Source organism: Dermacentor variabilis, chromosome 11 (assembly GCF_050947875.1).
Source record: "Dermacentor variabilis isolate Ectoservices chromosome 11, ASM5094787v1, whole genome shotgun sequence".
Lineage (NCBI taxonomy): Eukaryota > Metazoa > Arthropoda > Arachnida > Ixodida > Ixodidae > Dermacentor > Dermacentor variabilis.
The window spans coordinates 70,301,350-70,445,528 of NC_134578.1; the positions used below are offsets into that span (position 1 = coordinate 70,301,350).

Below are 144,179 nucleotides of genomic sequence, written 5' to 3' on the forward strand. Positions count from 1 at the left end.
GTTACATTATAAAGTTAGTGAACGAAATTGTGTACGTTTAGTCTGCATATTTTGTTGCTGGATTCAGAGACGCCTCAACGCATGCGCGCTATGCACTGCTATGACAATCAAGATTCTAGAAAAAAATGACGAGAAAACTCAGCTAGACTGCCGTTCGCGACCGTCATCACCTGCAGGCGCAAACACGCCACTGTCGCTGCAGCAGGTTTCGCTGGTGCGATGATTATTGGAAGAAAACAAAGCTTTTGAAAATTTGAAAAATCTTCAATGCGAACATTGCGGGGTGCACGTATTATCCGGGTAAACGCGATGGCTGGAAGCGCGTCGCAAGAAAAACCAAGGAGACCGGTAAGAAATACTGCTTAAAATTTTCAAATTTGATAAACCCCGTATACCCAATCGTTTCCCCTTGCTCGGTACCAAACCACGATGTCACAAATTGAAGGACAGAACCGTCTCTCTAATGAAGGGGCCACTGGGCTGCAGATGCTATTCTTAACAAAATTCTCGCGGAGTTAGCTCCGATTGAATTCGCTGCAATGCAGATGTGTATTTCAAGCGCTTCTTGTAGAACGAATGACCGAGGATATCTATCGAAGTATGGTATGTTCTTTATTAGAAGAGAAACGCTCTGCCCCAAACGACGGTAAGTTGTCTCACTCGTTGGCAGAGTCGAGGAAAAACACTGAGTTCCGCCTGGGAATACCGGAGAGAGGGCTCAGGAAATCGCACACTGTACACACGTGATCAACACGGAGTGAGCGGTAGAAGCTACAAACCGGATCGAGCGACTCGACGAGGAAACGTGTCTTGGCCAGGTCTACACCCTAAAAAAAAGTTTACACCCTTTGGGTTATATTTCGTCCCCAAACTATAGTCGTCATTTGTCTTGCCCGCATTTCCTTTGTTTAACGCTGCAAACCCGGCACTTCCTAGTCACGAACGGCTTGCGCGCATTATCAGCTTGACACAGCATTCTCGGCAGGAAAGTAGCGAGTGCCGAGTTTTCAAGAGGGGAAACGCAAGCAGGGCAAGTGACGATTATTGTTCGGGGACAGGATAAGCCCCGAAGGGTGTACACAGTTTTTAGAGTGTATACAGCCAGGAGCTAGGCTTGTTTGCCCGCTCCTTTAAAGTGTCGTTACACTTTTCGTCGCTATAGCTCTGAGTGTCGTAAAAAAAGAAGCGCTATGGTACTGTTCACAAGCCTTCCAAAGACACAGATAAGCGACGACATTTCTCCCATCACGTTATTATGCCGCAAGCGAAGGGAATGTTTTTCAGCTAAATATTACCTGTGTTTCATGAACGGGTGCTTATGAAGGCGAGTACACACATTCCTTTACAAGCATTCTTTACAAGAGCTAACCGAGAAGCAGAAGAGGCAGCGCATTCAGGTACGTCGCGTGTCTAGCACATTACGCGGTTATTATGTTGCTGTTGGTAATATTCAAATCGCCAAACATTCGCTATCCAAAGAGCTTAGTTTGGTGAAAATGCTCCCCATAGTATCAGCATTATGTGAACCGGTCATGTCTAAGTAAAAAAAAGACAGATAGAAAATGAAATTTAGACCGCGGCTGTCGCGAGATGATTGCTAAGCCAATCGATAGCTTCGCGGCATGAACCTGCTGAGACGTCAAATTGTGTGTGATACGATCATGCGCGCGGGCCCATCAACTAGAAATGTATGGCAGCGATGGTTATGTGACCGCGACGTGGATGACGACGACCGAAACCGATAACAGAAAAGTAATGATGGAGTGACGACAACGGAATTATGAGGACGACATGACGGTGACAGACACCACATGAGTGCTTTCTTTTTTGCTTGACTTAGTTACTTTTTTTTATTGTCACGTTTCTTTTCCCGTGCTGCTTCGGTCCTGGTGGCCCCGATGCTCACGCTGTCTGTGACTCTCGCACGCTCTGTTTCCAGTCGCTATGACATGACATCTCGCGCAGGAGCCCGAGGTGAAACACCGCAACCAGAAAAACCGTTGAAAGAAGGCAAAAAGAGCACTGGAATTAATGTTGCACACTAATAGTTTTAAACGCATTCTGAACCCCGGCTGGACTCTGTTACGAAGACGAGCAATACACGGAAGTCTAACAGGCAACGCCCAATTGGTGCCTTAGAACATTTTGTCTAATAGAAGCTTTAGCATAATAGTATAATAAATCATCTACTAACTACGCGTTATTTCTCTAACAGTACGAGGACATCTGCTGTACATTGCACACCCCCCCGGTCACGGTGTCTGTAGAGGCCTGTGAGGTATTCCTCAATAAATGAAAAAAGGTATGGGAATAATTACATACAGCAATTAACATTCCTTTACATAGAAATTAGATATGAACAATGAAGACGCTGAAAGAACGACAATGCAATCCCTGAGCGCGCTTTCGAAGGTAACGCGTTAGGACACCGCTCACCCGTAGAACACCCTAATGTCGCGATTTTGCTAAAGCGGCATCCGCTGCCCCTGATGCATTGCAACGTCTCTGAAATACCGCTTCAGTAATTCTAACTAGCATAGATCACACGCTCGAGTATAATTAATCCACGACGGGAACAGTGCATATGCTCTGCTTCAACTGTACCATTTCAAGATATCTTTTGGCACTACGATTTCGTGCTACCATCGCCATTAACAGTCTTCACGGCTCACGATAAAAATATCAGAGGGCTCAAGAACCAATATCCGTAATATATTACGATATTAATCTGCATACTTTCTTTGACACGGCTGTCTACGTAATGACATACCAGAGGCCCGTGAAATCTGCTCGCATATTCTAGCCCATAGACCTTCTCTCTCTCTCTCTCTCTATATATATATATATATATATATATATATATATATATATATATATATATATATATACAACACGTTGTGCTTATCCAGATTTCGCGCGCTTTTATCGGAAGCCTAAGATATTGGCAATACAGCAAGCCCACTTAGAAAGACGCTGACGGCATATTTCGCAATACGTCCTGAAACTGTTCCGTGAAACGCTTTGCGTTTATATCAACACTTCATTAGTTAGCTTTAGTTAATTAATGATTCACAAAATTCATTCGAATTCTCCAAGTACACAATAAAACAAATAAATTAAGTTGCATTTCTTCAGCTTGCGCTTTCTTTGCTTCTTTCGGAAAAAGGTTTTATAGCCATATTTGATGCATATGTATCTATTTCAAGGCTGGAAAGTTGGCGTCATTTTGTTCATGTCATCGCGTTTATGCTCATATTTCTTGCAAGCGTCGCTCAAAACGGAAGGCATCTGTGCCATCGTCTGCTTTTTCAGTCTATTCTAATGGCACAGTATCTCTCTGAGACCCGTTTCTGTTTACGAGTACATACGAACGGAACCCATATCTTTGATTAAATAGGGATCGGCTTACCCGATTGTAGGTGACAAGAGTACAAAGACATTCTCTCCCGAACCGAAACTACGTCAGACCGATCACTCGTATTTCTAAGACGTTACGTTGTGCAAGTCCATGTTCGTCGTAATAACGTTGATACGCTCGCGACCGGGCTCCAGGGAAACAACGCGTTCGGACGCTAAGACGTCACCAATCGACAACAGGCACGGAGTGCAACAAGGCAGCAAGCAGACAGACACGCTTGGCGAAATATAAACTCCCCTAAATCCCCATGCCAGAACTAATTCGGGAAATTAACCCTTGTGCCTCTTTTCTCCAGCGTCCCAAAATACGTGCTCGTACACGTGTACTCTTAGCATCTCGTCTTACTCCCTGGTAGGTCTAATCTTGCTCGGCGACTACGTCGGCTGGCTGGAACCGAAGCGCGCAGCGCATGACGCACATCAATTAGCCCGTGCTCCCTGGGGCTGCCACAGGGCTGCGAGTTAACGCCCTTAAGCCGCCGATCCAGTTCCTTTGTTATTGAGCGGCCCCGTCTGTTGTCTCAGCAACTCGGTTGTGTTCTTGCTACTTAGTAATTTATTTGTCGTGTGGTGATCTCTGCTTCAATTTTCTCGCGCGTCGGTCCAGGCAATTAGGGAGCGGCCAGTCGATACTCTCCTGATGGGGAAGCGCTCGTGGAGTAAACAATCGGCAAGTGTGCGTGAGAAGGCGAGATTGTTTTGCTAGGTCCGGGGCTAGTCGGTTGGACGTAGCCCTATTTTCCAAGAGAAGGCAGAGCGCTGTCTATCAAGAAAGGTGCCTTTCTAATTTTAGAGCGCAGCTCCTAAGCGCCCGTTTCTGGGGCGAGCGTCATCGTGGGCCTCAGCGTCGGCGTAACCAAGCGAACGAGCACAACAGGGAAGGATGAAAGAGGGAAAGCGGAGCGGGATATGCAAGACGCGAGCCGTGAACGGCGAGGACCAGTAAGAGCAGCCCCTTCAGTGACGTTCCTGCGGGAAATTGATGTCACGTGGACCCGCCCGACCGCTCGATGGGTGCTCGAATCTGGCGTCAGCCGCAGTGCTCGTTTCGTGCTACCGTCTGCTCGCGTCAGCTCTCGCTCGCGCTTGTTTGGTTTGCTTGGTTTGGTATCGTTCGCGCTTGTTTCGAACGTCATGGCTTGTGATTGCTTTTTTTTTTACAATGATGAGTCTAAACCGAGACGTCCTGAAGGAAAAGTGTTTGGAGACAGTGCGCCACATCTATTTATCTACAAGACGCACCCTGAATAGAAAGCCGCGGAGGCGACACCCACCACCTCATTCTCGTTTAATTTTGAACGCGGCGGCTCCGCGACAGGAGTGAGCACACCAACATGATTATGATCAGTGGAAAAGACGTTGCCACCTTCATAAGACATGACTCGCTTTAAGGACGAAGTGCGAAGAACGTAAAACTAGCACCGACCTTTCAGCAGACGAAGGAAAAAGCACTCGACGTCTCGCACCTAGAGAAAGGAGGCGGGATTTTCAAGCTGTCACTTGAAGTTAGTGTGGCAGCTCTGTCGCAGCTGCGTTTCAACCAAGAATCTTAAAGAAAAGCTTTCCTTTAACCTCCTTGGTTTAAACGCAAGTGGCCTGCCGCGCGCGTTTTACTGCTAGTGATAGGGCGGCTTTCTGCGGCAACGATCGCTCCAGGTAGCGCTAGAGTAGCGCGCGTCGTCTGTTCACCGATGACGCCTTCGATAAGGCATGCGGCGAGAGCGTCGAAACAAAGCGCTGCATGAGTGGAGGTCTGTCTGCGGCGGCTGCTCTGAATCGCGCCCACGCGTCACCCGCGCGCTGCCTCTCGCGATCTGCCGATTAGCGAGGCTGGCGCGCCGCACTTCTCGACACACTTCGCTATAACGCGCTGCAAATGACAGACTGTCCGCGCCAGCCAATATATCGCGAAATGATAACACGTATAGAGCTGCGCTCAAATTTTGTATTACAGAGTATAGTAATCTTCGGTGGATTTTCCTCCAATGAAATTCAGTACTTATCCAATTTCGTGTGCTGTCATAACAAAACGTTAAATTAGTTTTTTATTAGAAATTATTTGCATTTTTCAGTTATTTATTTTTATTGTAAATATTTTTATTTTTCAGCGTGTATTTGTCTTTGGTAACTAACCGGCGATTTATCGGTTGCTGTGTAAATTTTTCATGGGCCGATGCCGAAGATAGGGCGGTCAACCACAGCGGTAAAAAGCACACGCTAGTGCCGCCCTGCTGTGGTATTGGCAGTGCCCGTGGTACCGCCATTGGTGATACCGCTGGCATTGGTGGTACCACACATTGGCACGGATCTAAAGGGAGCATTCTCCAATTCTTCTCTCGTGACAGCTCGTGCTTTTAGACGCTGTCGTCGGCACGCAGCACCTTTGACCGAATTCGAAGACGCTGGGGTTGCAGACGCTGCGTGAGGTCCAGAACTGGTCCTTGAGGAAGTGGCGTCATGTACTACGAAAAGTTATGAGCAGACACGCGACCAATAAACCCTCGTATGCTGCCTAATACATTTATTTATTTATTTATTTATTTATTTATTTATTTATTTATTTATTTATTTATCTTTTTGTTTGTTTCTGAGCTCTCCATCCATCACATTGAACGCACACAAACTTGCCTAATTATCAGTTTTCCTAGAGTTGAGAACCTCGAAAGTCAACGCTTTTATGACAAGAATGCGCCCATTATTTATGTCACTGTCGCTTGGTTTATGCGGTCTATTGAAATACGAGCGATAAATAATTTGATGGAGAGCCGTGAAAAACTACCCAACACGGGAGAGCTTTGCCTCTCGGTAATATGCATCCAAGAAGAAATATAAATGAATGTAGGCATCATTCACCCCTACGATACGAAGAGAAGTGGCGTAGTAATTTCGTTGCGATGTGCCAAACTTCCCTAAACTTTGCAGCCCTTGCCACATTCAAGCTGCCATTTTACGAACCGAAAAGAGTAAATGGCAAGCACGACAAATGTCCTTCCTAAAAAATATCAACGGCTAAAAATTTGCTGTGCAAGACAGTAAGCCCTATTTGCATGATTTCATCACATTCATTTGTATATACTCGTCATCATCGCATATTTTCCTCTTTTTCATTAGTCATTAAATATCGCAATTTACCGAGCCGAAACTATGATATGATTATGAGGCATGCCGCAGTGGGGGACAACAGAATAATTTCACCACCCGGAGTTCCTTTAACGCGCACCTAAATGTAAGTACGCGAGCGCTTTTGTATTTATGGAACTCACTGAAATCCGTTCACCATGGTAGGGATTGAACGAGCGTCCGTGAACTGAGCACTGCAACTACCTATGGAAGTATACTAGCGCCTTAAGGACTCGGCTACACCGAAGGGTTGCAACTACCTAGCACCTACACAATGGTAGACTCTTTTTTCTTCTCTGTATTCCATCGCTATCCCGTGGCCAAATAAAAATGCCCCGCCTGCCTCCGTCTCACAATAAGAACGCTGCTTTTCCAAAAGAAGTAATTATTGATGATTCCTAGTATTTTTTTTTGTATAAGACGTTTCGACACTTAATTTGTTAGCCACACGAAGAAACTACGACTTCTGTAGTTGTCGTATGAGTAAAGTTAGTTTTGCCACCATTACGTGAGGAGTGCTAAGAAGTGGCCCGTGCAAGAAAAACTACCAGTGTGCGCCCTCGAATGAAATGACCACTAAGCATGAGTGTTTTCTGCCGCAGTCTCATTTTACGTGTTTGCCAATCAAAGGCTGCCTGAGATAATGGCGATTGACTACATAAAGTTTATGTTAACCAAGCAGTCACTTCGCCATCCTTTACAGTTCCAGCAAGAGGTGGCCACGAAAACGTTACGATTGTAACGGCCTCTGCTAACGACAAAAGCCATTATTATCAGGCAAGATTAAAATCAAAGCAAATAGTCTCTTTTGGATTTAGACTTACATCGTGTCTGCACGTGCTTACAACGCTAATAATAAGGACTTAGATCTAACTTCTGCAAAAACATTCGTGTATTTACGCAGGCTTTCAGGGAGCATATATAGCGATTGCATGCGTAGTTTCCTTAATTTGCTGTGCTGCGGTGCATTGCATAGCGTAGGTGCATTAGATAATTGGAATCGCAGACACAGCAATGAATGGTGGGATTCCTATACTAAGGCAACCATAGGAGAGTTACTGATATGCGGCAAAGAACATTTGCTCACAGGGCAGAGGAAGCACCAGGCATGCTTCCTTACTCCCGTCTGCGCAAAAACTTTCGAATGTAGGACAACTCTCCGCCTTCCGTGCGGTAATGAACGCGTTGGGCATTCCGAATTTCTTGCCACCATTTAGTGCAAACGACGCCGAAGCCGACCTGCATCTTGTTCCTGTTCTGTCTTTGTTGTTGTTCTTTTACGTATATCCCGTTGCCCTCAAATTGCGCGATCGAAGGCTGCGGGGATGGCGAGGAAACGTGAATGCAAAAGTGCCATCAACTAAAGTGCTGCCGTGCTTTTCTTTTTTTTGAGATGCAACACCGCAATGCGCGACGCACCTGCGGAGAAGCGGCCCCCAAGGAATGGGAGCCCGGCGAGCGTCGCCGGGAGAATACCGAGCGGAAGTTAATGCGCCTTCCCGGCCGGTGGCAGCACGCAAATGAGCGCAGACGCAAGCGACGATTAGGAATAAGAAAATAACGGTTCGTTGTCTTATCTGAAATGCTCGTGCTTGCGAAGAAATCCTGCGACTGTAAGTAGGCACTGGGGCACTGTTCAAATCGCAGAGTCGATTGCGAGGAGGATGCAGTAAGCATGATGGGCGCACGTCGAAAGTGGAACGCGCGCTGCCGGGTGGAGAATCGCAATAGCCGGGCAAGTGTCGAAAACATCCAATCTTAGGCCTCATTTTGTATTCTGTAAGGCTGACGTCCACACAAACACTATGAAGGCATCTGGCAACGATCGCATTCTTTCGCACGGCCCCGATACTCTCAAACAAAACGCGCTCGTTTCGTGAATTTTCTTATTTGTCCCTTGTGTTTGCGCTGAATTTCCCTAAGCCGTATCTGAAACAAATATCCAGATTATTTTAATAGCTTCTCTTCTTTTCTCTCATTAATATCTGTCCTTTCTCCTTGCCAATTGTACAATGTAACCAATTGGACAGTTGATCCTATTATTACAGCGAAGCTGCATATGGCTATGATCCCGAGATTCTTTCTCGTCAGTCGACAAAAAAAAACCATAATCTTCAATGGCTCATACCTCCGTAAGCACTCATACCCCCGTAAGCAAGCAAAAAACTGCAATGGCTCATAGACCCATAAGGCAGAAGCTACAAGCACTCAGCAAAGTGAAGCGAACAGTACTTGCATTCTTTGGAATCACGCATTCGACACACAGAACAGCATGTCGAAAACTGTCATCATCAATGGCTCATACCCCGTACGCAAGCAAAAAACTGCAAGGGCTCATACCACGGCAAGGCAGAGGCTACAAAGCACTCAGCAAAGTGCTGCGAACAGTGCATACATTCTTGGGAATCACGCATACAACATGCAGAACAATAAATAAAGAAAGAAAGAACAAGCCCAACCCAAGCGCCGGAACCACATAATTGATGATAAGACGCTCGTGAAAGCAATGCAAAGCACGTAGCGCAGCCCGCATACGTTTCCATGTAGAGACTACTGTTGAGCAAGCTGCCGCCGCGACGCCTGCTTTCGACGTGGGGTGTGACGTCCCTAGTCTTTCGCACATAATTTAATCAGCCTAGCAACTGATTTCAGTGCTATTGCAGCACCGCTATGGGTGGCGGCGTGCCGTAAAAATTACGATTACTCCCAGTCCTACCATTAACTAAAACCACAAAGTATCACCTAACATCCTCAGCTTTTGTAATGGTGGGTTTCGACAGCTTCGCTGAACATGCAATTTCGCAGGACCAGGATGGAGATTTTTTATCTCCATCTTACATATATTTTCTGTCTGAGTGTCGTCGTCGTTTTATTTCTTTATAGAATTGTGCGTATTCTGTATGTACATAGAGTTGTGCGTGTTCTGACGCATGCGTTTCCTCCTAACGAAATAAACGTTAGTTGTCTTACAAGGGCTAATAGGTTCACGGGATGATGATGATGATGATGATGATGATGATGATGATGACGACGACGATGATGATGATGATGATGATGATGATGATGATGATGATGATGAAGGAAGGAAGTACGCAGGAGAGGTGAGCTGGGATAATAGTTGTTGGCTTCTCGTCAGAGAGCAGCTTCTAGATTATGTTCGCGTATGATCATCAAACGTCGCGAACCGCGTTACAAGAAGTCATACATGGCATAGATATGGCGAATATTACCCTTTTTTATTCCGAGAAGTTATCACCAGAAAACAGAAAGACCGAGCGATTAATAATTAGTTAAAAAGTAAATAAACATATTCAAAGCAAAAGTAGCCCTGCAACATACCGCTCAAGGTACACCATATGTGGCATTTCAGGGGAGTATGTGTATTTAAGTGGCGGGGCACGCCTGTTACCTTGTGGACTTCGCTACACAGCATATACAAAAGTGTTAGCCACGTCGTGACTTGACATGCAAAGCTTAACATATTCAAGGGGTGCTACGTGCATTCCTCGGTTATTCTATATTTACTAAGGCTAAATACGCATTTGTATTCCGGGCACCAAAAAAAACAACAACAACAGCGATTGCTCGGATAAGAGCGTTGAACATCCTCTGATTAGGCAACTATAGGAACAGTAATTTCGTCATTTTTCACGCAACGAGGCAACAGCAGACCCCACTATGCGAGCGCTGTGTCATGTGGTCACCTTTTCGTTCTTGAATAATGTGTCAAATTACCACTGTAATACGCACCGACTAACCTCCCCCCCCCCCCTCTGAAGTTTACCTTCGTCTAACCATTCACGGTGCTACTTCCAAAGCGTATATATTGTGCGCAAGAAAACATTTGACCAAATCACTCAGTTAGACTGAATATCCAAGCCTCATATCCGCTTCGGAAATGTTTCGTAGAAGAAAGCAAAACAATTCCCTAAAAATGGACAGTAATGCACGACATTTACGAAACACCAAATAAAAGCACTTAATCAATTTTTTTATGAATCAAACTTTAGATTATTTGCTTCACTCATGGCGTATGAAGAAACCGTAGTTTCTTTCTAAAAATATTGCTGCACAGAAGAAGAGGTATTTGCAGATACTTGAAAAGCAAACATGAGATTCAGGCATAATATAACAATTCAGGCGTGAGATTCAGGCATAACAGTGGCCAAGATTCCACGAAATGACACCTCGTCTTTGACTCATCGGTATCTTCTAATTAAATGTTTTGGTCTACTTCAACCTCACAGCACTAACGCCCGGGCAGAATCACTGGCGCAGGACGGGTCAGGGTGCAGCGTCAGGAGCTGAGTTATTCGGTTTTAGACAGCCAACGTGAAGGATATCACTCTGTCGGTGCACAGAGGAGGCCATAGGTTCGACTAGGGCAATCTCACAGGCCACGTCGGTGATAAAGGCGCAATACGCTGCACGGACTGCTGTAGCACGGCGTATAGGACCTTCACTGAGCGCGCAACACTTCGATATGGGGACCAGAGAAGCAGTAGTGACCTTCTGGAGAGCACGAGATATTCCTGAGGCGGCCGTCGTAACGGGACTGCTGTGGAGCCTACCAGAAGGCACCATCACAACAGCTCAACATATATTGCTGAGCTGAGTTCTGAAGCCTCAAATGCGCAGTTTGCAACGTTGCCCTGGATCGAACAACAGAAACAAAGATTACACGTGACGTAATGCCGCAGACTGGACGACTAGCTTCACAAAGTCTGAATATTGTGTAGCGTAGAGCATGTAGCCTAGCCATCACTTGCTCTCAAAAAATGGCGTCCTTCAAAGCCAAGCGAAACAAAGTCGCAGTTTCACCCGAAAAGCGAAGCATCGATTGCAATCGCAAATTAGTAGACTGCTATAGCAGTTAAGGATAGTAGATTTATCCGCCGTCCAAACTTGTAATCATTAGCATACTGACAAAATTAATAAGCATGGTGTCAAGCGTGCACAAGCAAACATGAACACATCCCACTCGTTGACCAAGCGCACTCCGTGTCAAAACGCTGGAGTGAGAAAGCGTGGCTGCAGCAGCAAGCGAATTGACGTTCGTGCTGCCTCTTGCTTCAACGTGACCTAAGCGGCGATAACGCAGTGCACACGAAGCTATCAGCACACTCAGCGCATTCTGCAGATTGTTTTTTTCAAGATAGGGACCGCACTGCGGCGCGCGAAAGCGCCATACGAAACCGCCGCCGGAGTAGAACGCCCTCCACCCCTCCCTCCCCACTTTCCTCCCTTGCGCGCGCGAGATTTACCGACCATTGTCGGCCCAACCTCGCACGCTTTCACTCGCTTACAGCTTACAGTGAGCGGTGACGACTATGTCGCCTTTGGACCTCATACAGAACATCACGGCGACGGCGATGCGCCCCGCAGAAATGCGCCTGCAGTGTCCATATAACTGCAATGAAAGAGCTTTCAGCGCTGCAGTCGTTCTTGGTGTTCCTCACATAATCACAGCTGTATTCGCCCTCAGCAAAGTGCCGCCTTGTCATCGTCATCCGCTACTGCCGTTGTCGATCTTATATTTCTCTTATTGTCAACGATGTGTAGATTTTTACATAGCCAGCACGTCAAGGATGTGCCGTCCATGTCGTTGAGGCCAGTCGCCTGGCTTTAGTAATCGGGAAAGCGGCTACAAATAATACGGCAACAGCGCGTTGTAGATGTTGCAGTGACAATAAATCATTTATAGCCTTTATACGAGTTTAAACAGTCATTCGAGAGTTCAATTTAGAGAGACTAAAGCATCAGTAAAAAGATGTAAAGTTCTTCTAGCATAGCTGTACAGCGTGTAATTATTTCAATGCGTTGCGTCGGTCAAGCGCCCCTACGTGAACTGTACCTCTTGATTTAAGCGTGCATGACCTAGGCTGCGAAGAAAAAATAAACTTCGCTTAGCCGGTGGTTTACCAAGCGAGAGAGAGAGAGAGAAGGGAAGACGGAAAGGCAGGGAGGTTAACCAGACTGAGTCCAGTTTGCTACCCTACACGTGGGGAGGGGACTGGGGAGTGAAAGAGGGAGAGAGAGAACGTAGGTGTAGCATGTCTATAGTCGGGCACTCACGTCTGCTGCCCTCAGGTAGCGAAAGAGCGCTCGAACTGCTTTCTGGGCCAAGTTTACCAAGTTTTGCACAACAGGGTATATAATATATTGCATCTGTAAAATTCGCATGTCGCCCTTCTCTCAATGTTGAATCAAATGAGAGAATTAACTTATACCTTGTTAAATTTGTGTTTTAATCGACTCGATCGTGGTTAAAAGCCATACATGCAAGAAAATTAAATGAAAATTTTTAAAGATAGCAAGTTAAGTGATACGCAGGTTCAAAATGGATAATTCTTTTTGGTGTAAAACCACTGGTTGTTGAGTTACAGAAGTGCCAGTTTACCTTTATGTAGGGGCATCGCACATTTCACACGTGTTTCGATTATGATGACGACCTAGTAAATCTAGGACAACAGTGGTCTAAGACACCACGTCTTCTTCTGGTCTTGTTGGCTAGAGCTCATATTCTTTCGACGTTCGTTTACAAATGTACAGAACACATAGCTTCACGTTGTAACAAAAGAACGCGCAGATACGAAAATGCTTACAAAGATGCGCGGTACAAAGAAGGATGCCGCGTCAGGAGGCCAGAAAACGCGTGAAACAAAATCCTCATTGCCTCCTGAACCAGACTTTTCGCGAATTTGCGATTCACACTTGTTTCGACATAGTCGGCAATCTCACCTCGACATTCAGCGGACCAAAACAAGTCGGGCTTGTTTGCGAGACAACGACGTCCAGTGGAGAAGCAGCCAAGAAGGCCGAGCTGCTGAGATTGAGAGCGTAGGCGTCAGCGCTTACGTCTTGCGAAACGCGTTCCATCTTCCGCCGCTGCGCTGGAAGTCAATAGGCACGCAGCAGAACACAGCCGCAGCAACGCCCAAAGTGTGTGCGTGAAGTGTGACGCCTAGGAGACGACTAGGACACACGTCGATGGAGCCTCCTGAGACTAACCCGCGCCAATGCGTTGGTCGATACGTCAATACGGACGGGTCGCTCACCCGCCTTAAGATGGCAGAGAATAAACACGAAGCCTCGCACAACTCGCACTGCGGTTGTGTTTTGTGGGCCATAGTCTGCGCTGTGACAGACTGCTTATTACCTCTGCACCGCTTCTAGACGGCAGGTGGCGTGGAAAGTGTATACAGAAGGCGCTCAAAGAAACGCACCTGTATTTGAATGGCGCGCCAGCATTTTTCGTCCGCCCCAGCATTTCATCTTTCCCAAGGATGCGTAAGTGTTGTCATTCTCCGCAGCCAACATTGTAGGCCGGTATCCACAAATAAGAGTGTAAGACGTGTTCTTGGTGAGTTTGTTTTTCCTGGAGTGTCAATGTACAATTTCCATGCGCACTCACGCAGAAATTCTTCAACACTGCAAAAATGCAGTGTTCTTTAACTTCAGAGAGAGAGAGACACACACAGAGAGAGAAGCATTTTAACGTGCATGAAGCAGGGGCAGGGGTGCCTTTGTCTCTGGCCTGCTACTCTGCTTAGCGGACAGGGAGAAGGGTAGATAAAAGGAGAGACAGCCAGCGAGGATGATTATGACGCTGTACAGTGAAATATACATATATATACACGTGAGATGTACAGGCGCCCAAATCTTTAACTGGCGTGCGCGAGCGGCGACTTTTCCGTGCGTCAGCGCCGTATGACGGGGCGCGGCTGGAAAGAGTCTGAGGCTAAGCGCATGCGGACAAAGCGCGCTCAGCTGGGCCCATCGTCTGCTAAGCTGTTTCCAGCCTCGCCCCGTCATACGGCGCCGACGCACGGAAAAGTCGCCATTCGCGCACGCCAGTTAAAGATTTGGGCGCCTGTACATACATGCTCTGCTCGAACACATCACCCACGTCAAAATGCGCAGGCGTCTGTCATGTAGGTCTAAAGCGTTGAAGCGAAGTCACATTCCACTAAAAGTGTCGAGCGCTGTTATTACTTGCATCTAAAAATACAGAGCCCATCTGTTCCCTCATATTGAATTGGCGAGACTATGTTTTCTCTTATAGTCAGGAATAAAGACGACAAAACGTGGCACCCGCCGTGGTTGCTTAGTGGCTATGGTGTAGGGCTGCTAAGCACGAGGTCGCGGGATCGAATCCCGGCCACGGCGGCCGCATCTCCATGGGGGCGAAATGCGAAAACACCCGTGTGCTTAGATTTAGGTGCATGTTAAAGAAACCCAGGTGGTCCAAATTTCCGGAGTCCCCCACTACGGCGTGCCTCATAATCAGAAAGTGGTTTTGGCATGTAAAACCCGATAATTTAATTTAGCGACAGAACGTGGCGATGTCTGGCGTACTGCAGCAACTGGAGCTTCGGCCGAAGTGCAACTGTTTGCACACACGCGTAAACAAACAGATAAGACCGTGCTATGTACACAGCTTTCACTACTCAGCCAACTGACAATCATAAATTATTTGGGTCGTACGACCAAGGAAGCATATACGGGATTCGTGCTGTGGTACTCTCTTCGACCGCCAATTTAAACACAGTGATCACCCGCAGTTATGAAAAGAAAGGCACATCTAACAGCAACCGCATCTACAGCATTTGTGAGACAGCCAAGATTTGTGCATAATTTGCATAGAATAGTAAGTTTTCCTTAAAAATTCGAGGTAGAAATCGTTGCGAACCAAAATAGACAGTCTCACACAACGTCAAAAGCTTCAATAGTGCCAGAGTTTTAGATGGAGCAGGGCTAGCTTTTCGGTTTCACACGGAGAAATAAAGAGTTCGGTTCGAAATGTATAAACGTTCTTTTAGAGTAGAATAAACGTTATAAATAAGCAATTTCACTGCGGCAAGCAAATATATATTACCTTTGCTTCTGCGCATTATACGTGCATATACAGCAAAGCATATACACCATATACAGCATATACACCAAAGGATATTCGGCCCGCAGACGCAGGACCTGTTAAAAGCAAACCGTATAGCAGGCCGAATGCGGTACAAAATAGCAGGGCCACCGGGCAAGAACAGATAATTCAACATGGCACCGCGTAACCAATACGCGATATTACAATGGAACTGCCGCGAGTATCGTCGCAAGCGAGGAAACCTGCCGCAGTTCGTAACAAGTAAGCAGACGCCAGATGTCATCACACTGCAGGAGACCGGGAGAATTGCAAAATTATTGGGGTATAAATCTTACAGTGCTTCAGGCGAGAAGGCAACCGTCACGACACTGATACACAGAAACCTCTCGGCTGTCGTGCACGATACCGGTATGCGCGGCATAGACCATGTCCTGATTGAAATAATTCCCTCCCGTAAAGAAGAGGGAAGTCTATTTATTCTTAATATATACAGTCCACCGCGACACAAGAGAAAATTTGGCCCACTCTTCCGCAAAGCGTTGAGCGTAGCGCACAAGCAGGCGCTAGTCGTGGTCGGCGATTTTAACGTGCCACACGTGGTTTGGGGATGCAGCATAGAGAACATTAAGGGCCGAAGCCTATGGGCAGACACTCAGCACGAAGTGCTAACGCTCATAACTGACCCTCATGCACCAACCAGAATAGCAAACAGCGTAACCAACGGCACGACACCAGATCTCACATTTGCGAAGAATGTGGCCGATTTCCAATAGACAAACATGCAGGAAAGCTTAGGTAGTGACGAACATCGTCGTCAGTACGGTACAAGCAGGCCCAACGAAAAAGAGGGGTAGTGAATTGAAACTTCTAGAATGGGACTCTTTCCGCAAAATCCGACAAGAAGATGCGGAAGAAACTATAACGGACATTGAGAAATGGGCGGAGACACTACAAGAAAGCATTAAACTAGCTACCAAAACTGTTCCAGAGGAGGCAAGGATAGAGGAGATGGATAGCAGATTATTGCACATGTGGGAAGCGAAAGGAAGTATGCTGAAAAGCTGGAAAAAGCAAAAACATAATCGGAAATTAAAGAAGATAATTGTGAAATTAAACACCGAAATCGAGATATATTCAAATAGGTTAACCCCTCAAAAGAAGGAAGCCACGTGCGACTTGATGGAAAGGCAAATAGGAAGGACCAAGACCGGGAACATTCTCCGATGCCTCTTGAACCCCAGCAGTGCAAAAACCATACAAAGACACAACCTACATAAGGTTATACGCAGCTACGACGGTACAGAGGAAGAGCTCTTTCGAGAGCTTCAAAAGATGTACTTTGGAAATGCAGATAAAGAACGACTCCCGGATTACCTAGGTAACGAGAATCCTTATCTTGATACCCCTATTACGGAGGCAGAAGTCAGATATGAACTTACCAGGCTCAATCCGAAATCTGCACCAGGACCTGATGGGATAAGCAACAAAACACTCAGGAACCTCAACGATGTGTCCATCCGAGCTCTAACGGGCTACATGAATAACTGCTGGGAGCAAGGTGGCATTCCAAGTCAGTCAAAATCAGCCCAAATCATTTTTATACCGAAGCCTGGAAAGAAACCACAACTACCAACTTAAGGCCCTTACCGCTAACATCCTGCGTCGTAAACACATGGAACATGTGGTTCTCACACGCCTCACGAGATACATGGATGATGGAGGACTTTACCCACATACCATGGCTGGATTTCGACCCAAGTTATCGACGCAGGATATTATGCTCAAACTAAAACATCAAATCATAGATGCGGAGCAGAAAACTCTAGAGACCTAAGTAAGACCTTTGACACCGTCACGCACAAGGCAATACTACAAAATCTCCAAGAGCTGGATGTAGGACGTAAAACATACGCTTACGTCCAAAACTTCTTGACTGATTGTACCGCAAAGATTTCTATTAGAGAATCCAAATCTGAGGCGCTCAAACTAGGTAATAGGGGCTCCTCGCAGGGTTCAGTCCCATCTCCCTCTCTATTCAACGTGGCAATGATCGGTCTTTTTGCGAGACTCTAAAAGATAGAAGGACTCGGACACAGCCTATACGCGGACATCCCCCTTTGGGTGGCGGGTGAAAGCGATGGACCATGTGGAAAAGATCCTTCAAAGAGTAGTAAACGCGGTCGAAGACTATATCAGAGACAAGGTACTGAGATGCTCCTCGCAAAAATTAGAACTTCTGCTCTATACACCCATATGCCGGGGTCGAAAAAGCATTAAGGAAAGGCCCGGCATTGTGGTCACAGTAGAAGGCACCACAATACCTATAGTGGAGAGCTTGAGAATACTGGGACTCCGGATATCCGAAAACGTCCATTACGGAGAAACCATTAGACTACTTGACAATAGTGTTCAACAAACAATCAGAATAATAAAGCGGATATCCAACAGGCACTATGGCATGAAAGAGCACAATCTCATCCGATTAATAGAAACATTCGTAATCAGTCGTATTGTATATGTGGTCCCTTACCTCAAGCTCTACGCTGCGGAGAAAGCCAAGATAGAATGCATTATCAGAAGGGCGTATAAGCAAGCCTTGGGACTTCTGGCAAATACGTCAAACGAGAAATTCTTGGCGCTCGGCGTGCACAACACACTAGACGAACTTATTGAGGCCCAGAGAGTAGCGCAGTATGAAAGGCTTACACAGAGTTTGACGGGGAGACACATGTTAGATGATATCGGAGTAAGCTACGAAGCACAGCACGGAATGCGGAGGGACACCCCAAGGAAAGTAAGGGAATATCTGTCAATACTCCCAGTCCCCAGAAACATGCACCCGGAGTTTCCCCAAGATCAAAGAAACGCAAGAGCGAGAGCCCTCCGCAGAAAGTTCCGTAGTGCCAAGAACGTAGTCTATGTGGACGCGGCGGAGTACACAAATAGATAGAGTATGTCAATAGTTGTTACGAGTCTAGAGGGTGACTGCAGAGTTAGTGGCACGGTAAAAACAAGGAAGGCGGAGGTGGCGGAGGAGGCTGCCTTAGCACTGGCAATAGCCTCCACGGAAGCTAACATCGTAGTAAGCGGCTCCAAGACAGCCATCAAGAACTATGCAAAAGGAAGAATCTCGTCGGAAGTGCTGAGAATTTTAAACAGCGTTCGTGAAGATCGCGACATTCACATTATATGGGCACCCGCACACGCCTCCCTTCCCGGGAACGAAATAGCGCACTACCTGGCTCGAGAACTGACTGGCCGAGCAGGTGACACGCAACAAATACTGGGAACGGAGAGAGACCGGATGACCAGCTTTAACGAGATCACCAAACACTATAAAGTGGGAAGGGCCCATTTCCGCCCGGCATATTCCTCACTGAGTAGACGGCAAGCGACGGCACGGCGCCTCTTACAAACAGATACATATCCGAACCCGGTTGCCTACCACCTCTACTATCCGGACCTTTACACGGATAGATGTAGATTCTGTCAAAAGGGCGCACCTACAACATATAGTTTGGGCTTGTCCTCGGACACCCACACAGAATAGAATAGACAAGACCAGAGAGCAGTGGGAGACCGCGTTGCTCAGCTGTGCACCGGAAGACCAACTCAAGGCAATCCGGCAGGCCGAAGATGCCTCCAGGGCCCAAGGGCTCGAGGCCGTCATCTAGGTAGAGAGGCCTAGGTCTCAAACCTGCTGCGCACAAATAAAGTTTATTCCTCCTCCTCTACCTCTGTATCCTTGCTTTCTTTTAAAGTGCAGGAATGAATTATCACACTGGCACTCTGGTATTCGTACCAATTTTGCATGTCATGCTTCAATTATCACCGTGTTAAATGAGCAAATGAATGATCGAAGTAAACACAATTGTTATAATTTTCTTTAAGCGAAAGTAAAAGCACCGCTAACCAACTTTTTAAACAAACTTTCTTCAAACGAAAGTAAAAACGGAGCCTACCAAGTTTTTTGTAACATGCGTTAATATGAAGTAAAATTATATATGATGTTCATGAAGTTGATAGGAAGTTGGAAACAGTTCTAAAAAAGTAAGCATGCGTTTCTGTATGAGGCTTATTAAGAAAGCTCAGGAGCAGGATATTTAAAGCAATATTTTCGTGCATTCAATCATATGTTAAAATCGAAGGTAATGGAAAAGCTGACGCTCTTGTGCGCGAAGTTCGATCACATCGCCCCAAAATTGACTGACTGAATAAACTTTATTGAAACCAGCAAGAGATGGTGGCTGGGCCTAGGCCTCCCACGTGGGGACGTCGAGGTGTTGCCTCTTCGCCGCCTCGCAGGCCTGCTGGGTCGCCCAGAGTTGGTCGTCAAGGTTGGGGCTACGCAGGGCAGCGTGCCATCTCGACGAGAGAGTCGTGGGGTTAGTGTCGGGGTATTGGTGTGTACAGTCCCAAAGCATGTGTGGAAGTGTGGCTGGCTGTGTCTTGCAGATATGGCACGTGGGATTGGGGTAAATGTCTGGGTAGATCTTGCTGTAAAGTTGTAACGAGGGGTAAGTATTGGTTTGTAGCAGGCGGAAAGTTGTAGCCTGCGCTCGGGATAGTTTGTTGTGTGGGCCGGAGAAGGTTCTACGCTCTAAGTAGAAGGACTTCACAAGATCATTGTAGCGTGTCAGGCGATCCCTACCGGTGGGGGCAGCCTCCCCTTCTCCCGCGCGGTTAACTAGGCCTCGCGCTAGGGAGTGGGTAACCTCGTTGAGGTTGGGGAGGTGCGGGTGGACGGTGCCTACATGAGCCGAAAATTGAGAGCTTAAATATATTTGTAGAAATTAACGACGCCATCCGCAATCATTTTCCGGCGCTCGACAAAATGCCCCATCGAGCATGTGTGATTCAAAGACTTACCCTGGTGTATCGCATTAGAACCAACCATGTTTACACTAAGGATTGGTTGTTTAAGACTGGACTATGTGCTTGCCCGCTCTGTACGTCACGTGATGAGATCATCGATGTGGAACAGTTCATCTGGTTATGCCCACAGTGCGACGAGAAAAGAAAGACGTTGCCTCATAAGCTGCGAAAGAAACTTATCCCACACGTGAGCTATCGAGTTGTAGTGTTCCCTAGAGGGCCCACAGCAATCGGGAAGAGAGTGCACTTACTGTTAACTGCTCGCATTTCTTCGAGACATGGAGTTTCGCAGTCTCGTGAAACACCCTTGTTAAGCATGCATGATATGCTCAGGCCGAAGAAGTGCCGGCCAAGCATGCCACGCGGAAAGTTCCTGCTGCTACACAACCATCACCACCACCGCCGCCGTGCACGGTCATTCTAGAATTACCAAAGCAAAAAAAGAAATGACTGATGTTATTTCTCAAGCATTGCAACATAAAACACTGACTTTTTGCGATATAACGTGGAAAATGCGCTTATACCTCTATACACAAAACGATAAGTAAATGCATGCAACATTGGGCACAACATTCAATGGACTTTCCATTTTAAAGAAAATATAGAAATGATGCAAAAATGTCAAGGTAATTCAGCACTAGAGGAAAATAGTTCGCGGTATTTTTTTTCGAAATGTTTTTCTAAGGTTGCACTCGCCCGAATTCTCGCTCAGTGTATTACTATTTTATTAGCCACTTCATTCGTTTACCAATCTCCAGAACACTTTCATTCATCGTTACTACATTGCATAAGAACTATTCCGGCCATACCTGCATGTCGATTGGCATGAATACCTGCCATTGGACGGATACAGTTGAGCTAATTAACGTGGAGTCTAGAGGAATTGGGCTCGAGATAGCAACGGTTACGCTCCGCGAGCCACCAGGCGTACATGCAGCCCCGAGGACATAAAACGTGCGCACAGGCCTTCTTTCGCAACGTTATCGGGGGCCAGATGTGGAGTTGCGCAACGCTGATCCATAAACAATGTTTTGCACGAACGCGAGAGGGCTCTGTCGCAAGGGCAAGCTCGCCGTCGTCGATCGGAAGCGCCACAGAAAACCTTAAGACACACCGCGAAATCAGGTAGCGCTGAAATTGCAGGGATGGTCACGAAGTGCAAAGTAAATGACGTTTCTTTTTTTGTGGCTATCAGGGCATGACGTCATGCGAGGGATTGCACTCCTGCACGTCCATTAAATATTGGCCCTTCTTTAAAGAGACCTTAAAGAGAACATTTAACCAACCTGTAGCATTAAATTTAAGCTTCTCGAATAGCGAAATCAAGGATGGTTACAAAGTGCAAAGTAAATGAAGTTTTTTTTTTGGGCTAGCAGGGCATGACGTCATGCCAGAGGTGGCACTCGTACACCTCCATTAAATATTGGCGCTTCTTTAAAGAGACATTAAAGAGAAGATTTAACGAACCTGCAGCACTAAATTAGCCTTCTCGAATAGCGAAATAGCCCCTTTTAACGCGAGAAGAGTTATGGTAAGCCAAATAGGATGCACAAAAGGAAGGGTAGTTGGCGAGGCCGCCTTGAAGTTCGACAAGTATCGTGACATGACGTCGTGGATTTTTGCCGCGTCTGCTCTCGCCTAGTTGGTCTTTTTATCCTCAGCCATGGGCTACATTGTAGTTGAAAGGGCCCAGAAGGTCAAACTTGACAAATTTTCTTACCAGTAATAATTCCTGCAACGTACATATGGGTATTATTGGAGTACCCGGAAACATTTGGCGCTGATCGAACTACATTTTTCGGCGTAGAACGAAAGGAGCACCTGAAGCTCGACAGGCATGCCATCTTAGTTACAGAGTGCCCTATGATATAAGGGAATAAATGAAAGTTGGTTCGTTTGTCAGATTCCCTCATGACCATATATTATGCGTTCAATCTCAGCCACATTATTTAGTGCATTTATTCATGCAGCAATACATACCCAACCCATTACACTGTATGACAGCACGTTTCGAATCTGGCCATCGGAAATGTAACTTTTAGCAGCTTAACATGTTATTTGGCATCTACGCCGCTATCATGACATTGTCAGATGACAATCTTAGCATGTGAGGGCCTGGTATTTGGTACGAAGACCATTTTAGGAGAAACTTCTAACGCCTGTAACTAGCAGCTGCCAGGTAATTAATTATAGTACCAAGAGTTTTGCTACAGAAAAGTTGTTACGTGCGCCAAAAACTAAGTAGAGTGAATTCACATCTACCTTTGCTCACTGCTATTAAAAATTAGGAATAAGACTAGCATCACAATTTTCAAATATATTGTGCCCGCATTTATTTCATTCTACGTTTTACCCGGTCCCCCCCCTCCTTTCTTTCCCCTCTCATTTTTTCTGCAAATGGCGTACCTACGAAAGTGTATGTTTAGTTTCGGTCAGCCTAAATGCGACAATGCATTCTTAGCGCCCTTGTAATGCGATGTACAGAAGATCACCCAATGGTCATAGACCACGTCACCACCTTTAGTATACACGTTAGTATATACGATGCAAAACTCCACTCGCATGATGACGATCTCTTCCACGCCAAATGACTTCGACATAGAATTAAAGCGACTTCGAGCGCTTCGTCGCCGGGCGGAACGTCGATATCGGCGTACAAAATCAATCCAGGACCTTAGGGCAGCCAGGAGAATGTAAAAAAAGATTCAGCGTCGTATGGATAGATTAGCGTCGGAACGTTGGGCAACTTTTTGCCAGGCACTCGAGTCCCGCAAGCCACTGTCTCACATTTGGAAAACGGTGCAAGGTCTGCGTTGCCTTTCGGAACGGCGTTTTTCATTCAAGGCGTTCGCGCTTTTCCAAGGGCGGCAAGACATTGATGTCGCAGAAGACTTTTGTGCGCGGATCGCAGACCAAGCGACTCGTCCAGATCCTCCAGCCCGAGCTGACGTCCCCCATTCCCCTAATTGCCGCATGGACCTTCCTTTTACAATGGAGGCGCTCGAGGCGGCACTAGCTCTCTGCAGGCGCTCATCATCTCCGGGTCCTGATGGTATATCATACCGAGCCTTGTGCTATCTCAGAGCATCCGCACGGATAGAATTGTTGACGCTTCACAACTCCTCATGGCAGGAGGGGAATGTTCCTGACGAATGGAAAGTAAGCCGCCTGGTGCCACTCTGAGCTGTCTACATTGTCGGCGAGCAGAGGACTCTATTGTGACATCACTATCTCTGCGTCTCAATGTGATCCGTAGAGTTGCAAGTGAGCAATGGGGAAATAACCCTTCTTCTATGATCAGGCTGCACGATGCACTATTCACAAGTCTAATAATGTACCAGCTCCTTTTAATTTCCCCCTTGCTATCACAGCTGGAACGACTTGAGGTTTTGCACAGAAAAGGCCTAAGGAAGGCTCCTGGCGTTCCGCAGAATGCTCCTAAGAGTTCAATACTTTATGAGTCTTAATCGAGACCTCTTAGCCTAGTCGCTTCACAAAGGTTATTGATGCAAATTGTCCGCCTCAAACAGACGATAGCCGGGCGAGCCCTTCTACAGAGCCTTCGAAAGAGATCTAAGTCTCGTGCATACTTGGCCCTTAATACTCTTGGTTGCCTGGGTCTTGACGCTAGAAGTCGAACTAAGAGGTTGAAACCACCTTGGTCATTCGCAAACCTCGATTGTTCGTTGACAATTCCTCACGTTCGCGCTAAGCAGAGTTCTTTGGCGGAAACGCGTTCGCTCGTACTGGAACATCTTGAGACTGAATACGCACATCATCTTCAAGTTTTTACTGATGGCTCTGTGGACAAGATCAGAGAATCTAGTGCAGCTGCTTTTCACATTCCCTCTTTGAAGTATGATTGGCCGGTTCGTTTCACTGCAGTCGTGTCCCCCACAACGGCTGAAAGCGTTGCTATTGAGGCAGCTCTAAAGGAGCTACGGCTTTGTACGCCTCAACCTGTTGTCATTTTTACAGATTCAAAATCCGCCCTTCAAAGGTTAGAGTACGGGTTCCCTATTGATGCCTTATGTCTTAGCTCCCTACGCTCAGTGCACAATCTCCATGTCAATGGTTTCTGCATACGTTTCCAATGGGTGCCCTCGCACATAGATATCATAGGCACCGAGATGGCGGACAGCCTCGCCCATATAGCGCTGTCTGGGAATCCATTGAGTACAGTGCCTCAAGAGGACAAGAGACTCTTCAAAGAAGCTGTGTTGTGCCACTTCAGTTCTTTGCGGAGCTCACCTCACAAGCCATGTGTGACCAAGGTGTGACCAAGCCACTTTACTGCTCCGCATTCGCACGGGCTCTGCTCGTACAACTGCGTGGATGTATAGGACTGGCCTGGCGTTGTCTCCATAAGGTTCAACGTCTGGTGTGTGAGGTGACATAGAACATTACCTTATGTGCTGTACTCTGTATAACGCGGAAAGGAGTGTGTTATTCGGGTCCCTCAAGAAGACAGGAATTCCTCACAGTTCTCTTCAGGACACTGTTTTCGCGCGCAGAAACCAGTTGTGCAGGAAGGAGGTTTCTCGCGTTCTTTTAAATTATATGCAGGACAGGGATCTGGCTTCCGGATGGTGACCTTAGAAGTGACTATTTGTAGTTGTGAGGTCTGTGTCTTATTTATGTGATTTATGTATTTTAAGTGTCGCTACGGTGGAGCAATTGCCGGCAGCAACGGCAAGGCTAATCCCACCAGTTGCCTACAACCACTCAACTCAACTCAATTTAACTTGAAGCAGCGCAAATCCTCACTAGAGCTCAACTCTTACCGCCCAATAGCGCTGGTCAACTGTGTAGGAAAGATAATGGAACGAATTATCCTTGGCCGCCTGGAATGCTACCTTGAACACTACAAGATTTATCAGAATTCCATTGCTGGTTTCAGACGTGACCGTTCTTTTATTGGCAATGTAGTTCACCTTGTTTCATATGTCCAGCACGAAAGCTCCCGTAAGCGGTTATCTGCAGCTTTATTTTTAGATGTGAAAGGGGCATACGATAACGTATTACACGACGCCATTCTCGACGCTGTTGCGACGGTTGGCCTGGGTGGTCAAGTCTTTTTTTGGATTGCAAGTTAGCTATCTGCAAGATCATTTTATGTGTTAACTGACGATGGCCCAACAACGCCACTCTATACCAGCAGGGGCGTTTCTCAAGGCGGTGCTCTCAGCCCGACGCTATTAAACCTCGTTCTTGTTGGACTTGCTGAATACTTGCCAACTACCATCAAAATTTCAATATACGCTGATGACATCTGTGTATGGACTTCGGCAGTCACACGTCCTCAGATACGTGCGCGGCTTCAAAGAGCGGCAACTTTGAAAGCGAGCTACTCGTGTAAACAAGGTCTCAGCATATCACCAGAAAATGCGCACTAGTGGCATTTACTCGCAAACCGTCATCTCAATCAATGGGCGGACCATTTCCTATGTCAGAACCCACAGATTTCTTGGCGTAATAATTGACCGAGACCTATGTTGGAGCCCGCACGTGGCCTACATGAAACGGCGCCTGACAGCAACTTCCCAGTTGTTTAAGTACTTGACAGGGAAGACGTGGGGGATGTCAGTAGACGCAATGCTTAAACTCTACAGAGCTCTCTTTCTCGGTTTTTTAAGCTATAGTCCACCTGTACTAAACAACACATGCAAGACAAATATTCGTGTTCTGCAGGCAGCACAAGCTCAAGCACTCAGAGTTTGCCTTGGTTTTCCCAGATGCACGTCAACAGAGGCAACTATTGCGATTGCTCGCGACCATCCAATGCGAACTCACATTACGGTGGAAGCCCTGAGAACGCACACCAGACATTTTGCACGTGCCCCCTCCATCCGGAAGCCAGATCCCTGTCCTGCATATAACTTAAAAGAACGCGAGAAACCTCCTTCCTGCACAACTGGTTTCTGCGCGCGAAAACAGTGTCCTGAAGAGAACTGTGAGGAATTCCTGTCTTCTTGAGGGACCCGAAGTGTACTTTGCAACGCTACCTTCAGATAGGCACCAAGCATCATTCTCTAAAACTATCGTCAAGTAAAACGACAAACTTCCCTCGGGCTTCACCACTGCATCTAAACCACCGATACCCCTTGGTGTCTTGTAAGCCCCAGAGTCCATCTCAGTGTACCAGGAATGGGGAAAAAGTCTGAGCTGTCGTCGCCTGCGCTGAAACAACTGTCTCTGCTTCTTCTGCACGATAGGTACGCGCATAGTGTACATATTTATACTGATGGCTCCACAAACATCCAGTGTTCGTCCGGTGCTGTAGTTGTCCCAGCAAGAGCTATTACAATCAGCTTTAGCACTGACCACCCAACAACGTCGACATCTGCGGAACTAGCTGCTCTGTGCGCTGCACTTTGTTTCGTCAATCGGGAGTTTCGACAATGGTCAATCTTCAGCGACTCAAAGGCAGCCCTACAATCTGTGCTATCAACTCTGCGTCGCGGGCCATTCGAACAGCTCGTGTTCGATATTAGATGCCTACTCCATGCATCACATGATAAAGGACATCACGTGACGTTTCAGTGGCTGCCAAGTCATTGCGGCGTCATAGGAAACGCAGACGCTGGTAAAGCCGCTCGGGCAGCTCTTGAAGACACACAAGAAGAGGCCATACCACTTTTCCGGTCACGCAGCCAGCAGACTTCGAGTGCTTGCACGGGAGATCACGCTCTCTCTATGGTGCACACCAAGCAGCCAGACCAACCGGAGCAACCGTCAATACCACCTGCCCTCTTTGATGCATCTCTGTATGCCAACTGGACTCCGCCGAAGAGAGGCCACTCTGCTTTATCGCTTATGGCTAGGGGTAGCTTTTTCGAAATCATACTCATTTCGCATTGTAATGGCCGACATCGCTCTCTGCAATGCCTGTCTTTGCGAGGAGACGCTGGAATACATTCTGTGCGACTGTCCTGAATATAATGTTCAGCGACAGTCCCTGGCATCCGTTCTAGCGCACCTTGACACTAGACCATTGTTCCTCGAAACGATTTTCACATGCCGCCGACAGCAGACATAACAGCTGAAAGCGACGAAGAGACTACTTCGGTTTTTGAAAGAGACGGGATTGGACAAGCGGCTGTAACAGCTGTATTACGTACCACGCAAGAGCGATGGACTCTGACTGACGATGTGTGTGCTGTGCTATGTGCTCTCTCTCTCCCTTCCCCATCTTTCATCCCCCCATCCCGCCCCCATGTGTAGGGTAGGAAACCGGTTAAGCTAAACTAATTAACCTCTCTGCCTTTCCTTCTCCACTTTTGCCTTCCTTCCTTCCTTCCTTCCTTCCTTCCTTCCTTCCTTCCTTCCTCCCTTCCTTCCTTCCTTGTATATGCATATCTTTTATATGCTTATCTTGTATATGCATATCTTGGTAATAATAAATCTGCACTGAGTGCGGGAACCGCCCTCCTACGAACTGTTTTCTGCTTCATGAGCAAAAACGTCGTTTACTAAATGTACGTGTTAAACTGCAGTTACTGTACATTCCTCTGAAGTGGTTGATTTCAACCGGACTGATGTAACCGTTTTATGTTAATATTGTGGAAGATTTGCTCTCGTGATCAGGATTGCCTAACTCTAGTTCGCTTAGATCAGTGAGCTCTTGAGCTTCTGAAGCTGACTACCAGTCACCAATTATCGTTACCTTACCAGGTTGCTAAATATTGCGTTAGTGTAGCATCTCATGGGCATCATTAAGGAGTGCGCAATAGAAGTCGGTGGTAACGCCGTCAGACAGGAAACCAGTAAGCTATCGCAGGAGACGAAAGATCTGATCAAGAAACACCAATGTATGAAAGCCTCTAACGCTACAGCTAGAATAGAACTGGCAGAACTTTCTAAGCTGATCAACAAGCGTAAGACTGCGGACATCAGGAACTATAATATGGATAGAATTGAACAGGCTCTCAGGAACGGAGGAAGACTAAAAACAGTGAAGAAGAAACTAGGAACAGGCAAGAATCAGATGTGTGCGTTAAGAGACAAAGCCGGCAATATCGCTACTAATATTGATGAGCTAGTTCAAGTGGCTGAGGAGTTATATAGAGATTTATACAGTACCAGTGGCACCCACGACGATAGTGGAAGAGATAATAGCCTAGAGGAATTCGAAATCCCACAGCTCACGCCAGAAGAAGTAAAGAAAGCCTTAGGAGCTATGCAAAGGGGGAACGCAGCTGGGGAGGATCAGGTAACAGCAGATTTGTTGAAGGATGGTGGTCAGATTGTTCTAGAGAAACTGGCCACCCTGTATACGCAATGCCTCATAACCTCGAGCGTACCGGAATCTTGGAAGAACGCTAACATAATCCTAATCCTTAAGAAAGGGGACGCCAAAGACTTGAAAAATTATAGACCGATCAGCTTACTGTCCGTTGCCTACAAAGTATTTACTAAGGTAATCGCAAATAGAATCAGGAACACCTTAGACTTCTGTCAACCAAAGGACCAGGCAGGATTCCGTAAAGGCTACTCAACAATAGACCATATTCACACTATCAATCAAGTGATAGAGAAATGTGCAGAATATAACCAACCCTTATATATAGCTTTCATTGATTACGAGAAAGCGTTTGATTCAGTCGAAACCTCAGCAGTCATGGAGGCATTACGGAATCAGTGTGTAGATGAGCCATATGTAAAAATACTGGAAGATATCTATAGCGGCTCCACAGCCACCGTCGTCCTCCACAAAGAAAGCAACAAAATCCCAATAAAGAAAGGCGTCAGACAGGGAGATACGATCTCTCCAATGCTATTCACAGCATGTTTACAGGAGTTATTCAGAGACCAGGAGTGGGAAAAATTGGGGATAAAAGTTGATGGAGAATACCTTAGCAACTTGCGATTCGCTGATGATATTGCCTTGCTTAGTAACTCAGGAGACCAATTGCAATGCATGCTCACTGACCTGGAGAGGCAAAGCAGAAGGGTGGGTCTGAAAATTAATCTGCAGAAAACTAAAGTATTGTTTAACAGTCTCGGAAGAGAACAGCACTTTACGATAGGTAGCGAGGCACTGGAAGTGGTAAGCGAATACATCTACTTAGGGCAGGTAGTGACCACGGATCCGGATCATGAGACTGAAATAACCAGAAGAATAAGAATGGGCTGGGGTGCGTTTGGCAGGCATTCTCAAATCATGAACAGCAGGTTGCCACTATCCCTCAAAAGGAAAGTGTATAACAGCTGTGTGTTACCAGTACTCACATATGGGGCAGAAACCTGGAGGCTTACGAAAAGGGTTCTGCTGAAATTGAGGACGACGCAACGAGCTATGGAAAGAAGAATGATGGGTGTGACGTTAAGGGATAAGAAAAGAGCAGATTGGGTGAGGCAACAAACGCGGGTAAACGACATCCTAGTTGAAATCAAGAAAAAGAAATGGGCATGGGCCGGACATGTAATGAGGAAGGAAGATAACCGATGGTCATTAAGGGTTACGGACTGGATTCCAAGGGAAGGGAAGCGTAGCAGGGGGCGGCAGAAAGTTAGGTGGGCGGATGACATTAAGACGTTTGCAGGGACAACATGGCCACAATTAGTACATGACCGGGGTAGTTGGAGAAGTATGGGAGAGGCCTTTGCCCTGCAGTGGGCGTAACTAGGCTGATGATGATGATGATGACGATGATGATGATGGTGATGATGATTGTGATGATGATGATGATGACGATGATGATGATGATCATGATGGTGGTGGTGGTGGTGGTGGTGGTGATGATTATGATGATGATGATGATGATGATGATGCATTAGTGTTGTTGCCCAAAAATTTGCCTGCTAAGATGTCTTGGCAATATTTCTCGAGAATTTGCTGGATAAACTGTTCCATCATTTGTCGCCTCACCAGCGTTCCTGTACAGGATGAGGTCCGCTCCGAACCACAACTTGTGCAGACAATGCCCGTTGAGGCTAACACCCTGTCCTTCCCATTGCTTGGCAAGTAATCCCTCCACATTACCAAATAAACTTGACCCAAATCATCGACGATCGTCAATGTACGCGAATAACTCAATGAACAAAGCGTTGAACGCTCAAACGAACAAACGAACGAACGAACGAACGAACAAACGAACGAACGAACCAACGAACCAACGAACCAACGAACCAATGAACCAACGAACCAACGAACCAACGAACGGATCTTTTCCTTGGCTTGTCGGACCGCCGCCAGTTATCGACCGAGCTACCACGAAAATGGGCAAAAGAAGCAAATAAAGATAATCGGCTTGAAAAGTCATGCTTAGCTTGGTAGATGTCATGAAAAGGCAGAAGGGAAGTGGTTTGGGTAAGTTGGGTAATTAGCGTAATTTCGGGTAATTCGAGTAGCCCGTTAACTTTGAAGCTCCCGCACTAGCCGGCTGTGACGTCGTGCATTTTCATAGTGTCTACTCGGTTTCAGTTATTTTTTTTCGGTAAACATTGACTAAGTTCCATTCTAAAGGAGCCAGTAGGTGATGTAAATTTAGAAAACCTTTGCTTCATCACAACAGCCCATATAAGGAAAAATATATTGAGATGCATGACGTCACAATGAAGTTATTACGTGGTCGTTTCAGGGCAAATTAAAAAAGAATGAGAATTTTGGATTCTTTTTTTTTTCTTTTAGTAATCAACTTCTTACCACAACATTACCGGAAATGGAGTTCGAAATAAAAGAAACGCTGTCCATCATTCCAAACATCATATGCAACATCTCTGTAGTGCCCATTTAAATCCTACCCGCCTTCCAAAGTGGGCTCACCGGCGGACGTTTTTTTTTGTTTGTTTAAAGTTCGAATATAAGCTTAAAGGTAGCGTGAAAAAAGAAAATCGGTTATATTTGGGGCACTAAACGCAGGTGATAAAGGTATTAACAATACGCCAAGCTTGAAGAAACAAATTCTGGCACTTTCCTAACGTAGCAGCAGTATGCAGCAAACTACCCTAATACTCCTTTGCTTACCAGTAGCAACAAGCATGGTCTGCCAAATGAAGCTTCCAGTCGATGATCTTAAGTCTTAACCAGACGAAGAAAAAAAGAAATAACTAGGCAGATGTGGCTTCTGTTAATTTTCTGTTCACGTACACGTTTTTGCAAATGGCGGACGTCCGACCCGCTTTATGAAGAAGTTGGTGAACGCTGGCGTCGAAACGGGTTCTCACTTTACAGTTATTTGTAGAAGCCGTGTAAAAGTACGCTTAAGACCTGAGAGAAGCCTCCGAGGTCGCAGTTGTTCCCGCAAACAGGAAAGCAACCGTAAAATTTCCAAAGAGCTCAAAACCATCCTGCACGCGGCGACGTGCTTAGCGCCAAGCATAGCGTGCAGCCTGCGACGTGCTTTCAAAGCGGCAGCAGCTTTCGAAGTGTTGTCCACTAGATTGACGCGGAAGCCGGGCTGACCATTCTGACCCGTTTTGGTTTGTTTGTTTGTTTTTTTCTGTCCGTTTTGAGCCGTCGCGGTTTGAAGCTAATGGGAGCCGCAGACCGCTGCGCTGCCTCTTTGGCCGTGTTTTCTGTCGAGCGGAAGGGATTGGATTCGCAAGCGCTGCCGGGAGTTTGAAACCGCTGTGTTTACGTCGCGTTTACGCTGTGCGGAAAGACCCGCGAAGTGCGCTCACTTTCGGACGAGCGGCTTGTCACGCTCGAACTCGTTGCGATGGAGCGTGAGTTCATTTGGTTTGCTTTATTTTCTTTTTCGCTTCGCTATAACCATGTGTCCTGCGTAGCGCGGAATCGGGCCACTGAATCGATGATACCCTTCAGTGCATCTTAGCCGAAAGCAGCCTTTCAAAAATTGTAATGATGCTGAGAGACGCTGTTGCTTTTTAAAGCGAACGCTGCAGGAGCTGGGAAGAGATTTATCTCCGAATATGAGAATGCAGTTCAGGGTGCAGTGACTTCCAATTAAATCATGAAAAATACTTTTATTGGGAAAATTTTGGCATTTGGTAAACAAAAGTTTGACTGCCTAGTTAAAAGCCCGTCAGAGACATTGATTGATTGATTGATTGATTGATTGATTGATTGATTGATTGATTGATTGATTGATTGATTGATTGATTTTAACGTCCCAAAACAGCACGCCGTCTGTAAGTGACGCCGTAGTGAGGGGGTCAAAAGGAATTTTGACAATCTGGGCTTCTTTAACGTGCAAATAAATCTAATTGCATGATCACTTCTGCACATTGCCCTCATGAACTCTTCTAAACATTGTATTTTTGTAACCGCAAACAAATTTACAGAATCTAGAATTTTTTGTGATGCTGGAAACCCAGTATGGCTGCGTAGCCTTCGTAATTCCAGCGCTCATATCGAATCAAATCGGAAGTTACTGAGCCCGATGTCACCAGCTTCTTGTTTTGTAATGTTCATTCACAATTTATGCGCACTAATTAGTAGTTAAGCTTCCTTAGCTAACAATAAGTACTGGACAGTGTAATGTTATGATATGGTTGGCTAAAAACAATGCCATTCAGTGAGGTTTCTCTCGACAGAACTCTAATAAGCGCTTTTTTAGGAATGCTTTCATATCTGCTAAACAATGCCTCAAATTGAAAGTTAATCTTAGCTTGCCGGCTGCGATAGCGCGCCCAATGATGTTCGTGTCAACGTCTTTGCAGAAAAGAAGCCTCGAGACATTTAGTTTGGATAGTTGTGAAAACGCTCCGAAAAGATACGCTTGCGTTACGGAATGCTTGACCAACAGAAGGGCGTTTGAATGAGGCTTTGCATAAGGCGCTCTCGACAAGTGAATCGAGCACTAGCGCCTCCTCTTACTCATTTAACGAATAAAAAAAAATTGCGCAGAAACCATCGACGACGATTGTCAATGTAAGCAAGTAGCCCGACACTTTTTATAAATTTCCACGCTGTAACAAAGCAATCGCGTTCTTGAAGGCGTGTATTTGCTGCAGTGAGAATATTTACGTAGCACTTGCTGGTTCACCGCATAATTCTGTGCAAGACGGAGCCGCAAACAGGCAATTGTGCAACTGTATTAGAGGTAGCCACGACTATAAGCCGATTCCTCAACCGCATGTGCGCGTGTCGTCAAGTGAAGCTATGCGAGCCCCGGAGTGGCAGGCGACAGCGGCGCTAACCTACAGCCGTCCAAGCCCATTGCTGCAGCTGTCATGGGGGGAGAGGGTGGTGGAAAAAGAAGGAGGGCTCAGCTTCCAGAGCGTCCCGGTCCAGAGCACGCGTCTAAGCTGTCGCACGGCAGCGCGAGCGCCATCAACGAGATATAACAGTTGGCGCACGTCAGTTGCTCGGTGGCTCGAAAGCACGTGACCCTCCTATCGGTGCCTTTGTATCCGTGGTGAAAGATGTGCCCCCAGCGGCCACGACTAAAATGAGAGGAAAAGCCGAAAAAGAAAAAAACGAAACTGTCGGCCGAAGCTTTGCCCGCAACATGTTCGTGGCAGCTCAGAGCTTTGCTTCTTTTTTTCTTTTCTTTATGTAATAATAAGCGAAAGAAAGGACGTAGCCTTTAACAGAGATGGCGCGGTTTCGAAGCGAGGCATATAAACAAAGCCTCCAGTACGCGCCCGTCATCATCATCCTGGTTTATTTTTTTTTTCCTATGGATGAAAGGCAAATGAAGTTAGCACGCGACAGGCTGAAGCGTCAGCGGAAGATAATGGGCTGGATATTGCTCAGTGGCTGCCTCAAGCGAACCGCGGAAACAACAACGTCGGATGTCATTCCACACAAAGGCGTTCAAACACGAAAGTGAAAAAAATGACGAGATGGGTTTATTTCCAGCGTCTCCTTTCGCCCCTTCGAGGCAAACTATGCTCGTTTTGAGCGTTTGCTTCCACGTCGCGCACCCGCAGCGATGAATCGCGTCGTTTTATTTATGACGTTATTGGTTATGTGATGTATACCTCCAAGAAAAGCTGCGCTTCCATCAAGAAGACGACGAGAACGCCCACGACGGCAAGTTAGGGTGAAGTAAATGAAGGTTAATAAATGCGTCGACTAATCAAACCTCGTAATCTGTAAAGATTCACGATTTATTTGTGTAAATGGTCTTGTCAGGTTGAGTCGCAATGTATAAGTTACGGTAACGCGTTTCTTCTAACCTCCTCGTAAGGTGGCAATTTTTTCTTCCATAACTATAGACATAAAATATTTTCAATAAATGTTTTTGATTTTACGTGTGATAACTACAGCACAACTATGAGACACGCTGTAGTCGGTGACTTCAGATAAATGTTTTACCGCCTGGGCTTCTTGAACCTGCATCTAAATATAAATTACACGATCGTTCTTGCGCTTCGCTCCCTTCGGAATGGGCCACAATTGAACCTGCAACCTTGAGATCAGGAGCGTAAATGTACGTCCTCACTGCGGAAATAAGCGCGCGCAAGGCGGTGCGCTTAGAACTGGAGGACCCTTAAGCTTCGCCTTCAAGAGTGGAACGCGATAGCGTTATCGAGGGTATTGGGGCATCCTCGCACCGGTTCCCGCACGGCCCCAATGCTTTCAAATGAGACGAAGGGGAGAAGTGGGCGAGTGGCGCGCCACCTGTCGGGGCAGCGCCGTACATTGCGAAGAGGGGGCGTTCTGTGTTTGCCGCAAGTTGGCTCTGCGTTTGCGTCAGCGCAGAAGAAATGTAGCGGCAACGTACTTCCGTACACGTTTAACTACGACTTCTGTAATTTACATGCTCATAATTACCGATATACACCGCAGTATAACTTTCTACGGCACGTTTCTAAGGCGACATCGCCTTCACTAGAGGCGCTTTTGTTCCGCTTTGAACCATCGAACTCATGGCTGAGTGGTAGCGTCTCCGTCTCACACTCGACCCTGGTTCGATTCCCACCCAGCCGATCTTGCAAGTTTATTATTTATGAATTGCCCTGTGGGATTTTCGCTCACGGCCAACGACACCGGCTTTTCTGCGACACGAGCTCCTTAATGCTGTCGCGTTAAAAACGCGCAGCGCGTTCCGAAGGCCACTGCGCGGTCGCGGAGAGCGGCGGCCGGCAGGCGAGAGTTCTCGCCCTGTCCCGAGATGCCTCGGCAGCCCCATCCTCGCGCGAGGATGGGTCCCGAACCCATTAGCGCATTGTGTTGTCGTCTCCCTTCCGTCCTTGTTTTCTGGCGCTATATATGCTTTCAGGGAATTCTTGCCACGAAAGTGCCTTTCACGGCGCGCGCCGTCTTGCGCGCGCTTATTTCCGCAAGTGAGGACGTACCTTAACGCCGTAGTTAATAAGCTACTGTGGTGCATCTAGATAGTAAAAAGCACCGCAGCTGAAAGGCAATATTCTGTATTTTTCATATATATGCACAAAGCTTTTTCACGCTAAGTTCTTTGCCCGTGAATATTTCAAAATATTGGACCTTTTATTTTTCAGCGGCTATATTTACAATTCTCTGGTTTAGATGGTGACGCCGGGCGTATATCTCCGAATTGCCATTGGAAAAGCGTAGTTTCTTCTTTTTGGGAGGGGGGGGGAGGGGCGTTTCAAATCAAGGTAATTTACAGTCACACCCTTTCTGCTTTCTACAAATAAATCATTTGTTTCTAAAGCAACAGTATTAGTTGAACCGACTGTTGACATAAGTAGGACATGCAAATCTCAACTAAACACAACATGCACTAGACGAGTACGTCGCGTCATTGCTATCTACAGGTTGCAACAAGACTGTTTCAATAACCCTACAGGGCCCACAAAGCGGCGCTGCTTTTATACTTCTAAACTATGATCTATGTCATGGTGGAGAGAGAGAGAGAGAGAAAGAATGAAGAGGAAAGGCAGGGAGGTTAACCAGATAGGAGTCTCCGGTTTGCTACCCTACACTGGGGATGGGGGATAGGGGTTAGAAAGATGACAGAGAGGAAAACGCAAAAAAAACGAACGCGCACACATGGAGACACACACACAAAAGGCGTTCCAGTTAAAGTCGTCCACACAGGCCGGTAGATCGCAAGAAGCGCAAAAGCGCTTGCACGGCCTTCTTCTGTGACGGTAGGTCCTTTCAATGTTGCAGAATTCTTTTTTCGGATAGCGGTAGGTCGTCTAGTTGGTCAAGTTCGTGGCTAAGGCATGCCCTCTGTGGACTGTACTGCGGGCAGGTGCACAAATTATGGCCAATTGATTCTTCATGGCCGCAGTGGTCACAGGTTGGGGTGTCGGTCATCCCTATGCGGAATGCATAGGCTTTGATAAAGGCAACGCCCAACCAAAGTCGACATAAAAGCGTGGCGTCTCTACGGCGAAGCTGCGATGGCGCTCGAAGACTTAATGTTGGATCAAGTGAGTAGAGTCGCGGATTTCTTAAATGTGGCTCATTCCATTGCGACGCGGTGCACTGCCGAGCAAGTAGGCGGAGCTTCCGTGCCGCGGCAGTTCTAGAAAGAGGAATTGGGACGTGGCGCTCCTCAGTATGGGCTGAGTGGGCAGCGTGATCCGCCCGTTCATTGCCGATAATCCCGCAGTGACTTGGAAGCCACTGAAAGATTATTTTGTGGCCTGCATCACTTATATGGTGTAACGTCTCTGTAATATAGAATATTAGTTGTTCGTGCGGTCCGCGTCGTAAAGGTGACAGTAGAGACTGCAGTGCCGCCTTCGAATCGCAGAATATTGTCCATTTGTGCGGCGGTTCATCACCAATGTGATGAAGAGCAGTAAAGAGCGCTGCGAGCTTTGCTGCCGTCGATGTTGTCGCGTGGGTCGTCTTAAATTTGATTGTTGTAGCTTTCGCTGGTATGACGATTGCCGCCGCGGAGCTGCTTGGAAGGACAGATCCATCAGTGTAAATATGCGTAGAGTCACGGTAGTTCTCGTACAAATATAGTAGCGTGAGCTGTCTAAGGGCTGGTGATGACAGATCAGCTTTTTTCGAGATACCAGGTATTGCGAGGTTGATTTTTGGCTGAGCGAGGCACCATGGAGGGATCGAAGGTCTCGCAGCCGGAGTGAAACAAGCTGGCAACGATTCATCATATGCAGTTATCGTTTGGCTGAAAGATGTGTGTGGCCTGTCCGCTGGTAGAGAGGCTAAATGGTGACGAGGAGTCCTGGCTAGATGCCTTATATGGGTCCTGAGTACTTCAATTTCAATGTGGGTATTGACAAGGTGGTCTCTAGCGATTGCTATCGTAGCCACTGTTGAAGTACTCTGAGGCAGGCCTAGATAGATCCGGAGCACTTGACCCTGAAGACTTTGTATTGTGCGTAGATTTGTTTTGCCGGTGTTGTTTATTGCTGGCAAGCTGTATCGCAGAAATCCCAGAAAAAGCACCCTGTACAGTTGTAACATGGCACTAGGCGACATTCCCCAGGTCTTGCCAGCGAAAAACTTGAACAGGTGGCAGATGCCTGTCAACCGTTTTTTCACGTAAGATATGTGTGGGCTCCATGACAAGTCCCTGTGGATTATGATACCTAGAAACTTGTACGATCGGACCCGTCGTATTATTTGGCCATTTATCGTTACACTGTAGTTTGCCATGGGTTTGCGCGTAAATGGCACTAGTGCGCATTTCTCGGAGGAAATTTCCAGGCCTCGATTACGGAGATAGATAGCAGTTTGTGTCGCGGCTTTCTGAATTCTCGCTCGCTGCTGTAGGCGTGTTACTGCAGATGTCCATATGCAGATGTCATCCTCGTACATTGATAGCCTGACTGTGGTTGGCACGTGCTCATGGAGAGCAATTAGTGTTAGATTAAATAACTCGGGGCTAAGTACACCGCCCTGGGGGACGCCGCGGTAGCTATATTGTAGAGAAGTATGGCCTTCCTCGGTGCTTCCAAAGAAGGATCGCATGGATAGATAGCTCCGTATCCATTGAGACATCCGACCACCCACTCCTACCTCTGCGAGAGCAGAGAAGATGGCTTCATGCGTAACGTTGTCATACGCCCCTTTAACGTCGAGGAATAAGGATGCGCAGAGACGCTTACGGCGTTTCTCATGTTTAATGCAGGTCACCAGGTCCACGACGTTATCGATCGATGATCGACCGCGTGGGAAGCCCGCCATGGCATCTGGGTAGGTGTTGTGGTACTCCAAGTACCACTCCAGGCGTCCTAGGACCATCCTCTCCATTACTTTGCCCACACAGCTCGCAAAAGCGATCGGGCGATATGATGAGAGCTCCAACGGTGACTTGCCAGGCTTCAGCAGTGGAACAAGGCGACTTGTCTTCCAGGTTGTAGGTAGCGTACCATTTCTCCAAGATTCATTGTACACCTCAAGAAGAACCCCTCTCGCTCGCTCCCCCAGGTGACACAGAGCTCGGTAGGAAATTCCGTCAGGTCCTGGCGCTGATGTGCGGCTACACAAAGCTAATGCTGCCTTAAGTTCGTGGATCGAGAATGGTAGATCCAACCGGTGATCACGTGGTGGCGGACAGCTGCTCGAAGGCGATGGAATGTCGGTAGCTGTGAGTTGGCCGGATAATCTGGCGCAGAAATCCTCTGCCACGTCAATCTCCGATCTCTTTTGAGAGAGGGCAAGTGCCTTGAATTGGAATCGCTGTACGGGAAGTGTCCGCAGTCCGCGCACCGTTCTCCATAGTTGCGATAAAGACTTGCGTGGATCTAGCGACTCACAGAAGGCAGCCCAACGTTGCGATTCGAGCTTGTCTAACCCGCGCTGTATCTTCTTTTGCGTGCGCCTGGCAGTCCGTAGATCGTCCATTGTTTTCGTACGTCGGTATCTTCGTTCAGCACGACGTCGGATTGCTCGAAGTCGTTCTAGTTCCACATCAAAATCATTAAGTTTCGAGGAGCATGTTAGAGTACGCATAGCGTCTTGCACCACGCTCTTGATTGCCTCTTCCAAGTCGAAAGATGGATTGGCGTCGCAGTGTGCTTCCATAATAGACTGAAATTTAGGCCAGTCCACTCTTTGGATCGTATCCCGTATTTTGGAAGCGGTCAATCCTCTGATCTTGATGTACGTGGGGATATGGTGGCTTCCGTGCGTCTCTATGTCCGCAAACCACCCTGCACGTCTGACTAGGCTTCGTGAGACGAAAGCCAAGTCAAGACAGCTGCTGTACGTGGAGCCACGTAAGAACGCAGGACTTCCATCATTCAGCAGCCAAAGTGCATTACTGGAGGCGAAAGATACCAGAGCTCTGCCTCTTTCGTTGATGATCGGACTTCCCCAGACTGTATGATGGGCGTTGAAATCTCCAGTGATGACCCAGGGAGTGGAAGTTGAGGAAAGGATGTCTCGTAGTCTTTTGTAATCAAATCGACTTGACGGAGATAGGTAGGCGCCTACAAAAGTGAAGGCCAGATTCTTTTTCATTACGTTTAGGTATATATATTGATTACTGTCATTAGGTGGTACAGGCTGATGAGTGTAGGTGAGGTCACGGCGAATAAACACCAAAACCTTACTGTTTTCATAAACAGCTGACGACATAAATGATTCATATCCAGAAAGCCTGATTTTGTTCGATAAGTTCGGCTCGCAAATGACGATAATGGGAAACATATTGGCGAACACGAAGCGACGGAAATCCGAAAGGCGCGCTCTGAGTCCGCGGGCATTCCACTGAAAAATAGCTGCGTGTTGGACCTCTTCCCTAAAAGACCGTGGCTGTGGAGCCATAATCTACTCAAGGGTTGCAAGCACCGGACTCAGAGCGTCCAGTACTTGAAGCGCACTTCTGGCAGACGGTGTGTGCATGTTGCTTAGCAGCACGCGAATGGCATTCATTAAAGGCCTAATAAGTGATATCACTTGCTCATCTGTTTTCCGCGACTCCTAGGATACAGCACCTTGCTGTATTGGGGGCGGCTTCTTCTGCGGCTCTTCCGGCGGTCGTGTACGCGGAAGTGGCGGCCATGCCTTTGTTGAGAGAGATCTGGCAGTTTGCTCCCTTCCAACATTGGTGTTATGAGTGCTGGAAACGTCCGCTGATGATGATGCTTGACGAGGGGACTTTTCCTGAAAGCTTGATGTTTTCCGCCGGGAAGATTTTCGTCGGTGACGTCGTCTTCGCCGTACTTTCACAGCGGCCTCTTTGTGGGTAGAGTTGTCTCTCACCATTTGTTTAAGAATGGTGATCTCTTTCTTGATCTGGGGACAGTCTTTGGAAGAGGCGCAGTCATCACGTTGACAGTTAGGACACTTGAACGTGGTTGCGCTGCAGTTGTCTTCTGAGTGGGGTTCGGCACATCGAGGGCACACGGCCGAATTTCTGCAAACACCCTTCACATGTCCAATCTTCTGACAATTGAAGCATTGCATTGGTCTTGGAATAAATGGTCGAACCTGGTGGCGAAAGTGGCCGACCTTCACGTAGGGTGGAAGGCAGTCGCCTTTGAAGGTTATCCTCACACAACGTGTGTTGCCAAGGCGACCAACATGCACAATCACGTTGTGTTCGCTTGCTGGTTTTATGAGAATTGGGAGGTCTGCATTAGATATTTAATTGTCAATGTCATAGATGACTCCTGTTATTGTGGCACCATTCGTTGGCACGATGGATCGGACCTTGATGTTTCCCAGCTGCGTTACATGTTGTAGTATGGTCAGTGCACTCGGGTTCATCACATCGATTGCCAGGATGTTTCGCCTAGTATTTATCCTAACATCCTTGATCTCATTTGGCACGGTGTTTTCTAGCTACACGGAGAGTGCTTGCCTGTTGAGGACGCGCAGGTTGTCGGTAGCGTTCTGTGGCACAAACAGGATGGAGTGAGGCCATCGCTGAGGAGCTGTTTTCACAGTGTTCGAGCTGGACGCCGAAGATGAGTTGATAATTCTTCGTTTGGCCTTGCGGTACTGGACAAGTCGAAAGCTGTCTTCCGAGGACTCGTCACCTGATGCGCAGTACAGCTCTGTGTCCTCGCTACCACTCGACGTATTTCCTCGCTTCCTCGAACCGATGTCCGCGGGTGAACGAGAACCGGGAGGAACCTCGGAGTGTTGTACATCCATCGCCGCGATGGAGGGGGCGGTAGACCCCACAAGTGCAGTAAGAAGTCCAGAAAAACACAGAGACGGGCAAGATGTGTTCCGCCTATGTCATGGTAGATTTAACTCATAGGCTATAGAAGTGCTTATCATACACAGTAGCAAGTTTTCAGTTGCCGAAAGTTCTGAAGACGAAATATTAATTATTTAATTACTGTATTGGGTTATCATTAAAGTAACATTTAATTGATTTTCCTGTCGAATGCGCTCCCTACACAGTAAAGTAAAACACCCTTAAGGGTGTTTTCCTATCGGAAAGGTAACACCCTTACCGATAGGGCGTTACAAAAATTTATAAAGGCCGACAACGGAACTCTAATTACACGTGCGATGACGAAAACTATGTAATCATTCTGACAGCCTTGGGTGCACAGAAATATAAGACAAGAGAATTTCACCATGGATAGACATGAAACTCTCTTGTCGGATATTTCTGTGCGCCCTAAGCAGTCAGAATTATTACATAGTTTTCGGCTACGTCTTTTGTCATCGCACGTCTAGTTAGAGCTCCGTTGTCGGCCTCTACAAATTTTTGTAAGGCCCAATCGCTAACAGTATTACCAGTGCCCCAAGAGAACACGGCGAAAAATACGGCCAGAAGTAGAGTTGAACGAATTGTTAGAATTTTTTTCTTTCATCTTGGATTGCGATTCGGTCTAGCACAGTTAATAAATGATACGAGAAAGGGCGTCTAGAAAGAAAGCAATCATATTTCGCTGCACTCTTTCGTGAAGTTGCATCTAAGCTTCTTTAAGGGCACAAGCTTAAGTCTTCCCGCCGTTTCGTCAACGTCGGCTGCTTGGCCCCAACACTTTCTTCTTCTCTGAGTAGCCCTATGCGCCCCCTGCCGTTTGCGAAAGGGCGCATGGCCAACGGCCTGCAAACAACACGGCTCGTTGCTTAGGAAAATTCGGCCGTCCTCGGATCGGCGCCCTCTGATGCAGCTTCGTGAGGCTGCATCGCTGTGATCCGGCCATGACGGAAAGCCTTTTCATGGCTTCCGAGGCTCAGCGAAAAAAGGAAATGTCACCGTTCCGCAAACAGAGAGTAATAATCCGCGATAAGGCAAACGACAAATAAAACGTGAGTGACTGTGTGCCGAAGTGTCCGGACCTTCGACGTCATTGTGCACGTCAATTCCTTCGTGTGTAGATCTCTTGCTTGTTTCACAGCGTTATCTTTCTTTGGTTCTTCGCCCCTCTTAGCGGTTTGCATGATGTATGCTTCTGTCTGGTCATTTATGTGACCCTGACGATGCCAATGACAAGTGCATATATGCAGGGTGTAACTATCTTGCACCGATGTTTCAAAAAATACGCAAATGCCACGTAGCTGGAGAAAATCAAGGTGATGTTGTCTGCCGTCACGTGGAGATACTCAGATTATTTTCTGCATTCCGCCTGATTATTCTTAATTAACTAATGAGCTCCTCGAATATTATGATTCGATGAAAGCTGTCAAATGAGAAAATTGCACAGTGACACGAAAAACACCCGTACAGTTTTTTTGTTGCTCAATACGGGCTACATAAAAGTGTTTTTCCGAGCGTGAAAGAATCTCGTGAATACACGCAAAGTGCCTCGAGGGGCCAGTCGCGAGGCAATTTTGCGTGTAGTCGCGGGCTTCTTTCACGCTCGGTAAAACACTTTTATGTAGCACGTACTGAGCAACAAAAAACTGTATCGGTAGTTTTTCATATCGCTCGACAATTTTCTCATTGATACGTTGCATCTAATTATAATGTTTGAAAAGTTTATCAATTAAGCCTTATTATAGAATTAGGCTGAATAAAAAAATAATCTGAGTATCTCCGAGCGACGGCAAACAAGCTTACCTTGGTTTTATCCAGCTACATGACATTTGCATACATTTAAACCATGGTGCATGATAGTTAAGATACCCTGTAGAATTTTAGAGAGAACAGTACCACATAAGTTGTCGCACGCACGATACATTTCTGACGTTTCGGCTGGTGCGCCAGCCTCTGCAGAAAGAAAAAAAGAGAAATATGAAAAAAAAACATTTGTCAACTGTGACAAGTTATCTTTATGCACGCTGTCATTTACTTTTGCCTTATGAGTTCTACATTTCAATTAGACGTAACAAATAATGTTCACTCTGCTTTGCTGGCTTCAGTGTCTGTTTTCTTTTTTTGCGTACAGTAGGCACTGGGAAAGAAGTCAAGGCCCGTGGATCTCACTGATCTTCTTGCTCGCTGTTGTATTTGTGCAGTCAGAGAAGCAAATGCACTACTTATCTACCCATGTCACTTAGGCTGTCAGTGATTAAGAGAGCGAGTAAAAAGCTGTTCGTTTCAAATCCAGATAGCGCGAGCGGCACTTTAATAGAGTACAGCCAATCATCTGGGTGCATCGTCATGTGAAAGTCAGCGTATAAACTAGTTATCAAATCCAATAACTCGTAAAAATATTTATTGGCAGTTTTGCTCGCGGATATTCTTGAGCATGTTGTCCTTGCCGCACACTTAAATAGAATGTGGAAACACTGAAAATATTCAGATTATGTGCTATATTAGCGCCAGCTTGAAGTTCATTGGGGCGCTGCAAAAAGGTTCCCAATCAAAGCGCGAAATTCAGTGCTCAATTTCACTTCAAACATTTACGCCGCAGAACAAAAAAGGGTAACAAAATTCGCAGCGCCAAAGTTCCACCAGCTGGTCTCCGCGAGACCAGCAAGTGCACATCACCCGAAACCGTACATCATGTTTTTTTAGGAAACAAAAACTCGAAGATTGTGCTCATATCGACATTACTTATCAAGTCACGTTCTCACCACATCTGTGAGTAGCAGAATATTGGCCCCTACGACGTGTAAATAGATCGGCTAGGGGAAACTAATTTCACGCTTGCAAACGACGATACAATCCTTTTATACAGCCCAGGGTACCCCAGAAGATTAGCCCTAGCGGTGACAAAATGATAGAATGAGTGCCCCAACTTTTGTCAAACTACGTAAATACTGTTGTAGCTTTTAAACAGAATGTTCAAGCTATCCAATGTACACGTTAGTTGGAGGTTCTTGCTTGAGCAGAGTTAAAAAGCGTTGGATTCTTAACTTGGTATGTGTGTAAATATTGAGGCGCGTATTTATGTTTTCATGCACTTAGAAAAAGCTAAGGACCATGCAACGGTCGATAGAGCGAAAATGTTGCTAGGCGTAACAATAGGAGAGAGAGAGATAGCAAAGAGAGGAAAGGCAGGCAGGTAAACCAGAGAAGCGCCCGGTTTGCTACCCACGATAGGAGCATATCAATGTGGACAGCGGAGAAAGCGAAAGCGGAGGCTGGTATTCTTGTTACATTCGACGGAAGCTTTAGCTCAGGAATCCTATCTAAATACACTAGAACAGAGAAATCGCTTTTCTCCCGGCAACCAATGCACCGAATTTCATGAGCTCGGCTACCATTAAAAGAAAAAGTTGAATTCTAGTTCCCGTTGGAAGCAGATTATATTATTTAGGGCGTCAAATATTTCGTAAAGATTGTTAAAATTTGCAATATTTCTTGAAATACAAGAATATAAATTTTACAACTTTGTAACTCAGCAATAAAAAAAACGATGTACAGTGCAAGTGCATTGAATTTCACTTAATAATACATCTAAAGCGGATTAAAATTATGTTTATACACCTCTCAGAAATATACCACTGAGTTTTGTGTGCATTTACCGCAAAATCCTCGTAAATATTCTTAAAGATCCAAGGCCGCTTAAATCTATAGGTTAAATTTGTCTGGTGTATAGTTTACAGAGCTTCGATATCTGTTTTTCGAGCAGAGTTTCATATATGTAAATTCCATGCTGTCACTTGTTTTGGCAACTTACGGTTTATCGTAATTCTCATGCAACATTCCAGGACCTAAATCAAAATTCTGCTTTCTTTAGTCGCCAGAATTTTAACTTTCTCTCCCAAATTTACAAAATTTACTTCAAATAGGTCGAGCGGCTAGTCTCATTAATGCATTTATGTGTATTACGTATATTTGTAAAGCTATAGCTTTCTCTTAAGAGTTAAAGGTGGACTTGGGCAGGTAAAGTAATTCGTAGGGCCGATAATTGGTGGTGCATTACAGCTGCTGAATGGCTACCAACTGAAGCGAAACGCATTTGTATAGCGCATGAAACAAGGCGGTGTTATCATATTAGGCATTGTATATGCTGGGATGAGCTCAGCAAACGATATATAGGGGTAGTCAGCGATAGCTGAGAGAGGCTACGTGCCTGCATTTAGCATAAGATGTTACGGTCACGACGGTTACCCTACTGGCGTCACTGTACTTTTGAATGCCCGCCAAGTGAAGCGGAACGTATCTCTATAACGCATGAAACAAGGTGGCGTGATGAGATTAGGCAATCTAGATGCTGGGATGGGGTCAGCTAACAATATATAGGGGCAATCAGAAATATCTGAGAGAGGCTATCAACCTGCATTGAGCATGAGATATGATGGTCACGACGGTTACCCTTCCGGCGTCACTGTACTTTTGAATGCCCGCCAAGTGAAGCGGAACGTATCTCTATAACGCATGAAACAAGGTGGCGTGATGAGATTGGGCAATCTAGATGCTGGAATGGGGTCAGCTAACAATATATAGGGGCAATCAGAGACAGCTGAGAGAGGCTATCGACCTGCATTGAGCATGAGATATGATGGTCACGACGGTTACTCTAATGGCGTCACTGTGCTCAGCGCCGTTTTCACGCGGTGTCCGGTGTTTAGACCCCGAGGCGTATTCGCGCGCCAAGGGCTTGCGCGACGGCGCTGCAGCGAATTCGTCTCCTGTGACAACGCGCGCACAGCGAGAGCGCAGTCGACAGGAGGCGTCGCGGATCGCCGGAGAAGATTGATCGAGGCCTTGCCCGCGAGCGAGAAGCGTAGCTGTTTGCGTTCCTTGTCACTTTGCTTTCAACAAACGGGATTGTTCCATCTTGTTCACCGCCGCCGCTCTCGCCAGGAGGAATCAGGGGAGCCAGGACATCGAAACGGCGAGGACGCGCCGAGTTAATGGAAAGTCCGCGTTGCGGAAAATGGCACGTCTTTCACACCACGCCGCGAAGGGATTGAGGGATTGCGCCGGTAAAGAAGGAAAAGGAAGGGGAGGGGGTAATGTTTTTAGGGAACGGAAGCCTTTGGCCGGCGGGAAAGGTTTTGAGATATATTAAGCGTGCTCCTCCTCTGTGAAGTCCTGTTCTGCCCATGCGAAGGTCTGGAAGGTACAGCGAAACGAGAGTGGTTCATGTGCCTAGCTTAACCGTAGTTCCTTATATGGGTAATTCCCACCTTTTGGTTTGGGCTGGCAGCCATCGAAGATTGAGCGAACTTGTGGATGCACGACACGACGCAGGCCGTATCAGGTTACATATCCTGGGAGGAAAACGCTGGGCAAGTAAATGCAAGAAGTCAACGAAGCCTTGAAACACGATGTGATCTGACTATCGTAACGCTGATATATATTAGAACGGGGAGGAAGTCGCTGCGGTCAAGACGTCTGCGTTATTAGCGGAACCACTGCGACTACTGTGTTATCATAGCAAAACGTGTATCGCGCGACAGTGGCAGATCAATTCGTTTAGAAGAATAGTAAACCTCCTCCGGTATTTTCGTCACAGTCACCGGGTTTTGTATGGTTTTTCACATATCATACCTGGCGTGGTCCACTGATAGAACAAGCGCGCTATCATTAAGCTCAAACATTGCCAACACTCTCGCTGCAAATGGCCGCAGAAGCAATCTGAATACACTACGCAGGTGTGCAGAAAACTTCCTGCAGGACCGAGCCCGGTGACTACAGGCTTGCCAGAGGGATATTTGTCCCGTGTTCTACAGCCATGTGCTCTCTCCAGTAGTGCATCGCACGGTAGAATGCATAGTATACTTACAGATGCTTTCACTACATTCGATGCTTCATGTGTACCTCACTCGGTATTGTATTTTTTTCTCTGTCTGAACGCAGGTAAAGGAACAAGGTACGGGGTACATCGCCGGTGCAGTGAAGGATTCTCTCCGGCGCAGCAAGGACAGCTCCAACGAATAAATATGGCGGCCATGTTCACTCCGACGCCATTCTGGTTGACGCCTGGCCAGGTGGTTACCTAAGAAAAGCCGAAGGCTTCGGCTTGAAAAGCGCGCGCTCCGCATCAGCAGTGCGCGGTGCTGGCATGAAATGACGAACAAAGTACCCGGTGACCAGTTGCTGCCCGTTATGGACACTGGGCTCAGACCAGAGCCACAGCGTCAGTTCGAAATGGAGGGTAAAGCATCCCTTCTAGGCTATTCGCCATTTTGCAGCCCCATGGTCGACGACCGGAGCTCCTTCGCCAGGTAAGTTGCAAAAGAATGATGTACATTCCTTTTTTTTTTTGAAAGCAAAGCTTTCTTCCCGAGCCTTCCCGGATTTTCCTGACCATGGATGGCGTGTGCAGCTGCTGTTTGGCAGAATGGCTCGTGCATTTAAAAAAAAAATCTTAATACGTGCGCTATGACAGGATCGAACGTCTGTGCTTAGGCACAACAGCTCGATACTCTAACCATTGGGCCACAATCCTACCTGTACTTCTAATGTGCCAAGGCAAACTAATGTGCCAGTGCCAGTCCGCTTCGCCAGTGTCCACGCGTGCGAAATGCCTCGCTTTCTCTGCACACGCTGGCCCTATGATAGGAAGTGTGTGGGGTCAGCATCTAATGCTTTCTTTCGCGGGCTCTTGCCGATGAAACCTCCCTTCTGCGATGAACGTGTGAGAAGTTACCTGCCCGCGACACATGCGAAGGACTTGTAAACGTTGTCAGACGGCCGCTGCAATTAACAGGGATTATGCAGCATTTTGTGAAGTAATGTGCTTTCGCTCACTATCGCGTGCTCCTCAAGATTAAAAAGCACGCAGGCAGGAACCTCGTAGCTCTGGCCAGTACACATCAAAGCGTATTTTCCAGCACACGCTTGCAAGTAAGCGCCAGCGCCAGGCAATGTGTACGTGCAATCGCTCGTTCGGCTCTGGCAGCGTTGACAAAACATGCTTAAAGACAAATTCACAGAAATTTGTTCGAGAAACAACATTTTCGACTTTTTATCCGGCATGAGACGTATTCCAGTGCATAAAAACACATCGAGACGAGGAACTGCTTTACGCGCTGAATGGCTTTAAACATGATCGCTGCCGAAAGGTCTCCGCGCATATACGGAAAGCCGAAATACAGTAGCAAAGTGGATGTACTGCATACTGTATGATGGCGTGCCACTGTCCTCTCAGCAGTGTTTTGTGGCTGCGCATTCCGTGCGTCAAGCAAAAGCAGACCGCGACTCAGAAGATTCGCAGTATGCTATACCCGGCAGACATAAAGACAAGTGTCGGAGCCAGGATGCACTTAGCAGAGCCACTGCAGACCTGATGGTTGTGGCACCCTCGCAGCATTTTGTGGCAACTTGGGCCACGTTTATCTACGTTGAGCTATATGACCTGTTGCGCTATAGCTAGCTAAGACGATAGAATAAAAGGTTGACTCCCTTTTGACTAAGCACATCTTACGCGGGCGGCTGCAACTGACGAAGACAACGGAGCACCCTGCCACAAGGTTCTCGGAATGCCTTACCAGCGGCCGCTTGAGGAAGCGCGCCACTTTCTAAAGTTAAAACCGCTCAAACTTAGTAAAGTAGTGACACGCTTCGAAGAGTGCCGCCTACCCCTCGCGCGCCCTGGCCAAGGCCGACGCCGCGTCGCTATTGGACTGACGGCATCACGTGGGCCCTCGCGCCGGCTTCGTTTGTTTCCAGTCGCGCTCCAGCACCGCCTGGCGAGCACCGCCTGGCGAGGAGCCCATGTAGGCGCCGTTGCTCTTCCGTGTTGTTTCGGTTTGCGAACGCCTTGAATTAAATTTTGTGGCAAGTGCGTCGTCGTGTCACGGCATTTTTCATCACCATGACCTGTTGCGCCTTCGTATGCCAAAATAGTCTCAGCAAAGGCAAGAAGCTCTTCTCGATACCGTCCGGTAAACGCGAGGGTTTAATAAAGGCATGGATGAATCGAATTCGCAGGGCCAACTTATTCCACAGTTAGCTGAGCATGTTGTCGTTAGTCTGCGCGCTTTAACACGATTCCTATGCGACGTGTAGTTCGTTTATGTAAGCAGTACGCGTTCTTATTTGGTGCGCTTCATCGTTTCGCACGCGAGGATGCGTGCGGAAATGCGATTACGAAACTTTTAAGATTCATCCCAGTCTTTCTGACAAAATTTCAGAATCGAGCGTCAACAGTGATCTGAGGAAAGCAACTCTCTGCCTTTTGTTTTTACTTACTAGGCTTCTTTAAAGCGAATAGCTTTGTTTGCTTCCTTTGTGGTTGTTCGTCGTTAGCGGTCTCCCGGTGGATTTGCGATACGAAGGAAAAGCGTGCGTGCTCTCCCGAAACAGAGTTACGGGGCGCGTCGCTCGCCGAACGACGACATCATATGTCTTTGGGACGTACGTTCATTCGCGTGAGCTTTAAAGTGTGTGAAGGTTAAGATGCGGTGATGGAGCACTCGCAAAGAAAACATGCGGTCGCCCGCTCGTTCACTGGATGCTTTTGTCGTCGTTCGTGCTCGTTCGTTTGGTTCGCACACTCGTTAAGTCTTCCGTTCAACTATTAGTTCGTACGGCCACTATGTCTGAGAGACGCACTCGCTGCAGGGCACTTAGTCTGGTTCATTTGATTACGCACTGAGACAACGAATGGTGCCTAAATATCAACAAATAAAAAATAAATCTCACTTACCGCAATTTCATTCGTACCATAGCTCGGCAATTATTTGCGCGGTCGTCATATCTCGTAGACGCTGTTTCGGAGAAAGCCCAACCGCCCGCAATGCATGCACCAAAGTGCAACTCGGTTCGTAACAAGTACGTCACTTCATGAGCGGACGGGCTAACGCACGAAGAAATGCTGTCCGTGAGGAGTCACTAACCTGAACAAATTATTTACTCAAAGTAAGCTGACTATAATCTACGTCGAACTTTAATTAGGCGCTCTTACCACGCTCCCACTAAAACTAAAAAAAAAGAACACTTAAAAAAACTGAATTCATTTTCTATGTACGCAGAGTGCCATCTCGATGATCGGCCACGCGTAATTCTGTCGACTTTGAGGCACGAGAAGCATAAAAATAGCACCAGCGCCCACCTCTGAGCCTTTGCGTGTGCTCAGAAGATGGGCAAACACGCACGTTGCCGGCACTGTAGGGGCCCTATAACCTAAAACTATCCCAATATGTTTTTATTCCAATCTCCTGACGTCAAATTTGCGTAACCGCCGACGCAAGCATCGGGCGGTGACCCGCCCCATGTCTGAACAGAGCAATGAAACGCTCTCCTCGTTTATAGAAGGTCACTTATGTTTGCGTTAAAAACGAATAACATTGCCTACACTGAGCGACTTGTCTTATCTAATTGGCTGACAAGAGGCGAAGAGCATGCTCAATTGGAGAGGTATTCGATGGGGCCGAGCCACTGCACTGTATATCGATAACCGGATGAAGAAGGTGGTGCCGGCGTCTGCGATTGGTCCGCTTTCCCTTACTTCGTTTGTGGTGGCTGGTCGAAAATCGCTGCGGCATGCAACGGAAGGTTAAGAATACCGCTAAAACGGATCCTCAGCAAGAAGAGTTGGCAGAACGAGGTCGTAAACGTGCCGAGAGTGGTCGTAAACATTACAGTGCCACGCAAGGAGTTCTATTGTACGCAAATAAACCCAAGCTCTCCGACAGGTGCGAGTAGCCAGTGCCGGAGAAATCGGCGGCAGCCATCTTTTACTCCTTTCGGAACGGGGCAGCCTGCGCCTATTCAGAAGAAATTTCAGTTTTGTTCCGCATAATAATACATCTTTAACGCGTACACGTTACTTTGACGCGATGTGTTTTCGCGGTGTTGCGACGTCGCGTGACAGGCAGGTGAAGTGGGTGCAGCCCCAAAACTTCTGACCAATAGCCGAGGGCAAATGGCGAAAAAGCATCGAATCAGAAATAAGTATATTTCTTTCGTTCTGTCCAATCGAGCATAATCAGTGTGTACAGGTCATATCAGATGGGGAGCTATCGCGGTTTTCGTGACCTCGCGTGAGAGACAGGTAAAGGTCGAAGAAAATTTCTGACCAATAGCGGTTGATTGCAAAATTGGAAAAGAAAAGTTTTAAATAGCTCTACGTTATAGCGCCCTCGCCTGTAATACTCTATCGAACCTTCATAGCAGCGACCATGCCCTCTGCCGGCCTTCGTGTGCCGTATCTAAGGCGTGCTGCGAATTCGCATGGTAAGGAGTGCGCCGTATATTTAGGTTACTGAGGGCTTGATGGCAGCTAGGATGTTGACATTCGATCGTAAACGTGTTATTTACAACCATTCTCAACGATAGCTTGCGACACGAGCTTGACAAATGTTGCGTACCTGATTGTAGCGCGCGCGATACATTCCGAGTTGTCATGATACGACGTTAGCGCTCGTTTAGATATTTCTTTAAAGATGTTTATCAAAACAGAGAAAGAAATCTACCGTCACTGAACTTGTATAACCCTCCGTATAGAAATTCTGTCCTGTACACAAATTTGCTCGGTGCTAGAAAGCCAACACGGACATTTAAAGCTCACCGCGTGCATTCACATTGCTAAAGGTCATCTGCTACACTCAAGCGTCGTAGGTGGCGCCACAGTCGAGGAGGAAGCGCGCAAGAGAGGAAAAACGAGGAGGAGGGAAGGCCGAGGAGTAGAGCGTCGCCATCTTACGAAGTTTCAGGAGCTTTTTCTAAAGGTGTCCATTCATAGCGCGGGTGAGTGACAGCACATACACACGCGCGAGCTTCTTTTTTCTTTTGCCACAAGGACGGAGAGATAAAATGGGTAAATTTATACAATTTCAACAAATATTTCACAAAAATTTCGCATTGCATAAGTTCCATGATTTGCGTTAGATCTGCACAATATTTTGTTGGGCTCCTTAGCCTTCTTTTCTCGCTTATAGACTTTGGGCCAATACGAAAAACAGTTGTAATCTCATTTGATGTAAAGCTTAAAATTTTGATCTACTAGTAAAATAAATTCAAATGTGATAGCGTCGAAAACGACTCCAATGCTTTGTTTAGTTTCAAGGTTTCCCCTAATTTCCAAGAGGGGCTTCATTAGCGTTCGGAAGCGTACATTTGAAACTACTCCACGCTTAGAAACCTTCCACGGAGCATTATTGTGCCAAGTTTATATGCAATTACGCAATACAGGCATTCTAATCAAATATGCTCTGTTCGTTCGTTAATTTAGCCTGATGATACACTGTAAAAATGCTTACTTCCTGGTTTCTTGTCGCACTGGTAACACCCCACCATTAGGGCCATACAAAAATTTATAGAAGCCGACAACGGAGCTCTAACTAAACGTTCGATTATAAAAGACGTTGTTGAAAGCTGTGTAATCATTCTGTCAGCATTTGGCTCACGGATATGTTCGACAAGATAACTTCACAGGGAGTGATATGAAACTCTCCTGTCGGATATATATGTGCGCCCAAGGCTGTCAGAATGCTTACACAGTTTTCACCTACGTCTTTTGTTATCACAGGTGTAGTTATAGCTCCATTGACGGCCTCTTTAAATTTTTGTAAGGCCTTAGGGGTAAGGGTGTTACCAGTGCGAGAAGAAAACACCCTCAAGGATGTCATTCTTACAGGGTACGCCTGGAACAACTTTCTTTCAGAAATGCGCAGTGCTCATTCTTCTAGCCTTGGCTCTAGTAAGAACACATTGCCTTCTATATCACACTTCAAGAATCATAGGCTGCGTATTAAAAATATGAATCGTGAGGTAACAATGACAGCCGTGAATCTTTCAGGTAAACAAATAATAGCAGGTTTTCTAGATATTGGTCCGGTTGGATGAAGAGCACTCTCATGTTGACGATTGCATCCTAGAGAACGTGAGACACAACTTAACGCGATTAAGAGAAATCTGAAATTTTCTAACCGTACTGGGAGACTCTCTTTGAATGATGAGTGCTAAGTTTAATGGCAGAATCATGGGGCATACAATATTCATTAGCCCACCGTTGCGTGAAAAATATCAGCTGCAATGGATAAGAAAATGACAAACAGCGATACTTCACAATATACTGAAGAAAGCTACTGAGGCAATTGGAATTGTATAACAATGCATACGCACTCATTTATTGTTCATAAATGGTCAATACACATGCGATACGTTTTCATTCTTAATGTTCAGGCTAAGCTATTGTGTTGAATAGTTCCTTGTGACGCCCGATATATCAGCAGAAATTCATTCATTCTCATGTTATGAAAATAATTACCGCTAAAATGGTCTCGAAATCAAAGGATCGATTGAATTCAAGGCCATTTTAGCGGTAATTTCTTTTCTGAATAAAAATCCAGTCTGAGGCAAACTGGGTTCTTTGCGTCTACTGTGGTTCACAATTATTTAAAGAAGTTACGTATTTGCTACTGACGGATTGTAATCTATCTTTACGTATGAGTTAGTCTGCAATGCTTCATTATACGCAACATTTGTATTTTCATGAACCTGATTGTGTTTATCTGTCTTTGCCGTTCCGCAGCCCAGTTGTGGAGGATAAGCCCGTAATCAGGTAAAAGGTAGAATAGCGATGCTTGTAGACATAACAAAACTATAGTGAGCGGTGACTAGAATTTTGCTGCATGCTAATGACCTATTGAAAAGTGCTTTGATTTCCACCGTGCGTGCTTTATTTCGCAGCCTGACACTGGAGAAGGTCGTGGCCAGCTAAACCATAGATCACCGAAGCTACATAACGTAAATAGAAGTGACTTGGTTTGACGAATAATGTTATTTTGTTTTCGCTGAGGTGTATGAGTTTCATCATATTTCTTCTTTTTTTTTTGCAAAGGAGCACTGGTCACGGAATACTGCTGCCAAATGTTTATATCTGCAGACAACCTTTTATTTTCAATAATTAAAACGCACCTCCATTGGAACCAGTGGCTTCTGAGAAGGCTGCCTGTTTCTGATGAACCTGTACTGGTGTAGGGAGCTTCCAGTTTTTGGAGTTCAGATTGCATAAGCGTGTACCCAGAATCTCCACCGGTTGGTCATAGGCAACACCACGAAAAACTTCGGGCCGAATCTATAGATTTTGTTGTTGTTGTTGTTGTTGTTGTTGTTGTTGTTGTTGTTGTTGTTGTTGTTGTTGTTGTTGTTGTTGTTGTTGTTGTTGTTGTTGTTGTTGTTGTTGTTGTTGTTGTTGTTGTTGTTGTTGTTGTTAACGTAGGTCCTTTTGTGTCGGAGCTACGTTTCCGGTGTCATCGTCTTCGTCAGCAAACATCGGAAGCGTTACATCAAAAGCATCGAAAGCATTCAGCGTTTACTTGCACCGAGTGCCTATGATGGGCGAAATCCAAGGAGGATATAAAACCTCCTTGGTGACAACCAAAGAATTACAAACAAGCTCCTCCTACAAAAACACACGTGTTCACCTTTCTTTCACCTCACAAAGGAGGCAGAGCATCTGTTTGAAGTGACCCGAAAAAATATGTTGCTTCTTTCTCGTTAGTATGATCGTAAAAAAATGCTTTACGAGTTTACGCGAAAGGCGTTAAATGCCATCTTGCGAAGACGAATAATGCTAGTGAACTTCCTCCGGTTAATTACAGACAGATAGTCGAAATTTTTGCACCCATATGAGTGCTCGTTTGTTCCACGGCTAAAGATGGCTAACTTGCAGCGCTGTAATATATTTGCTGCGGCGAGCTCTAGCTACATTTGCGATCGGAGAAGACGTATTTTAAATCTGGGCGCTTACTTTGAGCCCCTGAGGCACACCGAAATATTTGGCATGAGGTTTGGACAGCGATAGCTATAATGCTTATTCCATGCCATGTTCGTGTCGCCATAATTACTTGCTATAAATGTCGCTGAAAAACTAAAACCTAATTTCTCCCTGTCAGTGATGTCATATCTTACGCCTTTGGAGTAGTGTTGTCAGCCTTGGGACTGAACAGCAACCCTCAGGATGGAAAATCTTTAGCTGTGTATAAGGGCTAAAGATGCGATTCTAAAGAAACATTCATTCAACAACCTGGGATAGGCCATTCACATTTAACATTATCCGGTTAACGTTGAGCAGGAAAGCGTTACCCTTTCCTTCTCCAGCTACATTGTGCTCCGCTTAAGTCGGCTTTGTTAAATCATCACTTTAGCAAACATACTTCTCGCTCTTTTCTTTCTTTAGTTCTATGTGCTATCCCATAGAACGAGACAACTCCATTATTCATAAAAGAGGGCAGAGTGTTTAACAAACTGGTTGCTCTCTATTTAATGCATTTTTACATGAGCTTCTGAAGTGTATAGTAAGAGACCTTGCGCAATAAGAGGCCTGCGTGGGCTTCTTTTTTTCTGTCGAGCGCAGAATTGCAAAGAACCCCTGTGCGTGCTTGAGAAGTGTTGCGCACAAACTAGTGTTGCGTGCTGCATAAAAAAATTATGCGGCGTGTTGCAACCGAACTGGCTGTGAACGTCTTCGCTAGAAAATAGCGTCGCCACAAGTCTCAGATAACGCTTACGTTTCGACACATTGAACTAGAGCACAATTTCTTGTGGACAAATACTCGCTTGGTACCGAAACTTGGTGCCCATTGTTTTTAAGGGTAAATTGACCGTTCGGTAACAGCGCCAGGACTTGGGGCATAAAACTCAAGGGAAAGGGGCGCATGTTGAAAGCGTATTAAAAGCCTTAATGATAGATGTTTGTCCATGTAAAAGGGGGAAATGAAAAAACGCTTAATTAAAACGTTGAGTGGTAAGCTGATTTTTTTTTTGTAAACATGTAGCATATATTATTTAGGGCTATATTCACACCGCATCAGGGCCCACTCTATTCACCAGTTTTGTGTCCAGGCAAACAAATTTATCACAAGGTGAAGTCTTATTCAACGTGGAATAAACTTTCAGAGCCACAAGCGTTGCGCAGAAAGAAGCTCTCACACATGAAGTACACTCTATTAGAGAAGCGACATCAAAAACAAGAAACGGAAGACTGGTTAACCAGAATAACAGTTCGATTGATTACTTCGGATGCTAATGTCGACATTCGCGTGATGACGAAAGCATTAAAACGGTGCCCTTTCCTACAAGTTCCGGAAGTGCCACGCAAAATATTTACAGAGACGACGGAGAAAACGTTGCGGAAAAACCACTAGGCACTCATGGAGCCAGGATTTTCGAAATGGGCTTTCAACACAATCTATACCCCGCTTTCTGAAATCACCCTCAGTTCGAAGATCTTCCTTCACTTCATTATGATTACCATAATGACGGCTTATTAGCATTTCCGTTAAAACGGGGTGGTGCAAACTTGCCAGCTATGGCCTGTTCGAGTTCATTACGTATATGCTATGGGTGGTTTTCGCTCTAGCGTTTCGTATACGTCTCCGAGTTTGGCATCCATCCTCGAGTTGAGCCCAGCGCCACCCCTCAGTTGCAGAAGACGCTACGCTTCTCAATAATTCGCGAGCAGTGTCTACGAAACGCGGTGAATACATATGCCGATCTGCGGCGTTGATATCACCATTGGTGACCTGTTGAATGGAGGGACATTCTAGAATACACAGGTTAGGCTTGCATGTTTCATTTTATGCAGAAAGCTTAGGAGGATGCTTCCCAACACCCTCTCTCTCCTTTGTCTTCTTTATTTTCGAAATGCTCGATCGGGAGCATCAGTTTGCCTAAGCCTGACGATAGTATAGCAGGACGGGGAGAACCACCTTACTTGTCTATATTTCTTTCCTGCCTCATGCTTCGGTATGAAACCTAACAGTCGCAACTGCAGAGTCTACAGGTCAAGCAGTGAGTATGGAGAAAACGGGGTCAAGGCTCTGCAAAGAGCTTACTTCGGGGCTTCAGATTAGGGCCCCTGCGTGAGTAAGCCAATTTCCTTTATTCTTTTTTTTTTCCTTTTCACAATACAAACATGTTTTTGCTATTGCCCTAAGCCGGCGCGACCCGTTCTTTTCGGTCACAAATTAGCTGAGTCATGTAATCTTGGGCAACGCAATGCCATAGTTTGCATTTCTATGGTACACGTCATGTTTGCTGAAATTTGGGTAATATCTCTCCCGGTCATTGCATCCGTGCAGTTTCCTATGTAATTACTAGTGGGAACTGTGGCGTTAATGGCTACGGCAGTGTAAGGGAACAGAGAGAGAGGCTCTTTATTTAAAAGCACAGAGGTATGTCGCAGCAGAAGTATGCGGAAACATGCTGCCCTTGAAGAGGGAGATGGACAGAAAGGTCCTAAAAAAAGGAGGGCAGAAGAAAGTGCCATAAATATTAAAAAATTACTTAATTGATATCTTGATTTCACCTTAGAGTCATGTCTCAATATAAAAGTCCTCTTGACTTTAGTGATGGTTGATAAGATGCACATAATTCTAGTAACAGCTAGAGTTTTGAGAGGAAGCCAAGTTATTGTAGGTAATCATTGTAAGGATTGGGGTCGGGCATGAAATAAATGGTACCTGGCCCATGCCGTCGTCCAACTCATCCACGCTGAGGACGTTGTTGAAGAGAGGGACTTGTTCTCATCGAGAACGAGGAATTTGGGATTTAGAAGAGTTAAATGCTGGGCCAGTTGGTGATCTTGCATACTGAAAAGATTTTACGCCAAAACAACACACAAAAGAAAGACGACGACCACCACGGGCGCTACTTCAACTGTTTAATGAGGGTAAAATCCCTCGGCATCTATAGCCCTCAGAAACACCGCGCACGCGCACGCGTACAAAGCAACATAGAGTAAGAAGCCTTATCAGAGTAGGCACGACAGAAACTTCAGCTCAGCCTCGTAAAGGAAAACCGATGTGTCGCTAACACAGTTCGGACCCGCCTTCTTTATGTAAAAGGCTTCCAATGTTTCATGCGATGTCTGATGCCTGCCCCTACCCAGAATCCTCGCATCGCGGAACCGTGGAAAACAATCGGTGCAAGCCCTGCAGCGATCCACAAGTCGCTCACCTTCATTATTTTTTATATATTTAGGCCCAGATTCAAAGAGAAAATCGTACACCGTAAAAATGAACTCTGTTGTACGACGAGTAATACGTTACTTTAGGTCATCTTGCTTTTCGTTGTTTTGCTTTCCGAGTTTATTTATGCTTTCCTCGTTAAGAGTTTTTTCGTACATTCACTTCCGGTCCGTCGCAGCGCCTCACGCGTGTGCTCGCGTTTGGCTCGCACGAGCTTACGTGACCACGAAACTTGAACACGGAAAGCGTGGGGCTACACATTTTGATTACAAACGTCTTACGCGGCTTCCACAACGTTAAACGCTGTACATGAAACATATTATAGCCATTCTCTTTTCCTTCGACCATGACCAGTTGGGCAACCAGAAACTTCCTACGACTATGTGGTTAGGCAAAGCGCCCCAAGATGGCGCTACCAGCGCTGTCGCTGCCGTTCTCGTCACAGATGTATCACAGGAGTATCAATGCTGTATCTGCTGTTGACCAGCATCGGTCATGAGGCTAGCCTAGCGGGTGGCTCCAGATCGACTTCGACCACGTTTATACTGTGACATGCACCGAAATTTCAATACGCAAGCATTCTTGCACTACGCTACCTCTGAAAAATGTGGCCGCGACAGTCGGGAAACGAACCCACCACCTCGTGCGCAGCAGCACAACACCATTGCTTCTGAGCAACCTCGGCAGGTGTCTAGTGTTCCGGTATTACGTAAACTCTACACATCGCCCCTCGATACAACAAACACTGATATAACATTATATCTGATACAATGAAGACCAGTTAAAATGTTTCTAGCAAGTTTCATCATGCAGCAAATATGTCGAAACAACTAAAATTAATAATGATGACGGCAGTTTCGTGTCGAAGGCTGCTTCGGTGTATGGAGGCTCCACTCTGGACGGATTCATAGAAGCGTCGCATAGAGAGGCTGTCATCGTGGGTGGTTAACAGGAGTGTTTTAACTACTACAACAAATGCACTCTACTATGGACGAATGATATCAACTACAAGTGTTGTGAATGCGCGTTCGATATTTCATGACCATGTTAACTTGACGTCTCCGTGCAATGAATTTTTTTAAACACGGTTCTTGTAACAGCGCTATACGGCGGTGCCCACGAGTATTAAAGTTGATGGTGTGCATAATTGCTCGTGCACGCAGGATATCCAGAACTTATTAAATATATTCAGAAGCTTATCCAAAAGTAACGCATTTACTCCTCTAAGATAACTTAGTTCTATATGCAGATAATAGTTAACAAATAAGTACCTCATAACAATGTTATTATTTACAAAGGGATGATTTGGAATTGATATAGCACTCCTTGCGTGCGTGTTTATGTCAACAGATTATGGAGTCATTGTAACATTGCGACCACAATGGTGTGGTTCCTGGAACTACCATCAACTTGGTGGGCTGCCCAACGTTTGTCTTAGAATATGAATTGTTGTATCGACTAAAATGCAAGAGATGCGGGGTTGTATGTTAAAGTTATACAACTATTACACTTCGGCTGAGTGTATTGAAAACATATTAAGCTCTTGTTTTCACTGGGCTCCAAGTTATCCTTGGAAAATACTTTATCAAAATAGCCCTAAATGTATGATGTTCGTTACTCTCGAACATTGACGAGACAAAATGTGCCGCATATGGCAAATGTTCTCGACTAACGCTGTTTGTCTAAAAGGCCTGTTTCGTGAAAAGCAATGCATCAAATTTTAAGCTAGCTTGCTTGCAAAATCCGGAGGAAGATTTATCTTTTCCCAATTCACCTGCCCTAAGAACTTCAACTCCCGACTGCACAAAGCAAATGCGTGAAATTGCAAGAACCAGAGGTTTTGAAGACGGTGCACACGAGAAAAGAAAACTGTTTTCTTTAACAACGCATTTGCAGAGGCAGTGAGAGTCTGTAAATTTTAGGAATCTCTCGCTATTTAGCACGAAATTTTTACAAGTCGACCACGCAATAATATGTTTTGGTCGAATGTTTTCACTTGCGAAAACGAAGGCGTTAACAACTCAAGACATCTGCACCTACTAGGGATATTGAGGCCAGCACCATTCTTGAAATATGCCTTCACGAACTTGCAGAAAAATACATTGCCTGTCCGGTTACTATCATGTAAAAAAGAATTCTTCTCCGCACAGTCCTGGCAAAAGCCGTGCGCAAAATTAGAGATCTGAGTTCGATTATCTTGAATGTACTGCCAACATCAGGTTTCCTGCTAAAAGGACATGCTTTGATAACTAACAGTCTTTAATTGGGCAATTTCAGCATTTGCCCTAAATTACTACCTTGAAGTTGACTAGGCAATCATATTTAAGAAATCATTATCCCGAATATATTGACGCTCACCACCACGAGCGACGCGTTGCTTAAAGAAACTTTACCTCTATAGAAATTTCTTTCAGATTTTCTCATCTCACCATTTGAAGCACGTGTTATGTGCTTGCTTTCAAAGCACACGGGAGTACCAGCGCCCACCTGTTGCTATTTAGAATGAATTGATCTTTTTAATTCATTATTGCTGTAAAGCGTAAGTGTTGGGGCTTGCGATTTCGCTTATTTTATTTTTAAAGCAAGACCACTCAACGCTTCAATTTTTCCGACATTGTCATGGTGACTGTCAGCTCGATGTGAAAAACACTCTTTCACGCGGTCGAACTTCATTTAGAATGCCTTTCTGATGATTTTTTTTGGAGACATTTACAACAAACTGCGACCGAAAAAAGACATAACTTTACTGAAATGAACGCCGTACTTCCGGGTTCCACGAACATGAGTAGGTCCCGAGTATTCGTCATCAATTTTTCACTGAGCTACTGCCCGTTTCTTTTCTTGCTTCCAGGACCAACCTAGGGGTCTTTCCCTTCCGGGATGGCTGCAAAAAGGGAAAGATGACCTTCCAGGGAAAGGTGTACAATTTCCTTGAGCGACCGACGGGCTGGAAGTGCTTCCTCTACCATTTCTCAGTGTAAGTGCCACTAACACTTCCGGAACATCAAAGTGTCGTTGTTTCATTTTCTGCTGCTTCACTCCATACACTGCAGCTTTGGAAATCAATACCTGGTATACACGTATCGTTGTTGTTTTATTTCCTTACTGCTGGCCCGACTAGCTCCCTTCGCTTGGTCTCAACACAAGGCCATAGGAACTTATAATTTTCTAAATTTTATTTGTTTGAAAAGATAGGGAAAGTATGGCAACAAAAATGAGGGTAGTGAAGTATTAGACGAAAACTGGTCTTGTCAGGAAGCACAGAAGAAATAAACGCAAAGGCTTCTGTTAAAAGTCCAAGTCTAAAGTGGGGCTTCGTGTTCGTAATGCAATGTACAAGGTGGTCGCCACTTTAAGTGTGCAGCACGTGACGTAATGATCCTAATTAAACTCTTGAATAATGTAGTCATCACCCTATATTATAAAACGGTATGATGGTACCTTGCCCGTACTTTATACCTATCCAATCATTACGTCGCGCGCTCCGTACTAACACTTGTGACAATGTTATGTCAAGAAACTTGCGTGTGTTTTTAAACGCCCAAAATTCATTCTCAACAGGTGAGAACAAGTCTATAGAGAATTCCTGCGGCTGTGCGCTTGGAAAAGCATGCTATTAGTTTACGTGTCTCTATAGTTCAGTGCCGTCCAATCCCAACCAATTTTGTGTTTCTTGTTACAGGGAAGCACACCTGTGCTCCGCATTTGTAGCGTGCATAAAATATACGCGGAATTCACCAGGGAGGGTGACAGATCTAATGTATCCACAATATATGTAATGTGGCGTGGCCGCATTGATTGTTCTAGACAGCTTTCGCTTGACTATGCATAAAAGAGTAGTCAAAATGCTAATGCTCTCTATTTCGCAACGCCAAAGAATAACGTTCCACAAAGGAGTACTACAGCAACGTCAGTGCGTTCTTTGTAACAACGGCTTACTTAATTGAGAAGCAAGGAACGGTGTTAGGCGAGTTGTTTAATTAACTTATTTATTTATTTATTGTTTGTTTGTTTGTTTATTACCTATACCGCAGCCGATCGCAGGAGTGGGAGCATAGAAAAAGTAAGCAGTGTCAAAGTAAATAGACGCACAAATAAACAATGCACGTCAAGGGGTCCATCAACGAAGAAACAGTTGCATGGAAAATAAGGCCTAGGAGATGTAGTTCCAGGTAAAAATAAATGTAAATTGTCTGGGACAATAAAAATGGTAGGCGACCATAACCTTGACTCAGATGTATCTTAGTGACAATGGCACCTCGGCGTTGGTGTTCTTTAGGTAAAGCGAGCGAACGAATTTCCCCTGGCGCGATATGCTGGCGAGGAGTGAGAGAGGGTGAGGAGCGAGACCTGGCGGTGCGTAGCCCCCTAGCGATCGGCGCACGAAGCGCACCTTATCCGCCCTTTCCGGTGCTGACGTCAGAGCATGTAACGAGCGCGAGCGCGCAGCTGTTGCGAGCGAGCGAGCACGTGAGCATCGGGGGAGGAGAAACCAGAGGGGAGAGAGCGACGTCACATCTGTTCTGCTAGGTGGATATTCAGTCTATGCCAGGCAATTGTGTTCCATTTATTAGCCGGTTAAATACCACGCCACCTACTTGTCTGCTACATCATTAGTGACGTCATTACTTCCGGTTTCTCTTTCCGAGTTTCCAGGAACTTCGCCAAAGTCGTGCTCACGTGGCGGATCTACGATTATGTACTCTGGTGTGCGGAAATCAGTGGTTTCTAATAATTTCGACTTATTCCAGACATTTTAGTAACTCATCTTGTAACTACACTTGGCTCTGACATCATATATACAACGCAACCCATGAATTTTGTACTTTATATTTTTTTTCTTTTTTATTTATTTTAAATTTCGTCACCGGTCGTCTCAGGAGGGGAACCGGAATTGCTGTGCAAGAAACAAGAGTGCCACTCGACGCTCGTGCCACTAAAAATTGTGCTATAGGCAATTAGCGTGTGTTCCTAGGTAGTCTGTGCCATCGTTCCGTGTTTGGGGGGAAAAAGATGTACCTGAATAAGGCGATCTGAGAATGAAAAACGTATACCGGAGGCTGGTTCATGCCCGCAAACTAGAAAAAAGGAGGATATAGAAATCGACAAATACAAGAAGAGAGAAAGCGACAGGACGCGTGGCTTTGCCGTCATCTTTCTTGTATTTAGGCCTTGACGTCGATCCTGGGTTTATCTTTCCTTTTTCTTTTCTTATTGACGCATGCCTGAACCCGCATGAGCTTTTATACACTTCTCCATCAATGGCTGCTTAAGCTACGCATTCGTGATTCACGTTTTTTTTTAATCATCACAGCAACAACTGTAGCTCTAGTACATATAGTTACGTATGCAAATAAATTTTGCACGAACGTACGTCTGTGAACCGAAATTATCATATCAAGCGCAGGTGTATATATATCATTACATTCCGGCTTGTAAACGCTGAGCGTTTGCAAGACCTGATGTCACTGCTATTCAAAGCACGAAAAATCAGACACATGAAGGTCAAAAAACAAGAAAATAGTAATCATATGATAAAAGCTGATCATTTATGCATTCTGTTTCCCTCTCAGGGTTCATTCTGATGCTTATTTTAACAACAACCACAGCTTTCGAGCGTGTTTTCTTTTTTTTTCTTGTTTTCCTCAAGCGCAAGCGCACTTCCTTATAAAGGGATTTAACTCGTTAATCCTATTACTTGTTGCTGCACTTGCAGGATGAAGTCATGTAACCCGCTTAATGATGGGATTGTCGTGCTTACTGTGGCCTGAATAAATGACGACTGCAGCGGCAACTTGAAGAGGAAAAGAGCGTACTCATGTACTAGTTGTTGTGCCGTAAATGCGCCTTTTAACCCTGGACGTTCCCAAACGGGGAAGACGGTTCTGTCAGATCCTGTCAGCGGTGTTTTTGTATTGCGGCAGCATACACATTTTGTGCAGCAGGATCATTTTATGGAAAGATCCTTGCTGCCTTTAATGGTAGTCCAGCGTCAGGTGGTAGCTTTTCGCGTGCCTCATGACCTCGCATGACTCAGGATTTTGGCTGTCGCGACTCCCACTCTGCACAGCACGCGGATTTCAAGTGAACTCGTCTAGAGCATGCCAGAAACTCAGACAAGAGAGAAACAACGTAAGACTCCCGCATTAAAAGAATACACCTCAACCTGGTTCGCCGGCCGCTACCGCAAACTACAACGTACGGCAAATACGCATAGAGACACGTGGTACGTTCGACAAGTTCCTACCGCGTTTCAAGTTGCTTTCCAGCAATGCGCAGTCCTTTCGAGATTGGAACCACGGTTTTACTTTCCCCAGCCGAAGGTTCAAAAGCTCCCAGAGATAGGAGTACCGTGCTGTGGGGGTGGAGCACGGCACTCTGATGGAACCAGTAGAACTTGTTTCGAGCGCTCGGATTTCGACCGGCCCGAGTACAAACGGCACCGCGAGGGCGCTTTCAGAGCATATCATATTGACCGCAAAAAAGACGGGGACAGAGGGAGAGAACACATAAACAGCACGGGCGGCAGCACATACCGCCCGTGCTGTTTATGTGTTCTCTCCCTCTGTCCCCGTCATTTTTGCGGTCAATGTGATATGCAGTAAATACCAACTAGGCCAAAGTGAAGTTCTTCTGTGGCGTTTTTAGAGCACTCTACAGCGAAACGGAACAAACGTACCAATGGTGTGTCAGGTGATTATGCACATGATGTGCAATGCTCCTGCTTTTTAACTTCGTCGCTGGGGGAGATATGCAAAACCCTCAAGTGACATCAGGCTCAGTCACCTGAAGCCGTATGTTTTCCTTCGATAGCAGTTACAGATACATTGCGTGTGCGTTAGCGCCCTTGTGACGTCACGTTATCGACGGCGTAGCCCGTGGCACGTTATGAAGCCTGCACATACGCACGCGCGCGCGAGTGTGCATGCGTGTCTGCGAAGGCTCCCAAGGGTTAAGCCTTCGGAGACGCGGCAGACGCGCACTTCATTTGGCCGAAAAAAAAAAAGACGACGTAGCCAAGTGCGCGAACTGCCACGCTCTGCTCAATCGGCTGCGCAGGGAAGCCATGGCCGCGTTCTGCCTTCCGGTTCTGGCGTGAGCGCTCCCCGCACAAACACTGCGTTGTTCCTACGCACCACAGTACGTAGACTGGTCTGAGCGGGCCGGACAGCAAACTTGAACCCACGAGCGCCGACGGTTCCACTTGGGACTCAACTCGTGCGCCGCCCAGGTGCGACGCCTACAGGGCAGATGCCGGCACTTCTCATGGCACCAGTGTAGTGTCGGCGGACAGACAGGTCCGTTGTTTCTTCTGCTTAGCAGGCAGCTGCGTCGCGTGCTGTGTGACGTCGACGTGTCAACCCACGAGCGCTGTGACAACACTGTCTTGCCTACGATAAACACTGCTATCACTCTCGATGGTTCACTTCCTGAGCTAATGCTAATGTTTTCGCAAATAAAACGAGAAGAAAAGAAAGAAAACATAAGCAGAATAAGGCTTACTATCGGTCGGTTTGTGTACGTGCACTGGCAAGGGGATTAGCACGCAAACACTATATAAAGAATATACTTTGTTGAAGGGAAGGTTCAATGGGTTCGCGATAGGTCATTCAAGTTCCTAGTCCTCGGTTGCCGTCGGTGGCGTTGTCGTAGAGTCGTCAACGTCATCGCCGTTACGTCACAGTCGCCGCTCAACTTGTCATCATACAGCAATCGTCGTCTTGACAGTCGCCATCATTCTCGCCACCGTCGTTGTGAACATGCGGATATTGTGATCGTACCGTCATTACCGCTGCCATGCCATATAAGGCTATTTTTTACAGGCAACAAATAAAAGCAAGAACTTTGGCTAGGTGTCCCTGCTTGACACGAGAACCACAGTGCATGAGATGAGGTGTAAAGTAGAAAACATAAGTAGACACAATTTGTGTCTCGTACATTTGGCCCGTGTCCAATTCGGTCTTAACATGTGAGGTGGCACTGAGGCTTGCTTTCAGTGGTAGTCTACATTTAATTATTGTCGCTTTCAATCGCAATGTAGTAAGCTTTCAATGGCGCTAGCTGACTTTGATAGCTATATCAATATCCACAAAATTTATGGAACCCTCTGATTCTTCTTCAATGTGGACAGCTGACTAATATAGTTATATGAACACACACGAACTAATTTATAGAAACCCCTGGGCCTGGAAGCTTTCCGCGCAGTCGTGTGAGGCTTCCCCTTGTTAATTTTATTTGCCGGTTCCCTCCATTTCCTTTTTTGAAGGGAGAAGTGAAATGTTCTGTAAACAGCTGTCCTGTGGAAAGCTCTACAGGTGTGATATGCCGATCGGCAAGCACACGAATTACCATATAGGCTTGGCACAAGCGTTGATAATTTCTGAATAGAGCTGTTAAAACAAATACTAACCGAAGCTGCCATACCTGACCAAGTCTCGCTCCGTCAACTATGACAGAGAACTTTCCCTCATGCATAGCGCTACATCACTGTGGCATCTTGCTACTAAATATCACAGTGCCGCATCGGGGGCTGTACATAATCGCTTTCTTATGCCGGGAAAGCACGTCAAATCACGAACGAAATGATGCGCCCTTTCTTCAGACGTGAACAGGCTGAAGACAGGTAATACAGGAAAGGTGGCACCATTAGGGATTGGAAGTGTCTAGATCGTACTTTACAGCATGCCGGTTTGGTTTTATTTCTAACTCGTTAATATATTTTCATTGTCTTTCTATAGTTTTATGCCTGTGTCACTTGCACCTCGGGTCTGCAGTTTATAAATGACATAAAGAAAAAAATGCTGCGCTGATAAATAGTAATTCAAACGAAAAATTGGCCAGAACAAACCTTAAAGCAATTTTTATATCCTGTCAAAAAGAGTTGCCTACAAATGAACTGTTCTTTATAAGCTGGTAATATTTATATCATCATTGCATATTCAAATTACGTGAACGATGTATAGGACCGATGTTCGAGACTGTGTCTTGATGGTACATGGTACACCTGACAATGTTTATCGTTTTCTTTTCCTTTTTGTCATTTCGCACACTCTCATTCGAGCTGGTCTGTCTGGTTAGAACATAAGCTTCCTCTATGAATTTGATCAGGGGCTCTATAACGTAAAACTATTCCAAACTTTTCTATTCCAATTCTGCAATCAGCCCACCGCGATTGGTCAAAAACTTTTTTGGACCACCTTCACTTCACCTGTCTGTCACGCGACTTCACAAAAACCGCCATAGCTCCCCATGTGATATGACATGTACACACTGATTATGCATAATTTGCCCGAACAAAACAAGAAGAGTTATTTCTAATTAGACGCCTTTTTGCCATTTACCTTCGGCTATTGGTCAAAAGTTTTCGGGCTGCACCCACTTCACCTGCCTCTTACGTGACGTCACAAAACCGCAAAAACTTACCGCGTCAAAGTGACGCGTACGCGTTAAAGATGCATTAATATGCCGAACAAAACTGAATTCTCTTCTGAATAGCAGCAGGCTGCCCCGTTCCAAAAGGAATAAAAGATGGCTGCCGCCAATCGCTCCGGTACTGGCCACTCGCCCCTGCCGGAAAGCATGGGTTTATTTCCGTGTAATAAAGCTTTTTGCGTGGCCGTGTAACCTTTTCGAGAACTTTCGGCACGTTGAAGACCTCGTTCTGACAATTCTTCTTCGCTAAGGATCCGTTTTAGCGTCATTCTTAAACTTCCGTTGCGTGTCGCCGTGACTGTCGACGAACCACCGCAAGCTAAGAAAAAGTGGACCAATCGTAGACGTCGGCACCCCCCTCTTCGTCCGATTATCGATATTCAGTGCAGTGGCTCGGCCCCATAGGATCCCCCTCCACTTGAGCATGCTCCTCGCCTCCTGTGAGCCAATTATATAAGACAAGCCGCTCAGTGCAGGCAATGTTATTCGTTTTTCAAGCAAACAAAAGTGACCTCCTATGAACGAGCGGAGCATTTGATTGGTTTGTTCAGACAACCCTGCGGATGACCGCCCGATGCTTCCGTTGGCAGTTACGCAAATTTGACATCAGGAGGTTGGAATAAAAACGTATTGGAGTAGTTTTACGTTATACGGCCCCAGGTTCTTAGTGCTCTACAGATCTAACCACACGTGCGAAATCCTAATGTTTACTGTGACAATATTTATTCGTCAAGTACAGATTGCTTTACCTTCACTTACATGAAACACATTCCTCAGCGGACCTTGACAGCGATAGGTTAGATAACAGCGCGCTTTTCCTTTTACCCTACGTGAGCGGTTATGCAAATGGCGTTGCCGTTCTCAGCAATTAAGGCAAAACTAGTGCCTATTTGGGGGCAGAAAACTCCTTTAATAATTGCTCTCTCGGCCCCCAGCGACAAAAACAATATGCGTGGGTTGTCTCACGTGCCGCACCCGACCGGATAATTAAAAGTTTCGCGGCGCGAATGAGACGCACTAACATTCTTACGGTTCACATAGCAAGCTAACGAGAACTAACGATCCAGCACGTTGCTTCCCAAAGGAGGCTGTGTTGTTAGCCAAATTCTTCCGGCAACAATACCATTGCAATTTTGCTGTATACTGCGATACATGTGCTCGCTACACCAAGGCAGTGTTTATCCACTGTGTGCTCTCTTTTACGTAGGTGTTTGCGCGGCCGGTTGCTAGCTAAGTCGGCGAAAGGCTAACGGGCGTAAACGCACTGCCCAAAAAAGTAAGGCATGCAGTGCTTAGTTCCAGACATTGCTACGGACACGTGCGGTGTTTCTGACACCAAAATTTGTTCTCGATGCCGTCATTGTTGTTGCTGCTGCTGCTATTCTCTCGGCACCACAAAGAGCCTAACACAATCTGAACCAGAACGTGTTGTTTTCTGGTCTCAGCGTTCCACGTCTTCTGCGTACTGCCAAAGCATCGTTTTTCGTTATTTTTTATTTGTAATGTAGAAACGTGAGCAGGTACAATTTGTTAGGACCAGCTATACCAAAATCCTAAATGCATTCCTCAGGCACTACTAAAAGATAAAAGGAGAACGCAAGAATGAAATATGAACAAGCAATATCAACGCGAACATGTCACACGCACAGAACATTCAGCTTTCCTTGCCATGTTCTCGGAAATATAACTATGGCTGTTGTTGTTACCCCAGTCGGGTGTTGAATTAAGTTCTTTGGGGTACCCTGTACGTCACGCGTGAAAACGAGTAGCGGCATAAGGGGCAACCGAGCTATTCGTAGCTATTGACAAAACTGCGCGATGTACTCCTCCCACGTGACCCCCTCCTACGTTAAGATGCCACCACACTGTAACCGCCTAGGACACGGAACGGCTGTAAAAAATCTAATGTCATTAGGTACGTAATATGCGCTCAGGCTTACAACTATATTTTAAGTCTTTAAGGCATAGAACCTTTACTTGCAGCAAAAGATGAATAGTCCTAAAAATTATGTCAGTACCTGTTTGAGGCTTTATTTTTTTGTAAGTTTCTTGATGTAGAGGAAGCACTATCGGCACAAAACTACGAGAGATTATATTGTGATGGCACTAACCGAGTAAACCTACTACGAGCGCTTAAGCCGTAATAGATCTTTAGGTAATGAGTTTTTGTGCTCAGAGCCACGTGGAAAATAACGCGCTCCTGCAGAACTGCGCACGAAATGCGATAGGTGGTTACCCCGCGCCGCGATGGCGTGCCTTAGGATAATAGAACTAGAAACACGGAAGCGCTCGAAATTACACTGCGATGGGAAAGTGCCCTTCGAAAGCATCGCGTTATCTTGATTGTCTGCACAGGATCGTAAACTTTGCCCAAGCTTCAGTTCAATCATTACTGTGTTGTCATACTTTAAGATAATGTGCGCGAGTTCAAACTGTCCCATGAGTTAGTGCGTTTGCTACTAGATGACACGTACATCTGTCAACCAAATTCTATAAATGTTGGACCGCCAATTGAAAGATACAAAACGAATTTATCACAAGATGTTAGCACAGCAGTAGTGTCTCCAGCTAGCACACTTCGCCAGTGAAGATTCCTGTGTGGACAGGCGAGCGTGGATTAAAGCTGTCATGCGGTGAATTACAAAATTTCAATATATTACGAAAGACAATGACAGCAATATTAAAACGGGTACACTAATAACTATCAGTACAGCTTACGACACTTCTTATACATGTACATTTTTTTTTAACTTGGCCTAAGTATTTTGAAAAGACTTCTTTTATCGTTGCATAGACAATGAACTTAAAGCGCCTTACGTCCAGTCCTCGACCATTTGCTGAAGCACTAGAGTACAAAAGAAATTCACTATCAAATAATATAGCTCAGAAATGTTTGGCGCCAAAAGTATGCGTCAGTCAAGGTGTTCATTCCTAGGATATATTTTATAAATTACGACCAAATACAGGTAAGCGCAATGCCGCGAACATGACTGCGAACGTCGGTTCATTTAGAATAAAAACGGGCACCGTTGAGGGCTCTCTATAATATGGGATAAAATAGGGAATAGAAGATATAATTTATTGACAGGAAAAACAGAGAGGTTGACCTGAGCTAGTGCGCTCTAGTGTGCTACTCTGCATGGCCGAAGAGGGGAGTGAAAGTACTGGACTAGGTGAGGATAATAAGAGATGGGGTGAGCGCTTATATATATATTGAACAGTGACCCTACTAGAGCCAAGTCTATATTATACATTATGGACGCGACTGATGCAGCTCATGAAGAAGTACATTTTTATTTCTGATAAAAGTTGCTGCGTTTTTATGTTTAAAGCAGAAGTAGAAGACGGTGGTTTTGGTACGGTGTACGATGCAGCCGACGGTAAGTTGTTACGAAGCGCACTGGCTTCATGCTTGGTGCAGCTTGACGCTGGCTGTGCGCCTGTTAAATTTCTTAGAGGGCATGTCTTAACAACGAACGGTGCATCTTTATAGTGTGCCATTTCTGGATACCCTAAGGCACACAATGACTGTACTGAGTGACACCTATAAAATTGCTATCTGTGCTTTGCGTGGCGTGCATAAAAAGACTATACGCGAATTGTTTTTCGAAAGATGATTTACTTGTCGAATCTCCTTTCACATTTACTATAGCTAAGCTCGCAAGGCCTCAGTCCTTACTCAGGTCATCAATAACAGCCTTGGTCAACGTCGACTCTGTCTATGTTCTAATCGAAATAATGGCACCGTCGACCAAAAAGTTTGCGGACCACGGGATATCAGAAAACGTTGAACTTCTGAGTACCTTGTATCAGTAGTTAGTCAAACTGTTTATCAGAATGCTGTTCGCATATACTAGTAGAGGCTGTCAATGCCAGGCTAGCTAGTGAGGCAGCGGATATATTCAGCTCTTTCTCAGATCGCATGGTCCGTAAACTTTTTTGGTCGACAGTGCATGCCTTTTCAGGGCTTCAAATTTATCGAAGCATCACAGGAACAAAATACTTGCTTTTGTAACATGGTATTGAGCATTATATCGTTTTGGGTAGTGTCATACGTGTATAACATGTTTCTCAAACCTGCCGCTATTCTTAGAGGCTTCAGGTTATGAGTCAAAATGATCACGGCATGTTGGACCAGCGACGCCCTGAAGATGCATATTCCCGCGTTCACCGATCGCCTTCCCTCAATCCGCAAACGCCTCCCGCGCGGAATGTCCCAAGGAATCCAGCCAGTCACAATGGGTGGCATGGAATGTGGCATGTGAAGAAGGTTGTGTCAGAGAAATGTATGAAGCGACCAATGGTGATGAGCGCCTCTTTTCTTCTTTCTTATCATTATGTGCAGTACCATTACATGAGATTCTTAAATGCGACCTCACCACAACAAGAGGGAGTACGTTACCTTGCTCTCAATGAAGCTCGTCGATATTTTTTTTCCCGATGAATTCGGGCCTGGCCACCGCTATCATAGCAGCCGCCCACTACGACACGAACCAGCACCCCATTCGAGGTTGCCATGCATACCTCTAATGCTTAAAGCGAATGGGTTTGCTTTTTTTTTTCTTTTTATTAAAGACGGTACCATTCAAATCAAATCAACGTATTTTTACCGCATTCTTGCTATTCCCCGAGCACTATTTCATCGATTTGCATGCCTGCAGCAGGGATATCCAAGCTTATGATATTACTTTTCGGGACATCACAGCAGCTATAACGTAAAGCTATTTCAATCTGTTTTATTCCGTTTCGAGCGCTAGCGCTCGACGATTGGTCAAAAATACTTCGGGCCAACCCCCGTTAACCTGCCTGTCAAGTGAAGTCACAAATAACGCGAAACCTTCAAACCCAACATGACTTTTACAGACTTGAGTGTCCAAAATTCGACCGCAACAAGAGAAAAATAGATTTCCGGTTCTGCGCTTTTTTTTTTCGTCATTAGCCCTCCGCAGTTGGCCAAAAAATTTTGGGCTGCACCCACTTTGCCTATCCGCCAGGCAGGTCACAAAACTGCACCCACTTTGCCTATCCGCTAGGCAGGTCACAAAACTCCAAAAACTCGCCACAGCAAAATGGCGCGTATGCACTACAAATGGAATATAGTGCCGTACGCAAAATCGTTTCTTTCTTTTTCTTATTTCTTTTTTTGTCGGCATACCTGGATACTGCCCCGTTCTGAAAGGAATAAAAGATGGCTGCCCCCCAGCCGTTCTCGCTGACTACTCGGAGCTGCCGGGGACAATACATTTCTCTGCGTATAAGAACATTCTTTGCCTGGCAGTGTAACGCTGCCGAGAGAGAGAGCGAGATAGCAAAGAGAGGAAAGGCCGAACCGCTTAGGCACGCATACGAGCTCGCTCTGACAATTCGACAATACAATTTCATGGCATTTTTAAGTTTCTGTTGCATGGCGCTGAGAATTTTGACCAAGTACCGCAAGCATAGCAAGGGGAAGCGTGCCATCGTAAATGCCGTAGCCACCCTCCTCATCTAGTTATCTGCTTTTACTGCGCTAACACGGACCCATCGAAATCATCACCATTTTTACGCGAGCCCCGCCTGTTGTGAGTCAATTAGACAAAAAACACCGATCAACGTAGGCAAAGCTATTTACTTTCAAGAGAGAGATAATTTTTAATGGCAGAAAGGTGGAGAGGTCGCCCTAAGTCAAGTGCTATTTACTTTCAAGGCAAACGAAGGGGGTCTATAAAAGAGGACAGCGTTTTATTGGGGCTGTTCAAACACAGATACGTGTCACCGCACGATGCTTGCGTCAGTGGTTACTTAAATTTGACGTTAGAAAATTTGGGAAAAACACCACGGTATAGTTCAACATTATATGACCCCAGGTGGCATCTTCTCATTAAGGGAGCAATTAAACGAAATGTCGGTTATAGCTATAGAACGACACAAATTAACTAGTTTTACAGGAAGTGCAGATTGGCTGTAACAATATATTGGTGTGAGCCTGCTGTTGGAAACGCGCGGAGTGAATTCTTTACCTTTAGCCTTGGAATCCCGAAATCATCATTTTCCTCACTTGTGGGCCCGTCGAGGTGAACGGCTGCAAGGGAAAAGTAAAGAGACGGCTAGCGATATGCGGCCAAGGGCCGTTGCTTGACGAGAGAAGCGCAATGGGATAATTGGTAGTCAGCGTTGGGCGGCCATCGCCATGACGGCACAGAAGGCGTAAACGCCGTATTCATCCTGCACTGCGCGCATTGTGATCGTTGTAGCAACGCGTTTCTGAGACCGTGACCATTGTAGGAACCACTTTCAGAGCGAGGGCTTACTTGACAAGTGTATGCGCGCCTATAGTTTCGCATTCACTGATTTCGTTGACGCACGGCCTGCAATTACTGAGCTACTACGCTATCGGTTTTGCCAAAGGGTGCATGCAGGTAGGAGCGGAGAGTGGGGTGACACATCACAGGTCAGTCACCCTGACCCCTTAGCTTGCAGGTGCTACCTGTTTATTACTATTTCATTGTGACCATTGCGTTGGGATATGCGGCTTCGCGCAGGATACGATTGGTACGCGTACGTGACCCTCTCCCTTGCTGCGTTTCTTTAGTTTCTTTTCAGGAGAGGAGCGAACATCTGAAGATGAGGTCAACGCAAGCGGGTGTGTATATAGACGAGGCCCAATGCTTGAATATTGAATAGCTGGTGGACCACTCACACGATGACCCTTGTAACGGATTGACGAGTGATGTGTCGACGGACCGTACTCAGAACCACTCTGTGGTGATTATAGGCTGTAAATGTTGGGGGCTGGGCACCAAGGTGTCGAAAAGGTGACCCGGTTGCTCTGACCCAGCATTCTGGACTCAACTTGCGGTGCTATGCACCATAGGCTCTGCCGATACAGGATAACCCTATATGTTCTAGTTCCACCTTGCATCTTTATATGCCATTTCTTGTAAAAAGTTGTTAATACCAAGCTTTTTCAAGCTTCATCAGTGGCTGCTTCCATCCATCCGAAACGTCCAGCGAACCTAACGCTGCTACCCTCAGCGGCACTACTTCTCACTTGCATGTGCACCATCTCTGGCGGCTTCTCTCGGACGCCTAAGTGGAAAAGTAACAACGTACCTTCGAGAGGGAGGAAGCAGCCCTTCCATCCTCACTATCGGTCACCCAGCCTTCAGGAACTGTGGCACTCATTAAGTGATGTTACTAGAAATATGCTTAAAAAAGTTGTGCCTTCTGCAGAGCTCATAGCTTCGAAAAGACCTTGAGCGCATAAGCCGCGAAATACGCCAACCATCGCTGATTTTCTGCGAAGCCATCCGGCCTTCCCCGAGTTCACTGTGGATTACACGGCGAATTTCTTGAGCGCTGCAATTTAGCGACGACACTACGGAAATTACGCATCATGCCGTGCAGACACAGCTTTATAATACTGCAAGAGACAATGCGGCACCAGGTGGAACAATCTAGCAGACGTTATGCCGACCAATTTGCCAGCGATAGTTCCTGCTGCACTGCCCTGCTTTTCGGGAACTTCTGCAAGAAATAAAGCGCTTGCGCTTGAAGCAGAGTTTTCGTTACACTAGCGGAATTTCAGGCGCTTCAAGAAACTTTGCCTTCCCTGCACTTCCGCCTTCATTACGACTAACCCGACATGACATCTCTGGTGCCTGACGTGGAGTTTCTTTCGCGTCTTTTTCATCGCAACAGCCATACGTAATATCATTTCGTCCGGGAGGCAAGAATAGCACGTAATGTTTGTCAGTGCCTTTGTTTTAGTGTGCAATGAATGGCTCAGTCCATTGCAGGCATGCCGGGCAACCGTTTCCTTTTTCCAGAAAGTGAAATTTTGAAGTCCCCATTTTCACCGCCGTCAGTGGAAGCGAAGCTGCTACTTAGAGTAGATACAGTGTAGGTGGAGGACTCCCATTCGAGAGCACCCAATGGAAACGTGCACTTCGAATTTTGACAAAAATTTATCTTAATAGGCAGTATAGTAGAGAAACAAGATTTACAGGAGCCTATAACATGGATCTAGAAGACGGGCGCCTTGGGCTCTTTGTCTCAGACTCACTGGAATTTCGTTCGTGATCCTGCGAGGTCCCACATGTCCATCATCTTTTCTAAGCTCGTTTGTTATTTCTCTCGTTCCGCACAAAAAACGTTGATTGAAACTTTCGTGCACCTATTAAACTGTCGCTCTTTCATTTTTTTTTGCCTTTCTTCAAGAATCCTATTACACGGTCCTTCAGTATATCAGGATAATGGAATATGATTAAGTATTGTCCGAATGCAAGAATGAAATAATAAAAGCAAGGGCATTGACGCCAAGGTTGGCAAACAGCTAAGTTCTTTTTCTTTGGAATCCAAAAAGCTTTTATTATGCTTAGTGTCTACGTTCGAGAATATTTAGCGTTTTTCCTGAAGTATATGCTTTCAAAAACAAATTTAAACAAAAAGAAACAATAGGAAACACAGAACTGATCATCGACGAAATGGCAGGCTATTTAAGAAAATGGATTCTGAATATCTTTCAAAGATCTTTTCTTTATATCGTTAAACTCCAGTAAAGAGGAGGAGGAGAAGGAGGAGGAGGAGTTGGTGCTGGTGGTGGTGGTGGTTGTCGAATATTTTTGGCATGGCAAGATAAAAATGTATTTCACAACGTAAAATCATATTTCAGTTTATGGAATATCGCTTCTTTCCTGATCTAACGTCCCCTGCTCCATATTCTGGAAGCTGCAATATCTCTGCCTGTAACTGTTTGTCGTCGCAGCAAAAGTCGGTCAAGGCACTGTTGACTTTTCTACGTGGCAGTGGCCTATTAGAAAGACTGTAATCACCCCATTTCGTTCCTTTTCATATTTTTTGCGCTTTTATTTTTGTCACGCTCTTCTTTCCGTCTTTACTTCCCCTTTCCCTTCCCCTAGTGCAGGGTAGCAAACCGGACGTTTTAAGTCTGGTTAACCTCCCTGCCTTCCTCTCATTTGCATCTCTCTCTCTCTCTGTTTGTATTACGAGAGGCGTAGTTACGAAAAGATGAACATCGTAATGACTTTCGTATCACATATCTGTGTTCTCACTAGCATTATCCGCTAAGAGTCTAATTTACAGACCTGTACGCTGGACACGTTTGTACTCATGTCATGGCAATTGTGGGCACATTGTGTCTATAATTGTAATCTCCCGCCACCATGCTGGGCAAATCGAGGCGACGTCTTCCTGCAGTGTCCGCCGGCGCAATGCAGCATAATAAGTAACACTAGAAATTAATTAAATGATGGGGTTTATGTGCCAAAACAACGATCTCATTATGCGACACGCCTAGAGGGAGGCTCCAGAATAATTTGGGCCACCTGGGGTTTTTTAACGCCCACCTAAATTTAAGCACGCGGTTGTTCTCGCATTTCGCCCAGAGCTAAATGCGATCGCCGTGGCCGGGATTTGATCCCGCGACCTCGTGCTTGGTAGCCCAGCCCGTTAGACACTAAGCAACTGCGGCGAGTCATCAGTAACTCTAGCGCTTAGTATGCTATGCGCTCTTTCCATAGAAATAAGCAAGCGTTCATTTTTGTCGATACAGACGGATGTGGCCATGGCAACTTCCATATCATCCCTGTATTCATTCGCTGTCTGCTTATAGGCAACGTCCATACATAACAAAAAAAAAACAATTTGTCTTGACTATGAGGCTGCAACATTCTGAGTTTGCCTGACTGTTTATTGAAAACTCCTTCCTTTTCCAATTGACGTACACACATGACTAGAAAAATACAGGCAGCTCGTTTAACATACCACTTGATATTTATGAGAAGCATTACACAAGCGCAACCACAGCAAATGTATACGAAGTATTCTCTTGAACTAATGTTATATGTGTTCATATACCGCATCGATACTCACTTACATATATGTTGATTCATTCTGAAATTAAATTTTACGCATGAAATCTGCATGAGAAGAAGCAAAAATATTTATTTTGATTGATTTGGCTTAACACAGCCCAATAGTGGAATAGTTTTTTGAGGGCTCATTCCTATTTCGTAAATGCGGCGACATCCCGACTGCACAGTAGAACTCACCGCTGCTTAGGGACGCTTAATTGTGCGTAGTGTATCTTACCTCGCAGCTTCAACTTCCAGCTATAGATTTTGTTGTTTTGGGGTATTTTACTTTGTATGCGGTGATGAAAGTCAGTTTCACCAATGCTTCACTATGCTCACACTATAATGTTTGCTCACACATGCTCACACCAGAATGTTTGTGTGCTTGGGGTATGTGTCTGTGTGTTATACAGGAAAATAAGTAGCCTCAATGTTTTCACTGCGCCTTGAAAAAGCAGATTTTATTCGCGGCAGATAACCAACAGCGCACTGAAAACCAAGGTGAACGAAGACGTGGGCATAACACAAGCGCTGACTTTATTGCAGCCTAAGTGCCTATATCTCTACAGTTAAACGGGCCCTCGAACACTTTTCAAGTCACCGCTTTGAGGTCGCGAGTTGCCTAGGTTGGCGGTTGGAGTTGTAAATACAACAAAAATGATAGCGACCCTGCTGCGCATTCCCATGTCATCCAGCCGAAAAATTTGAAACAAAACATTTCTCCGGCCCCAAAATTAATATGTGGACGAATTATCAGCGAAGCCGTTTAGCTTGCATACACGGGCTGCATACATTATTAAATCATACGTTTTTTTTTTCATACGGCACCACACTACGCCGGCACAAGCGCCACCGCGGTCACCGCACCTTCCATGCATTTGCCGCAACCGCTGCCGCAGCCGCGCCGGCATCTCCGATGCGTGTGACGTAATAACCACAGAAGCGCAGGCCACGTGCACAGGCGCCTTCGCCACACTCCTTCCCCCTCTCCCCCTACCCGTCTCCATTGCTGCAGCGTCGTCGCCACACTCTTTCCCCTCTCCCCCTACACGTCTGGATTCCTGACCGCACGCTGTGTCCCCGATACGGGCGTAATACAGTGTACGCGTTACACAGCTTCACTGTAATACAAGAAAGAAATGCATGCCCTCAATTCAAATTCATCCTGATCTTCTTTTGTCCATTTCTCTCGCCCACTGACGTAGCCCCTCGCTGCCAATGATAGAGCCCAAAGCACCTATGTAGCGGAAGATCGCACTTCATGGTTGCCTACATATTTCTATGTTCAAGGGATTCCGGCTGCTCCGATGTGCTCATGAGTTACGACGCTGGTCGAGCATGCTGGGACTGCGCAACGCCTCTTGTCTTCAGTTCAGCTTTAGGACCGCGCAGCACCGCGAACAACAAAAAAAGGGTGTGTCAAGAACCAAGGTGATAAACCTGCATTACGAGAACAACGTGCGAAACGAGGCACTGAGTCGACAAAGCTGCTCACGAGCGTACAAAATTGATAAGAGTAGCTTCTGTGCTCAGAGGCCAGAGGTATGCCGCCATACCAGAGGCGAAAGGACCGCCAGCACCGCAACCGTGTTTAGTGGTTGCAGTGTCTTTTTTTTACTGTATCTCTTTGCGTCAATATAAAGATTAAGCAAACGAAACATAAAGCCAATCATTCATTAATTACCTTTTTGTTGTGTAGCAGTAGATACCTGTTCGAAATTAGTTTTTAACTAATCGAGATTGTGACGTTGGTGATGGTTCTGGCGAGCGCCATTGGATGATGACACAATCGGCAGCGATCTTGCGATTTGCTTGCGTGATTAAATTATTCAATATTTTGATATCACTGCTTTTGCCGAAGCTAGAGGCATCGCCAACCTTTAGCCTACGCAACGTACAACAGAAAGTCGGCGGTTTCAAAAGTCTTCGAGGGCATTTTATTAATAAAAAAAACGCGAGCATGTCTTGCGGTTTCTGAGATATTGCTGAGCAAGTGTCCCCTCGCTGACGTTCATAGGCTGATCTCCCTTACAGGCTTGTGAATAATAATTATATATTTCTGGTCTTGATCAACTCATCTTGAGTAAACACTGTAACCGTGTCAATGTCATTATTCCAAAAAGGCATTTATACTTTCTCACGAACACTACAAGTACCTTTTATTTTAGGGTACTAATTCTCTGATACGTCCCATGATGACTTCAAGACTTCTCTTTAATTTTTAAACGACTATTCTTGTTTTTATTTACTTGTAGTAAGACATTAACGAGTCATTCCCAGTAATGTTAAATTGGATGCCGCTGCATTGAACGACTAAGGTTATGCTGCCTCCGTGATCCGGTCAAGCTATTCCTTGTTTCCTTTTCTTACCATGCTTTTCTTCTAAAAAGAAGTGACTCAAGTGATAATTAAGAAGCGTAATCTCCTATTTCACTTCGGTCTATTGCAACTCGTTGTAGTGTCGACAAGAAGAGATGAAGCTACGGACAGCCTTACTACGTACAGTCTGTCTTAGCTGCATTTATAACTAGCAAAGGAACATTCGACCCATGTCACAAACATTGTTTTATGAGCCTTTCAGCTTAATGGCACTTAGGCATTGTGCGGACCCGATTATAAAAGCGAACATTTCAATGCCTAGCCACCCCCCCCCCCCCCGTCCTCTTCGCGTTGTCGCGTCATTTAGTTGCTCGATAGGTATCTTCCTTGGTATGGCACAACAAACTCACTTATATACCATGTAATTATCCCACCGCATAATGCATGGGAGCGTTCCTTTGTTCTGCATAAGAAAATATTGCATCACAACATAACACTTGTACATATAATGAAAGCTCACAGGCATATTCCAAGCGCACAAGTATCTTTATGAAATAACGCATCTTACTGAACGGCTTCTATGATTTCCTGATGTTTTTTTATACTTTTGCTATCTTATTCTGAGCCATTAGATATGTAAACGATGGGAATGTGTAATTCTTCGTCAATTCCCCATAATGGGTAGGGGACCACTGTGGCATAAGTGATATGGAAGTCTCTGTACGTATACTTCTGTCATTACCATTCTTCCCTCGATAAGCATCAAACATTGCCTTCATCCTCGTTTCATTGCTGCATCGACATCTCACAGTGTACTTCATTTGAATCAATGTTTGCGTTTCTACTGAACTTGTGGAATGTGTAGTCCATAAGCACAAATATCGCATGATAGTAAAGCCGTGACTCGTGTCACGCATGATCATAAGCGTTGCAACATAATACTCGTTCAGAGCATTTGTACGGGTCGCATTTAGTTGTACAACATTTAATTGATTACGCCACGAAAGCTTCCTTTCACGTACACTTCATCGTGGCCGTCGAACGTGCAATACACTTTCTAACTGTCCCTCCTACTATTTTTTTTCTTACAGATTTCTAGTTGTATTGATTTGCCTCATCTTCAGCGTCCTGTCCACCATCGACCAATACAGCGATTTTGCCATGTCATCTTTGTACTACATGGTAATGTACACCTTAAGTACTTTTTATACATTCAATATTTCACACTTACAACTACAATAGCAGCTACCGATGCTTAGAGGCAAATATCCTGCAGCTACACAAGCAGGTGGTTGGATAGTAGGCAGAATTTCAGTTCGTAGGTGGAGTTTCAGAGAAAGGCCAACAATTCTGAGGGCTTTCACAATGCAGATAAAGAGGTTAACAATAGGTCGAAAGATCATTTGGGCGCACGCAGAAATTAGCGATTTGCAGATATCACGGAAACCTTTTAATTAACTGAAATCTTTCATTAGCACTCGAGTTACTCACTTTAGCGATCATGTTGCATGACCAAAATGAATCTGATGAGCGTGAAAATTTCAACACACAATATAAGTCCTCCGGCTATCATCAACATCAAAATATTTCTCACCAATAGCCTGCACACAGCACATTGACATTACGCTTAGTCTCTGCGCGTACTCAATAATAAAGGCTTGTGTATAGGAGGGCAATTAGTCAGTTGGTAGTGTATATTCCCGTTCGCGTGCAGACACCTATTTTAATTACGATGGTGGCTACGGGATGCAGCTAAGTTTACATCCTACGAGCGCTGAAAGTGGGAGCACGATATCATCCCTGTTATGACGCCATGCAGACGATATATCGTTATTAGTGCTGGAGCACTTAGGCATTAACACATCATCACTTTACCCTACCACCGACCTTCTAAATCTTTGCACTGCGGCGCTGTAACCTGTCCTTTCAGCCGTGTAGCAATCATGCCCAGGAGAAGGTGTCCACGTGCTTCTAGGAAGTAATATACGAAGAAATATGACACAGCCCAGCAGTTCTGGTCAGAAAGATTACTCCTAACCTAGGTTTTCTACGGTGGTTCGCACTTTAGGTCCAAACCTAACCTAACCTAACCTAACGTCATTGACGCTGAAGTTTAATGTGAACATACCAAAACTAAAAATTGACCATCAGAAACTGGAAACAAGACAATACTTTATAAAAGTAAAGCTCAAAACACAAAAAAGAGAGAATAAGTCAATTACCAACGATCTAGACGTCGCTTTGACAAAGTACCTAACGTCGCTCATTTTGGGTTTCTTTTCGATATTTTTTCAGGAGATTTTTCTCGTAGTCTTTTTTGGAATGGAGTACTGTGTCCGACTTTGGGCTGCCGGATGTCGGAGCAAGTATCTGGGATTCTGGGGCCGGTTGCGGTTTGCTCGAAAGCCCATTTCTATCATAGGTAAGCAGAATACGATGTCGTTTATGGGTTTGAGCAGTGTCAGTACACAGTTGTGCAGGGTGGAACGTCCGAGTCCCAACTGTTTAATGCGAAAGCCACGTTCCATGTGGCGTTGCGCAATCAAGTACTGCTCTATTTGTTCTGTCAACTTTAAGATAACGTTATTTTTTTCTTGGGAGGAATAAACAAGATGTCGGCACCAACTTATGGTGTTACTTTTTTCTTGCATAAGTAACATGGAAATGGCCTCACAGATTACGCAACATCGCAGTGGTAAAAAATAGACTATGTAAAACACTTTAGCAATGAGTCCTCAAAACTCCAACCGTCACGACAGAGAAACACGACTTATACATAAACATAAACTTAAACATAAACGCTCAGTTGCAGTGCAGATGCACAAAATATAACAATAGAGAAAGCTGCACGGATTGTCACGCATATTCATGCCACGTCATTTTCACCAGCAAAAATAATCTTGCACTCAGTATGTTATTATTTATCCAGAATCTGAGTGACCTTCAAAAGCTCTTCAGAAGTAACTGCTCGTTCCTTTAGAATACCTATTTGCCACAGTCCAAACAGCTTCTTTAGGCACACTGTTCTACCATGAAGCCTCATCGCCTGCGACATCATATGGCTTGCACTAATCAATAATGAATGTGCTTTGTTCACTTTTTAACCATCTCTAAAAAATGAATGACAACCTGCGTTATGCAGCTGCATTTTTTGTCGTTTCTCGCCCTTCTGAATATTGCGCTCTGACTACGTCTATGTTCTATGGGTGCAGCTCTATGGCATCATGCCTGTGACTATGTTCAAGAATTCACTTTGCCGTGTCACGTTACAGTGCAGCTATCTACCTATCTTTCGTCTTGCCGCAGTGATCTTATGTACTTTATTTAGTGGTTCAAGCATTAATCTGTGAGTTTTTCAACACAAGTACAAATTTTCAACCGAATAGAACTTGACCTATGACTTTTTCTGTTTTTTTTTTGTTGCACGAAAACGCTTCGCGCCTCCGGAACTCTTCCATTTTTTATAAGTGTCATGAGGCTATTTTCTCATATCAAGTTCACCTACCCTATTATTTAGTAAAAAGTACAGCAGGAAACAACGCTTCACTGTGACTAGCCAAGTTGCTATCCCACCTGTAACACTGAACTCATGACGTAAAATAGAATATATTTTAAACGTTACGCAAGTTCGAAGTGAAGGATGGTACAGGTGAGCCTTGACAACATAACACGTACCCACAATGGGGGATAAGCCAGGAATCGGAAGGGCGTACACGCAGATAATAACTGCTTTAACTAATGAGGAATCGGTAAAGGTTAAACTGTAAGGAAAATAATAGTGCCTATAATTAAAAGTTCGATAAGAATAATGAACGATTACATCTACAAGAAGCGACAAGAAGGTTGATTGAACGTTGTTATTAAAACCAGAAATCAGCATCGTAAACGGACTGTTGATTGAATGAAAACACACACAACCCCAAACTGATCCCTATGTAGAAGACCTAGCATCGAGGCCCCAAAAAGCAGCAAGACCAAGCATTTAAATTGGCTTCAAGTTCACGAAGAGGACCTTATTATTTTCATTTTCAATAAACGGACAACAGAATAATATAGTTCGTATATTTTCTTGCTGCCCTGTTCTTTTCAGATCTCATCGTCGTTGTAGCTTCTGTTGTGGTCCTAGTGGCCGGGTCGAACGGCCAGGTGTTTGCTACCTCAGCCATCAGGTAAGGAATTCGACAAATATGGTTAGTGCGTTTACTGCAAGCAGATATACGATGGTTCGCTGATTTTTCTTTTCGGTATGAAAACCAAAATATGTGCCTAAGCACAATGATATCTCGCGTGAAGACGAAATGGGGGTTGGTTCACGCGTGGGTAAATACAACTTTAAGCCGGCAAGAGAAAAACGTAACGTACCAGTTCGGTCAGCTAAAAATCAAGATGTTAAGTTGTACTAAAATACAATAGTTTAAATCTAACAGAAAAAATTCATAACGGTTAAGTTAGAGTACGAGCACAGATAGGAATAGAATTAAAGTTAGTGCTTACTACGAATTTAAATACATAAAAAAATAATCGGGGCTGCGCTAACCTTACGGAGTGATCTATTGGTTTTGAAAGAAGGAAATTCCCTTTTCCTTGCGACGTAAACACAGAACACCCACTTCTGGGGCCAGCACCATCTTACAGATGAGTAGTGATGTGTGTCATATTGCATCTGTTTTTCGCACATACTGGCACTGCATATTCACACTCATTTCTACAAATTCCACTAATGTTGGATCCGCACATATTGAATATTCTGCAGATAAGTGGTTAAATATTGTAATACGACACACATTCAAAAATATATAATTGCTCGATTTGGCAAGAGTCTTACCGTCAAATATATTGGTTGTGAGAATGTATTTAACTGTCGTTGTCTGTGATAATTAAACCTTCTGTTCTCTCCAGGTGTACATGGTTTTGAAAATTTTGACCTCCGTTGTACACCAGATTAAAACAATCTTAACATTAAAGCAAGAAAGATGTAAAAATGATCTCATCTGGTTCCATCTTATTCGTAAGAGGTGATCGATTGGTACATTTAAAATATGCGATTGAACATGATGGACTGTGACCCACTATTGGAAATATTTACGCCATTTCAAGATCAATGAATGCAGCCGAGAGACTAGGTGTAGCCTTGATTTGGCAATGGAAAGATAGTCCAAATACAGCTCCAGCTACTCTTCTGGTAGGTTAGAGCTGTCAGCTGCTAAAATTGTGAAATTGCGGAAAATATATTGTGTACTTCTTGAAAAAGCTTACTTACCTTCTCATCTTCAACTTTTTTTACAGAGGCACATGCGAAGTAAAGTAATTCTAGCTTTAAAGGCCAGCTGCGCGAAAATCTTCGACCGCGTAAAAAGTGCAGCTTAAGTTAGGGTAGATATAGTGCAGCTTCGTGTCAAATATGACGCTTAAGATACAAATGAAAGCGTCGCAAAAAGCTTCCCAGAACAGCCATTTTTTGACACCAACGCTGAAAGAAAGGACACCGCCATTACAGATCGCCGTAGGTGACTCATGGCCAGAGCGCACGACTAATCGACATGGCCTCCGAGATGATGTGAGGACTGCAGCTGCGCGCGGTGCGCTGAGAAATCTCGGAGGCGGTATACTTGGACTTGCGTCATATCCAAAACCACCCGGAGCATGCGTCTTCTACTTAGAGTGAGAGAGAGAGATAGAGACAAATAGAAGACAGGAAAGGCAGGGAAGTTAACCATACCCACATGCGGTTTTCTGCCCTGCACTGGGGAAAGGGGGTATGGGGCTGAAGAGAGAGAGAGAGAGAGAGAGAGAGAGAGAGAGGAGAGAGATCACAGTTTCGCCCACAGTGGAAGGTTCGCACCGAGTCTACGCATGGTTCTCAAGACCTGTGGACTTGAGATATTTCAAAAATGGTTTCATGGCCTTCGGTGCCATCGACGCGAACGGCTGGGGTCCAAGGATCTTCATTACGAAAAATGGTCTAGAGTCCAGCTGGTTCAGTGCTGGCCGGAGAACTTCGCTCTCGACGTCTTATTGGGGCCAGATACATAGGATGTGTTCAATCGCTGCTGTGGTTCCGCAAGAGTCGCACAAGGGCGTATCCCCCATTCCACTGCGGAACGAGTGCGCCTTCGTAGATGCCACCCCGAGCCAGAGGCGGCACAATACTGTCACCTCATAGCGGAAAATGTTTGATGGGTCTTCTACTTAGATGCTGTATAAACGATGCTAACACGAAAACAATACAATTCTCATCCCTGTAACTTTGCCGGGATTGCTTTAGTGTTATATAATAGTCGTTCATAACATGTCTAGGCAAAGTAACATAGTGTAGCAGTTGTCCTATAATAGGGAATCTGAGGTCCTAATTTAAACCCATTTCATTGAGAAAAAAACTACGTTAGCATGTCACAGGCAAATGACGTTTTCCTCCAATACACGCCCCGAAATGTAGTAATTGCCAAAAAAGGAGCGCGGGTCAGGAAAGCGAACCAAGTCTCTTTGCTGATGGCGCGACTTTACGGACATCGTACCTCTCCTGTTGTCCACAGGGGAATCCGTTTTCTCCAGATCTTGCGCATGCTCCACGTCGACCGGCAGGGAGGCACTTGGAGGCTGCTCGGGTCCGTAGTATTTGTACATAGGCAGGTGAGTTTGCAACTGCTCGTGACCAAAATCTGAAGCAAAGTGCGCACCTGCTTTTTTTTTTCGTGTGCACGTATCCGAGTGCCGTGCTTTTGTTGTTACATTACGCACCGCAAACATAAATATCCGTGGCAGGCGCGGGTACAATAGATCATTTACAAACAATGACACGGGCAAAAAGCACCTGCAAGAAGGCTACAATGCCCTAGATTTTGGAACAGGACGTAGCGGCATTGACTGCAAAAGTAAAACCATCAGGAAGAAAATAGCGCACAGCACCAGGTAAGGAATTTAAAAGGCCAATTGTTCTGGGACAAAAGCTGTATTCACATTTAAAGTGGGTGGAAAGGTTCCAGGTTAAGCTCGCCGTCGATCATGGTGAAACTATTCTTAACAAGGGCTCACAGCTTAATAATTAGTCAAGTAACCGAACACAAATGTTCAAGGGAATAAGTTGCACGCTGCAATTTTACAGTCCACTAACTGCTCCAGTGGCTGCACGAATTGCGAAATGTCCAAAGCGGAGAGTTTGCAAACGGTGAAACGGCCCGTGACAAGCAAGACTTCTCTATTTTCGTTACAAACGCAGATTTACGACCATCCAACTTATTGAGCAGCCCCTTTTAAGCCCCGAAACGACTCCTCTGCGCCAACGACCTTTGTGTATTTTTGAACAGCTAGTTGGATACTCGGGCCTGCTGTTGGGTCTTCTGGTTCGGCAAAAGGTTTGATGAACATAGGAACGGGAGAATCGGATAGATCTAGCAAAACAGAGCGCTTGCTGTTAACGCATGTGTAGCGTTGGATTATCGAGAAGTAATGAGGTGTAACCAAAAAGGGACAGAAAGACGCCCTCCTATTGCTTTGGAATCCCGCCTTATATATTCCAGAGAAACCAACTATACACACGAGCTGACATAAGCGATGTGTCTTGTCTGATGTGTTCGGTTGTCTCGCCATTTCTCTCTCTCATTACTCTTTACAAATTTTGCGGAATCAACTAACTACAAATAATTAGTTAATACTCAGAACTCTGTATTGTCGACTTCTTTGTCCAGTTTCCGCACTGAAAGAACAGCACTATGTATGTTGATCATTCACTCAATTACACATCGTTATTGCCGCTGCCTGAAATATCAGCTCTTTAGTTTATAGCAAAACGTATTGACTCAAAGCTTGTGATGTGTGATGTGATCTCATTCCTACGCAGGAGCTCATCACAACGCTGTACATTGGTTTCCTGGGCCTGATCTTCTCATCCTACTTCATGTACTTGGCCGAGAAAGACGCCATGGGCATCGAGGGAAAGTCCGATTTCACAAGTTACGCCGACGCCCTCTGGTGGGGAGTGGTGAGTGCTTCCCCGATGTGTGCGCACAGGGTTCAACGAGAACTACTATGTCCCCCGATTTCGAAATGGCTATGGGCAAACGAGCTGCAGTGTTGAAGCGAACACTGCCAGTAGCTTGCTCGCAGCATTATTAAAACTCTCCTTGTCGAAAAAAAAACGGCATATTTCGTGAGCCAATATAATGATAATAAGCTTAAGTACCTCGCCCATACCAGCAAAGTATGTAGAGGCTTTATTTACAGGTACAGTTCAACAGTTCACTTGATCGTCCAGAACAGTTTACATGAATTTTCTCGAACCGAGCTGTAAGCAGTTTTCTTGTCATGTCTTGTATATTTTATATACTGTTACTCGTATGCATTTAGGTTAGTCATTCCAATAAAGCTGGTAGTTGTGAGTCAGGGCATGTCCCTGTGGCTGCCGTTTGATGAACTTTGTTTAGTTGGAGCAGAGTCCTAACTTTTAGACGAACGCTTGTCAACATGATCACACTTCTATCTTAACGTAAATGCACTTAGATGTGTAGCTGCGTTTCAGCGTGCCATGGTACTTGGGTGCTGCACTTGTCCATCTCATTGAAGGGTGTCCGACACTCAATAAGAAAGGTAATAAAACAGGCATATAGAACGCGAGCAAAATTTTAAGAAAACGTTTACTACATCGTTGTTTACTATGATGTATTTTTGACTTTATTCTTTTGCAAGCAAAAATATCAGAACATACGCTTATTCGTCCTGACGACGGTCCAGAGAATCTGCCTCGGGGAATGAAAGCACGAACCCCGAACCACCTCTACAATGAGACACCGAATAATAAATTGCCACAAACGTCAGCACGAAGTAGTTTTTGAAGGTGGTAAGCGGCGCGGGGATTGCATGACGACAGCGTTTCGTTCCGAACGCACAGCGCGCAGAATTGGAAACAACTTTGTCACGCCACCTTCTCTGGCGGTGCCTAGAATTCCGATTCACGAAACGCTCTTCAGAGTGGCTGCGTGTATGAAAACACTGTATCGGAAATCGAACTCAATCTCGCCGAAAAGAAAGCGTGGTTTGGCAAAGGCGTTCTGTTTCAAAGCCGCCGACTCGACGCCAGCCAGAATATGCCATCCCCGTTGACGGCAAACACACCGCGGGCTGAAGGCGCCTACTGACAAGCTACCCAAAAATTCTCTTACACGAAGCGTGCATCAAGGACTTGAGCAAATATTGCAGCGCGTATCGATCGTGGAAGCCTTGAAGCAGCAGTGCGTTAAAAGGGAGCCTCTGAAAGTCTGTGTACGTTACTAGTCATGCGGTGGACACTCAGCTGGGAAGCACTTATTGGTAATATGGCTCGAATAAACTGGCTGCCGCAAAAAGAAAAAGAAAGAGAGAAACAGAGAAAACAACGTCTCCAAGAACTCTACAGCACTACCCCGATACAGCACATGGACGCAACTAAATTCGTGTAGTTTAACCGAAATGTAAACACAAAGACGGCAAGTTGTGCATCAAGTTCATTGTCAATACGGTCCCATAAACGTACCCGACATAAGACATGCTGTGCTCAGGCAAAATTTTCATGATTTGTTAAGCTCACGGTGAGGTTTGCTTTATTTCCGAACTTTCCTTTTCTTTTCTGAAAGTCGAAAAAGCAGACAAAACTTACTCAAACATCAAATTGCATGCTCGATGGATCAAAACAATTCACCGAATGAAGCTCTTATTACTCACTTTACAGCGCATATAGCAATTTACGAGTTGTAATCTAGGAGCACTTGGAACAAATTCTCAGGATGACAGATGCCTCGAGATATGCATTCCCAAAGGTGTGCGACGAAATACGTTGGCGTTAATGACATATTTGGGCTTCCGTGAATAAAATGAAATATTAGAAAAAATAGATTACACAATAGTATGTTTTTACCGCATGTTTACAGCGCATATCTTAATATAGGTGCAATCCGCAGAATTTGTTCCAAGTGAAGATTCCGTGCGAACTGACACGCTAAAATTTGAACATTCAACACAAGCCGTTAAGGGATTAGTTAGGCTTGCGAAAAAAAAATTTTTTGACGAATATATATCTTGAATTATTGGCCGAGCAACGTCAGCATCTTCGAGCAATCCAGATCAAGGATTGATTGCGCTATCTGCCTAGAGGCAATAATTTTTAATTCTGTGTAACATAAATAAACGTCTGGTATTCAGATGGAAACTTTCGTGTTGCCCGAGCATGACTTCATTCAATGCCCTATTGGGTGTCGTGATGGCTAAGTAAATAACAGTTGACTTTGCAACGTGCACTATTTTTATACATCATTAGTATAAAAATCTCATTGTCAGTAACACACAAGTGCTTTTTTCAAAAAGCGCTCGAAACACGAACACATTCGCTACCCCAACAATCGCCGTTCTACGGGGAGTCTCCTTTATGAGATTTCCGAAATTAAAAAAAGATCATCTTTTGCAGGTAACGTAATTTTATTCCAAGAGCTGACTTATTCAGAAAGGCAGACGTTACTTACGCTAAACTAATTCAACTTGAAACTAGTTGCAACATTTAAATTGCAAGTAATTAAGACATTCCACTCAGTACATCCGTAATTCATTTGCGACACAATAATGTACTTCATTAATTGTAGCCGATTAATTTTCAAGGCGTATCCACTTGGCATGGATTTCTAGAACGACAATAGTTTGAAGGTATCGGTCATCAAACTCGCGTCAAAAATGCACTGTTTTTCCACTTATTTTTTTTTTCAACAAAACACGCTTTTATACAGTCCTGCACAAAAGTAACCGGAACGCCCGCGTATTTCGTCCCATGCTTTGGGAAATAATGTACGCAGAGGCCGTCATAATGACAACCTGTCTGAAAGCTATGTAGAACACATCAAATCCTTTATCAGAGTAAGCTCCTTACAGAATGAAACCCAGGGAGCTCGCTTTATCAGCCTCAAGAAGACACTGGTTATTATTCACACACAAAAAAAAGAAGTCGATCAAGGAGCGCGTTTCGTAAACTGCACCTTAACGCCTGTAATTTTATCATTTCTATAGGAGATTAAGGTCACGCGAATCACTTTTGAAATACCGCGGAATTCGCGTTTCAGGAAATTTTTGCCAACCAGATGGACACCCCTTTGTAGTGGGAAGCATGAAGGCGATTTTGCAATATTGAAAGGGGATTTACGCGCTATACCATTGAAGCAATGAGCATGTTTGTGCTTGCTTATGTCCGATCACCCCGTCATTTCCGCTACGGTCCTGAATGATGACGGAGTGCTGATAAAGGATTCAGATGTACATGATCTCAAGTTACTGGAGATTCTACTGCAGGAGAAATTTGAGGGGGCAGGAAAACGAATTTTGCTGATTTCGTACTGAGTATTCATGACTACACAGTAATTATATACCGGGGCAGTGTGTAGTCCTTCATGTAGCGTTTTAACATAACCATAAATGAATTACCGGCTCAAAGCACACGAGCAAGTTATGTAGTGGCTCCAAGCATCAGAGGAGAGCAAAAACGTTTCTTTCGCCATTGCTTACAGAACGCGCTGCGTGAACCGCACAATGTGGTCACGTGTTCTAATAGCCAGTTAACTGAGACCAATTCGAACCATAACGGGTAGGCGAGAGGCTCACTTCACCCACCGCTTAATGTGAAGTGCCACTTCTTGCTGCCATTGCACAGCACCGATGAAAACAAGTCGACGTAATCAAGTACACGTATAAGTGTGAGCCGTGATTGAAGTGGATGTTCGAAAAAAACTTACTCAGAACTGTGTAAAACACGTAAAAATAATTATTCCATAAGCACTTATAAGACAAGGCAATCCATACGCAACAGATGCGCGGCTGCGGCACTAGACTCCATTGTTATTATCTTTATTTTATTGTCTTGCGTGCGGATGCCGCAAGCTTCCTTAAGTTTTCTAGCACATTCCTTTTCCTTACGTTTGTGTTAAAATTAGTGAAGCTTTGCATTTTTTCTTCTTTATTTCTTTCTTTCCTTCTTTCTTTCTTTTTCTTTCTTTCTTTTTCTATTGTTTTTCTTACAAATATACATCAAGAAGGGCGTCTGGCGCCTGGTCAGATTACCTGGAAATTTTCGCGCATTAGTTCGGCACTACCTCAGTATATTTTTTTTTTCCTTTTTTCTCTTTTTTACATCAATAAACCGGCAGTGACAGCAGTTCAGGGACACGGAAGTAATCAACACTCCAAAACTATAGGAGAGGTCTCAGCGGAAAAAATGAGCTAATTTATTCCGTTCACCCGGCGAGCTGCCCACTCTTCAGCGCGGAGCAACCATTCTGCCCGTTCTCTTCGCTGCACAGAGATCCAGGCTTGCTGGGTCACTCGAGTTCTCTTGGGGTCACCTGATGGGGCAGCTAACATCCCACGGGATCAAGTTAATGAGAGGTAGCGGAAAGAGCGTGACCGAGTTTTCGTGCAAGTTAAAGCGCGCCTCACGGGCTGCATTCCTCAACGTTTAGAAGGAAGTCGCTTAATCTTTTTTTAGCGCCCTAAAGTTCCGAATGCACTGACAGCTTACTGCACAAGTAAAGCGGCTTAACTCGTGACATCTTAAACACGATTAGGAGAAAGAAACGTGCGAAGGCTAAGAAGGCAAAGAAGCAACATTATAGCATAAAAAATGTTCTTGCCGTTCACCAGCCACTCTCGCTACTAATAAGGCCAGAATAAAGACTGGCGGCAATTTACTCTTAGAAACAATACTTTAGCGTAAGATCATTTTCTCATTACCGGCCGAGTTTATCTTACACATTTATCTCACAATACTACCATCCAACTGTGGCCCAAGCCTCAGTGGAGAAGCAATTCAACATAGATATCGCAATACACTGCCAAACACTGTAGTCTGTAAAATACACTGCACAATACATACACTGTACGATGCACGTACTGTACAATTAGAGGGGCGCTATGACGTATGCTATTGTAATCTGCTTCTTTTCCATTTCTGCTCGCACTTCAGTTGTCTGCCACACGACCTCATGAAAACCGCGAAAACTGTCCATCTGATATGACATGTGCACACTGATTAAGTCTGTTTAGGTCTAACAAAAATATACTTACCATTATGCGCCTCTCGCCATGGGTCCTACACAATTGGTCCAAATTTTTCTGGCGGTGCCCACTACGCCTGTCTTTCACGCGACATTATAAAACCGCGAAATATGACCACGTCAAAAGGCCGTATGTGCACTGAAGATTCAAAAATACGCCAAACAAAATTGAATTTTTGTTCAGAATAGCCGGACACGGCCTACTGCAGAAGGAATAAAAGGTGTTTGCCCGCTGGTCCATCTGGTATACATACAAAATTTTGTGGTGGCAGACCAATGTTGTCGAGCCCGTTTTCCATGCATTGCACATCACTGTGCCAACTCTTCTTCGTTTGTTTGTTTTGTTTGTTTGGCAAGGGTTCTTTTTAAGCTTCCGTTCAACGCCGCCGCGATTTTCCATCAGCCACTGCAAGCTAAGCAAGAAGAAGCGGAAGAAGTGGTTCGTGTGGGAAAGGAGGAAAGGCTGGCAATATCTTCTGCAACCGATGCGGGAGCACGGCTCAGCGCCAGCAGGGTGGCAGTGGTGGGATTAAGGAAAGAGAGGGTAGGAGGGAGAAAGGTAGAGGGTCGTCCCAGCAGCATCAGAGCAGCCCGGCCGGGAAGGCCCAGTGGGTTCTACCGGAGGAGTAGGCAAGAAGAAGTGGACCAATCGCAGACAGCGACACCATCCTCCTCACCTAGTTGTTTACTTTCACTGCAGTAGCAAGGACCCACCGACACCCTGTCCACTTGGGCGCACTCCCGGTTTCTTGTTAGTCAGTTAGATAACGAAAACCTATTAAGCTAACAAAGCCATGTTATTTGCTTTCAAAGCAAACAAAAACGGCCTCCCATAAACTAGGAGAGATAGGAGAGCATTTCATTGGACTGTTCAAACAAGGCTGCAGGTCACAGTCCGGTGCTTGCGCTGGCACTTACGTAAGCTTGACGTCAGGAGATTGAAAAAAAGTCAGCATGAAATAGTTTTACCTTATGTGGCCCCTATACAATGTACTTGTACTGCCGAAAAAAAGAGATTCATGTATTATTAGAAAGAGAAATACATTAAAAACAGCTTCATCAGAGTTAGGCACCACAAGTGCGTACGTGTTCGGGAAGAAAATTTCAGTTTGAGGCTGTGCGCGGCGAAAAAAGAACTGTAAGCTGTCGCTTTCGGTGAAGGTAGTTATAGTCAGTAATGGCGAGTTTGACGAGCTGGTCATGTCGGTGGTTTTAGAGACAGAGTTCCGCGGATTTTAACCAATTCTGATAAAATAATTCGCAAAAATTTCACACATCCTATCCGTGCTATTTGTATTCTTTGTGAACTTCACCCGGTTCCGTACGTTGGTCTGCCCGTATCGGACCTCTTTCGGGTGAACTTGTCTCGCCGGCTACTATATGGTTTAATGGATAGAGCAACTAAGGTGCTCCTGGGTTGAAAGAACAACTTTGACTAAGAATAACTTTGACCACCTGTGGCTCATATGTTCAGTTATAATGTCTAGGTTCATGTATTTCCCGGATATGCCTAACGACTCTCCTCCATATCATTTCTAAGCGGGAGAATGTCTGCTTTAGTATAAAGGCCGTTTATATATACGAACGAGCACTTTAGCTTCTGCTTAGTAAGGAAAGTAGATAAAAGGAATAAGTTTAATTAAAGCTGTAGCCAGCTAGGGGCAAAACCAATTAAAAGTGACTTTGAAGGAAGCATTCTAAAGCCTGACAAACCCATCGGTTGCGTAAGGAAAATAGAAAGCTAAAGGAAATACTCAAATGTGGAAAAATTTGCTTAAATAAATCGAGCAGCTTCACATCCCGAAACTGCAAAGTGGTTTATGAGGGGCTGCACAGTGAAGGGCTTCGGCATAACTTTGACCACCTGTGGTTCTGTACCGTGCATCGAATGCACGATACGCGAGCGTGTTGGCATTGTCACCAATCGATATATATATAATCGAAATGCGGCTGCCGCAGCGGGGTTTGAGCCCACGACCTCGTGATTAGCAACACGACGGGATAGACACTCGGTTGACGCGGTGGGATAAAATTCGGGCGGAGGTTGGCACTTTTATTTCAGAATTTTATCACTTTTTATGAGTTTATACCAGCAATCTGTAAAAAATTTAAAATTGAAACACACACACACGCACACACACACACACACACACACACACACACATATATATATATATATATATATATATATATATATATATATATATATATATATATATATATATATATATATATATATATATATATATATATATATATGTATAATGTGGAGAAGGATTGTAACGATATATTGGGTCGTCCTCCACAGCGCTTTTGCGCGTGAGTGGCGCTCGTGCTGAAAGTCCGTACCCTGCGACAACGGTTATATATATATATATATATATATATATATATATATATATATATATATATATATATATATATATATACATATATATATGGCGATAAGGAGTCATGTGAGAGGGCATTGAATTCACATGATCACGCACATTACCAAGGACATTAGCTATCAAAAAGAAGCTCCCCATTTTACACATCCTTTGGACATTATACTCAATTTCAGTAGGCGGAAATTTGCTGCATTTAAAGGGAAACGACATGTTTGCGAACAAAATTTTGATTTCAACTCAGAATAAAAAAAAATTTATGGGGATTTACGTGCCAAAACCACTTTCTGATTATGAGGCACGCCGTATTGCAGGGCTCCGGGAATTTCGACCCCCTGGGATTCTTTAACGTGCACCTAAATCTAAGCACACGTGTGTTTTCGCATTTCGTCCCCATCGAAATGCGACCGCCGTGGCCGGGATTCGAGCCCGTGACCTCGTGCTCAGCAGCCCAACACCATAGCCACTGAGCAACGACGGCGTGTTTCAACCCAGAATAGTCAAAACGAATGTAATCAAACGACAACAAAAAGCAACCTTAAGCACGATGCGTATGATTCTAGCTATTCGTAACAACAAATATGATTAGACGTTTGGAAAATAAATAAGGAAGTGCTTAAAGTGGGCAGGCTTACCACATCAATCAGCATTTGCGTAAATATATCTACTTCTCGTCAACGTAAAGCTCCTATTCACCGCTCAATGATATGTCGAAAGTCACCTGTCATAAAACATTTTTGTTTTTATGACCAGCTTTTTCATTTCTTGTAAGTTGCACGTGAACATTCTTAACTGTTGCTTAACTTCCTTTTAATTATTGCTTTTAATAATGTTCATTTTTTAAAGCGGGACAGTATATATTCCGCTGGCGCTAATGTTATTCACCTGAATTTCAATGCGCTCGTAATGATTATGCAGGTATGAAGATCTATTCATGCCCAGGGAAGTGGATATACACCACGTGTTGTATTAATGAAGCTACTTACGAAAGCTTATTGTTTGTACTGAGGATGTGTGCGATGCTGATGTTGCCTGGTGGTGGCCCCCTGACCTCGTCAAGCTCTATGTCTACAGCTTTCTTGCCAGGGTGGCCTTCAACACTGTACTTTGTACATGTTGTGAGCAAGCTTGACTTGACTTGACTTAAGCATTTCCACGTGCTAAAAAGCACTACTAATGTTTACTGCAATTACTACGTTTGACAAACCCGCAAGCAGTATATCTTACTTCAAGAAAGCAGCAATTACACTTTTTTTCGCAGCTTTCAAATTATGTCTAGCGTGACGGAAATCCATTATTAGTGATTATTAATCCAAATTAATTATGTAACTTAATTATGTAAATCCAAATTAGTGATTATGTAACTTGGGCATTGCAAGAGCACTTCAGCCCGGATTGCAAGATCAGTTATGAGCGCGGTCTGTAATCTAGAGTACTCAGAAAGCCCACAGGGCATACCTTTGCGTGTCGAAAGATGGCCTACTGTACAGGATATGACTGTTTCCTCAGGCACCCAAGAATAGTAGGCGGTGCTGTCGGACGATTGCTACTAGATATGAATACACCTGAACAAGCTACAAAGTCATGGCAAGGAAAACTTAGACACCTACGAAACTCCGTGCGAACTTACTGCTGTAACATTAACTTTCAAGTAAACTATTATCCGGACTACTAAGTACTTGTCGCCTACTACTAAGGCTATAAAAAATATGGGGTCCTAAAGTGGAAGTGGATGTAGGGAAAACATCGAAGGTATGCGGCCGGCACTATTCTTGCAGCTTTAGCGTACGACAGAAAAGGAATGACGGATGATTCGGCACTGAACGCCAGCATCTGCCTTAGATCACTCATTTTTTCACCTACTTGCATGCTTCCTTTTGGCATAGGGAGGGAACCCAAGATGGAACAATCGATTTTCGTTCCCGGCGTGCCAGGTTTGCCGTCTTTGCCGCGTGGCCTCCTCTACAAGCACCGCCTTGAAAAGCTTACACGATTCTTTGAAGTCCGATGAATTCGGGAAATTTTATTGCTGGGCTACCCATTCTTCCAAGTGACGTTGCCCAACTCGGCAGTCATCGATTGAAGCAGGCCTCCTTTTCCGCTTTCTTCTTACTTATTTTCTTTTTTTATTTCGTTACGCCGCTAACTCGCAGAATAATTCGCTTAGAATATCCAACGAGGCTCTTCACGCCTTGGCCAAGGTTGAATTAAGATAACGGAGTGCCTCCCAGGGCCAGATAAATCTCCGTGCTAATTGCTTTCTTTTGGATATCGCTCAATTTCTCTGAGCTTTCGCAAAAGAGGTATTTTTGAAGCAGGGTGTGAGACCGGGCTAGTTGGTATTCCATGCTGAGGCGACTAGCGCCAGAGTGGACACGGGACACTAAAAAGGCGACAAGGACAAGGCGCCTTTTTAGTGTCCTGTTTCCACTCTCACGCTAGTCACTTCAGCATGGTATTTTTCAGGCTGTTTTTCCATGAAGGATGCACGTACTTCAAGGAGCATTTTTTTTTTTGCTTATATGATGGCACATGATGTTCAGCACCCGTCAAGTGTCTTGATGACCTATTTGCGGCAACGCCCAATTTGCATGAAGACTATGTAAGCTCTCAAGGCAGTCTTTCGAGCAAAAAGAATTCGTTAGCATTTCCGGAGTTCATTTTTCAAGTAATTAAACAGGGGGCACGAATTTAAGTATCTAGGGCATGGCGTACGTTACGTTGCATCAAACTGCGGGACCTCAGGTATGAACGCAATGCAACGAAAATGCCATGACGACTATTAAAGTGTAAAGGTTATACTACGCGTTGTTTGCCATGACTGCAACTTTCTTGATTGGACCAGTGTTTCGGGTGAATGTATGTGTGATGGCGAAAATGAGGCATTAGCATTTCATTGGAAGTTTTCTAGAACACGATCCTATTGTTCTGTATAACGCGGAATAAGGGCGTTTCCCTATATCAGGCTGCGACTTCAGTACTTAATCACAATTGCGTGTAAATTCGACAACATTTAAATAAAATGATCCCTAACGCCTAATTTTGAACAATTTCAGTATGAAACTAACGATGAAGTGCTGGTTGTTCTAGTGATATTCTTTTAAGAGGCAAACATTTCCGGCAGTGCGTGTCATATGTTTTCTTTAAGCTGTCATCTGTTGTCACTAGTACAGAATTTAAAAAGGATTTCTACGGTTTTACGCCCCAAAACTAAAATCTGATTGTCAGGAATGCCGAAGACAAGCACCTCGGATTTATTTGGCCACTGGGGAACATATGTTATTACACCTTTCAAAAGCAGAATATTTCACTGTGCCAATGCACGTCACAATACCTGCACCCTGCAATAATATTGTGAAAGAGAAAGTCAAGGGCAGTAAACTATGGTGGCAGAAGAATTAACAGAAAATCGTTTCGCCATTCACCAGAAATTTCTAACGACGTTCTTCACTATGTACGTCATATGCTTACAGCCCTTAAGTCAGAACAGTTCTTCGAACGCAGACAACGCCAAACACTGAGCGCACCTGGAAATTTTGTGGTGGATTGTAGCAACAGGCGGGTTCAGACTGACGATAGAAGCAGGCAGTTTTCCCGCCTCAGCGTCCCTTGTGATGCTACTACGATATGTCACCACATGCGCCCAGCAAATCGGCGCCTCTTGTAAGTGCAAGAAGCCACGAAGCTTCCTTTCTGACTATAACGGATCGCTCTCGAAACTCAAAATGTTGCGGGTGCGCCTCACCGTTGCTCTCAAGGACGCACCAAATACATCATTAAGTCCAAATAGTGGGTATTCACCATGGCGCTGCCCAGCAACTTCTCTTCGCGACTTTGAACGCGCGGGGTCTTCGGTTTTCGCAGAAACAAGCACAGCTTCGCCAGCTTTTATCTAGGCAGCACGACGACTTCGTCGCCGCACGAGAGAGGAAGATCGAGAGTGATGACGAGACAAAAAGGTTCTTGGGACCTTGTTCATTCTGAGTATAATGTCTGTGCTTCACACGCTGTTGATTTACCCATGGGCTGTTCCCTCTTTATAAAAAAAAGAGCTTACTTTGTTTAGTATTTATTTACCATGGGGACCGCTACGCCACGCCAGCAGAGCGGTCCCCCTAGTGCTGGGTAGCAAACCGGAGGTTTTAACTCTGGTTAACCTCCCCGCCTTTCTTTCATTTGCATCTCTCTCTCTCTGTCTACCATGAGGACACCGAAGGCCAATAGGTGTGCTGAGATTTTCTGTTGCAGGGTGTTCAATGGCGAATAGTCAACCGCCATGCATTCGATGACGCTGCTAAACGAATTCTTATATTTGGCGCTGTGTCTAGCCTAGTGGACTGCAGACGCTGCATTGTGTTAATGGAAGATTTCGATTGTGCATGTGATCCGAGTGTTCGAAGCGGCATTAACACTCAGCGGGACAGGAGTGGTGAAGTTTCCTATGACGTAATGGAAAATCCAGGGCTCACTTATATATGCGAGTAGGGACAGAGATATCGTTCTTACACACGTATTCACGGTGGCTCTTACACCCGCCTTGGTCGCATTTGTCTGTTCATCACTCCTCTCCCATCCCAGTTTCATTCCATCCCTGTTTCGTTCTCTGATCATTGTACGGTTATTGCAAAGATTGGTAACAGATCTGTAACGAATTTGCGACCACAGTGGGCACTCTGGAAGCTTAACTCCGGACTCTTAAATTATGAAGAATTTATTACTATCGTTCTTATAGCCCTAAGAACTTCTTTTTCTACCGACTTGTCGTTATTTGCTGCTTGGAAACCCTTTAAGCAAGTGGTTCGCACAATGAACATAGAAATTGGAAAGGTGAAAGCACTTTATGCAAGTAGTGAAGAAAAACGTTTCTTAAAAGTCTATGGCACCTTCACGAGATGGACTGTGAAATGCCGTGCACTTACATCGATGACGCAGAAATGATTAAATGACAGTTACAGAAGTATGACGCACTGCGCCGCAGATATGCGCGAGTTCAATCTCGAAACAGGTGTGCTCTTTACTCTGAGCAGCCAACCTGTCAAGCTTAACCTGATGAGCGACGCCACGCTATTTCATAATTCCGGAAATATACTCCAAAGTTAGTCTTGTAACGAATACGAGTGACGTAATGCCACAGTTTGAAAGTTACTAAATGCGCTGTTTAGTGCCCCTCCCAACGATCACGATGCGAAAGTCTTAGATAGTTTTGTGTCTCTTGTAATACCTTTGCAGGATGATGAGTGTGCATTCATCAGTCGTACCCTTACGATCCAAGAAATTGAGCTTGGGGTCTCCTAAGCTGCCTTTATTTAAAATACCTGCCCTGATTGACTCTGATTGCCCTGACCGAAAAAGGGATCCCTAGACTATCAGCTTTTGTATAAACAAAATTTGCGAATGAGTGGAAAAAAATGTGTTTGCGACAGCACAAATCTATTGCCTCCTTATTGAGTGACGCAAACATTAAAGAGCGAAGGTTAGTTTTGTAACAGATAACTTACTGTTATCATGTTATAGATCCGTCGGTAATTTATTCCACCACGGTGCTGCAACACACGAAAAGGAAAGTGAGGGACAATTTGAACGGGCATGCATTTCGTACGACTAGCGTGCTCGGGGTTGTTGATCGCAGTGGATGCGAAATGTGCGGATAAGTAAATGTTTATTCAAGGGCATAGGATAATTTTGCCTGGAATTCTGTTAAACAACACGAGAATACGATAATGTACGCAAACGATTACGGGCGAAATGTTAAGCATCGGAGCGAATCTAACTGAGTCCATTCTCTTTAATCAGAACCTAACTAGAGATGCAGTTTTTTTTGTGCAGCAATAATGGCCAATAAGGTGGTGGGCTTCATAGACCGTAAATGGTAACTACGTACGTAATATGCGAATTATGAAGTTATTATAGCCCGCAGTGTATACAATGGGAATGCATGACTTTGTTTATAAAGTATTACAGTTCCGTCTTATTAACCCTCCCCACCTGAAAGCTAATGAATTTTAAATATTTAGTGTACGTTATTCGGGTGTTCTCGAAGCGAAGACTGTATAATTAGCTTTAGCAATGTTTCCTCGAAGGTAATTAGATTGAAGCAAGTTCGAGGGTTTTCTCAGATCATTAGCTCTATTGTAAAGTTATGTTTGCGTTTCGGCTGTTAATAAATATTAGTTTCGTCAGGGTGTAAAATGCAATCTTCTGAGATAGCCGGGTAAATCACTTATGTATACCAGAAGAACACACGGGCCCAACATAGAACCCAGGTGTATTCCGCGTTTGCATATTAGCCGAGAAGAAGTTACAATATTGATAATTACATACTGCTGGCGGTTCTTCAATATTTACCAATGAGGCTTAAAGAATAATATAATAATAAGCAATAACATTCCTGGATATCTTTGCCTGTCAGTATCTTTGCTACTTTCGAGAGCTGTCGTGATTTCAGTAGCCACGTTGCAGTTTCCGCGTTAGTTTACTACAACATCACGACAAAATATGTACTCCAGTGATATTAGTTTCTACCATCAAAATATTTTTGCTTCGCTTCAACAGTGCAGAAGTTGCACGGGTGCTTCACACATGTTTGTCGACGCGTTATTTGTCCAGTTACCAATATATGAACATCGCACAAAGCGTCAGACCTGCGCGAGAAGTCACGTGTTTCGAATCGACTCCGTACTTGCGTCAAACAACTCGTGTACGAATGAATTACTTGTCCCCTTGTTGAGCACGAATCGTGCATCAAGAATTACACGAGATGAATTCGTGAAAACTAAGTGGTGGATTTGATTTCAAGCGAAGCTCTATCCGCCTCCACGCCTCCCACTTTGCGAGCCCAGGCTGTTGGCTGGTGTCTCGCTTAGTATAGAACACCTTGGAACGCTAGGTTCGTGCAGCTGGGCATATTCCACTGGATAGAGCGGGGCACGAAAGAAAGCCAAGAAGTTGGCTAAGACAGAACACGACGTCAACAAAAGCAGCTGAGTGCGGAGAAAGAAGTGAAATGAGCAAAATGGGAGCGACGCACCAGTTTGGGGAAAAACGCTAAGTTACTCGTACGTGAAATTGAAGATATCTTTATTTTATTGAACGTGAAAGAAAGCTACATTTATCATGACTTCAGGCACACAAAACCAAGTTGTAAAGAAGAGAGCCTTGTGCCGCAAGCAAGAGAGATTTGTTTTCAGCCGCATCTGTGAGGGACAGAGACACGCGCAGGCGAAAGTAGCGGACTGCCTGGTCCACCTCGTTCATACTTGTATTTTGTATCTTTTTTCATGTGTTCTTTCAATGAATCCGACATGCCGACCTAAAGGTGCGTGCTGCTGTGCAAACGGTGCGCCTGCACTTTGTTACGGCGGAAAAGTACAGTCACGCTCAGTATGAGCTACAACGTGAATGTACGTGGTAAAGCGGTTGAAACCTTCTAGCTCATACTGACTGCTAAAGTGCCTGAGTGCAAAAATTCAATAAGGCGCGTAATGCACCGAGTTCAACTTTCGACTCGTCTATTGTTTGGCAAAGCGGACACTTCGCCCGTATTTCACCCTAATCGTAACAGCCAAATGTAGGAGCTTCGATTGATCAGTCACGCGGTGTAGATAAAGCAATGTGTACAGTGAACATGATGGCGCACAGCGAACAACGGACAGCCGCACCAACACTCGATTTATTGGTTGAATACTCGAGTGTTTACGAGGCCACACTACGACCGTGCTAGACCACCATGTGGTATTTCTACACCAGCACGTATCCCGGCATGCCGCACTTCTGGGTTTGCCTTCTTTTTCATGTAGGATTTTCGTCGTGTAGGTTTCCATGTACGTCAAAGTCGTAGCTCCTACGTTAGCTATAGCAGTAAAGGAAGCGTTCTTGGTGCAGGCAGAGGTATTCCGATCATCCCAATGGCAGGAACCAAGTTTGCATTTGCGGTGAACAGGCTGTGCGTGCGTCATAATGCCACACCAAGCTCAATCACACCTGCAGCAGAGCTTGTGCGACGCCCAAATCCACCACAAGCGCACTGCATTCGCCTGGATGTCTATCCTTCACGATGGTGGCAGGTACCGAATCTGTGCACAGGGTTGTTGGCCTTATCCAAAGGGTATATATATGCGTGGAATCTACCGCATTTCTTGAAATTTCTGTTTTAATTCGATCGAACATATTTCCTTTATGAAAGCTAGTCACGAAGGGCGCTTTTATAACCACCCTAAGGGTGTTGTCATTACGACCAGTCTGTACACACCCATTTAGGAGTAAAACGCTTTACGGCCTGCTGAAAGGAATACAGAAAAAAAAAAGGTAAAAAGTTGGTCTCTAGGCCCATTCTGTGAACATCCGGTTTAGTATTTCTTTTAATCGCCGCTATATTGTTCTCTCGGTCAGTGGTTGCTTCATTTCATGTTTCGCACCTGCCGTTTTTGGGCTGGCTGGATCCTTTGCGTGCAAACTCTTGACTTATTTCGATGCCGCTAAACATAGGTAGCTATACTCCGTACTTTTGTAACAGATATAGCTTCGTGCTGTACTTTTCTCCTACTTGCAGCGGCTGCCCGCAGTGATTTCATCACTTCAGATCATCGACGTAAGCACTTATAAGTAAACCTTCCCTCCCAGCATGTCTCCATGAAAAACAAGTATCGCCAAAACAGTGCATGAATTGCACGGAGTACATTGACTGTCTTCAACGTTTACAGCTTCGTTTCGTGCTCAGCCGGATGATTAATTTTTTTTCTTTTCACCAGTGATCACTTGTGATGGCCAATCAAGGAAATGATGCTGAATTCTTTACTGTTGGCCTAACGACGTTCTGACTAAAAAATTACAACAATTTTCCTTCTGAACAAAAGTAGGTTACCGCTGAAACTGCGGCCTGTGTGTGTAATATGAATAACTGAGGCAGTCACAAGCAAGTTCACAAGTCTGTGCCGTTGAAATGCTTATTGCCGCGTGGCTACCGATCTGCGTAGTTTCAGTTACTAGATGGTCCCAGTGTTCCTCCCTTGTTTGTGCTACTATAAGGCAAGCCATACGCTTTCTCTAGTGGAGCAACATGTAGAGCACTTCATTGCATTAATTGCCGTCGATGCCGCTGTCGCTACTGATGGAGCCATGCCGGGTTGTAACACACAGCACTGAAGCATAAAACTAACCATAGCCACGGGAGATAACGCGTGTAGCAACCGTCGACGCGCTATGAAATATTTATAACCGTTATATGACCCGTCCGAGCGTATTACATAAGCGAGGGGAGCACATATGATGGTGTATGAAGCCTCAAGGCACGTCAATCTAGGGCAATGGCAGCGGTGTGTCATCCGCGGTGACACGACTCAAAAGATGCCGATCTTTCTGCAACAGAACGCGGCGCTATTTCTTACCGCGTGGCGTGTTTCGTCGTGTTTTGCCATATCGAAGATAGATGGCGCCACTGTTTTACTGATGGGGAAGTATTAGCTGCCCATGTGTGACTACAAGCTTGGTCTTCATTCCTCAATATCACGAAACAATGTCGAGAAAACCACCGATATAATGGCCAAAATTCGCTGCCGACGTGAGACAAAGCGTGGGGAAAGTCCACTACACCATTCAGCTGCCGTGAAGCAGGCAAAAACGAATTAGGAATGGTTACTCGTTCGACCTGAAGCTGGCAAGGTGCCGCTATGTCACGTGATGGCGCAATTTCCCTTGCATATGGAAGCCTCACGGAAGGCCCTACAATATACGTTTTTGTCGTATAAATCAGCCTCTTCGTTCCTGTCACTTTTGTCGCGCACAAAAACGTACAATTATGCATTGTACATGCTGATATAATATGCTTCCTTTTCGTCTTATGCAGATAACGGTCACAACCATCGGCTACGGCGACACTGTTCCTAGAACCTGGATGGGGAAGATTGTGGCTTCCTGTTTTTCTGTTTTCGCAATCTCATTCTTCGCATTACCTGCGGTAAGTACTCGCATATTGTCATAGATAAGATACCTTCGTTTTATGTGCTTTCTGGTTCTGATGTTTGAATAGCGGAGCGAGTTGATCCACACAATTCTCACATTTTGAAGCAGTTATCATTGCAAATGTCACTTCTGTTTAGCTTCGCACTAAACTCAATTCTGATTCGTAATCTGAAGAGAACTGGCGCACGGACGATGACATTACTATATTTGTGAAATCTTCGAATGGAGAAGATTCTGATTAAACCCTGTCAGTGGTTAGTTGAAAGTGGAAACACGCTGTGGCTACGTTATGTTTCCGTAGAGCGTAGCTCTGCTTACCTTTCAACTTTCTTTTTCATTTTTCAGGGCATTCTAGGATCAGGGTTCGCATTGAAGGTCCAACAGAAACAACGGCAGAAACACTTCAATCGTCAAATACCAGCGGCTGCCACATTAATTCAGGTAAATGAAACTCCAATGTGCAAAATTAATTTCGATCTGTTGTAATATGGGTTTGGATTGTCTCTATTGTCTCATACTCATACCACCCATTTAATGCATACTGCAGTGACACCGAAGTTTTCTATAAAAAACCAAATAGCATCTTTCAAATCTTGTTTGATTACCTTGAATCAATTGGCTGCCTTTCGAAACTTCATCCGTCATTCGGACTCTGATGTACACCATATAAAAAGCCACGGTAATGAAATTATGAAAAGACAGGCTGAAATATTCATGACTGAAGGTATCAAGTTGTATTGTTATGTTAGTCCTTTTTTTACTTTGTTCGGTCCTCGTTCTCTTAGGGTATTTCTCTCCGCTTTCCCCTCCATAAGAGAGTAGCAAGTTGGCGAATAGTTTAGCCGGCACGTCGTTCTGCTTTTAAATCGGGAGGAAAGAATCCTGGGGTTTCACGTGCCAAAACCATGATATGATTATGAGGCACGCCGTAGTAGGGGACTCCGGCTTAAGTTTGACCACGCGGGGTTCTTCAACGTGCACCCAATGTACGGTACACGGGTGTTTTTGCATTTTGCCCCCATCGAAATGCGGTCACCGCGGCCGGGATTTGAAATCCACAGCCTCGGGCTTATCAGCGCACCACCAAAACCACTAAGCCACCAAGGCGGGTTTCAATGAAGAAATCCTTCCTTCTTTGTCATGAAATAACGTAATCGTGGCTCTCTCTAACTCAGTGTGCTACTTCTCTGCAGTGCCTGTGGAGGTGCTACGCAGCGGAGAAAACTTCCCGGTGCGAAGCCACTTGGAGGATTCACGTCAAGGAATCCAACCATGGTGGCTACAACTCGGGAACACCACTCAGCAGGGTAACGTATTCTTCTCTAGGTGAAGCACACTCGTGTTGAAACAAAACTTTTGGAAGTGCACACACAGAGTTGCTGAGGACATCCGCGTCCACCGAGCTGACAGTGGAGTCATCCGAGGTGGGCGGTGTCCCTAGTTTAGGATGCCGCGTGCCTGAGCCGACAGCTTGGGTGAGCCGACGCTGCTTCACCAGAAAATGTTGGCCTTCGGGGCTCGGGCTCGTCAGCTGGACCTCCCACTGCTCGACGGTTCGTCCAGTTATGTGTGGTGTAAATGCAAAAAGATCTACGGCGCAAGCTAGACGAGGACATATAGTTCTCATTCGCCAAGCTGGATACCCTTTATCAGTCATTTCCAACAATTGTGAATGAATTTTGAACAAGACGCCACATGTTTTACGTAGTAGTTCTGCGGAAGCCCGCAAGGTGGGGAGAAGTAAATATAAAGGGAAAATGAGACATCCACTCGTTCGTAGCAATTGCTACAAAGGCAACCCATACGGGTTCCTAGAAAGAAAAGCCTCGGAGTTGAAGAAAAATTTGTCCTGGTCCGGGACTCGAACCCGGGACCACCGCCTTTCCGGGGCAGCCGCTCTACCATCTGAGCTAACCAGGCGGCTAGCAGAGGGCAGGGAGAAGTCGAATTTGTCGACAACACACGAAGCAAAGGCAAGTGTTTTACGTAGTAGAACACTTGCCTCTTACGTAGTTTCTACTACGTAAAACACTTGCCTTTGCTTCGTGTGTTGTCGACAAATTCGACTTCGCCCTGCCATCTGCTAGCCGCCTGGTTAGCTCAGATGGTAGAGCGGCTGCCCCGGAAAGGCTGTGGTCCCGGGTTCGAGTCCCGGACCAAGACAAATTTTTCTTCAACTCTGAGGCTTTTCTTTCTAGGAACCCATATGGGTTTCCTTTGTAGCAATTGCTACGAACGGGTGGATGTCTCATTTTCCCTTTATAATGACGCCACATGCATCGAAAGTGCCCAGTGAAGGACCACGCGAAGAACCTGTTGCCTGTACAGGTGGTTTCGTACATCCACGCACTGCCGCTTAACATGAGGAAGTTGGCCTTTCGACATTACGTCGGCTTTGTAATGTCAGCACCGTGTAAACTGTCTAACATTTGTGCCGTGATGAGCCACAAGAAAAACAAGGAATGCGATACAAAACCCGCAACCACGTTTACGGAGTGTATGCCAGGGGTAGTGAGTATCATCCCACTTAGCAGTCGGAAATATTGCATCAGGTAGACCGGTCAGTGCTTTAATAATTGGGCGTGGCAGCACGAACTCAATGTCAAGAATGGTTTTGGCGGCCTAATGGCTACACATTGTAAGAAATGCGGATCTTACCCGAAGTTCCCTCAGATGAAGTTTATAAACAGAGTTAAAGCTAAGACATAGACGAAAGTGATAGATTGTTATCACGTCAAGCAAAGGGTGATGCGTGTGTCAGCAACCCGTCTTTAGTCTTATTTCTTTAGTCTCTAGTCTTATTCGTATTCTTTACCTTCTCAGTAAGGAACAACTTTTTCTGGGCAAATCTCTGCGCGAGACATTTGATGAGTATGCGCAGCTTATCACTGAGCAGTAGTTCAATGTTTTGGTTATTCTGTTTGCAGCGTGTTCATTGTGATCACGTGACTTGGCTGTGCTTAAATAGTTATTTGTTGTTCTGAATAAAACTAATCGGAGGTTTGGCGCCCGTTCTGTCATTGTTTTTTATGTCCTCGTCCAGATAACGCCAAAAGTGTCTTTGAACACCCGTGTGAGCCTTTTTATAGATCTTTGAAGACCTTTCCGACATAATTTTGTATTGCTTCCATCACTACTATCGACATTGTCACGTTGTATAATGACTACAAAGAATTGAACGCTGACAGAGCTATGAGTTGAGTATCTAACTCTCTATGGAGCAAACTTGTGCCAAGAAAAAATAGGAAACACAGAAACAGAATAACATAGCCGAGCACAGCGTCAAGAGCCTCTTCCATCGCTTTATCTAACTAGCTTAAATTATTGCTGTATAGTGTTTGATTTGCTGGTATATTTAGTATCTTGTCTGACAGTTCCTTCTTGTATCAGTTTCCGGCCTGCAATATATTGAAATAGAATAACTACAATAAAATGACCTTTCGCTCATTGAGTTCATGGACACGACATTGATCTGCGTATTCGCAATAACTTCACACTGCAGGCTTGTATGGGGAATGCACGTTGCTTCCAGAAAGAAGAAAGTTCGATGGGTTGTTAAAAACCCTACCAGCGCATTTTGAAAGCGAATAGCGTTCTTTGGCCATTTCATCCGTTGTCGCAGTGGCCGGCGGCCGGACTTTCTTCGACGACACAAAGGCGCCGGTGCAAAGACCGCGTTCTTTCGCGCGAAGGAGTTGTAGAACGTCTTCGTCGCGGAAGCCCGTCTAGCGCTTTGACATACACATGCTGTCACGAAAGAGCTTTCTGACGTCTGACAGTTTGAATAGGCTGGGGTCGGCGGTGGCGCTGTGTAGCGTTTATTTTTTGCGTTACGGACAGACTGTCCAAGCGCGCAAGCGTAAACGAATCACTCCGCGCGTCCCTTGTCGAGATGTGCCATTTGGTCTTGCCGGCTCACCACAGCATTGCTTAAACCGAGTGCCACAGTGCGTGTGGTCTGCATAACTTTAAGGCAACTGGTCTGTAAGATCTGTAACATATCAAGCACATTGTGGAATAAAGACTGTGGTCAACACACAGGCCATATTAGTGATTTCAGAACGCCGAGTTACATGGAACACTGAAATTCACGTCTGTCACTCAAAAGGTCTTCATAAATATAGCGAAGCGCAACTAAGGAATGAAAAAGACCTCGTTTACGTGCGTTCCGGAGGTGTACCTTAACCAAAATCGGCTGCCAAAGTCGCATGCGTTCATTTTCGAAACTTTTTTCTGCCCCCCCCCCTCCATTCTCGGGCTAACGCCGCGTTTCGCTCGTGTCTCTCACTTGTGTCCGCAGGTGGCCAAGAGGGCGAGCGTGCTCCGGCGACGCAAGTCCAAGCAAAAGATCGACGTGTCCAACTACTCGGCCAACACGGCCGCCAACGAGACGGAAGGCGACTCGCAGGCCGAGGACAGTGGCAAATTAGGCGAGTGGACACCCTTGCGCTATTTTCTCAACGCGTCGAGGTCTTTGATCTATGAATAAATTTAACAAGGCAAGAAACATTGATTGATCGTTTCATGTGAACGGTTGATTCATCCATGAGATTTAACGTTAGAAAGTAGGCACGCACGCTATGAGAGATGGTGTTACGGAGACCACAGGATTATTTAGACCACTTGGAGATCTTCAACGTGCTGCTAAACCCAAATACACTAGCGTTTGTCTTGCATGTCGCCCACTATGACATGCTGCTGTCACGGTGGCAAATCGAACCCGCGACCTTGTTCTCAGCAGTAGGACAGCATAGCGACTGAGCCACTACGACTGGCTTATGAAAGTAACAGAATTGTTTGATTGCGGTAACGCAGATTCAGGCTGCCACATCCGTGTTTTTTTTTTTATTGCAATGCATATTATAGGTTTTTGTATAGACTTGCCGTTGCCAATAAACTCAGAGAAAGTTTAGAAGTTCAGTTTTCTGAGTTTATAAACAGCGCAGGCTTCATATTTTAGCCCGCAGAACATAGCCTTTCCTTTTTGTTCTCAATGAAAAAGAACATGTCTCTGTTTCGCGAAGATAATAGCTACTGCCGACATGTACCATCTCTTAAGTTTCTTTTTTTTTTTGACAGGCCACTTAACCAAGCGGTCGAGTAAGCTTTTCCGCGGCACGTGTCATATGCACAGTCGCGCGGAATGTGAGCTGCAACACGATGCCCGTGTTCGAAAGGGCCTCAAGATTGCAGGGTGGCTCCGACGTCCGAATAAATAAAGAATTAAACACCCAGGCAGTTACTCGCAATTATGACGCCAAGTTTTCTTATGCGGCCGCCACCATGCAGCCTTGGGGCCCTTTTAAACACGCGTCCCGTCTTGCATCTCAAGTTGCGCGCGACTGTATCTGAAAAAGTAGCCGACCAAAATGCAAGAAACCCGCCATGGTTGCTCAGTGGCTATGGTGTCAGGCTGCTGAGCACGAGGTCACGGGATCGAATCCCGGCCACGGCGGACGCATTTCGATGGGGGCGAAATGCGAGAACACCCGTGTACTTAGCTTTAGGTGCACGTTAACGAACCCCAGGTGGTCGAAATTTCCGGAGTCCCCCACTACGGCGTGCCTCATAATCAGAAAGTGGTCTTGGCACTTAAAACCGCATAATTTAATTTCTTTAAATCCAAGAAATGGCGTCATCTCAGCCTGTAATAGCATCCTGCCGCCAAGTTTGAATTTCTTTTTTTCTCGATTCACTTTGTGTATGACTTTGCTTTCGCTGCAGTAACTTTATTCGACAGTGTTCATAAAACGCGTTAAAGGCGAAAACGAAAGGAACACATACGACAGTATTCCTTTCGCTCCACGAAAGAAAGCCACATGCGATGTTCCTTTCGTCTTCACATTTAGCGCATTTTGTGGACACTATCGAGATGAAGCAACACGCCCAAATTGCGGAACTGTTGCAACATTATTCAACGCCAATACAGCCCTAGGAGACAAGTGCTTCGCGTCCTCCCCAAAGCCAACGCAGTCGTATGACACCGTTTGTCTTAAATCGACGACAAATATAGTCAAAAGAAAAAAATGATTCTTTAATCTGATTGTGGCGACGCAGTATAGATTAGGTGGTAGCTGGTATGCGACCGCGCCTAACTATCGCTCCGAAGGTCCCGACAATCATCGAGTGCTTAGTTTCTCCGTTCTCGTTCAACGCAGGGCAGCGAAGAAAAACGATATCGACGTCCAGTGCAAACTGTCACGACGCAAACAACGAATTCGTCGAGATCGACATGGACGAATCGCCTCAAGTGACCAGGTAGTGGTAGTAACTTGGACTGCCGCGTTTTCTACCTCGCACATCTGAGCGCCCTCTGCATAATCCTCCAGCTACGAGTTGTTGCTGTTTTTAATGGGGTAGTGGGACAAATGGGAAGAACTGACACATGTGTGTTACGACGCACAGCCGTACTTTTGAAGCTGATTGCGGCTGACACGTGGACGCGTCAGGAACTCTTGCTCACCGGGCCGTTTGTTGGCGGTCAAGCCCTGGGTGTGGCCAGCGTAACGTAGCACAGAGACGACAGAAACGAAACGACAGTATTACTGACTAACCAGTGCATTTTGTGGTAGCGATGCACGAACCTAAAATAGAAAAATCCACCAACTCGTACCCTTGCCACAAAAAAGAAAAAAAAGATGGCCAATGACCCATATCGGGGCGCAGTGGAGGAAGCGTCGTCCTGTCTGTTAGCATTGTTTTCTTTCCAACGTGAAAGGAACACCCTCTATTAATAAATCAAAAAATCAAATGCACCTACGAACCTTCCTAACGTGTCGTGAACATCCTCTCACAATGGTGTTCAAATAGTTCCCGCAATACAATGAGAAAACTGGCCTGTTTTTTACATAGCCGATAGCTGAAACAGTTGTTAACGCTTTTCATGCTTAGCGAAATGGAGAAGGTACAGACTGTGCAGTAGGGACGTAATGGTATCGGGTGATATTTTCGCCAATAGTAACGGGTGATTGATTGATTGATTGATTGAGTGAGTGAGTGAGTGAGTGAGTGAGTGAGTGAGTGAGTGAGTGAGTGAGTGAGTGAGTGAGTGAGTGAGTGAGTGAGTGAGTGAGTGAGTGAGTGAGTGAGTGAGTGAGTGAGTGGGTGAGTGAGTGAGTGAGTGAGTGAGAGAGTGAGTGAGTGAGTGAGTGAGTGAATTTGGGACATTATAACGTAAAACTATTCCAAACTTTTCTATTCCAATTCTGCAATCAGCCCTCCGCGAGTGGTCGAAAACTTTTTTGGACCACCTCCCCTTCGCCTATCTGTCACGCGACGTCACGAAAACCGCTATAGCTTCCCATCTGATATGACGTGTAGACACTGGTTATGCATGATTGGGCCGAACAAAAGAGAAACGGTTACTTCTGATTCGACGCCCTTCCGCCATTAGCCCCCGGCTATTGGTCAAAAGTTTTCGGGCTGCACCTACTTCCCCTGCCAGTCACACGACGTCACAAAACCGCAAGAACTCTCCGCGTCAAAGTGATGTGTACGCATTAAAGATGCATTAATATGCCTAACAAAACTGAATTTTCTTCTGAATAGCGGCAGGCTGCCCTGTGCCGAAAGGAATAAAAGATGGCTGCCACCGATCGTTCAGGCACTGGCTACTCACACCTGCCGGAGAGCATGGGTTTACTTACGTATAATAAAGCTTTTTGCGTGGCCGTGTAACGTTTTCGAGCCCTTTCGGTACGTTTAGGACCTCATTCTACCTACCTTTCATTGTTCAGGTCCTGTTTTAGCCTCATTCTTAAGCTTCTGTTGCATGCCGCCGCAATTTTCTACCAGCCACCGGAAGCTAAGTAAGGGAAAGCGGACCAGTCGCAGACGCCGGCACCACCTTCTTCATCAGGTTATCGACTTTCAATGCAGTGGCTCGGCCCTGTCGAGTCCCTCTCCACTTGAGCGTGCTCCTCGCCTCTTGTCAGCCAATTAGATAAGACAAGCCGCTCAGTGTAGGTAATGTTATTCGTTTTTCAAGCTAACAAAAGTGACCTCCTATGAACGAGGAGAGCGTTTGATTGGTCTGTTGAGACAACCCTGCGGGTGACCGCCCGGTGCTTGCGTCGGCGGTTACGCAAATTTGACGTCAGGAGGTTGGAATAAGAATATGTTGGAATAGTTTTACGTCATAGGGCCCTTGGTTAGCGTTCCACGCGACACGTGGGTTGCGAGATCCAGTGGGGTGAAGGACTCAGGATCAAATTTCGCCATCTGGAGTTCTTTCACGTGCCTCATTGCTGATTACTAAAGGGATTGACCAGTGTGCCGAAAGATCACGTCGCACTAGGCACGAAAGGTCTACGTCTACCAGGGAGCTGCGTCATCTTAATGGCGCTGAGCGCATACTTGCTCAGCTTGCCCTGCAAGAGCTTAAAATTCTTTGTCTCTCGGCATAAAATCGAAGTCGTTGAAGTTCCACCGAGTGTTTGGCTGTGGGAATAGTAACATGCAAGCAGCGTTTACTAACACAACTTTGCCATCGGCAATGTAAATAATGGAAAAAGTGGAGATGCAACAGAAGGGGCACAATAGACTTTTCATGCATTCTCTTTCTTGTTTCCGCAGCCTGACTGAAGCGCACAAAAATGCCATTCGCGGAATACGCAAGATCAAGTACTTCGTGGCACGAAGAAAATTTCAGGTACGTCACTGCTTGACAAACCCGGTAGGAAAAATACAGAAATAAGAAAGAGACGCGGCAACACAAAACTCGGGGACAATGGGTATTGGCTCATATTAAGTGCAAGCGAATGTGGAACAGTAATAGCAGGTAATACCGAATCGCATAAGCAGCACTTGCATGAATGCGAAAGTGGGTAATCTCATTGTGCTTTTTCACACATCGCGTCACAAGTCGCGCCTTTACAAATGAATGCAGCAGCAGTGCATCCCACCACTATTTTTGTTCGTCACATATATCTTAAGCAGAATAATTCATTGTAGCAATGCGCATCGCAATAATGTGGCGGGTGAAAGCGGCCGGAGTGTATGAAGGCGCCTTTAGTCGAATTCAATTAAATGGATAGCGCATAACATCCAAGGTGAGACAGCCAATGCAAGACGCCTTGCCTTTGGTCTCCGCCACTCGAAAGGCCAAGACGTGCACGTTAAAAAAACACGCACGACCGCTCTCTCAGTGCCATCGCACGAGAATGGATGCAACACGGGTAAACGTGGTGGCGCGTCGCACTACGGCAATGCGCTGCTGTGGCATTACTGCGCACGCGCGTCTCCTGTAAGCGGGGCGAACGCAGTCGGAAGGCGAATCGCGTTTATTCGAGAACGGCAAGTCGCCTCTTGTTCTCCCTGTCATCTGATCTTCCCTACACCGCACTTGACGTAAATAGGCTCCAGCTCGTTTTGGGCGCCTTTATGTAAGGGGTGATGCGCCCGCCACATTCAACGGTGTCTCCATAGCGCTACGTTAATGCTCTAGTAAATGCTAGATGTTGCCAGTCGAATTCACATAAATGAGTTTACACAAGCCATCGCTGGTTCAAAAGAAATCCAAAGAAAGAAAAATGAGGAACTGCAATAAACCACAAAATAAAATGCTCGTCTCTCCAATCCCGTATCACTTAAAGACTTGTGGAAAGGAATAGATAATCTATAAAGTACTTTTTTTTTGCTATTGCGAACGCGATCGGGAGTGGGAACCGCTGTAGCTACGACGTTCAATTGCTTCTCGGGGATCAGGTGGATGGTCTGGCCTAGCGCTGTTGTTGTCATTGTGGGGACATTTGACTCGCGGGGACTAACCCCACGAGTCGAATGATTAGGTGGAACGAACAGGAATGCGAGGAAGAAACCAATTAGAGTTTGTCGGCCGCACTGGCGAGCTACAAATGCCGCGCTTCAGGCTCGGGAGCTGTCGTCTTCATCACTGGCGCAGCAGACGATCGTCGCGCCACCTCACTATCAAACAGTTCGAACCCCCACTTTTCTACGTCTTTTTTTTTTCTATGAGCAAACCTGTTTGAAATAAAAATGGACAATTCGTAAAGTTAAGGAGATTGTCGAATCTCGTTCACCGACATGACCTAGGGATGGCGTAATGAAATGGGTCCTTTTTGTTTCAGCAAGCACGTAAGCCCTACGACGTTCGCGACGTCATCGAACAGTATTCTCAAGGGCACGTAAACATGATGGTGCGAATAAAGGAGCTACAGCGGAGGTAAGAAGAGTTGCTTTGCATAAACTAGAACGACCCAGGCTTGGGTAGTAAATACGCGCAGTAGTTATTCTCCGGGGCGAAGCTTATAGCCGTGAAAGAAATAACACTAAAACTCTTTCCTTTTACATTGACTGCAATTGTGAGTGCACGCATAAGTTCATCGTCAAGGTGAACGAACAAGCTATATATAAAAATGCAAACTACTCTAACTATTCTCTTGTGCCGACAGCAACCGTACCGACAGGTAGTAAGTGCGTAGATTGTAACATTATTACGAGAAAATGCGTGCATGGTAACGGAAGAGTTGCTCTGTGCTGATAGTTTGTGTAAACTTTATTCTTAGAGCAAAACAAAGAACAAGGTTATTGTCGAGCCTACGTAAAATGTCCTTGCTGTATCGCTACAGACGGGACATACAAATTTATTCAGAGAAACTTAACTTGCTCTGGACTGTGACTCTGCGCTTAGGGAGAAATGCGGGAAGGAAAAAAGACTAATGAATGGTGACAAGAGAAGCAGCTGCATGTATACGAGTCTTCTAGTTGTCGTTCGACTAGCCATGATATCACTAGGCAATGACAGTGTTCACTGAGACAAATAGCACTTCAATAAGGAAGTCCTTCTCTAGCAAGTGACCTTTTTGTATTTCGCTATTTAGAACTGAGATGACGCATATCAGTGACACAAGAGAGGAACACAGACGCTCTGTCTGACCAATGCATTGAGACTCTTTGATTTCTGTGAGCGAATTATTGTTAACATGCACTTGTGAAACCCTCGTCTCTTCGGTACGTTTCGACTCACGAGTGATCTTATCAACACAGACGCTCGCACACTCATAAAAAAACCTCGAAATAACTGCAGCGGCAGTTGGAACGAACAATTTCTTCTCATTCAGTCGGTCACACACATTTGCAGTAAGGTGTTCATTCGGAATAGGAGCAGTGCTGGGACACAGATTCAACATGAGCCTACTGCACCTTACTAAGCCTTTTGAGCGAGTCAACTATCCCGTTTTTAATACTTCACCGAGAAAGCAGCCACTGTCGTGGGTAACAGATTTCTTAGCACCATATGTTCGCAGAAAGCAGCGCATAAACAGAGCACTCATACTCTTAACCTAACCACAAGTGGCCTAAGCTGGCGGTCGGCTATTAAACTGTTAAATTAAGCAAACAATGTCATGTATTGACAAGACCTGTCTTGTCATTGCGTTATATCATTTGGTCTACTTTGACACCTTGGTAACTATGAGTCATCCTGCCCAGCAGCAAATAGTGATCGACTATTAGCTCTCCTCTTTAAATTACATTAAATTTTTTAATGCTCTACTAACTAAGGCAGAACACAAAATTAAGGCGTCATAATTTTGACATCAATGTGCCAAACGGGGTCAGCCTGTATTATTTTAGATAATCTTTAAAGAATTCTTATCCAGAATAGCAATATTACCAAACGCTTGCCGCACTGATCATACATTCCCCTAGACCTAGAACCTATCTGATCGGACGATTCCGACTCATCATTTCAATTTATTGCTATTGCGCTTCAATTGATAATGGCAACCGACGGGGACCACTATGGTAGCGTTTTGTTGAGGTATCCAGCAGAGCGTAAACAATATTACCCGTTCGCCAATGAGGTATTACACGTTCTATAAAATGCAATAAAATATCAGTCCATCTTTTATTTTTTTTACCAACTCCTTCTCTCTCTTCATCTTGCCTTAGGCTAGACCAGACGCTTGGGAAACCTGGTTCCTATCTGAACGAAAAAGGCATGAAGCCAATGACTGTAGGAGCCAGGCTACATCGAATGGAAATGCAGGTATTTTTGCACATTTCGCACCATTAACAAACATCTCTGATCAAGATATCAGGACTGCTTGCGTAATGCGTGCATTCTATTCTACTAAATACCTGACTAAATGTTTTGTTGGAAAGCGAGATACAATTTATTTATTTATTTATTTATTTATTTATTTATCTATCTATCTATCTATCTATCTATCTATCTATCTATCTATCTATCTATCTATCTATCTATCTATCTATCAATCTATCTATCTATCTATTTATTTATTTATTTATTTATTAGAAATGTAGCCGTCAACTTGAAATTTTCACTGGCCCCTGCCCAACCAAATAATTAAATGAAATCTCTGTGCTTAAAGAAGTCCTTATTGGTAACGAATACCAAGCGCCAGTACAGGACACTTTGCTTCCCCTTGCATCGACATTTCCAGATAGCCTACCGCTTACGGAAGCCTAAAATAAAGATACCGATTTCGCCATATCCCTCTCCATTAGTAACCAGGCCATTGAATCAAAGCACTATTTTACTTCCATGCGCGTATGGGCCTACAAAGCGGTCGACATTTTAAATACGCGCCTTTTCTTACTCGCAGCTCATGTCCTTGGAGCGAAAAGTGGACAGGGTTCTGTCTATGCTGGAACTCATCACCAGCGGACACAAAGCCGACCACGGACCGGAGTACGACATTTGAAGCGATGGCTCCGCAGTGAAGAACAAGAAGCAGGCGCTGAAAGCCAAGCAGTTTTGTCTTGCCCCTGAATCCGAAGATCTACATCCAATGCATCTGCAGCTTGGCCGAGAGATACAGGAGATGCGTCTAGCGGCCGATCGACGTTTTTGCATCTGAAGCGGCTCGATTCACTCGTGGTCAGCGTGGTAGTGATTCGCGGAGTTGTCGCAATAGTTATTTGCGAGAAATCATGTCATTTGACCCTCAACACCAAATCGCGTTGTTTTACCTTCCACTTGTTCCGTCTCCATGATGGCGTTGAGAACGCAATACCTTTCTTTATTTTTCTGTATCGTTCTCGTGCTTTTCACGCTTGCTCAATTTATCATTAAGAGCAAGCTATCCATTCAAAGCACACTTTGAGAACGTAAGACGTTAAAAGTCTGAACTTGGTCGTTCAGTAACACAATGTATCCCGCTCTTCAATGCAGTTCAGCGATCAGTATTGTAGAGTTCTCGCGGAAACGCAGTAATGTTCAGCCAACACCCCTTACTTGCATGACGAACACTTAAGAGATCCAAATTCAAACCAGGTAAAGTCTGCGAGATTGTGTTACAAGGATATCAGAAGATATTTACAAAAATATACCAAATGGAAACGCAATATAGTCTTAAATGGCTACTTCATTCAGCCGATCTCACCTCTAACATTGAAGCATGACCTATCAGTGCAATTTGCTAAGTAATATGTATGTATGCTAATATTCTCCAGAGAAGGCGACGCTTACTCTTCTTGTGTTTTAACGCATTCGTTGCGCTCGACTACGGGGATCGATACGTTATCGTGCAGAATTGCCCGTCTCTAATCAGACTGGATTGAGGCACTCAATGATAACAGATCTATATAAGCTAGGTACAGATTCGCGTCACATTTGCGTGGTTGTGAGTGTTGTACCACTCGATTGTGTCTTTTTTTTATGAGAGTTTGTGCTGTTTTCACGACAGAGCATTGTTTCTACTGCTTCGATAGCATCCTCTATGCTGACACAGCTGCTTCAATCTACATATAGCCTTCTGCGCTTTTGCGACAAAGAAGGCTTACATGCACTACGTTAAAATGCGTGACACTTTTGTGCGTCACGTTAGAGTGAGCATCGCCACGACGCAAGTGGTACCCAACCTTCATAAAAGCAGCATGTATGAGGATTTAGAGGACGGCGAATTGATCCATCAACCTAATGAGAGCCAAGGACTCAAGCTCCCATATTTTTAACACGGTCATAGAAGCAACAAGCCGCATTGAACATATGTGTATGGTGCATGCTAACAAACATAATTAATCATTGTCTACGCATCAGAATTATTTTCAATTCACTCTACTCTAACGAGAAATATTTTTTTCTCCGGGCGTTCACTGATCTCTTTAGTCATCGAGAAATCGTGGAACCTACATTCATTATACATATCTTTATATGAAGCTACAAGGTATGCTTTATGTAGGTAGAGTCGAACTTTATAACGCAACATATTGCCTCGCGAGGACCAAGTAAAGTGAACCAACCGTTAGGCACTCACCCACTATTAACTTCAAGAAGTTGGGCATGCATATAGTCGTTTTAATGCCTTTCGAAGACCACGCTGAAATTACATATCACAATGTTGCCCTAAAAAGTTTTAAAAAACCATCACAGGCGTCTCGCGTTTGCACAAATTTGAGGGCACTTATCTGGGAAACAACTTACAGGAGTACTGGCATGACATGGTCAACTGTTGTTTGTTCGAACTAAAGGTTCTCGACCCCAAAATTGATGCGGAATTAGCAGCAAGCCTTAGAGTGGTCTAAATACTTTGCTATATGCATTCTTCTACGCAGCAATTTCGGTTTAGTTTGCCAGGAGGTGTATGCGTCGTGACGTTAAGGCTGAGGAGCTGCTCACGTGGGAAGAGGGCAAGGTGCCGTTTAGACATACACTCTGCCTCGCTGGGTAGTCTGCTATGCTGCAACTTATATTGCGACCCGATGTGGCAGCATAGTAGACAACTAAGCGAGCCAGAGCGATTTCCGAAGCACCACAATGTCTTGCTCTCAGGTGACCACCTTCTCAGAATTGACGTCCCGACAAGCACACAAATTCTCGGAAACGGAACTGAAACTGTTTCGCTCAAAACGTAATGTAATAATTTATTTAGGGTGCTCTTAGGCTTGGTACTATATTTTCGCACGGATTGTTGATAACACCTGGTATTAGTATGGTATACTTCCAAATTCGGCGCATTTTGATGTAGCAATTGCTTAGTAACTACTTTTGTAAGTGAGCTGTAGGCAGAAAAATTATTCATTTGAGAACCGTATCCAGCCGGGCGCGAATCTTTTGCCACGTATTGGCCAGAGGTCACTGAGCTTACCAATGGAGCGTTCAATTCGATCTACTGAGAATATACGCCACTCTTACGATGCTATTCGTAAGAACGGTATTTCGTAGTAATTGCTGTTCTCGCGGTCAGCTTTTATGCTTTCTTAAGAGAGACTACATTGCATCGCTATTGCAGCTTTCGTATGCGAGCTTACGTAGGCACGGGCCATGTTATAGTAATGGTTAATAAGGCTGCGTTAGCCCACATAAGCTAATAGACGGTCCCCGTCAGTGCTGTCTAGAGCACGGAAACATGGTGACGTGTTGCGGGTCAGCGCCTTCTGCAGTGACCTGTGCTAATTTGAAGGCTTTTACTCCTGTTACGCGTTAAAAAACCATACTGTGTGGATGGCCCTAGTCAAATGCTGCCCGATAAACAATTAACAATACGGTACCCCTTCGTATCATATACTATTTCTGTACCGTTCTTACTAAAGCGTGATACAGATTGTCTAATCATTTTCTTTCTTGGACTTTCACGAGGTTAGTACAGCGCACGTGTGCAAGTAATTTAACTCCGCGTGTTACATTTCTGAAGGGCCATCACCACTAGCCACTAACTCAATAGTCAGCATTTCGTTCTCCCCCTGCATTTCAGTGATTGTTCGTCAGGGAACATTAGCACCTCGAAATGGAGCAAAACACCGGCAGACGTCTATTCTCGCTCCTACATTATCCTGCATTTCAGCGCTTGCCATCGTTTCGCGGTGACATATAGAGGTAACGATTACTTTCAAACCATCATGTGCGAGATCATAGGCTAACTTGTTGCAGAGGCGTGCCACCATACGTAGGGTGCCCTCGCACATATTAAAGCTTTCTTTTTCTTTTTTGTATTCATCCCAACCGTTGGTCCAACGGCATATATGAATATTCAAATAAATCCGGGGAGGTCTTCCACACGTAAACACTGTGTTAAGGACTTAGCGAATTTGTTGTCCATTACAGAACGCACGTAACCCTTTCGTCAGGGGACAACAGGGAATGTCGCTGGAGCCAACGTCCTGCAAATGAACTTCGTCAGGGCGGCAAATGCTCTTCTTATCTTTGTTTATGTACGCGTAGTGAGTGCTTATGTCCGCATGGCTCGCTCGACCCCATTCTGAATGATTTAAGAGCCGGATACCAAGCTGGCGCATTGAGTAGGCTAGGGCAAGCCCTCTTGTCATAACATTTACCTCTGGGAGGTTCCTTGTTTGCCCATTGTTTATTATTTGAAACTCTCATGTGTCTGTGAACTTTAGTCTTGTTTTGGTTCTGATGCCTGATTAGATTATGGTTTGGTAGCTCTTACCATTCTCCCTGAAGTAGGACTATCCTCCCATAGATGCTGGAGCGGCATACTTTGTGCAGTATCACTGGGCCTACACTTGTTGGGAGTCTGTAGGTTGTGGTGCCAGAAGGTTTAAGGGCCACCCCAGCACGTATTTTCCGTAGGGATACTTCCTCCACCTGAGAGAGGTCACAGCGAAAGTAGCAGACAAAGGAAAATTAGGGCACAACCTCATGCTTTAAACTGTTGTGACCAAGGCTATAATGAACGGTTCTAAAATTTATTTCTGAAATGTCCACACTTATCTGCACCTTTTTTGTCGATTTGTGTCGCTGTTTCTCTTTTCCTTTATATCAGAGAATTTTCTTTTGATGGCTGAACTCAGAAGCCGTGCGACAGATACGATAGAGTACTTGTAGATACTGTGAAGGCCACTGAGACCAAACACGTCCTCTATAACTACCGCCGAATCCAACCTGAAAGACTACGGTTCTTTTGTATGAGACAATTTATACTCAGACTGTACAAATAACGCGAGCCATATCTGTCCCGTTTTCACCTTGCACGAGGTGGTGACATTTCGTTGCCAGCAGTGATTCTGATGAAGAAGATTGTTTTGCTTCCGCATTGAAGCATACACAGCATATGTACAGTGCGAATCGCACGGGTCTAGATAGGTCAGCAGGCAGATGGAGTCGCCACCTTTCGCGAAAAAAATAAAAACTTTCAGGCCGATGGTGCAATAAGACCGCACATGGTCCTTCCTAACGCTGTCCATATGACGCTGCAGCTTTTTAGACTTCCTACACGTGCTGCCGATGCCAGCCTCCTGGACTGCTACGCCACTCTTCGAGGGAAATAGTCGCTGCGTTTAAAATACACTCCATAGTGATTCTCGAGAAGCGTGGCGTCATCGTCAGTCGAAGGGTTGTGCTGCACTGAAATCAGCTCAGAGCAGGAAGGGCTTCGAGTCGAGGTTGGTTTCACAAAGCAGGGGTCGAACTGGTTAAGCGAAGCCCCGCCCAATTCGTGGCATGCGTCATTGTACAGCCTTTGCAGCACGTGGAAACCCTCTCTTTAAGATTAACAGCGACCAGCGGATACCGCGGGCGAGTAGAATCTCCTACAAGATCAGCGTCTTCTGCTCGCTATAGGCTATGTGGTTTGGTTCTGCTGCCAGTAAGCTTCAGCGCGCAAAGCCCTACTTGCTAAACAGGCAAGCCACTCGGCCTCTCTGGACAGGCGCGATTCACACTGTACGAACGTAGCAAACCGGGTTTTGGTGGCACATCGTTCGTGCATACAATAAACTCGTACCTCCGCCCTGTTACTGAGCCCCCCCGGCTACTCAAACGCGGTGTTTGGTGATCTTAACACGCCAGAAGTGTTGAATAAACCAGTTGTATTGCATACTTGTTCACAAGCATCGCACGTAGAAGAGAATCGCGCGAGAACGACGCCACTGTGAGAAATGTTGACCAATGATGCTGGACCAATAAAGAGATGCTGTGAGAGAAGGGCGTCTGTGGCAGCCGTTATTTTCACGGATCGCACACGCTCGCGGCCACTGGCAGCTACACTTGGTCGACGTGGGGTGCCTACTGGGCTCCTCTGCCGTCATTGCGTCCGCCTTGACTCACCCTCCGGTTGTCCTCGAGCAGAATGGACGATGGACGCTTCGCCGAAGCTGAGGTGCACGTACGGTGAGCACACCGTGACGCGGCAGACGCACAGAGCTGCAGAACTATGGTTCGTGCACGAAACCCTTAACAACGCCGCCCTGGTTCCGTCGCAAAGCCGATGGAGCGTGAGGGTGCCTCCGCCCGCCTTGATAGTTTGTGCAAACAAACGCACTACGCGTCTCTGGAGATTTTCCTGTCCCTCCGCGCGAGCGAGCCTTGCTTGCACGGTCGACAACAGCGAGCCACAGCCAGGCGGCAGCGTCAACTTGACTGTCTGCATAATTATTATCGCAATGAGGTGCCCCTTGAGCGTTCGTATAATTGATATCCCAATAAAGTGCAATGAAGTAAATTGTGAACTATTACTAAATGTTCTAATTCGCGCTCCAGCTATTCGTGAATAATAGCCGAACGAATCTAGCCACGAGCACTTTGTATTATTGTAAGAATAAGCCATAATACGTGCTCTCCCTGACACCCTGTCTCCTTCGAAAAAAGAAAGCCTGCAAATTACAAAGAACCATTGACGACGAAAAAAAAACTCGGACCCTTTGGTTGAGGAAATATCGATTTTTTTCGATCAATATTTATTTATCGCATGGCTTTCCGCAGCATTTTGCTCAATACAGAAGGAAGCTCACGTCACAGTACGGTTACACGGGACCACGAACTTACCCCCGTATTCAGAAATATGCCTCAATTTGAAGCCCATTTTTGACTTCATCTAGATGACGCCTCATGCACGTGTTCGAGACGATCATTGAGTTTCATTAGGCACGTTCATGTCAGGCATTACTTTGACCAAGTGAAGCATGAGCTTCTGTTTAAGGTGCATTTCCGAACAGAGGAAATATTCACGTAACGTAAGGTCTGCTTGTTAGCTGCCATGACACCGTGAATACATCAACCAGATCCTGGGAATGAAAGCTGTAGCCTGCAACTTCTGTCAAATAATTACGTCGACAAAGGTCTGGGAGTGACGAACCTATAGACCGCAAGTATACCCTTGCTGGAGCATTGCCCAGGAATGCACACTTGCCTAGTGGCAAACAAGGCTTCATTTTTAAAATGTTTGTTCACATGGTAGGGCTTTTCGTCACAAATGTTGTCAGTTGCAGAAAAGCTTGTAAAACTTAGGGCATGCCATTAGGCGCGCATGTGGTTACTACGGCTCAATTCTGGAAAATTCGCAGTTAATAAACAAGAGAGAGAGGGAGGAAGCGCAGGAAGTTTAGGCAGATGCGCATTTCTAGTTTGCTACCCCGCACCGGGGCGGGAAAATAGGGTTTGTTAAATGGACAAAGAGAGACAGAGAGAGAAAGGATAAGAAGAAAGAAGGGTAATTAGGAAGGGTCTTCCATTTAGAGGCGTTCACAAAAAGCTCGTGTTGCCGATGGTGGTGAATCCCGTTAACAATCTGTAAATACACGAGTACTGCGCATGATTGTTTCAACAAAGGAAACTAAAAACGTGAGAACAGCAAAATTTTCAGAATCCTCGTTAGTTTCGTTGAGAGGTCCGCAATTCTGGGAATGACGAAGCAAGCTGCAGTCACGAGGCAGTTGTTCGGAGAGAAAGCGCAAATTAAACGTCTCGCTCAAGTGCCGCGTCGGTGCGTAGAAGCAGCGGCTATTATTATTTCAAATAGCCTTTTGCTCATGCGCACAGTGAGCAACAAGTGAATTCGAATCGTGCATTGTAGTCGTGCCGCAGGAATACGAGAGGTCGCATACCCTCGAGATCAGAGCGCCTTACTAGCCTCGCCGCTAAGCACGGACTCGGAAACCTATAGGACGAGTGCACGCATTTCTTCTTATTATTTTCTTCCTTTTTTTTTACTCCTAGGAGTAGGCTAACGAGCAACGTGACAAGTCTCCACTCTCGCCCCGCCTCAGGCGTTTGCCGAGAGTTATCGATTGGTTTGCCGTGCTCCATCTAGCAAGCGGCGACACGCCTACTTTACCTCCCGCGTTAAACCCTCGGCAACATCCATGTGGCGCCGGAAATTCGCCACGCTCGAGAGAGCTGAAGTGGACCGCGGGCCCATTTTAGGGACGACTAAATTTGAGCAGCCGAGCAGCGGCTGTCCGCCCGATTAGGGCGCTTCGCTGGTTTTTCGCGGGCAAACGAGGTTTGACGGCGAGTGACCGACGTCTCCGACAGCTGATTTGAAGTCCCGTTGCATTTCACAACGCGGATTTATTTGAATCTGATTTGATTTCTCAAATATGTACATGTAAGGTTGGCGTAAAGATGATTAAACCTATAGCCAGAGGCTAGTTTCAGTTCCATTTCAGAGGGAACAAGCATTAGGTACGTGTCGGCGCACAAAACTCGAATACAAATAATTCACATAAACAAACTGACAGATACCATACTACATACAGGCACTAGTACAGATTCGGGTCCAATCATATTCACATTGGTGCCTTTGGACGCGGAAATGTGAATGAATTACTCATTGTCAACAACTTGGCAATTCCCTATTGAAAAGGCCCATATGCTCAATAACCTCCCATACCCAATAATATCATTAGATGTATCGAATGTTTCGGGTTTCTGTAGGAAATCTCTTTTGTACATACATATTTCTTGGATGTGAAGAGTGCATGCTTTTTTAAAATATTTTTTTTTGTTGGGCACTAGCGAACGCGTTTCCTCGTGACGCATGACGTCGACATAGTAGTCATTGGATGGAAGACCGCTTATATTCGGATCATCCTCTCCGCGGAAGTTGATGGGTGTTGGTATGTGGTATTGTTTGTAAGACACACTTAAGAGTGTTTCAACGCAGTGACAGACTGGTTCAGGCAGGCGTGCACGTATCAGGGTTTGCTTGTATTCGTGTGCTTGTTACAACCAGCCACTTCGCTTAAACATTCATACATATGCCTTCGAGAATGCTCCGGGAGCCGATGATGGTGCCTTGTTACTTCGTCGGCATGCATATGCATTTTCACGGTCATCACGCAAAACAGTGGACTAAGCATAATCTTTGCATACCTGTTCTCCCGTTTCTGCCCACCTCACTGAAGGCTCCCCGTGGCTTATTACAACTCGCCTGTTCCAGTCAAGCAACCCTGTCTTCGGTTCGTACTCCTGTATCTAAAACCCTAACCTTGCTTCTAGAGACCTTTGTGCATTCCTATCCTCTTTCATTGAAGTTTCAAGTCCTTGTGCACGCCGTGCTCATGCAATGCATGAGTAGTCAAAGTACAAGCTTCACATAACTAGCCCGGCTGAGGGCGAGGACGAGGAAAAGAAGCAAGGAAATGCAGGGAGGTGCGCCGACGCGCGTCCGGTTTGCTATCCTACACAAACGAAAGGGGGTTAAGGAATGAAAATGAAAGAAAGGGGAAAAGCAAGTACTAGTCATGCAAACACATTGTTTTGTCCATCACAACACGCTTACAATCGGTCACTGAGGCTAGTCGATTTGATACACCGTAAAAATGCCCGCGTCGCTTTATAACCCTGTGACACGTGGAACCATGGTCCAAGGATCGCTGGCCCTGAAAATGGTCTATTGTCTGATCTGTTTAACGCACTCCGAAGAATGTCGCGTTCGTCTTCATAACGGTCATAAAAAACACAACACCGGTTCGATCGTCTCTTGAGAGTTACATGAGCCAGAAATAGGTGTGTCATACACGCCGATAAGGAATGGGTAGGATTCCCTAAAAGCCACCACTAACCAGAGGCGGCACAGTAAGGTTGCTTCACTGCGGGATATGTACAGTGAAATCTGCACCTTCAATGTACGAGTAAGATCGACCCTGTAGAGACGGAAGTTCAGAAGAATCAAGGAAGCCGCAGCGCTCTTCTTTTATATAACAGACATGCCTATTAACCGTGCGTACGATTAAACCAAGAGAGGTATAGAGGAAAGTAATTGTTATATGCAGTTGGGAACATAGAAATAATTTGAAATGTTGATTTAATTTGCGATCAGCTTCACATTATTACTACTGCAAAATGGAAGTAAAGCGCAATAGATCAGCCATAAAAGACAACTCGCAGACAGTGGAAGCCGAATTCCCAATCATCCCATTACGTGTGCGACCATATCAAATGAGACAGTAACAGCTAATGTTATCGATGATGATTGTGATGATGACGATAACTTCATAATGTGCTCAAGGTAAATTCTGTTCATATTGAGAATACCCAATCATGACTGGGTTCTCCTGCAACTGCTTAGTTTATAATAAACCAATAAATTTATGAAATCCTTAATTGCTACGCGCCCAAACCACCATCTGCGTGGGATGTTCACCGTAGTGAGAGACTCTGGATACACTTTTTGTTCACCTGGGCTTTGTTAACGTGACCCCCCACATAAGTCCACGAGCTTTTTGGCATTTCGCCACTATGTCAACCCTGATACCTCGAGCTTAGCAGCGCAACACCACAGCCATTAATCTACCGCGGAGGGATAATCGAGAATAACGCACTCACTCTTTCACAAGAGGTTGATAACCGACCATGTTGCCGTTTTTTTCTTGCGAGACATTGCAGGTGTTCGCGTATTATCATACATGCTATTGAGATCAGGCCTGCATGTCTTGGCAAACCTCACCGTATAGACTGCACTGGTGATAAAACTTATCACGTATCGGGATAACCTGTAGACCTCTGTATGTTATCGAGCACGACAGAACGAATTTATTCGCTATCCCAGTCGGCGCTTCTTTCAAGGTACTGTTAGCTTACATTTTTCTCGCTCAATAGCGCAAAGACTAACTTTTTTTTAACTTTGTGTAAAACACAAAAAAAGAAAAGCACAGAAACCGAGTAAAGGGAGCTTGAGCTCACAGTTTAAAACTTCTTTCGCGACAGTTCTGTGGTGAGCCATGCATTGAATTTCAAATTGTGGTGTCAGCACTCCGAAGCATTTACGACGCTTGTCTCAACTTTATACGAGATCATGGCGGTTTCTTTTTTCTCGCATGTCACCTCCCGCTGACGCCTGGGAGAGTGGCGGTGCTGTGACACAGAATACGTAAGCAGAGTTCTTTCCTAGAATTCGCGGCAGCTCAGTAAGAGGTGCGTGCCGTAGCTCCATCAAAAGCCGGTGATAAAGCAATGCTCGAAAAGCAATGAATTACTTTTGTCAGCAACTTCTCACAAAAAAAAATGCTCCCATCACTCGGGAAGGCAAATATTCCATAAACCAACTGTCTAAGAAAAAATGGGGAAAGAAGTTGAGCAAGTTTATGCCATCACCTAATATGAAAGAGAGTGTCCCCTCTCATCGCCTTTTCATTTCACAGCACCGCATTCACTAAAAGGAATAAATAACAACAAAGTTCATTCTTTGTAGGTGAACCAGACCGTAGTGCGGCAGGTGTAGCAGATATATCAGACATTGAGAAATAACCATGGCCCAAACATCAGCACGAAAACGTATGAACATCTTCCTGCCCCCCTGTTTTCATTTGCAGCCTTACAAAGCAAGTTACCAGTCAGAATAACGTAAATACTTCCCTTCAATTTCTTTGAAATAAATAAGTTTGCTTTATTCTTCCTATTTCCACTAGCAATGTGGCTATAATGGCGATAAATCTCATCCTAATTTGCCATCAACAAATACGTCAAGTAGGTACCTACCTACGGTACCTGTCTTATCTAATAAGGTACGGTATCTAATAAGGTACGTACCTTATCTAATAATGACACATGAGGTTTCATGGCGCAAGGGCCACATATGGCCAAAGGGTGCCATACACACAGTGATGGGTTTTCAGCGAATTGTTTATGAAATTGAGAAATGTACCTGGAATGGTGGATGCGGCATGGCTGCTAATTGGCCTAAAATCAGACACTGTCTATTGCTTAAAGAATATAAGTATTGACAATGACAATGACAATGACCAGAGACTATGATACTAAATGTTTTGTAACGCAGGGATGATGTAATACAGTGTGTAAGTCAACGCAGCACTGATGCCTGAACAGAGCCCTTAAATGCAAGGGTCTGGAGACACGTGCTATAGCAGATGTAACAAACGCAGCAGCTGCAGCCGCGGGTAAGAAGCTGTACTACGTAACATCTGGTCTGATAATGTGCAATGTAAGAACGCCATTTTAATAATGTAAAACAGATTTGATGTCGAATAATGGGTTCGTGCCAAGAAACTGTGCTGGATGTAGGGGATATGATGTCGATATGCCAAAGTAAAGTATTTTCCTCTAGCGTTCTGTTTCCGGACACTCCACAAGGACCTCAATGACCGTCAGTCTTTCACCACATCTACCACATGTAGGAGGTTCATCACTAGTCAGCAGAAGTTGTGTGTGCCGTATGTGTGCCCCATTCTTAGTCGACACAACAGGACATCGGTTTCTCCTGATTTTATTGTTGATGGGGAGGTGCTTAACTGTGGATTAATTTAACGAAGTTGATTGGATGTTTTGGCGTCCCACAAGCGTTGCCGATAGTCTATTAATTTTTTTTCGTATGAAAGGTTTCAAATCTGTGGCGGGGACAGCTATGGAAGAGTTGAAATGTTTTGCTGCTGTGGATGTGGTAATTTCGTCAGCAAGCAGATCACCCTCAGTACCTCTGTGTCTGACACCCAGCATATAACGCCACGTTGACTGCATGCATAAACAGCGCACAAGAGTGTACAAAGATCAATAATTAGAGAATATTTGTGCTTTTTAGCGATACTAAAGGTTTGACAACGTTTAGAGAGTCGGTAACTATAACTGACTTTCCTAGTTTTATTTGTTTTATGTGCTTCAGAGCCGATAATAGTGCATAGGCTTCAGTCGTACAGATACTTGTTTGCGCACACAGAATGCCAGAGTCCAAAAAGGACGGACCAACTGCTGCATAAGAAACGCCGACTTGTGACTTAGATGCATCGATGTAAAACTCTGGGCAGCAGTACTTCGACCAAAGATCAAGGAAGTGCATTCGAATGTGCATCTCAGGAGCACGCTGACTGACTTCAATAAACGACATGTCACATTCCACAAGCTGCCACTGCCACGACGGTGAAAGCATCACTGGAAAAATTTGATGTTGTTCTACAAGTGGGACATACATTTCTTCACTAAGATTCCTTACACGGAGCGAGAAGGACTTCCTGGCTGTAGGCTGATTATTAAAACTTTTGGAACAGGACACCGTTTACAGTTGTGTAACAAGGATGCTCAAGATTCGAGTTTACATTCAGATAATATGTGAAGCCGGAATATGGCCTCTGTAAAATGAGTGACCACTCGTTTGATTCTACATAGAGACTTTGCATAGTACTTGTCCTGAAAGCACCGGTCGCTAGTCGGATACCTAGGTGGCACACTGGGTCTAGGATCTTTAGCGCGCTTGGCGTTGAGGAATGATATATTATAGCACCATAGTCAAGACTAGAGCGGACAAGGCTCCTGTACAAGTTGAGGAGACATTTTCGATCACTACTCCATGGTGTGCGCGTCTGAATTTTTAAAATGTTCGTCGTCATCAAACACTTTGCCTTCAGGCGTTTAAGTTGGGGGATGAAGGTAAGCTTAGAGTCTATAATTATTCCCAGGAATTTGTGTTCACCGCTCACAGACAGTTCCCCTTGAGTGATGTTAAATTTTGGCACTCGTGTTATGCCTCTTTTGTTTGAAAAGGGTATACATGTACTTTTCTGGGCATTTATTTTAAACAAATCTACATCCGCCCATCTACACATTAATGCAAGCTGCACGTGTCGCTCGCACATCTCAATGTTATATGACTTGAAACCTATCTGCACATCATCGACATACACAGAGTAAAGTATGGTGCGTAGAATGACTGTACACAGGGAGTGCATTTTTTACACTATTGTGCAACTAAGCACACCCCCTTGCGCACGCCAGTCTCCTGGGTGAATACTCTAGATAAAGCACGGCATACTCTCACACGATACGTGTGGTTAGATGAGCAGATTTTTACTGTGTTTAACATGTTTCCACGAACCCTCATCGCGGAAAGATCGCGCAAAATCCTGAGGCGCCATGTCTTATCGTATGCTTTTTATCCTTCTTTCTATCTTATCTATTGCATCCCCTTGCCCCTCCCCCAGTACAGGGTAGCCAACCGGAGATAATCTCTGGTTAACCTCCCTGTCTTTCCTTTGCCTTTCTCTCTCTCTCTCTCTCTTTCTCTAAATCTAGAAATATCGAAAGTAAGAACTGCTTATGTATACACGCATCTCTTATGTTTGCCTCGATCCTAGCAAGGTGGTCTGTTGTCGACCTACCTTCTCGGAACCAACACTGAAAGGGGTCTAGTATTTTACTATTTTCTAGAAAAGAGAATAAGCGATGGTTTATCATTTTTTCATACGGTTTGCACAGACAACTTGTTAGTGCTATTGGCTTATAGCTGCTAGCTAAGGACAGGTCTTTGCGTTGTTTTAGTATCGGGATCACTATGGCTTCTTTCCACGAGGACGGAATATACCCAATAGCCCACATGGCATTGAATATAGGAGCGTTTTCAGTGCTTCAGCGTGTAGGTAGCTAATCATTCCATACATAATGCGATCGCCACCTGGCGCCGAGTTGGTTCAGAAAGCGGGAGACGCCTTAAGTTCAGCAAATTTAAATGAACGACTGTAAGCGTCAGTCGATGAACCTTTGTGGTTAAGGGGCTGCCTCTCTTCACGTTCTTTGAACCTCAGCAAAGTTTCTGTATAGTGCGATGCACTCAAAACATATTCAAAGTGTTCGTATAGATAATCCGCCTGATCTTCTAGGCTATCACTTTGGCTGCTTACTAAGGGTAGAGAATGTGACTGCCGGCCAATTAATTTATTTACCCTATTGTAGACTTTCGTCTCGTCCATGTATGAATTTATACGGGAGATGTACTTCTCCCAACTCGCTCTTTTAGCACGTCGACGTGTTCTTCTACCCTAAGGCTTTATTTCTTTAAACTAATCATGTTTTTGGTGCTTGGAAAGTCGTGAAATCGTCCCCAAGCTTTGCTTTGGCTTTTCCGTGCTTTTTTACATTCTTCATTCTACCATAATATACGACGCTTATTCGACAGTCCGTTAGTTTGACGGATGCATTTTGTGAAAGCCTCAGTTATAAAACATCGTCTACATTAAAAGAGGCAACAACATCCCGGATTATATATGTTAGCTCCCGGAAAACTTCCCAGTTAGCTCACTGAAGCTTCCACCGGGGAGCGTGTGGCAAGCATCCATCTTGTTTTGTTAAGTTTAATATAACTAGGAAGTGGTCGCTCCCAAAGCGGTCCTTGAGAACGGACCGCTCCCGGTACGGCATTAGTGTACTCGATACTATCTTGATCTATGGAGGAGTGCGTTTCATGTGAAATGCTGTGGTACATTGTCTCTTTTTTATTAGGTACATGCTCCTGAGGAAAAAAGAAAGTGTTCAGTTAGGCAACCTCTCGCATCACAGCGAGAGTCTTCCCCCAAAGGGTCTCCCCCTCGCACAGCAACTGCCTCTAGGGGCGTACAATGTTTTAATTCCCGGCAAGTAACACCGCTGTCGACTATAATGGACACACCACCATGTGACACGATAGTGTCATCGCGGTCTTTACGAAAAATATCATATTCTCGGAGGACATTTGTCTGCATGGGCTTAAAATGAGTCTCTTGAACGCACAGCACGCTTGGATTATACTTTATATAAGAGTTCTTTGATGTCATCGAGGTTGCGGAGGAGTCCTCTGACATTCCAGTGTAATAATTGTGTATCCACGTGGAATGTAGTTCTCGCGTTGTGTGTTTAAGAAAACATAGTTAGCTCACAGAGCGCTCTCTGGGCGCCTTGATGTGAGATTTGTCTTTTTAGGAGCGGTCGAGAGATTAGCGCAGCTCTTTCAGAGCTAAGGGCGCCGTCTGAATGGATGTTGCGTCAATAACCTCTTCCGAGGCGACGGACACCTGCTCTTCGGAGAGGTTTGTTTGGTTTGAAGACCTGGCCTCGGGAGATGACACCCTGGAAGTCACCGACCCGGAAGTCGATGGCCCCTTCTTCTCGGACGGCGGAGTAGCGCTAGCTGCAGCCGCCAAGGGGACGGATGGCGTCACCGCCGGCTCACTGTCGTCACCGCCGGAGGCCATAGTGGCACTGCCCTCTGACGCGTCACTTCGGCAAAACTGACTTTAGGCAGGTAGGACACCCGCCTGCGTGCTACCTTGAATGAGATGTTTTCTTTGACTTTTATTGTCATTTTTTTTCCATGATGGGCACGACCGCGAGTACGCGGCGTGTTCCCCATCATAGTTTACACAGTGGAGAGAGTTCTCACACGGTTCACAGGAGTGCGCATGAGCAGTGTATTTAGCACAAGTTTGGTGGCCTCGCCAGTTCTGTGAACTGTGGCCAAATAGCTGGCATTTAAAACATCTCAGGGGGTTTGGGACATACGGTCTGACCCGGATCCTCACATACACTGTCTCAATACTCTCAGAGAGCACACTTCAACCAAAGGTAAGTATTAGATACTTTGTTTTAATCTCTTTTCCGCTGCACCTCAGCACAATTCTCTTAACATTGATTGTATTTTTTATCGCTCCAGCCTTGTAATGGTTCAACTTTTGTTACCTCCATCAGGTAATTATTGGAAACAACACCACGTGTGGTGTTCATCGTGCCGTGCGGGTTTACTTTGACTGGGACATCTCCAGATGATAATATATTACGCAGTTTCTCATGTTGCTTTTTATCGTGGAGTCCCCAAAGGAGATTGCCGTTAGCCATCTTTGATGCTTTTTAGCCTGCTCCAAGTACCTCAGTTGGGATTTTCGAACCAACAAAAGGTGATATCATTTGTGCTTGTTTTTCTTGTTCTTCAGACTGGATGACATAAAATCGGGGACGGTTTCTTTTTGACGACCAAAAAATTCGAAGATTTCATCGGTGCTCCCCCTCTTCAGGGAGCCATCAGGTACGGGGGGAAGGAACTAGCCATAAGTGAGAGAGTATTTTTCGGCAGTAATGACAGCCACCCACCATGGAACTCTACAGGGGCACACTGCAGGACCTGTAAAAGAGGCCCTGCAAATGCCAGCTGTACGTTACCACTATAACCAAATTATGTTGGCTACCAATTGGTTGGCTGCTCACACAAGGTTAACTCTTGCTGCCTGGAAGATCCGAAGTAATAAAGAAACGAGTAAGAGACCGGAAAAATGGGAAATGAGAGAGACAGACGAAGATAGGAGAGGAAGATAGGAAAAGGCGACTACCAAATTTCCCCGGGTGTGTCAGTCCCGCGGTGTCGTGTACGCGATCCTGAGGCCAAAGGGGCGTGTTGTCTCAGCCGAGGGGCCGTAAAAATCCAAACTCCCGGCATCGACTCAACCCCCGAATCCCCTTTTCCCCGGACAGAGCTAAGCCACGCACGGTTAAGCGCAGGCGGGTCCCACCCCATGTGGTACGTGGTGGCGCAACTCACCAAACTCCTGCTTACACAAACGACCCTGGGGGGAAGTACATTACCTAACCTCCATGCTACACTGTGCAATAATTTTATTCAGAGGCCTCACCACATGCTGCGTGACATCGATCATCGTCTCATGGACTGCATCTTATCATACGAAGAATGTTTTCGCATCACATTGGCTTTTTTTTTATCAATTTGACCGTCATATGATTTCTATCTTTTCGGCTCAAAACGATATGGTTTGCAAGTCATCATGTCAACAGGCTTTAGATTTATCATGATCACAAGGTTCGCACCTCAGCATTTCAAGAAGGCATCCACATCACTTGTTATTAAGTTTTCATGTCCACAAGATTTTTGCATGAGAATGCAGATCAACTGGTTCCTTCGAGAAGAGCAGCGGCTAATATTCGAGAAAGTATGTTGCATTTGCTTCCGTTTCTGAAGTAGTCTGAATGGACGGAGATCAGGTAGCACGATTTCGTGAATAGGAACGAGACTCTCAGGCGGAACTACATCCAGACCAGTTTTACTGGATATTCCCGCATGTAGCAACACCTTCACTGCCACTACCGTCTTGTCGTGAGAGACTTTCTTTTTTTTTTTGTTCAACTGTGCCTCGTGCTTCCAACAATATAATTGACGTACGATACATGCCCGTAGGATCCGCCATTGCTTTAAGCCTATTTGTTTGTTTGTAAGATATGGTCGGTTCCATTTATATGTAGGAGCTGGAGCAAGGCTTTCTTTGATGTTTTCAGAAATCACAGAGCAAAGGCTTGGGCAGCCTCAATGTTAGTGACGCAGATGTTCGCACAACACGGTGCCTATGCAATACAGTGTTGCGCACATGTACTGTAATAGACGAAAACGCCGGGCAAGGTTTATGCAATTGCAAGATGATTACGCAAATGTAACACAATCACGCAAATGTTTCGCTATAGGGCCGGTGCCCACAGCAGCTCGGCAAAAATGCACAATAAATGTACTACGTGCGATGTGCGTGTTTGTCGCTGTTCTGTACTACTTGTCACTTCAACGACTCACAAGAAATACAGTTTATTTACATTACGAATTATCAGTAACGCGTAACTGTTCGTAATCGGTGATGCGACTTCAGTTAGCGCCATTTAACATGGTTTCATGCGCATCGTGTCATGACTGTCAGCTGGGCAAGGTAGCTACTAGCACACGCAAAGTGGAGGAAATAAGTGGTAAAAGAAGATTCGCTTCCGATAAGACATGCAGACTGTTTCAGCAAACACTTCCAAAATTGTTAAAGGTTGCCTGTGCCATATATCTCAGTTCTAGTTCAAGAGGTGGTCTCCCCTAAAGTAACAAAAGTTGACTAATTAACATTCTAACTATTTACTTTGTGAGCCATATTGCAATTTACAAACTCTAGCCGTGGAGTTTGCAAAGCGGATCCACTTGGAACGAATTCTCAGGACGACATCATTTTCGGGTTAATAATTCCCAAACATTGCGGAGAAATGCATTGGTGTTCCAGTTACTTGCGTGCTTCAATGCATAAAATGCTAGCATACGCAAATTGGAGGAAATAAGTGGTAAAAGAATATTCACTTTCGATAAGACATACAGACTGTTCCAGCAAACACTTCCAAAATTGTTAAAGCTTGCCTGTGCCATATAGCTCAATTCTAGTTCATGAGGCGGTCTCCCCTAAAGTAACAAAAATTGACTAATCAACATTTTAACTATTTACTTTATGATCCATATTGCAATTTACAAATTCTAGCCGTGGAGTTCGCAAGGCGGATCCACTTGGAACGAATTCTCAGGACGACATCATTTTCGGGTTAATAATTCCCAAACATTGCGGAGAAATGCATTCGTGTTCCAGTTACTTGCGTTCTTCAATGCATAAAACGACGTTCTATTAACAAATTGACTGAAACGCCGATGCATTTGTCTGGAATTTTCGGGAATTATCTCGAAATTGATGTAATCCTGAGAATTCATACCAGGTGTATCCACCTCGTGGTCTCCACGGCTAGAATTTGTAAATTGCAATTTGGGTCACAAGGTAATTAGTTGAAAAGTTATTTAGTGAATTCGTGTTCATTAATTAATTTTACATTTCAATTCCTTGTGCAAGTAGTGTCCTCCGCTTTGAGTAGACCAGCTCAAGAAGTATAATTGCGACAACTGCCACAGGTACCGTAATGAAGACTTTTGTAAGCGTTCGCTGAAACACACTGTACATATGCTGCTCGGGCCAACACTATGCAATCAGTGCCAACAACATTCTCGATTGGCAAATTACACCTCGCTGCTCGAGCTTTCTGATAGCATCTCTGGGCACGAGGACGCGTCGCTCAATTTTCAAGTGCTGCCGGTGTGTGGGTAATCTTAAATGAAAAACTCTTGGCCAACCACATTCGACGCTGAACAAGTATTGAAGCGCGCGACTCTGTTTTCACAAGCTCGTGCCGTTCCCTCACCCTCGTTGTTTACCCCGTGGCTGGAATTTGAGGCCAGAGGCGTGTTTGCCTCGTCAAGGGTGCTCGCGTGAACTCTTCAACAAGCCCGTTTCCTCTCAGCAAGTGGAAAATGCGCGCACTCCAGAACAGGTGCCGGAGTTCCCTCGAGAAGATTGATCATGGCTCCGTGCAAAACAAGAGCCGGATGTTTATGTTTTCGGTCGTGTTCTCTTTCTAGTTTGCACGTTAAGTTGTTGTTATTTCCACCACCCTCCCCTCCAATATACTGCACATCAGGGCACCGAAAGCCTCCTCGGTAGACGCCACCTTCGCATTACTGATAACTGCTTCTTGCCCTGCGTGTCAAGAATGCATTTACAGGATGGAAGTGACCTTTTAAATAACATTATAGTCATCCTATTCACCGTCCGCAAAACTTTACCGCTGCGTAGGATCACGCACACTTTGCAGCAAACTGTCACCAACTTCAGACGCCGCGTGTGTGATGATAGGCATGCTAATTGGCATATCCCGTTCGCGAACAAATTAGGCTGATCGGGTCGTTACTTCGCGCGCAACAAACCTAATTAACGCGTATAAAATGTTTTAGACACATTCAACATCATAATTACCAAGTCCGAGCATAACAAAATTGCGTAAGAATGTTTCCTTGAACATCTAATAACAGTGCGTAAAACGAGGGACCAACATAGAAGAGACATACACAACGCTCTTCCACGTTCGCTCATCGTTTTACGCACTATTATTAGGTGATCAGGAACGACCGACCAGTCGGAATTGCCGCTCTAATGTTTTCTTCCTTGAACGAACAGTAAGTAAGTCGCAATCCGCTTCAAATAGTATTCAGTTGCCACCTGTATTTACTAAACTGGAACTTCTGTTTCTGCTTTCTGTAATTTTGCTAATGTGTGGTGGCTGTGAAGATTGCCACACTTTTAACTTGCTTGTGTTTATACAGTAGCGTTATTTTATTAATTTTTCAGCTATTTTTTGCTGATGTCTACGTCCCTGTGACACTGCCTTTACTGCGGCGTGTTCACGTCAGACACTGTACAACTTTTGCCATGTCGTGCAAGATAACTTCCTCTGTATATCGTCTCGAATGAAACGAAGAGCAAGATTAAAGTGAAGTTATTTAAGGTATATTTGCCGTGGCTATTTTAGTATCAAGCAAGCGAGCACACTACTGTAGCCTTGGCTCGGTTGCACATGGCCTCCGCGGGGAAAGTGAGGAAAATGGTTTTATGACAACCTCACGAACCTGCCCATTACTTATGATGGACACCATTGTGACGACCTCCGGATTAGTTTCAACCAGTTGGACTTCTTCAATCTTCACGCATTACACGGTGCACGAGTGTTTTCGCCTTGGCCCCTCCTACAGGAATGCCGCCACAGCGAAAGTGATTGAATCCGCGACCTTGTGCTCTGGGGTGAAATGTCATAGCCGCGGGGCCACTGCGGCAAGCGGAAACCAAAATTATCGCTATTACATACAATAACCTAATTTCAAGCCTGTGGCGGTTTTCTTGGGGACTGACTTTTTTTAGCCTAAATTAATAAAGCGAAACAGTTCCCGAAACCATCACTCATTTAATGGCATGGCGAGAACACGATCACAAGATGTCCGAAAACGTGGAACCTGCTTTCTACTAAGTACAAGTAACGCAAAAGCCAGCACTGAAAGTACCGGAAGTGTATATGGCTGAAACGTGCAATGCAAAGATGAACTCCCCTGTCTGCAAACCGACATAGACTTAGTTTGTTGAGCAGCCACGCGTGTATTTTATCGTTTCAATCGAATTTCAATCGAATTTCAATCGAATAAAAAGCGCGAGGTGGCGAATTCGATTCCCGTCGAAGATGGCGGCCACATTCCGATGGAGGAGAAATGAAAAAAAAAATAAATAAAGTTCGTTTACTGCGCTTTGGGTTTGCATTACAGAACCCCAAGGGGTGAAAGTTAATCCCAACCCTCGACTGCGGCGTCCCTCCAAACCCAGTTGGCTGTTTTGGCACGGTTAAAACTCCGAAAAGTTTCAATCCAGCAGTCAGCCTAAGCTGACCCCTATGTTTGGACATTGTCTCCTCGCACAACTTCTCGTGAATTAGAATAGGCTCTATTCCATCGATTCAAGACAGACAAGGGAAGCAGGACCAGATTCCCTAACACAATACTAGGCTTGTGTTTCGAAACAAGAAGGGGGTTGGCACACGGTACACAATAGTGCCAAATTGAACCGATGGAAGCGAACCCTGCACATGTTAAGCCAAACAGAAATTGTCAGGAAGACGCCGTAAAAGGGGGCCTTCATGTAAAAGAATCGCGGTGATAGCGCAGTGAGCGTCCGAACGAGCCTAACTACGCAGTCGTTTCGCGCAAGCATTCCCGAGACACCAATTTCGGCAAAGGGCCGGCCGGCTTTATGACGGCGAGCGAGCGCGGCTGCTGTATTCTTCGTCTATACTGTTTCTGTGCTTCCGAATGAGTGGTCATGCCAAACGAAGCGAAAAAGCCACGTGTCGAATTGCTCAAGACAGGGAGCGCAAAGGAAACGGAGTGGTAGCTCTTACATTTTTGTATTGTCCCGACTCAGTGTGAAGGCTGAGTGCTCACAATGAAAGCTGCTGACATTTAAGGGTCGAGAAGCACGTGCTGGCTTGGACATGTTGAAAAGCCAGCGGACTTATGCTCCCGGAATGTTCCTGGCTAGTCCTCTGGATATGTAAGAACATATATATATATATATATATATATATATATATATATATATATATATATATATATATATATATATATAATTGTCCACATTTGTTTCCCTTTACTTCATCATTTCTACATGTCACTGAACATTACTCTATCGCTTATTTTTCTTGATTTCTTTCTACGGCTGTGACTTTATATGATTGTGACTAACGAAAATTGAGACCCTCGGTTCCCGTTCCTCTCGTTCATTACGTAGCCAAGTAGTCCGGGCCGATTTCATGCATGCTTACGCGATTTCATGCGCTTCAGGAGTGCTTAGTCTATCTATCTATCTATCTATCTATCTATCTATCTTTCTATCTATCTATCTATCTATCTATGTATCTATCCATCTATCTATCTATCTATCTATCTATCTAGCTAGCTAGCTAACTACCTATCCGGCCTTTTACGCGAACCCTGTTGCGCAAGCTGTGTAATACTTTTCGCCACTATGTGTGCTCGTGGTCGTGATTCCGTTGTTGTAGTTCCGTCTTAGTTACTCCATATTCGTCATCCAACACCGGTCTCACCGTCATCGTCACGTCAATTTTATCATATATATTATGCTCCCATTATCCTCTTACCGTCGTCATGACATTGTCGTCAATCGTTGTCTTCCTTCAGTTGTTATGCATTCGTCGTCATACCGTCAACGTGATGTCGTCGGAGTTGTCACATCGTCGTCATTATAACTTCGTCATCCGACTCTCGCCACGGTGCCGTTTGGTCATTTCCGTCAATTCAGTGACGTCAGCCAGTTGTCGGCAGGCCGTTGTCATCATACCACCTTCGTCGTTCCATCGACACCCGCCGCAGTGACTTAGCGGCTTTGGTGTTTCGCTGCCCGAAGTTGCAGATAAAATCGAGGCCGCGGCGGCCGCATTTCGATCGGGGTGAAATGCGAAAAACGCCGTTGTCCCGTATCAATTTTGGGCACATTAAAGATGTCCTAGCGGTGAAAATTAATTCGCAGTCCCCCAATACGGCGTGCCTCATAATCAAATCGTGGTCTTGGCACGTAATACCCCGGAGTTCAAATTGTTTTATCGACGGCAATCCTTGTTTGTCAGTCCATTGCAATCATATTTTCGTCATTCACTGGTAACTATGACGCCACTGCGTCGTCGTCTTGCAGTCGGTATCATGCATCCGCTGTCACGCCACCGTCGCCATGCTTTCGTGGTCACATCATCGTCCTCACTCTAGCTTCACCATCCGTCTCCTCACGTCCATATCATCACGCCATTGTCGTCATACGGTCGTCGTCAACCCACTGTTCTCATACCGTTGTCATGCAGTTGTCGTCATTGAGTCGTCCTTATGCATGTGTGGTCATACCGTGGCCGTGACTCCATAGCGTTCATTCCATCGTTCGCATTCTAACTTCATCATGGCACTTTCTCATGCCGTTGCCTTCGGTTCGCCGTTGTCACATAATCATTGCCATACCATTGTCTTCATGGAGTCGTCATCCCTTGCGTAAAGTTCTCCCATTGTTGACATTCCATCGTTGCCACATCTCCTATCTTACTCATCAACGTGAACCTTTGTTGTCATTCTATCGTAAACGTGCTATAGTCAATTAATCATCCTTATGCGCCCTTGTCATGTCATCGTCGTGGTTGCCTCGGGGTCAGACAGTCGCTACCACAAATGCGTTGTCATACCGCCATCATGCCGTAGCGGTCGTGCCAAAGCCACCATTCCAGCTTCCTCATCCAGTTGTCGTCATACCGTCATTGTAACGCCATCGCTGTCATACACTCGTTATCATCATATTGTGCTCACCTCCTCGTCATCACGCTTTCATCGTTATACCATCATCGTTGAAAAATCGTCATCTCGTTGTCGTAACGCCATCTTTTTGCCATCCCATCAGCATCATTCCTTCTTAGTCATTCCATTGTAGTCTCTGCGTCGGCGTCATAGTGCAGTCGTCATACCACCATGCTCATTGATAACCTTGGCATGCGAGTGCCATAGCAAAGTGGAACGCTGAAGTAACCGAAGGCTCACAATGACCACTACGCTTGTTAAATAACCGCGAATTCAGAAATACGGTGTTTCGGTACATTGCTCAAATCGTAATCGCATTACCATCAACAAAACGTTCTGCTGTAAATTTTTGGGCAGGAAAGGCAGATATTCTAACAGGCTCTTTTTGCTTAGGTCTTATTTTTATGGCGACAAATTTACTAGGCTTAAGGACGCTGCAAATCAGGATGCATTCTTGAAAAAAAAAACGAGACGCTTTATTGCTCAGACTTAGTCGTGGAGTCTGTGTGAAAGACAGTGAACACCATCCTAAACTGAATGAGATTTTATGCTCATGTTATTTCACTATTTCAAAATTTCAGCGAGCATCAGGCGTGAGAACTGGCACATACCAGCACCTAGCACATGGCCGTATTAGATTACATGCTCCATTTGCTATTTCAAGAGTGGCAGTAAAATCGGGGGTGCACCTCGCAGTGCACATTAAACAGGCACAAAAAGGATTGCTCAAAAGGTTTCCACATTTTAGAGATTCGCTTTACTGAATCACTGAGAATGGTTGATTGACACTTCGACATTGGCATTCACCGGATTTTGATAACCCGTGAGTGTATTCACTGAACTCTGACTTGCGACTTCGCCTGCAACATGGACTCCCCCGTCGTGAAACAACTTTGATGTATCGCCTGTGGTTGGGCATAGCATTCACAAACGCTTACTTATTACTCACGGGAATGGCCACAGCTACCTATGCCACTCTTGCCTACGGTATGAAACAAGAGAACACATTCTCTGCCGCTCAAGAACCTACGACTGCCAAGGATGTGCTCTGCGTTCGTCTTAATGGCTCAGACAACAAATCGTTCTTGGAAGAAAAGATCCTGGGACCTTGGCCGTCGACCTCTTGTATGCACAGTACGCAGAAGCGCTAATTCGCTTCTTGAAGGGAAGTTGAGTAGACGAGACTATACGTGAGGAAACGTTCATCTGCGGGTGTGGGCACACTGACTCACCTTCTCTCCTCATTTTTTTTTACATCTTTACCCTTTTTACGAGTAGCTCAGCCAAACGGGCATGACCTTGGTTAACCTCCCTGCCGTTAGTTCTTTATCTATATCTCTCTCAACCATCAAGCATTCCGCGTACGAATGGTTTTCGTTTCGATACACTACATTTCTTGTGGTTAATCTTCAGTTTCGCATCCTTCAATACACGAAGTAATAGATTGCATAGTAAGATGCACTTCGTTATTCTTAAAAGTATAGCTTTCTTAGCCTATCATGCCGTGGTTCCGCCTGAGTCGGTTGGTTTGTAGGTCACTGGTTGAGTTCTCGCTGAGTAATTTCCTCCTCACTCATAAAAATATTGGGGAAGAAACTCCCCACTGGAAAATTGTTATATAGTGCGTAGCATTCTTCGAGAGTAGTATGAGCCTTCTTCGAGTGGTGAGGATGTTTTCGGGAAGTGCCCACTTCCCCTGTCTGCGACATCACCTAACCGCAACAACTCACGATGTCAAAGTTACGTGTAAGCAAAAAAAGAGGCATTAATATGTCGCACAAAACTGTTCTTTTTTTCTCTAGGATAGTCGGAGACTACCGTTCTGAAAGGAATAGAGGACGTCTAGCTACCGATCACTCTGCCACTGGCTAATCAGAACTGCCCGGGAGAATAGATTTATTCCTGCACAATAAAGAAATTGTGTGGCAATATAGAATATCAGAACTTACCTGCCACTTCACCCCAGCGTTACTAGGGAAGAGGCAGTAACCCTTAGAAAATTACAAACCAACAGCTATGTCCACGGTATCCCATTTCACCGACTCTCACCGACTCAGCATCTATACTTCTGCACGTATACTGTAATGTCCCAAGCAGCCTATGCCATATGGTATAGGGATGTGTCGGAAAAAATGGCACCGTAGACACCCAAGCACTAACCGAAGAGCAGTGGGAGGCCAAGCTATCAGACTCGGACCCGAAGAGAGAGCGCAGCCTCATCGAACGGGCACGGAAGGCGGCTACTTGCAATAAGGAAGCCGCCCACCTAGGCCGCAGACTACGCTTGTCCAGAATAAAAGCTTATTCTATCTGTGCGTGTGGTAATATAGCGTTGTCGACCCCATTGTCGATCTGCCAACTCTTGTTCGCTGAGGATCCGTTTTACCTGCATTTTTAACCTTCCGTTGCACACTGCTGCAATTTTCGACCAGCCACCGAAAGCTAAGCA

At 45.3% G+C, this 144,179-nt stretch overlaps 1 protein-coding gene and 1 non-coding gene across 2 annotated transcripts; one reads left to right on the forward strand and one right to left on the reverse strand.

Annotated features, from left to right (window-relative positions):
- The first annotated feature begins 61,145 nt into the window (after positions 1 to 61,145).
- Positions 61,146 to 119,605, forward strand: LOC142563319 (potassium voltage-gated channel subfamily KQT member 1-like). The gene is made up of 15 exons (XM_075673878.1): positions 61,146 to 61,266; positions 80,986 to 81,076; positions 82,190 to 82,316; positions 83,985 to 84,063; positions 86,428 to 86,524; positions 87,732 to 87,872; positions 105,181 to 105,291; positions 105,642 to 105,737; positions 106,490 to 106,603; positions 109,597 to 109,726; positions 111,455 to 111,557; positions 113,871 to 113,946; positions 115,385 to 115,479; positions 117,210 to 117,306; positions 117,887 to 119,605. Exons 1-15 carry the CDS (start codon positions 61,190 to 61,192, stop codon positions 117,983 to 117,985), a joined length of 1,533 nt encoding a protein of 510 aa, XP_075529993.1. The 5' UTR covers positions 61,146 to 61,189; the 3' UTR covers positions 117,986 to 119,605.
- TRNAS-GGA (transfer RNA serine (anticodon GGA)) lies at positions 107,142 to 107,216 on the reverse strand. Its single transcript has one exon. It is a non-coding gene; the product is annotated as a tRNA-Ser (tRNA).
- Positions 119,606 to 144,179: the final 24,574 nt, after the last annotated feature.

Excerpts from the sequence above, each read along its gene's own strand:
- LOC142563319 (XM_075673878.1), top strand. The coding sequence starts at position 61,190 with ATGACCTTCCAGGGAAAGGTGTACAATTTCCTTGAGCGACCGACGGGC. Across the intron at positions 61,267-80,985 it reads TTCCTCTACCATTTCTCAGT|ATTTCTAGTTGTATTGATTT; the intron begins GTAAGTGCCACT and ends TTTTTCTTACAG. Across the intron at positions 113,947-115,384 it reads TGGCACGAAGAAAATTTCAG|CAAGCACGTAAGCCCTACGA; the intron begins GTACGTCACTGC and ends TTTTTGTTTCAG.